This window comes from Notechis scutatus, chromosome 2 (genome assembly GCF_049901735.1).
Source record: "Notechis scutatus isolate UNSWTSFEM ecotype Mainland chromosome 2, rNotScu1.2, whole genome shotgun sequence".
In the NCBI taxonomy this organism is placed as follows: Eukaryota; Metazoa; Chordata; class Lepidosauria; order Squamata; family Elapidae; genus Notechis; species Notechis scutatus.
This window is the reverse complement of record NC_142010.1, coordinates 219,496,193-219,640,371: the sequence shown is the minus strand read 5'-3', so window position 1 is coordinate 219,640,371 and position 144,179 is coordinate 219,496,193. Positions and strand designations below refer to the sequence as shown.

The 144,179-nt window shown below is 36.9% G+C and overlaps 1 protein-coding gene across 1 annotated transcript; it reads left to right on the top strand.

Annotated features, from left to right (window-relative positions):
- The first annotated feature begins 49,770 nt into the window (after nucleotides 1–49,770).
- On the top strand, nucleotides 49,771–111,689 carry MAN2A1 (mannosidase alpha class 2A member 1). The gene is made up of 22 exons (XM_026673095.2): nucleotides 49,771–51,610; nucleotides 61,088–61,348; nucleotides 67,742–67,886; nucleotides 70,789–70,960; nucleotides 71,926–72,053; nucleotides 72,929–73,102; nucleotides 75,154–75,340; nucleotides 75,875–76,052; nucleotides 79,217–79,419; nucleotides 82,227–82,412; nucleotides 82,638–82,752; nucleotides 83,702–83,769; nucleotides 90,815–90,980; nucleotides 95,641–95,874; nucleotides 95,957–96,079; nucleotides 100,642–100,756; nucleotides 102,507–102,640; nucleotides 103,323–103,464; nucleotides 103,759–103,892; nucleotides 107,794–107,988; nucleotides 109,309–109,419; nucleotides 110,181–111,689. The coding sequence occupies exons 1-22, from the start codon at nucleotides 51,476–51,478 to the stop codon at nucleotides 110,331–110,333; spliced, it is 3,459 nt and encodes a 1,152-aa protein (XP_026528880.2). The 5' UTR covers nucleotides 49,771–51,475; the 3' UTR covers nucleotides 110,334–111,689.
- Nucleotides 111,690–144,179: the final 32,490 nt, after the last annotated feature.

The window sequence follows — 144,179 nt, the reverse complement described above, 5'->3', positions numbered from 1 at the left end:
AACCATGCACAATCTACCTCTGTGCCATAATGTTGCCCTTCATGCATGCTTGATTGTAGGAGTGTCGGATTTAAATGGAATTTTTTCTCGCTTTTGAGGATGAATCATTACAATGTCGGGCCTTTATAGGATTTACTGATTTATGCTATAATTGAAGTGAAGGTGTGAGAGTTAATTCTCACAAAGAGAAAAACAATCTGTTATCAGATCTGATCTCCCCCCCCAAAAAAAACAAGAGATAGTTGGAAATTAGCCTTCTTGCCTCTACGCACTTCATTGCTGTAATGGTATGTAAGAATGATCTTGGGAGACAGGACCCAGAGACACTGCCTGGGGAATGGTCAGAAAAAAGACAGCATAGTCCACAGTTGGATAGAGACTGGAGTAAGATACTCAGAAGAGATTTTCAAGGTGTGTGTGTGGGGGGGGAGGTGGGGAAAATTCTACTTTCAGACTTCAAATATCCTATTAATGTAACCTTATAATAAAGTAGAAAAGTTCTACAGCCTCCATGAACATATGTAAATAATGGAAGAAGCACTTTCCTTTCTGAGCTTGCTACTAGTGGGGAAGAAGGAATGAAGAAGTGATCCCCCAGATTCCTCTAAGGATGAGGAAAAAGGAGATGCTGTGAGATTTACTGTTTCCACAGAGGAAAATAATTTGATACCAAATCTTCCCATTAGCAATGTGAAACAAGGGAAACTTGGCCTGTCTAGATCATTGCATAGCTTGGCCAAGAGAAAGAGGTGAAGGAAATATAAGCTTTGATTTTACTATAAATAGGAGAGGGTTTTAATACAGATTTTCCATTCATAGTGATTGTTTTTATAATGTCTTTACTGCTTTTCTACAATCTTTACTTATCAGAAGTTGCTGGACAGTAGCATGCCTATTTAATTGGTTCGAGCCCGCTCTTGCCAAGGAGAAGTCTGAACAGAGCTTGTTATCCTTCATGATATTACACATACAAAGCAATAATACAAAAGTTTTCACAAATGAGATGTGAAGAAATAGATATAACAGAGATGAATTTTAAAATGTTGGAAAAACCTGTTCTCAACAAAGAGTTTGTTCTCTGGCTTCATAAAGTAAGGAGTCATGGCTCTGTAGTATTCAGATACATACAGAATTCCAAGTAAATGTAAATGACCCTAATTTTGCGAATTAATTTTTATCTACTTGAAAATTCAAATAAGTTAACTTTTAGAGAATATGCAGAGAGACATAGTGATTTTTTGGTGATCAGTGTACTAATAATATACTAATCAGCAACAACATATAGAAGGGTCCATTTTCCTAATGATTATAAATGCTTATCTCAAAAGAACTAGCCCCTATATATAATATTGCAAAAGAGCTTAACTTACAAATATTTATCGTGTTAAGAACAAGATCTCACCCACCACTTTTCCAAATTACCATGTGATCTAGACTGTTAACACTATCAGAATATAGGATTGTCCCAGAATGGTTTTCACATTTCACACAGCAACATCTGGCTTCCATTTGATGGTGTCGTCTGGATTTGAATCATCCAGCAAAGCCACACAACACTATTAGGGGTGTTTAGATTTAGACCTCTGCATTGAAAAGGGTATTCGCCTTCATAAATTATATTTGACCTTCTCACTATATGATCTTATGAATTAAAAGTGGGGACAATGGCTTCTCATTTGATACTCCTCCCTCCCTTGAATTGGGATCCAGAATAATGAATATGACATCCAGTCTTTTTCATTTTCCATGTGATTGGTGGAATCAGTCAACAGGGGGAACATGGCTGGAGCTAGTAGGAATGGTACCACTTGTCCCATCCATAGAATTATAATTGTGTACTATAGGATGTCCAAGCATTCTATTTTAGCCAATTTTATTCTCTTTTCTGTTTTACTAGGAAACCTTTAATGGCTCAGCAACATGGCCAAGGACACTTGGCAAGATCCCTGACATGTTGGAAAAACCCGTATGTTTTGGCAAAATCTGTTCCCATGACATTGTCTTCATCTGATCCCAGACAAGAGTTTTCTTTATATCAACCTTGGATATACTGTGTTAATGTGTTTTTCCCCCTTATTCCAACATGGCAAAGCAGCCTTCATTTATATACGATCTATTACAGTTTTTCACCCTATGTCTGACAGCAACTGAGAACAGAGACATTAGAGTAGAACAGGAATTGACAATGAGAACAGCAAATTTTATGCCAGTATATTCCTAAAAAGCAGGTGAAAAATAAAGTGGGAACAGTCCCAAATGCAGATTTGGCTAAGACTCTGTTTCTCTGTGACCCATGCATGTTCCCAAATTTTACTAACACTGAATATATTGGAATGGGAAGGAAGAGAGGGGACATTTAGGTGGAGAAAGTAGTTCAACGGGCATCTTGTTTGGGCTTGGTAAAAAAATGTGCTCTCATCTCATTGATTATAGAATGCTAGCTTCTTCTTTTTTTTTGTCCAATTTTTTTTATTTCAATCTACATACATTAACAGTATGGCATCAATATATCATACATCACTCATTGCATATATTCATATTAATTCATACTTCTTCAATATTTATTTTCAACCTTACTCTCTCCAAATGCCTACCACCATATCAGTTAAACATACCTAGTTATTCCATTATTCAATTTTCTCCCTGTTTTCATTTTATTTTTTAAATAAAAAATTCTCATTTGGCAAGCAGTATGGTTCCGGGTTTCACATCTCAATACAAACATGACCATAGTTACCTATTCATTTTATTTGTTTAATTTCATATTATGTCATCCTTATCATTATTAAATATTAAGCTTGTCTTATCCAATCCCAATTCATATTCTCTTATCTTATTTTACAATATTATCTAAAATTCTCATCTCCTTTCTATTGTCATTTCTCATGTTATTTTTTTCTGTCACATTTGTCATTTTATCAATCCTTATCTGTAAATATAATTGTCCCCTCTAGTTAATAATTTGAGCTAACCACCTTCATTCTTCCTTAAGAATGATATCTAATATCTAATATAAAACATAAATATATATATATTTTTTTCTCCGATTCCGCATTATATTTTCTCGATAAATCATCTATACATTACAAAATGCTATTTTCAATATATTCTTCTACATCCCAACACATTGCCTTGCGGAATCCTCTTCCTTATTCCTTTTTTTTTTCACCCATTATTTCTCACTCTTTGAACAGTGTACCTTCTTTTCATCCTTGTTTGTTTCCTGTTCCTCTTTATTTTCTGGTCCTTTCTCTTAATTTCCTTTTTCCCCATTCTTATTCCCCTCCTTTTCTCATTCCAGTTATTAAACTTTTCTCCCTCCCTCTTTTGATTTTGCTTTTGCACTTCCTTTTTTTGCTTTTCCCTTCTCTCTTTAACCATTTTCCGAACCATTCTCCCTTTTATCATCCCATCAGACCACAAATTTTTAATTCTAATTCCTCCCCCCCCCTGCTTAAGTAATTGTTTGTTTTGTCCTTCTGAGTTGGCTTCTTCTTTATAAAACTCCTCCCCCTCTGGTTGATTATGTTCTTGCGTATGCTGAGTCACCATTTCTAATTTCTGTAGTACTACACATTTCAAGTTTGATTTTTATCATGTCCCTTGTATCTTGCAGATCTGATCTTATGTCTTGTAAGTCCAATCTTATATCAACAAGTAGCTCCTCCATTATATCTTCTCCTTTTTTCTTTTTCTTTTTCTTTCCTCTTCCTTAACAGCTGAAATCCTCTTCTTTAGTAGATATATTCAATCCCAGAGTCCAGTATATTATTTCAGCCAATATCTTTTGAGTTTATTTTCAACAATTCATGCTCCTGAATCTTTATTCCAAATCCTCTAATTGGCCTCTCAACTGTTTCCCACATTACTGGCAATAGTAAAGTTCCTTTTATATTCTTTTAAATTCCAAAATCCAAAGTCTCAAAAAGACCAGACACTCGTTTTAAAACATACTAAAGTTTTCCTGTACCATCAGATGGCGCTCTTCAGTCTTTTTCTTTGTAACTTTCTTTGTTGAATATAATATTTTTATTAAGTTTGCTAATTTCAATCATTAGCTATTTTTTTCAACACACTCAATTCCAGCATTTAGTTATGCCCTTTAAGTGCCCAGAGTTTAATATAAGTCCAGTTTAATTTTTAAACCTTTGTTGTGTTAATGTATTTTCCTTTAAATTTCTTCTCCAGATTAGTCCAGTAGAATAATCAAATCCAACTTTAAAAACCAATTTTCTTTCTCACTTTCTCTGGTCGCCACTTCCACACACTTTCCTCCAAAATAGCCCTTTAATTTGATACCAGGGCCTCCGCCTTTGCCGCCTCCACGGCTACTTTCCCTTCAGCACCACCCCAACCAGGGTGGCTCTGGTTCTCAGGATTGGGTCGCCCCTTGGGACCCTCCAGCAAGAGAGCTTGGGTGAAACCATGCACGATCACGGATTTCATACCAACACTGACGAGGAACAAACCAGAAGTCCAGAATGCTAGCTTCTGATAGCAAAGTCACCTTGTATGAATCAACTGTGAGCATGTGTAAGGGAAATCACTCAAAAACATAAATCAGTAATTCTATCTATCTTTCTTTGCAAGGTGAATGCAACTTGAAATCACTGAGGGTGTCTTAAAAGATCATGTAGGATTTACTTGATTCCTTGTGGAGTTATAAAATGTGAATGACTACAGTTTTTAGTCCTTTACGGCTTGTGTACTGATTCTTTTCTCTTGATTCTTTTCTCTTGATACTGTATTTGCTGTACAAACTAGCCCTCTTGATATCTGTTATTCTGGTGTGTAACTCTCTGCTAAGAGGATTCACTGTCGTATGTTAAATACTTTATCCAAGCATTTTGTATGCAGTAAGAGATATCTGCGCTATTGGTCCCAAGTAACAGCCCTTTAAAAGTAATTTCCTCTAGATGACTCCAAATGAGATGGCAGTCTAAGCTAATCTTTAAATCACATCAACACAGACTTAGTTCCTCACTACATCACACTTAATCAATGGGGGAATGCACAGGAGGGACACAGATAGACAAGTGAATGATCAAATGCTTGGATTTCATTAAGCAAAGAAATTGCATGAAGATGTATTTACAGGTTAACATTTTCAAGGACAATAAAAAATGATTTGCCAAATACTGTTTAAAAGCAATGCCTCTAGGAGTGTGTGCAGCTACTGTTGGGCTAGATCTCATTGTTTTTATTAGTTAGCATGACATCTGAAATTATCTAGAAAATTAAAGGGAGCAGATTTATACATCTACCATAATGTTCATGATCTGCTGAGATGTCTGAAAAATATTTTTAAAAAGCAATTTCTTATCAGAGGTTTAAATTATTTACTTTTTAAAAATGATTTTTATTATGTGCCATCAAGACAGCATTACTTTTAGCAACCATCCAGATATATTATCCAAGATGGTCTGTCCAAAGACTGACCTTTAGGTCTTCTAACAGTATACCCATCACCACTATAACCAAGGCTTTCCTACGGAAAGATTGCAGAAAGAACAACTGCAACCAGCCTGCCTTCCATTGAAGAACTGAATCTTGTGCCAATCAGAAGGAAGACTGAGAAGATATCTGCAGATGTCTCACATCCTGGACATAAACTGTTTCAACGTCTTCCTTTGAGACAGCCCTATAGAGCATTGTATGCTCAAACAACTAGACCCATGGACAGTTTTTTCCCTTATGCATCACTCTGATAATTCTCATAGTGCTGCCTAATGTCTATGTGTATTCAACCATGTAGTATGGCTGTAGTATTATTATTATTATTATTATCTTCTTTATTCCTATATGTATTCACCTCTCTTATTGGTATGATGATGATCATTCTGTTGCTTTGCGTGTACACTGAGAGCTTTTGCACCAGAGACAAATCCCTTGTGTGTCTAATCAGTCTTGGATGAATAAAGTATTCAATCACTTCAGTCATTCCCCTTACAGCTGGTCATCCTTTTCTTCTCTTTTCTTCCTTAAAAATCTTATCATCAGATAAAAATTACGCCCAGAACTGGCATATCAATTAAAAATAGGTCCTGTCCTTAGATTTAAAACTTTTAAAAGGTGGGGGAACAGACAGGACAAGCAAGCAAGAAGTCATGAAAAGTGTTGAATTAGTTTGACTAAACCAGAATTCTTCACAAAAAGAATGCAGTTGATCCACCGTTGTTCTTTCTAGCCAATGAGCAGATACCAGCATAGGTTAGAAACTACAGTGACTAAGCCCACTTCGATATTAGATGATGGCAGTAAGAATTTGGGTAGTAGAGAGGTACATGTCATGGCCTGCTGGCTCCATCCAGTCCAGATAACTTTTAAAATTGGAATGAGAAGGTCCATTTTACTCTTCATATCAGGGTGCAACTTGTTTTTGTTCTTGCTACCACTATTGCTGTTTTTATTGGATCAGCCTTTGATCAATGATTTTATATAAGATATAGATACAGATATTATTATTTAATGTTCTTCTAGACATTGAAACAGCAGAATAATTTTAACATTTCCCTCATCACCCATGCACCTTCATTCTATGGCCTAAAATCTTTTGCTATCTAAAGACTAATTCCTATTTATTTTACATTATGTCTATGCTTCTTTGATTTTATATTGTAAACTGTCATGAGCTTCAAGAAGCGTGTAAGTCTAATGTGCAGTAAATAAATATTTCATTACTATTTTACATCAAAGTATTTTCTTTCCGATGAATGCAAAGAACAGCATGCCCGTTATGATTATTCACAGAACTGATTTTGAAGTTCCTTTATTAAAAAAAGATGATGTGGAATTCATTGGATGTCTCATATTCATATTAATACAGGCTTTTCACCATCTGTAAAAAATCTACTGAATGTTATTTTATCTCTGGTATTTTACATCACAATCTCATTTCAGAAATTAACCAGTGTGACTTGACTTTTTAAATGAGGAGGAATAATGACCAGATTTATATGTATTGGGGAAGTGAATAATATTGGCTGCAGGCCTAAACACTTATATTCATGTGAAGCTCTTTTCAAATCAGGGCCAGGAAAAGCAATCAGAAATAATATTGGCTATATATTCATAAATATATATGAATATGAACATGAACATATAATTTATATGTTTATTATCTTTTCTCATTTCAATGAATGTCTTCCTTAATCTTGTTTTGAGAGTTTGAGAGTTCTGCATAATATCCTACCTGTTTTTAGCACTGCACTCTTCTGAATAGAGAGCTCTGATGTTATTCTTGGAACCTGTTGGAGCCACTCTCTCAGCTGAATAAATCCCTGAGTGGTGGTCCCATCACTGCAACCATCTTGGCTTTTAATTTCCACATTTTCTCTAGTTTCTCCTTCAGGCTGTGATTTTTCTCCAGCTTCTCATATTGTTTCTTTCTGATGTTGCTATGACTAGGCAACACTACATATATCATCCCCACTACCTTCTGGCCTGGGTCAACTATTACAATGTTTGGTTCATTGGCTAGCCCTTGCCTGAGATTTGGAAATCTCACAGAATCTTAGCCCTCCATGACTGTTTATAAAACCTCACATCTGAATTTGGGCTGTCATACCATTCAGTTTATCCTGATGCACCTGCATCTTATACCCTGCCATTATATGTTGGACTGCCTCTAAGGTCTCTCTTGAACTTGCAATACAATAGCAGGATGCAGGGACTGTTATCTCCTTGTGTTCTTTTTCCATTTTCTGTCCCACTCTTTTATTTTGCTTTGATTTTGCAAAACTGGGTGATTGTTCAAAAGTCCTTGTTCTTCATAAAGAATCATAATTTTGTGTTCCTTCATTAATTTCATCAGTTTGAAGGGCAAGATTGCTTACAAACAGACATTAAGATTGCTGGTCTCTGGGGAGGACAGAGCTGGTGTCTCAGTGGTACAGTGTGAGATCTTGAAGCTCCAAGATCGCTGCTGATATCTCTGTTGCAGGATGGTCCCATCGGACCTAAACCATCCTGTAGAGACGGTGACTGAGGAGGGCACATCCTGTCGATCCCAAGGACATCACAAAGTCCCTGGTTGATCCAAGGAAAGCCCTTTTGCCAGCAGCAGAGAGGTAGCCATTCAAGCTGCTGAAGCTGGGACAGCTCCAGAACGGAAGAGATTGAAGGAAAGTGTGTCAGCTTGGTGAGATGAACTTTTACTTATTATTACTTGAAGAGAACACCCTGAAAGATTTAAAGTGAAATTAAAAGTGAAGAGGAAAGAGTTTAAGTAGCGAAATTAAACTAGTTAAAGTGAAAGCTTTTTTTCTGTTTCCCTTTTTATTGGAACTTTGAATTTGGTAAAGCTATTTTTACTGAACTTTAAACTGGACTGGTTTCTTTTAAATTTTCGTCCTTTTTATTTTTATTTATTTTTTATAATTTGTTGAAAGTCTGTTTTGAGTAAGACTGTTCTTTTGGATTTGAGTTGTATTTTTTTTTTCAAAAAAAAAAAGAAAGGGTTCTATTTTTTCTTTTTGTTTCTGGTATTGGATACAAGAGGGGGGAGTGAAAGTGAAGGAGGAAAAAAGTAGCACTGCCATTTAGAGGTTTGAACATATTGTTTCTTTCTTTCTCAGTTTGTTTATGTACTTGCTATACTCAAGGACTCAGCTTTGCAATGGAAAAGATAGTAGGATGAACATGGTAGATTGTTTATACAGGTGCTCATCCGTGAAACTAAATAATTAGAGCTTTGAGCTGAAGTTGAAATAAAGAAGATTGAAGGGACCTTGAAAATACTGGAACCAGAAACATTGAGTTTGATTTATTAAAGAGCCTTGGATACTTAGTGGCAGCAGCTGGCTTAACTGTAGATTATTTTCCATCTTCTATTCTACTCCCCCTCCCAGTTTGGATTTTTATGTTTGGATCTTAACCTTCTATTCCAGAAACTAGAACATAATAATTTTTTAAAACTTTTTTTATCTTCTTCCTTTTCTTTTTTTTTATTAAGAGAAATAATTGGATTAAGGTACATAAGTGCCTGAAGATTTTTCTTTTTTCTTTTTCCCTTTTTGTTTTGGAGTGGCAACTGCCTGCCTGTACTCCTTTTTTTCTTTTTCCTTTTTTCCTTTTTCTTTCTTCCTCTCGACAGGTAAGCACAAGATGAGCAGAAAGACAACAGCACCAGCTTCCTCAATACCAATAACCACTTCACCATCTGGAGGACAACGGTCAATACAGACAATTTTACAACAGGAGAAAGAGAAGAAAGTGACATTACAGATGATTATGCAAGGAATCCAGAAGATTGAAAAGAGAATAGAGAATATTTGAGCAAAGAGCTGAGAATATTGAGCAAAGAACTGAAAAGACAGATGAGAAAGTAGAGAGCATTCAACAGATGATGAAATATGAGGATAGAATTAAGAAAATTGAAGAAGATATACAAAGGGATAAGAAAATTGGAGATATTGACACTCGATTGAGTGATATTGAGAAGCGCAGATGTGAACCATTAGGATGGGAAATAGACAGATCAGAATTCTACCTAAGATTTCAAAATGTAGAAGAATGAAAAGGTGAAAATCTTGCTGAAATAATGACAGAAATACTGGCAGAAGCATTAGAGATAACCAAAGAGAAGATGATGGATAGGATGGATGAAGTGTTCCGTGTATATACAAGATACGCAATGAGAAACAGTCTACCAAGAGAGGTTCATATTAGATTCACTAAAAAAGATTATTAAGACACAGATACTACAGGTGGCAAGAGAGAAAACCTTGAAGTACAAAGATAAAGAAATTGTGGTGCTGAAACAGCTACCAAGAAGAGTAAGAGAGATGAGAAGAGAATATTTATTTTTGACTAAAGAGTTACTTAAAAGAGGAGTAAATTACAGATCGCTGATGCCAGAAAGCCTCTTGTTCACCTGGCAGGAACAAAGACACAGAATTGACAAAGTTGAAAAAGCTGAGCTATTCTACTTAGAATATTTTAGAGGAAAAGAGGAAGAAGCTAGAAAGAAAGAGTCACTAATTGAATTACAAGAGGAATGTATAGCAGTAATTGAAAAAGAGAAAGAAGAAGGTGCAGTAGGTGGTGTACCCAGAGAGCAATGAGAATTAAGACCTGAGGGAAGAAGGCGGAGCCTCCTCGCCGACGGGCGGTAGATCGCAACTCTCTGCGGCTATCGTTCGTGCTCTTTCGTCGGAGAGCCCCAATCATCCTGATTAGGGGTTGAAACTGCCTTGGAGGGGCAGCGGAGTAAGAAGAAGCAACAAGCCTGTTTGTGGGGAGCCGCATCTCCCCCCCCCCTGGGCTTGTTTTTTTTTTCCTCCCGAAGACGACTGCAGCGATGGTCTAAAATGGCCATCCCGAAGAGGATGACTCAGCTTGACTAAGATTTGTGCAGGAGGGAAGAAAGAGGTGGATAACATCTGAACCGGGACAACTGGGCAACATAACCAAATAAAAGTACCCCGGGATTAAGGTAACATAGAACTTTTAAGAAAAGAAAAGTGAGCGGCGAAATTACAAAGAGACAGAGAAAAAAAGGAAAATATTTTTGACAGCTAAATGGGGCTTCGAACCGGGAAAGGAAGAAGCTGGAATTAAAGATTTTATGAAATTGGACTAAAATAATTTGGGAATAATCAAGTATAAAATTAAAGCTGGACTTAAGATTGTCAAAGAAGAATAATAATAAAGTTTACAAATTGGAGACTGGATTGTGTTGGAATATTGAGGTTCGAAAAACCTTAAATAAAAATACAGGAGGGGGGAAAAGTGAAGATTTCGTATAATGGAGAGTGTCACCTTTTGATAAAAATTTAGTTCAAATAAAAAGGAAAACATTTTGTTTTTGAATGAACTGATATGGATATAACATTACAGAAATATTGAAACAAAGTAAGAATTTTAGAGAATTAAGACCTACTAGAGCAATAAAACCCCCTCACAAAGCCTAACATGGATGAAAGAAAATTGATTACGATTAACATAAATGGACTTAATTTGGCTACTAAAAGAAGGAAAGTATTTCATAAACTAGAGAAATTGAAATTTGATATAAATTGCTTACAAGAAGTACATATTAAAAAACAACATGAATATATACTTAAACAAAAAAAAATAGGGAAATTATTTACATCGCTGGCACAATCTAAAAAAAGAGGTGTGGTTTTACACACTGCTCAAAAAAATACAGGGAACACAAAAATAAGATATCCTAGATCTGAATGAATGAAATATTCTTATTAAATACTTTGTTCATTATATAGTTGAATGTGCTGACAACAAAATCACACAAAAATTATCAATGGAAATCAAATTTAGCAATCTATGGAGGTCTGGATTTGGAGTTACACTCAAAATTAAAGTGGAACAAAACACTACAGGCTGATCCAACTTTGATGTAATGTCCTTAAAACAAGTCAAAATGAGGCTCAGTAGTGTGTGTGGCCTCCACGTGCCTGTATGACCTCCTTTAAATGCCTGGGCATGCTCCTGATGAGGTGGCAGATGGTCTCCTGAGGGATCTCCTCCCACACCTGAACAAAAGCATCCCCCAACTCCTGGACAGTCTGTGGTGCAATGTGGCATTGGTGGATGGAGCGAGACATGATGTCCCAGATGTGCTCAATTGGATTCAGGTCTGGGGAATGGGCAGGCCAGTCCATAGCATCAATGCCTTCATCTTGCAGGAACTGCTGACACACTCCAGCCACATGAGGTCTAGCATTGTCTTGCATTGGGAGGAACCCAGGGCCAACCACACCAGCATATGGTCTCACAAGGGGTCTGAGGATCTCATCTCAGTACCTAATGGCAGTCAGGCTACCTCTGGTGAGCACATGGAGGGCTGTGCGGCCCCCTAAAGAAATGCCACCCCACACTATTACTGACCCACTGTCAAACAGGTCATTCTGGAGGATGTTGCAGGCAGCAGAACATTCTCCATGGCATCTCCAGACCCTGTCACATCTGTCACATGTGCTCAGTGTGAACCTGCTTTCATCTGTGAAGAGCACAGGATGCCAGTGGTGAATGTGCCAATCTTGGTGTTCTCTGGCAAATGCCAAACGTCCTGCACAGTGTTGGACTGTAAGCACAACCCCCACCTGTGGACGTCGGGCCCTCATACCACCCTCATGGTGTCTGTTTCTGACCGTTTGAGCAGCCACATGCACATTTGTGGCCCTCTGGAGGTCATTTTGCAGGACTCTGGCAGTGCTCCTCCTGTCCCTCCTTGCACAAAGGCAGAGGTAGCGGTCCTGATGCTGGGTTGTTGCCCTCCTATGGCCTCCTTCACGTCTCCTGATGTACTGGCCTGTCTCCTGGTAGCGCCTCCATGCTCTGGACACTACGCTGACAGACACAGAAAACCTTCTTGCCACAGCTCGCATTGATGTGCCATCCTGCATGAGCTGCACTACCTGAGCCACTTGCGTGGGTTGTAGACTCCGTCGCATGCTACCACTAGAGTGAAAGCACCACCAGCATTCAAAAGTGAACAAACCATCAGCCAGAAAGCATAGGAACTGAGAAGTGGTCTATGGTCACCACCCGCAGAACCACTCCTTTATTGGGGATGTCTTGCTAACTGCCTATGCTTTCCACCTGTTGTCTATTCCATTTGCACAATAGCATGTGAAATTGATTGTCAATCAGTGTTGCTACCTAAGTGGACAGTTTGATTTCACAGAAGTGTGATTGACTTGGAGTTACATTGTGTTGTTTAAGTGTTCCCTTTATTTTTTTGAGCAGTGTATATTAAAGACACAATTTTGGCAGAATTAATTTATACAGATGACAATGGAAGGATTTTGATGGTGGAAATAATGGACAATAATGTTAAAACACTTTTAATTGTAATTTATGCTCCGAATGATAACCAAGAAGAATTTTACAGGAAATTACATATGAAAATAATTGAATTAGACTATGTTAATATTTGTATGATGGGGGATCTTAATGGAATAGTTAACGAACGGTTGGATTACAAAACGCAGAAATCAACAAAGAAAGCTAGAAAGATATTACCAAAATCCTTCTTTCAAATAACAGAAGAATTCAACTTAAAAGATGCTTGGAGAGAGAGAAACGTGGAGAGTAAGCAATATGCCTTTTACTCAAACAGACATGCTTCATGGTCTAGAATAGACATGATATGGATGTCAGCAGAACTACTGGCTAATATACAAGAGATCGAAATAGAAACAAGCACTTGGGCAGATCATAACCCAGTGACAGTTACTTGGAGAGGATACAAGAGGAGATCCAGATGGACCTTTAAAAATATGATATTAAAAGAAAACGACTATAGAGAAATAACTTGCTTTCTTCTTTAAAGAAAATAGAAAAGAGGATACATCTCTACAGAACCTCTGGGACGTGATGAAGGCCTACACAAGAGGCTTGATAATACAAGGAAAAGAAATATAAAACATAAACATATTTCAAAATATTAGAGGATGATTATAAAAAAACTGGAAAAAGACTTACAGAAGTCCCCGCAAAAAAAGACACTAAAAATAAAATGGATATAATTAAACATAAAATGGGACTAATGGAAAAAGAGGAACTAGCACAAAAAATTAAAAATGCTAAACAGAATTATTTTGAAGATGCAAATAAACCAGGCAGATGGCTAGCCTATAAATTGAGAAAGGAGAGAGAATCAAGAAGGATTAGCCAACTAATAAATGAAGAAGGACATACATGTTATGGAAATGAGGAGAAGAAAAAAATTATACAAGATTACTATGGGAAATTGTATTTTCAAGAGAATATTCAAGAAGAAAAAGTCAAGCAATATTTACAGAAAGTGAACTTACCTCAGATACCTAAAGATATTGAAACAATGCTAGAAGGGAATATAACAATGATGGAATTAACAGAATCTTTAAAAAAAATAGAATGTTGGAAAAGCACCAGGTCCAGATGGCTTACCAGCAGAATTTTACAAGACCTTTCAGGAAATACTGAATCTTCACCTATTAGAAGTTATGAACAAAGTTATGTTAAAGAAAAAAATACTCAAAACATGGACAGAAGCATACATTACACTTATATAGTAGGATACAGACCTGCAGCAAGTTAAAAATTACAGACCTATATCCCTATTAAATTCAGACTATAAAATTTTTGCTTCAATCTTGGCAGAAAGACTAAAAAGATACTTAAATAACTTTATCCATATTGATCAAAATGGATTCCTACCAAAGAGACAAATCAAAGATAATGTGAGAATTATTTTGAATACTCTGGAATACTACGAGGCACATCCTGAGAAGTAAATGGCTTTGATGTTTTTAAACGCACAAAAAGCCTTCGACAATGTGAGTTGGCAATTTATGTTATTGCAATTGGAGCAAACAGGCTTTGGTAAAAAATTCATTCAAGCCATTGAAACGATATACAGTATTATGAACAAACTGCAAAAGTTATGATAAATGGAGAACAAACAGAATCTATAGATATAAGAAAAGGGACAAGGCTAGGTTGTCCACTGTCACCCCTGCTGTTTGTGTTAACATTGGAAGTGTTGAATAGGAATATTAGAGAAGATAAAGAAATAAAAGGAATGAAAATCAAAAAGGAAGAGTATAAATTTCAAGCTTTTGCAGATGACCTGGTATTTATATTAGAAGACCCATTGGAAACAGCACCTAAATTAATAGAAAAAATAGAAGAATATGGAAAAGTAGCAGGTTTGAAAATAAACAAAGATAAAACAAAGATACTAACAAAGAATATGCCAGTAAGATGAAAGAAAGACTTGGAAGAAGTTTTAAAAAAACAGGTCACAAACAAGGATAAGTATTTAGGGATATACATTACATCAAGATGTAGTACACTGAAGGAGGATAATTATTTTAAACTCAAACAGCAGATTGAGACAGATTTGACAAAATGGGGAAACTTACAATTATCATTGATTGGGAGAATATCTACAATTAAGTTCAGGGGTGGGCAATTAATTTCTGTCGGGGGCCACATGGAAAATCAGATCTGCGTTCGAGGACCGAACCAATTTTATAAAAGGCCATTATAAAGGGCCCATTATAAAATGCAGCAAATTATATATAAGAATATTATATATATATGTGTTATGTCTCACCTATATTCATAGGTGAGAATACAAAGTTTCACAGTTCAAAATATCCAAACAAGAACAAAACCAGACTTAAAAGGGTTAACAGTACTGTTTTCCAGTCCTTGGCAGACTTCCCGGAATCTGTCTGGCAATTCAGAATTGTCCATAAATCACAAAGGCCTCTCCAAACTTATCCTTTCGACTCATCAAACACTTTGCTTCCAAGTAAAGTTTGAGAGTCAGCACGCCTCCTTAAATCACCTGGATGGGCGTGTCAGTCTCTCTAATCAATGTCTGCCTTGACGCCTCCCTTCAGATTGACGTTTCAATCTTCTCCTAGTTCTAGCGTCAAGCCAAGATCTGTCAGTTTCCTCGTTAGAAGCCTCTGGCTCATTTTGTGGATCAGTTGCTGGCATGAGCGAAGTCGAAGGTTCTGGGGAGGATTGTCTCTGCGACAATCTCTCATCCTCCTGGCTCACATCTGTGTCCTCTGATAATTCAGACTCCACATTCACAGCAGGCTCCAACCAGCAGGCTTCTCAAAAGCACAGAGCTGAAGACAGAAGCCTGAAGATGATGAATGAGACTTCATCGAAACGTTGCCTAGATACTTCCAATCTTACGCGGAAGAAAACCCGAATAACCAAAGATCCACATACAAATACCCGTGAGAACCTCAGAAAACAAATATATATACATATACATATACATATACATATACATATACATATACATATACATATACATATACATATACATACATACATACATACATACATACATACATACATACATACATACATACATACATATATATATATATATATATATATATATATATATATATATATATATATATATATATAATATAATATATAATATATTTTTTTTAAAAAAAAAACAAGTTTTATTAATTTTAAAACACACAAATTGTCATTATTCATTACATGTTTAAACCTTTTTTCATTGTCAATTTAACAAGTCAGATAAATTATAATTCTGTTTTAAACCATTTCCATACAACATACCAAAACCTCTTATTCAATTTCTCTTTACTTCTCTTTACTCTTATTCAATATCATTATTATTATTTCATCTGTTTCTTTCTGACTTAGTTACCATTATTCTCAATCTATATTTCTACAATTTTTAACTAATTCTCCCCCAAAAGACATATACACACAACACACAAAACATAAAAAAAAATCTTTTTGGAAAGTAACTTGGACCCAGGTATCTCTCTCTTCATGGACTTCAATTATATTCATGCTCATCTTACATATCATTACTTATTTTATTTACCATTCTAAGCCTTCTATATTAACTTCCCCACATATTTCACACTTCTTACTTCTATCTTAATTAATCATCTTAATTTGAATCATTATATTTATATCTTTTGTCCATTTTTTATCATCCCTTTGTCTCATTCCTTATAAAAAAAAAAGAAAATAAGTTTCTCCTGAAATCATTAATCAGAGTATGATGCCTTTCTATCTCCCCCTAAGTTAATCAAATTAATCTTTAAAATAATATCTAATACCCAATCCGATTTTGCTTGGTACATTCTATCTAACTAATACATCCAACATAATTAAATACATAATTAGACAATAAATCCAAATATTAAAAAAAAATACTATAATAAAATTTTATAATAACATCAGTACCATAGTCTTATTAAACTCTTTAATTAAAACAATATTCTAAACCTCCCTATTATTAGGTTTTAAAGCCAATCATTTTTAAACATTTTAACATTTTAATCTCTTATCAACTCTTAATTCATTACAATACTACCATCTCATCTTATGTACCTTGCAAAATCTTTTTTTTAAAAAAATTTATACTTTATCCATTATCCAAAAAAATTTCTTTTTTTTCATTTAATTTCAAAACATTGTAGCTTTTCTCCACCTTTTTCCTTTCTTTCTTCTCCCAACAAACCTTTCTACCCCCTTCTTCTAGCCTCTGCCTTGCCAGCTTCCCTTCTCTGTCGTATTCCTTTTCCCTTTTGTTTACTATCATCATATTGGTTTTGCACCTTATTTTTCCCTTTCTTAAATGTTTTTTAGATCTTAAGTCCTTAAGTCCTTTAATTTTCTTCTTTTCTCTTCTTTTCTTTTCTTTCTCTCTTCCTTCTTTCTGGATCAAGTTCTGAGATTCATTAAAAATGGCTCCTTTCTTTCTTTCTTGTTCCTCTGCTGTCTTCATCTGTTGTAATGTTTGTTGATAATTAATAAGCGCCATTTCTAAGAAAAGGAAAGCTTCTTCCACACCATCTTTACCATTTTTTTTTTGCTTGTTCATATTCTTTTCTTAGTTCCTCAACAGAAAGAGCCATTATAAATCTTTTCTTTTCCCCTTCTTTCTTCTTACAACAACCAGAATATTCAAAAGAAAATAAAAAAAAATAAAACAGTCCCAAAGTTATCAGTCAGTCCAAACCAAGCAGAGTTCTCACTTTCTCCTTCTGGGGTAATATCAATCCAAGAGAAAGAAAGTCCAAATCTGTTTAAAATCTTATTGCAATATATTCTAGTCTTCAAATCCTTAAGGCATCTGCTCCAACAAAGTCTTAGCATACAAATGTTTTCTTTTTAATCTCTCTCTTCCCACTCATCGCTTAAAACCAATTTTCACCTAAAAGAAATAGGTTTCTTAATATCCAATTATTTATTCCGTAGGAAAAGAGGGAAAGCTATCCTTTCAGCACCTTCAAACAGCCGCTTTTTTCCTCTTCTGGCAGGTATTATTCAGAAAGTCATACTTTTCAGGAATTTTATTAGATATGTCTTAGAGTCCTAGGAGCCAAGAAAAACTTTCTCCTCTCAATCAGTTTCTCCACTTCCTCCTGCGCATTCTTACCCGGCTGCCAGCTTCTTTGTGGCGGCCATTACAGACCGCCGCTGCACCGTCCTGGGAAAAGGGAGTTCTGCCGGCCAGGGAGGGAGTCTGCAGCACCCCCAAACCCTTCTCCGGATCCCCTACCTTCAGCTGCCCCTGCAGGGGCAGCCTAGCTCCGTACCGGCTGGGTCGGAGCCCCAAAAACGGCTAGCGCGGCAGGGATCGCGCAGCTTCAGAAATCCCTGCCGCTCGCGAAGCCGACAAACCGGAAGTTCCAATATATAATATATTATATATAAGAAAAAGTAACACCGCGGCTGCTCCTGCTACTACTTTCCACACTTTCCAAACACAAGTCCCAGGAGAGAACAAATAGCAAACCGCGCTCAGGGGCATCCAAGCCCACCTAAAGCTAGGCCGCTGCTGGTGGAGACTTGCCCTGCCTTGGTGCCCCGTTTCCTGGCTCGGCGGTCCTGCTCGGGCAGCACTTTAAAAGCCCTCCTCCTCGCGTACGTGCCCGACGAGCCGCTCACCACGACGGCGGTTCCCAGCACCCGAGCAACTTCCCAGCAACTTGCGGCTTGCTTTTTCCTCTCAGGCACTCGTGCCTGGCCCTGAGCCGCGCGGTGGAGGGGAAACCCGGAGTGCCGCCGGGTCGCCTCCTCCAAGCAGCCCGCCCGCCCACCAGGCGGAACCCTTTCCGCTCCTCGGCGGGAAGACGCTCCCGCCTGCCGAGGCTTTAGCAAAGTTTAAGCCTGGAATCCCCGGAAAAAAAAGGGGGATCGGTGGGGACTCACCTTCGGAGAGGTCCTCTATGCACTCGAAGGTGATTTTGAACTGGAAGGGGTTGTAGAAAGGCGAAGGGTTGTCCAGCACCACGACGTTGTTCACCTGAACCTTTGCCATATTGGGTGGGAGGGGAGGGGAGGGGTGGGGGAAGGAAGCGCGGGGAGAGGACCCACAAATAATAGTCGGAGCGTGTTCCTCCTGGCGCCCGGGAAAGTGCCTCGCGCAGGAGACGCATGCCAGCCAGGGATGGAGAGGCGAGTTAGGAAACTTTGCCGCTGGCTCTCCCATCTGCTGCTCCCGCTGCCTTCGGCGGAGGCATTGGCCGGGCGGGCGCTGGTGTTGTGTGCCTCTCTTCTTTTCTTTCCTACTTTTCTTTCCCGAGAGCGCTCCGCGCTGTTTTACAGCTTTGGGGGCCACGTGGCGCAGGGCAATACGCCACGCTCAGTTATTTTTTTTCAGAGGCGGGCTGGATTAGACAGACCAACGGGCCGGATGTGGCCCGCGGGCCGTAGTTTGCCCACCCCTGATTAAGATGAATGTATTGCCTAGAATTTTAAATTTATTCCAGACAATTCCTATCCGACTAGGGAAGGATTTTTTTGAAGATTTAAATAACATTGTGTTGAAATATATTTGGCAGGGCAAAAAAGCAAGAATAAAATTAACATTGTTACAAGATGCAAGAATAAGAGGAGGGTTTGCCTTGACTAACTGGGAGTTGTATTACCAAGCAACAAATTTGATGTGGGTAAAGGAATGGGTAACATTAAGGAACAATACGCTATTGACCTTAGAAAGGCATGACTTGCTGTTGGGATGGCATGCCTTCCTTTGGTACAAGGGAACTAAAACACAGGGGTATTTTAGAAGACATTATATTCGAGAGGCATTGTTTTTGAATTGGGAGAAGATAAAAAGACAATATTATTTAAAAATTCCACTATGGATATCTACCATTGAAGCTTTTTCTTATCCAATAATATATAAAAAGGAACAAACAGTTAGATATGGTGAGATATTGAATGAAAAGGGTGAACTTAAATCTATGCAAGCGTTGGAAGAACAAGGTGTAAAAATGAATTGGTTTTCATATTTGCAAATACAATCTAGATTTGACAAATATGTTAAAGCAGAATGTATTTATGATAAGTTGACTGACTTAGATAAGATCTTGATGGGTACTGATGAAAAGGTAATTAAAAAACTTTATGGACACTTAACTTATTAGAATTTAAATTGGAGGAGGAACAATTTAAAGAAACAATGATTGCTTGGGGGGGAAATTTTGGATATAGGATTGATTTAGAAAAATGGCAAAAATTGTGGTCTCAAAATTATAAAATGACAATGTCAACTGCATATAAAGAAAATTTGTATAAGATGTTTTACAGGAGGCATCTACCCCCGACAAGATTTGCGAGAAAGTTTAAGAAAAAATCGGATAAATGCTGGAAGTGTCATCAGATACCTGGTTCATATTAACATATGTGGTGGACATGCTCGGACACAAAGAATATTGGACTAAAATCCACATATGGTTGGAAAAAATGATAAAACAACATATAGACTTTAAACCAGAGACCTTTTTATTGGGAATTATACCGGAAATATACAACAAAGAGTTGAAATATTTGATTGTAAATGTAATAACAGCAGCTAGGACTGTATTTGCTAAGAATTGGAAAAATGATAAAATACCTATGCAGGAGGAATATTAAGAAAATTATGGACTGTGCTGAAATGAGTAAATTGACATTTGAAATTAGAGAACAAGAAGATAAACAATTTTATATGATATGGGATTTGTTTTATCAATGGTTGGACAAAAAGTCATGGTAATGTAATAGACTAGATAATTTTGTGATAGAATTTTAATAGATTGATATAAGACATAATATAGACATATGGTTGGTTGAAAGTATAACATAAATTCTAAGATAAAACTTGGAACATCCCGTATAAAATGATGGAATAAATAGTTTAGTCATGGATGATTAATAACTGATAAGTATACAAGCATATGTTAGTTTGATAATGTGAAAATTGATATAAATTGTGAGTAAATGACTACAAAAGAATAGCACAAAAGATTTGTAACCAACTGACACATTGTATGTATATAAAATGGAAGATGGTTTTATGTGTTTATGTTTCGTGTGTGTATGTTTGTTTTTAAAAATAAAAATTCTTTTAAAAAAAAGATTGCTGGTCTCTGATATTTGGCTCAAAAAACTTTTTAAAAAGGCATTAGACTGAAGTGGTCTATAGGAGAGAATCTTGAAATATCTTAGCGAAACAGTAGAGTGTAATAATAACAAAATGGAATACCTAATTGCCAAGGCCCATTTCCTTTAAACTTCATCAGTCAAACATATGGGACCACATGGATTACATTTAAAAGAATTCACTAGAGAATCTAGGAAGAAAGAAAGAAAAGAAGTTATACAAACCAACTGAGATAGATTTTTCCAAGCCACAAGGGATAGATATGCCACTCTTCTTTGAAGATAATTGCAAGAGCCACAGCTAACAAGATGGTTTGGCTAGAAGCTAAGATTTCCTCTGAGAACTGGCAAGAGTTTTACAACAGGCTACACTGTTTTTTCTCCATTAGTGCTTCCATCTTCTCACCCTTTAACTAGAGTTCTCTTCATCCCAGCTGTAGCATTTATCAATGAAAAATGAGAAAGCAAAGCCCCCAGTTGAGATCTATTATTTCCTACACTATTGCAAAATAATGTCATTGGTGGGTTTTCCCACTTGATTCCCTCTTTCCTATAGATTCAATATATAACATATATATATTAACAACACATTCCAAAAGCCTTAAAGATCGGACTTTTCTATTATAGTCCCACTGTTTAACAAAGTCAACAAGCATTGCCATCTGAGTTTCTTAAGTGTTCTCTGCAAACTGTAGACATGCTTTGTGTTCTACAGCTTCTGAACTGGCTAGAACAGGAACAATGTCTTGCTAATAAAGAAGTATGTGGTCTTATAGTTCCTAGCAGAGAACATGTATATTTCTGTGTCATTTTTTAAATTTAAAACCAATTTTTGATTCCTTCCCTACAGAAAGATTCTTGTGGAAGTTCTTTCATTTATCCATAGATCAGAGATTACTTTGCTTAATTAGAATGGTTTACGAAAACATAATTATACAAGTTAGATGTCTTGGCTGATATCTCAGAGGGCAAACAGGCCTGTATTATGGTCCTTCTTCAGTATTTATCTGAAGTGAATGGCCAGCTCTTTAATCAAAGCAGAATTCTAACACCACTTGCTTAACAATAGACAGCTGGCAAACTTCTCAATGCCAATAATTCAGTCATTCTCTCCTAATTCAGCTTGGCCTTAGTTTAGAAGAAGTTTTGGAGCTCTAGCATGAGTCTTGGGAGAAAAGGCTCCCAGTAAACTCTTCTGAAACCAACATCATGGTTTTCTTGACTGAAATTACATGAGTAACCATTAACAGCAGATAATAAATTAGTACAAATATCATTTTTATGATATTCCAACCTTCTGTAATCTGTCATGAACAAATTAAAATCTATTTCTGGTAAGGCCAACAACTGTCCCATGGCCATACTGGGATTCCTTCATGCCCAAAGTGCAAAGATCAAATCTCTCACCATAAAACTTTTAAAGCAAAATCCATAAATCTGAATATAGGCATATACTGTAGCCTATATTCTGTTATAGGGCTACAGTATATATTGTAGCACATACTATAGCCCTTAGAAACCATCCAGTCCAGATTCCTAAGAGTGCTATTCCAAGTAACTTACTGTATTTTAAATGTAGCATTCCAATCAATTGTCAATTCTATTTCTGGCTCACACTTCACTTCCTAGAGATTCCCTGACTGCTGTGATTTTGTTAGATTTTTCTTTCTTTCTGAAAAAAAACTAGAATTCAGAATGATCTATGCCAGTGCAGCTCCTTATGTAAAGCTAATCTGGCCATGAGTCTATTCAGAGTTAAAGACACAATCTGGGAGCAGATGTTATAAGCTTCCAAGTATGGCAGGGCAATTTAAGCAATCAATACTGGCAGGATATAAGCAGAAAATTGTTCATGTCAGCAAATTAACTATTCAGTATTAGCTCCTCCATATACCTCAGAGCTTTCTCCTTAGCCTGTTTTAATGCCTTGACCTCTACAATATTGGAGGAAAAGTATAACAATATCCCTTTTGCCCTGTGACCTGGAGGAACTTGAAACTCTATCCCATTTATTCCTTCAGTGTCCCTCTTCTATAGCAACTTGTGTTCTCCCTTCAAAATTTCACTTATATAAGAACTTCCACTGATTCTGACAAGGTTTCATTTGCTTTTCATTGTTGGATCGTAATTCCAACCTCTCCAAGAGAATTCAAAATTTATTTTAGCTGTCATTGCATTACACAGGAAAATACACTCTCCTAATTTTACAATATTACAGGTAATATTTTGTCCTTAAGCTTTCTATGTTGTTTTGCATTTTTTATGTCTTTGTTACATCTCATTGGCCTATAATTATGTACAAACACATTCGCTTTGTAATTTAGTATTTTATTCCCAAAGCAGTTTTTATAATTTATTAAATTAGTTTTAAATATTATTTTTTTTAGTATTCCAATACTCATATTTATAGTTTTATATTTTGAATCACTGTCATTATTCATTTTTCCTATTCTCAAAATGTCTATGTATTGGAATCTCATAACACTTTTACAAAAGTTGTGTAAAATGCTGGTTGGTGACTACAATTAACACAGTGTTACTGAATATCAACAGATACGTGCACACAAAAACACGCACACATACAAACAGAGAGAAACCCCAGAGAAATATAATAAGGAATTAAACATAGATTTATTCAACAAATTAATGTACATAAGGATGGTGAATAATTTAGAAAATCAATATGAAAAACCTGAATAACTGAAGGGTGCATAAGCAAAGATCTCTGCAGGTTAATGTTTAATATAGGCCTATTTAGTGACCTTTATACTAGCAGTAATTGTTGAACCTTAATAATAGTCACAAATGGTTGTAAGGAGAAAGCTAAGAGATAAGCAAGTCACAGAGTCCAATACTTCTATGAAAACCTCATGAATTCTAACTGAATTTTGTTGCTAAATTAATTCAAATTAAAATTATACCAAAGTACAAGTATTCAGCAAGATTAAGAATTGGTATTATTTGTGTTTTAGCATATTAGTTTCTAGAAAATGTTAGCACCAGGACCTTTAAATATAATTTGCACATATTTTCATTTTAATTCATTGAAACCATAAGCTCATGTACTAATTTTAAAAGATTTTTTTAAATGTCAAAAAGATGATAATGATATCAGAACCTAAACTTCAACAAATCATATGAACATGATGACATGTAAACAATATTGTTACACAAACTCTGTCCTCATAGATGTGATGATAGTAAGTCACTTTTTTGCATTCTTTTATCACAAGACACATTTTGTCATTTCCCTTCCCCCTTACTGTCTCCCTTCCTATGAAAACCTCTGATTTCTGATATGGCTCTCAACATAATTGCTTTCTAATATACAACACATTGAAATAGAAGCAAGTACCTGAGCAGATCACAATCCAATAACACTTTATTTATTTATTGATTGATTGATTGATTGATTTGATTTGATTTGATCTGCCAATCACTTACAAGATAATAGGTATAAGTATATACATAGTTATACCTATTATCTTGTATGGAAAGAACAAAAAAGGAGATCTAGATGGACTTTAAATAATATGATATTAAAGAAAAAAGACTTTAAACAGAAAATTGAGAGAGAATTGACTTTTTTCTTTAAAGACAACACAAAAGAGGATACATCATTACAGAACCTCTGAGACACAATGAAGGCTTATACAAGAGGCTTGATAATGGACTATACAAGGAAAAGAAATATAAAACAGAAAAAAACCTTTCAAATATTGGAAGATGACTACAAGAAGTTGGAAAAAGAACTACAGAAATTTCCACAAAAAAAGGACATTAAAATTAAAATGGACATAACTAAACATAAAATGGGGCTAATGGAAAAAGAAGAAATAGCACAAAAAATTAAAAATGCTAAGCAGAACTATTTTGAAGATGCAGTCAAACCAGGCAGAGGCTAGCATATAGATTGAGAAAGGAAAGAGACTCGAGAAGGATAAATCAATTGATAAATGAACAAGGACATGTATGCTATGGAAATGCGGAGAAGAAAAAAATTATTCAAGATTATTATGGAAAACTGTACCATCAAGAGAATGTTCAGGAAGAAAGAATTCAACAATACTTACAGGAAGCAAATTTGCCTCAGATACCCAAAGATATTGAAATAATGTGAGAAAGTAACATAACAATGAGGGAATTAACAGAAGCTTTAAAAAAAGCAAAACATTGGGAAAGCACCAGGTCTGGACGGTTTGCCAGTGGAATTTTATAAGACATTCCAGGAAACTTTGAATCTTCACTTATTAGAAGTTATGAATGAAGTTATGACAAAGAAGAGAATACCCAAAACATGGTCAGAAGCATATATCACATTTGTACTGAAGGAGGACACAGACTCACAGTGAGTTAAAAACTACAGACCAATATCACTATTAAATTCAGATTATAAATTTTTTGCTTCAATTCTGGCAGAAAGACTGAAAAGATACTTAAACAATTTTATTCACCCTGATCAAAATGGATTTCTGCCGAAGAGACAGATTAAAGATAATATGAGAATAATTTTAGATACACTGGAATACTGTGAGGCACATCCTGAAAAACAAATGGCTCTGATGTTTTTAGATGCACAAAAACACCAATTCAATAATGTGAATTGGTGTTTTATGCTGTTACAATTGGACCAAATGGGCTTTGGTAAAAAATTTACTCAAGCTATAGAAACAATATATCATAAACAAACTGCAAAGGTTATGATAAATGGAGAGTTAACAGACTTTATAGATATAAGAAAAGGGACTAGACAAGGCTGTCCACTGTCGCCTCTGTTGTGTGTTAACACTGGAAGTGCTGAATAGGAACATCAGAGAAGAAAAAGAAATCAAAGGAATGAAAATTAAAAAAAGAAGAGTATAAATTACAAGCTTTTGCAGATGACCTGGTATTTATATTAGAGGATCCATTGGAGTCAGCACCTAAACTGATAGAAAAGATAGAAGATTATGGGAAAGTAGCAGGTTTGAAAATAAATAAAGATAAAACAAAGATTTTAGCAAAGAACATGTTAGTAAGACAAAAGAAAGAATTGGAGGAAGTTTTGGGTATCCAGGTCACAAATAAGATTATACACATTATACACATAGCACCAAGATGTAGCACACTTAAGGAGGATAATTATCTTAAACTTAAACAACAGATTGCGACAGACTTGATAAAATGGGAAAATTTACAATTATCACTGATTGGGAGAATATCTACAATTAAGATGAATGTATTGCCTAGAATCTTATACTTATTCGAGACAATTCCAATCAGATTAGGGAAAGAATTTTTTGAAGATTTAAACAAAAGAGTGCTAAAATACATTTGTCAGGGGAAGAAAGCGAGAATAAAACTTAAATTGCTACAAGCTGCAAGAATAAGAGGAGGATTTGCTTTGCCCAATTGGGAATTATACTACCAAGCGACGAGTCTGATGTGGGTATAGGAGTGGACAACACTAAGGAATACTAGACTTTTGAATTTAGAAGGGCATGACCTGCTGTTAGGGTGGCATGCCTTCCTCTGGTATAAGGGAACTAAAATGCAGGGGTATTTTAGAAGACATTATATTTGAGAAGCATTGTTTCTAAACTGGGAGAAGATAAAAAAAGCAATATTATTTAAAAATTCCACTATGGTTATTTACTACTGAAGCTTTTTCCTATCCAATAATATATAAAAAGGAACAAACAGATATGGTGAGATATTGAATGAAAAGGGTGAACTTAAATCTATGCAAGCGTTGGAAGAGCAAGGTGTAAAAATGAATTGGTTTTCATATTTGCAAATACAATCTAGATTTGATAAAGATGTTAAATCAGAGGTATTTATGATAAGTTGACTGATCTAGATAAAATTTTGAGAGGTACTGATGAAAATAGTCAAAAAACTATGGACATTTGCTCGAGTTTAAATTACAGGAAGAACAAGTAAAAGAAACAATGATTGCGTGGGGGAAAAATTTTGGATATGGGATTGACTTAGATAAATGGAAAAAATTGTGGTCTCAGAATTATAAAATTACAATGTCAACTGCATAAAAAGAAAATGTGTATAAGAAGTTTTACAGGTGGCACTTACCCCCGACGAGAATTGCAAGGATGTTCAAGAATAAATCGGATAAATGTTGGAAATGTCATCAGATACCTGGTTCATATTACCATATGTGGTGGACATGCTCGGATGCAAAAAGATATTGGACTATAATCCACACATGGTTGGAAAAAATGACAGAACAACACATAGACTTTAAACCTGAGATATTTTTATTGGGAATTATAACGGAAATATATTGTAAAGAATTGAAATATTTGATTGTAAATGTTTTAACAACGGCTAGAATTGTATTTGCTAAGAATTGGAAAAATGAAAAAATACCTATGCAGGAGGAAATTATTAAGAAAATCATGGACTGTGCTGAAATGGGTAAATTGACATTTGAAATTAGAGAACAAGAGGATAAACAATTTTATATGATATGGGATTTATTTTATCAACGGTTAGATAAAAAGACATGGTAAAGAAACAGAGTAGTAAGCCTTACAATAAAAGTTTGATATAGAATACAGTATAAAATATATAACCATTGGATGAATGTATAAGATTAAATCATAATGAAAATTAGAATATCTCATATAAAATGATGGAAAAATAGTTTAATCAAATGAATGTTTAATAATTGATATTACATAAGCACAAACTAGATTGATAAGGTGAGAATTTATATAACTTGTGAGTAATGGTAAAAAAAGATTGTACAAAAGATTGTAACCAACTGACACACTGTATGTATATAATTGAAAGAGGGTTTTATGTTTTTATGTTTTGTTTGTATGATAATAAAAACTTTGTAAAAGAAAACCTCTGATTTTTTTAGGCAATGTATTAATTAGACTAGGAATTTCAACTCTGTGTTTCTTGCAATGCCACATGAGGGGACAGCACTCTCAATTTTACTTGGCTTTTCTAGGAAATATAAATAATGTAATTATCCATGGTTGAATCCACATTTTTTTCTATCTGGATGTTCTGCCGGGGGGTTGGCATGGTGAAAGACATAGACATGTTTCAGATGCAGTTTTTTGCCAAATTTTCTCTATGCAAACAACCCAACACTCAGTGCAAGGATTAAAGTTGGAGACATGGTATTACAGCAGTTCTACTCCTCCTTGAGCAGGATGGTTGGGAGTGGGGAGAGATTGGCCCTCCTCGGGCATTATGATATGAAGTGTTTCAGGGTTCGGTCCATTTGCTTATCTTATTCAACACTTTCATGAAACTACTATTTCATGAGGTCATCTGGGTGAAGTATCATAAATATGCTAGTAATGCTGAGTTATATAACTCCATCCCATTCCCACTGGGGATTGTGGTGATGACTATACCTATGGGATGTCAGGGTTCAGATGAAACAGGAGCCAAGTGAGCAATACTGTTCATTGAAGAAAATGATCTGGTTCTTGACAATTACCAGGACTTTATGTATAAACTCAAAGGACACTTTGAGATCATGCCCTGTAAAAGCATGAGTGAGAGTCACAACAATAAGATGCAGAACTTGTAAACTGATGGAGCACAAAGCCAACAAATACCCAGTTTGGTCCGAAACAGCACCTTAGGAAAACTGTACCAGCCTCCCTCCCCAGAGTTCTAAAAGGCAGCCATTCATCATTTGAGGATACCTCATTACCACAGGCAGCCTATAAAAGGCAAGCATATTTAATTGCTGTTGTATTTGTTATTTTAGATGCCAGGCAGAAGCTTTCTGTTCTCATAGACTTTGGGTCAACTATTGTTGTTTCCTTTTGTTCTCCTTCCCTCCAGCAAAGTGGCAAGCAGTTCCTTGGGTCAACAGAGGAGCAGGAGCAGGAACAACAGGAACTTCACCAAGGCTCTGTTGAGGGTCATGAGAAGATGCAAAACTTTCCTAGTGTATACTATATGTGGAAAGAAAGATGACCCAACAGATTTTTCTAATATTTTCCTAAATATGAGTGGCAAGCAAACTCTTCTACTACCTTCCACTAGATGCCTTTCAGGTATTCAATTGAATGCAATCCCATCTATTGTGACTGGTAGCATTTAGCCTGGCTCAGGCTTCCTTATTACCTGCTACCTGACTCTTTCATTTGAGATATCAGGGACTGAAACAGAGGTATTTGGTAGGCAAAGCATGTACTCCCCCACTGAGCTATCAATGGAGATTCTACAGACTGCACTTTGGCTTCTATAAAGAGACAATTGTCCTCACTGGTGTGTCTCTTGGCAGCATCAGGCTCTCATTTATTAATGAAGAGTCAGATGGATTTTTCACAGGGATGGGGAAGAGACTCAGCAGGTGTGTTCATATCTTGCTGACATAGTGATAAAAGTGATAAAAAGGATTTCTATCATGCATTAAAATATTTGGCACTCATATCGTAGAACAGATTCAGTCATGGCAAAATCACAAACCTTGACAGGAAAAAAGGAGTAACCAGCTAAATAACATCCTACCCGATTAATGCATAGAAATTGCCAATTAAGCTAAGTATTTCAAGAATAATGAGAAATTCAACATGTACTCTATCTAAAAGACCATAGTACTTATGTTACACAGTATTACAAGTATAATGTATAAATGCCTAACACAATTTAACATGTAATTATTGCTTTTATTACCGTGTTCTATTATGTTTGTCCCCGGAAATCTCTAATATGCAGATTATCCTAACCTGTTCTACTCCAAGTACAACTAGTAGTCCAATATACCTGGAAAGTAAAAGATTGACAAAGATTCTGATTTTTTTTTTCCTTTCCTTTCCTTTCCTTTCCTTTCCTCCCCTTCCCCTTCCCCTTTCGCTTTTCTTTCTTCATTATTTCTAAGACCAACATTTTAATAATACAATTCTGAATTGCCTGAATAGTAGACACCATGAAACATAGTTTCCATTTCATACTCTGCAACTGCTGAATCTATTTTCAATAAGGAATTGTTTTGGGGTTTTAATTGATTCTGTAAACTCTTTTTGCCTTAAATAATTATAAGACTGTTTATAGCAAAGAGAAATCATGTAATTTTGACAATTATAATAATGGGGGACATGCTAGAAAAACAGATGCCTTTATAATATATCTCTATAAAAATAACTGTATATGATAGTCCTAATTTAATCTTTGCAATATTGGAAGACAACAACCAATGGCGAATTTATATGATTTGCACTCTGCTATGATTCTACTTAGTGTGGGTTACAAGAAATGTTGTACAAAGCATGACAAGAGTTGGACAAAAAGATTACCAGCATGGAATGATAACCACAGTACACCGATGTGGTATAATGGTTAAAATTTTGGACAAGGAATGGGAAGTTCTAGGTCAGGGGTGTCAAACTCGTGGCCTGTGGGCTGGATGCATCATGTGCTGGCCATGCCTATCCCTGGTTTAGCAAAGGGGAAAAAAAGTTGTGATACATCATGTGACGACAACATCTTGTCACGAGTTTGATCTAGGTTCTATTCTATTTTCAGCCAGGGATGCTCACTGGATGAGTTTGGGTCTGTCATTCTCTCTCAGCCCAATGTACCTTACAAGATTATTGTGGGGAAATATAGGACTTTGCATGGCACTTAAATACATATAAATGCATATAAAAAATTAGTACTAAAATGCTAATTTGATAGTCTCTTGTTCAGCAATATTGCAAAAGAAAAGCTAAAATAATATTTTTAAATAAATAAATTTGGTAAGAAAATAAGTCTAAAGTTAGCATTTGTTTCTTTATATACTATATCTAATACAAAACTGATTAGTATATTAAAATTTTATTTTAAGACATCAAATCTAATAACACAGTTCCAATGCTTAAAATTAAAAAGGAATATGTACTAGCTTTGATGTTTTAAAATAAAATTACAGTCATGTTACTGCAGGACACTGTTTCAGAGTGCCTGAATCTGTATTACATGATAGCACAGATGCCTCAATAGTCATAAGTCTGAGGACTGGTAATAAAATTACTTTTTCAGTGCCATCATAACTTCTAGCAGTCAGTAAACATAGCAGATGTTAAGTGAGAACTATCAATAACTGGGATAGACTAATCTTTTTCAGCCTGGTGTCCTTCAAAGATATTGGAGCTACAATTGTAGGGAACTCCAATACACATCAGTGTACATGCATGACAATAGGCGGTAGGCATTTAGGATTTCTAGTAAGGATCTTTTTGAAATCAATTTGGGATACCAAAAATTAAAACTGATACCTTTTGAATATGATAATGTCTGATGCTATTATGATAAATAGATAAATGAAGAAAAGAAAAAAAAAGTAGTAAGCTGACTTTAGAGGCAGGTGTATTTGTTCCATATACAGGTGGTCAATTGCCTAAGAATAACAGATGGTGATTCTAAATTAAACAATTTATATGTTAAATGACTTTTGAGTCTCAGCTGGAAGATACCATAAAATATTTGCTCTTTCTGCTAAGGACTAAATTTTTTAAAAAATTAAATTTTAATAGTTTCAATATGGAAACGGCAAAGAAAGTAGTATATGCAGAAATTAATCTGAAAATGAAATCAATTCTCAAAACCATTCTGCTGGAATATACTGAGTGTCAGGACTCCAACATGCACCCCCATTCAAATCATAAGTCTCTAGCCACATTTCTCAGAGTAAAAAAGATTGATTTATTAGGAGTTGACATGTCAATGTTACCCGATTGCAGCTGACTCTGACACATCATTCATTTCACCCTTGACCCTAGTCTTCCCCCCACACCCTGGATGTATATTCTCTAATGAGACACATCCATAGCCAAGAGTCATCAATTATGCTCTTCAGTAATAATTTTGCATGCCAAAAGCTTCAGTTGCCAAAGTGATTATCTGAAGCATTTAAGGAATGCACTGCTTTCCCCCCACTCCCTTTCTGCTGGCAACTAAAAAGACCAAAGAAGTATTTTTTTTAGTTGACATTGAGTTGGTCTGGATAGGATTGGTGGGTAGACTGATTAGGAAGGGCGTAGTCATCCATAAATTTTGTTCTGGGATCATTTATTGCAAATTTTTTAAAAGACTTGTTTTCTTTTAAAATTGCTATTCCTGATATATTTTTGCTTGGTCACAAATATTGGTGGCTTCATGATTCTCTGTAAAGCTTCAGTAAATGACTAGCTGAAAGTCACCTAGAGCATTAGTGGCAGAAAATAAGGAATCAGTGCAATCAATCATGGTTAAATGTCCATTTTAGGGAGTATACCATGGTGATAAGAATGCCAAAGTGTGACTACTTCTCCACAGATATTGCATCTGCACATTCACCTATGGTAGTCATTTAAAGGGGCTTATTTAATCATCTCCCAGCAAATGGAAAAATCTAACAGTATCTCTGACCTCCACTATTGTCAGTAGAAAATTTCCTCTTAAAATGATTGAAAAAAAATGTGTTTAAGTTGCAGAGCTTGAAAAGATTGTATACTAATCACTGAAACCCCCTCCATTCTTAGTAATTCTACAAACTAATCAATAAACTATGGCATGCCTCTACTGAGAACACAAAATGAATGTCTAAGTATGAGCCAGCAGTGTGTTGCGGCTGCCAAAAAACCCAATGTAGTTCTAGGCTACATCAACAGAGGGATAGCATCAAAATCACAAGATGTGATAATACTGTTCTATACTACATTTGTGAGGTCACACTTGGAATACTGCATCCAGGGGTGGGATTCTACAGGTTTGCACCTATTCAGTAGAACTGGTTGTTAACATTCTAAGCAGTTTGGAGAACCAGTTGTTAGAAGAAATTACTGGCCTAATCCTATAAGGAAGGCAGGAAGGAAACATTCTGGTGTTGCTTACAGAAACTGCCTCTCTGTTAACCCTTTTTACATTCTTGGCAGGACTAGACTTCCTGTCTCTAGAACTTCTCTGGAGTTTTTTCCCCCCTTCTTTGCTGGTATATTGCTTGTGTGGAGTGACCATTCAAAGTTACAATGGCATTGAAAAAAATGACTTATAACCATTTTTCACACTTATGACTATTGCAGCATCCCCACAGTCACGAGAGGCCAGGCCAGGAGGTGCGTGCCTCGATGTGAGTGATGTTGAGTTGGCCATGCCCAGCCAGTCACATTACCACCAAGCCATGCCCACCAACTAAGCCATGCCCACAGAACCGGTTGTTAAAAAAATTGAATTCCACCCCGACTGCATCCATGTTTGATTTCCATGTTACAAAAAAAGATGCTGAGTTCCAAGAAAGAATACAGAGAAGAGCAACAAAGATGGTAAGAGGTCTGGAGCAGAGGTGGTATTCAGCAGGTTCTGACCAGTTCTGGAGAATTGGTAGTGGAAATTTTGAGTAGTTCAGAATACTACCTCTGACTGGCCCTGCGCCCGATCTATTCTCTGCCTCCCAAGTCCCAGCTGATCAACTGGGTCTTCTTTTGTTGCCCTGCACAGGAGAACAGAGCTGGAAAGCAGGTTAGTGGGGTGGGGAGTGAATGGGATTTTACAGTATTCTTCCCCTGCCACACCCACCAAGCCACATCCACAGAACCGGTAGTAAAAAAATTTGAATCCCACCACTGATCTGGAGGCTAAACTGTATAATTAATGGTTAAGGGAACTAGGTATCTCTATCCTAACATAGGATAGAGATGACATGATAGCCTCTTTCTAGTACCCGAGGGTCTGTCAAAGTAAAGAGGGGGTTAACTTATTTTCCAAAGCACCAATGGACAGAACAAACAAAGAGAGATCCAACCTGGAATTAAGGAAATATTTGCTGTCAGTGAGAATAATTAACCCATTGAATAGATTGTCTCCTAGGGTTGTGGGTGCTCCATCACTGGAGATTTTCAAAAAAAGATTGCATAGCTATTTGCTCAAGATGGAATAAAGACTCCAGCCTTGGGCAGGGGGTTGGACTAGACGATTTCCAAGGTCTCTTTCAGCCCTATGATTCTATAAAGATACTTAGTACAGACTTCTTCTGAACACAAGATAAAAACAAAGCAGTTGGTTATATGATCACGAGTTACTAGTTGTGGGAAGAAAGCACATATAGGTGATCAAAATATGTTTGCATTTCACTCATGAATTTGTGATGCAGTGCACAGGTTGAAAATATTGTTCTAGTGGAAAAATGATAAAAACAACAACGAATTTATAGAGAAATGTAAGCAGCATATTTTTGTATATTTATTAAAAACCAATCTTATAAAACAAAATTTAGCAGAACACAACATGAATCTAGCTTAAGATATGTTGCAGTCATACTACATTCAGGTTAATAATAATAATAATAATAATAATAATAATAATAATAATAATAATAATAATAATAATAATAATATAACCATTGATCAATGATCAACCATTGATCACATACTGAGCTGTTGCAAGACAATAGCTCAGACTGACTACAAACAATGTTACAACACAGTCGCTCAGATGGTCCACTGGAACTTGTGTCACAACTACCATCTGCCTGTAGCAAAGAAGTGATGAAATCATAAGCCTGAAAAAGTGGTAGAAAATGAGCATGCAAAACTACTGTGGGACTTCCGAATACAGACTGACAAAGTAGGCCAGACAAGGAATAATGGATGGAAACTGAACAAGGAGAGATTTAACCTGGAAATAAGGAGAAACTTTCTGACAGTGGGAACAATCAACCAATGGAACAGCTTGCCCTCAGAAGTTGTGGGAGCACCATCACTTGAGACTTTCAAGAAGAGATTGGACTGCCATTTGTCAGAAATGGTGTAGGGTCTCCCGCTTGGGCAGGGGGTTGGACTGGATGACCCCTTCCAACTCTGACTATCTGTTATCTGTTAAGTTTTGGGATACAATACCTCTGATATCATGATTGTGGAGAAGAAAAAAGTGTGGATCGTCAACATTGCCATTCCTGGTGAAGCAGAATTGACGAGAAACAACTTGAAAAAGTCACTAGATATCAGGACTCGAGAATCAAACTGCAGAGACTCTGGCATAAACCAGTGCAAGTGGTTCCAGTGGTAACACTGGGTGCTATGGCTAAAGGCCTAGGCAAGCACTTAAAAACAATTGGCACTGACAAGATCACCATTGGTCAGCTGCAGAAGGCCACCTTACTGGGATCTGCTCGCATAATCCGCCGATACATCACGCAGTCCTAAACACTTGGGAAGTGTTCGACTAATGATTTGTGATACGAAACCCAGCATGGTTATCTCATTTGCTGTGTATACTGTCATTTTTGTGTATAATAATAATAATAATAATAATAATAATAATAATAATAATAATAATAATAATAATAATAATAATAATAATAAATATACAGTACAGCAATATATTGTGATATTCTATGTTCTTGGGAAGAACCAGATTCCTATGTAGACAAACTAAAGCTAAAGATAAGATCTGACAGCTGTGACTTGACATTGTTGTGAACAGATAATAATTTTTGTAGATCATATACTCAGTTTATGCAAGAAGATTGAACAAACTGATTACAAACAACAACATAACACAGTTTCCAAAATTATTCACTAGAACATCTGCAAAAATGATCATTTGCCAGTAATGAAAAATGGATGGAAACAGACTTGAGAAAGTAATAAAAAATGAGGAGGTTAAAATAGTGTGAATTTCTAAATACAAACTGATAAAGCCTTGGCTCATAGTGTACCAAGTTTAATTATGGTTAAAAAGAAGAAAGTGTGGATAATTGATGGGACAATACCAGGAGATACTGGAATAGAAGACAAAGAAAGTACCAACCATCTGAAAATCAAAACTGAAAGACTATGTCATAAACCACCATAGTGGTTCCAGTTGTTATTGGCACAGTGGGTGCCACACCAAAATCTCTTGGAGGGCTCTAAGAAAATGGGGACATTGACAAAATTGTCATCTTTCAATTACAAAAGACAACACCACTTGGATCCACACACAAATACTACACCAATACATTATGACATCCTAGATTCTTGGGAAAAACTCAATGCGCATGAAGGAAAACACCAGCTAAAGAACTAGCAGATGTAATTCAACATTTTTGTGTATATAATAATTTATTCAATTTAAATGAGCCTGACAGACAGTGACTCTGGGCGGATTGCATTTTAAAACTGCTTAAACCAATAACAATACAAAAAAAAACCAGAACAATACAAGATAAAAGAACAAGGGCAAAAAAAAGAACAAAAGAAGAAAAGGGCATCGGTTAAAATCTCTTAAGGCCCTTTGAAATACTGGAAAGGTGGGGAACACTCAAACTTCAGGGGAAATCTCATTCCAGAGGATGAACGAACACTGAAAAAAACAATTTGAACTAGCAGGGCAGTTATTAAAGGCACTTTCTACTACACAGGTTTCCAACATGCAAAATGAAGTGGGGGGACAATGACAGTAAACTGCCTTCTCCACCCAGCTATGGCACCTTCTGCTCAGAGAGGCTCACCTGGCATCTTTACAGCTTTTCGGTGAACTTTGCTTTAGCTAAACCTTGGACTGTAGCACTTTTACTTTAGTTTGTAAAAAAAACTAAAGCTGCTAATCATTTTGTTCTGCCTTCATGAGAAGGCAAATATTACATTCTGTTTGGAAATCATTTCTGGTAATTCTAGAAAATGCAGTCCAACCGCTTCAACACTAGTGGAAACTAGATTGGGGATGGCTATGCACCAATCACTGATTGCAAGTTCATTTGTTCCTGCTCCTACTGACGACAAAGTTAGGCAACTATTGACAGAACAGGGCTTATTGTAGGACAAAGAGCAACAGAAATCTGCAGTAAGAATATCTGTGTCTATACTACATGTCACTGTAGATCAAGCTTATTAACTTGCGAATTACAGAAATGTCAGATTCTTACTTCTACCCTATGCAACAATGGTCATGCTATGTGTACATAAATAGAAATTGTACAGAGGATATCACGAGTCTTAATTAAGCATGGAATGGGGTTTAGAAGTTAGCAAATTGGTGTCCTTCTTGATTCTCACCTCTATTTGGCACAATTGTCACCAGTGGAGGCTTCTCCTATTTAAAGAGCTTTGCATAGTTTGAAACCAAAGAAAATCAATGCTTTAAACTTCAGATATCTTCCAGGGATAAATTCTCTTCTGCAAGCAGACAGCAAACAGCAAGCTGACTTATCCCTATTTTCTCTTGTGAGTGGAACAAATATGAGGCATTCAGTACCGTGGTGGTGGTGGGCAGTTGCAACACTCCCACAATCATATGGTGGGCACACTGCCAGTCACCTGAATATTGATGATGTAAGTGCAGAGGCACTACCATAGTCAGAACTTTGAGCAGGGTCATAAGTCAATTCATTCAGCATTACCATAATTTCAGTCACTGAACAAACAAATGTAAGTTGATGACTTCCTGTATCTGAAGACATATAATGCTCAATGGTCTCTACCAACTTACCTCTACCAACTCAATGTTATTTTCTGTAGTCACCCATTGTTTGATTTTTATGAACGCCTATGTGGGATCGCTATATATTATAAAAGTCACACAGTAGACACACGAGTCTTCCTTTGTTAAAAGTTTAAATCCTCCCCCCCCCCCCACTCAAATTGAAGCAAGAATCAGAATTTAGCTGGGATATGTTGCTTTGGTTAAAAGCAATTATGACGTAGATATATATCAAGTTTTGCACCAGCTACCCATTAATTTGGAAGAACCAGAAGATGAAGCTGTCAGTTAAACACTTGAGAATATAAAATCCTTTTACATATTAGTACTAGCAGTGGGGAATGAGGTACTATGTATCTTATCTGTAGAAAATATTGTACTATAAGCCATGTTTCAGAATTTTCAGCCAAGTCAAACTTTGACAAGAAGATTTATGATTGATTGCCAAAAACGTTTCAGACAGGTATTATTGCAAAGGATTATAACTAAAGGTATGAATAACATTTAATGTATTTTTCTTGGAAACTACTTGTTTTCCTCTTCTACATAGAAAGGATATAGACTATAAACCAGAGCTTTATCAGTATTCTCACATCTTGTAATTGAGACGTGGTATTAATCTCTTCCTTCTCGTGCTTGTTTGCATAATTACAACTCCCAACTCTGACAAGAAATTATTGTACTTTTCATGCTGTTAAATCATAAAGTTGCTTAGCAACTGAATGGACTCTTTTCAGTTCAGGCTAATACATTTGTATATACTATGGTCTTTGCCAGGGGTGGGATTCAATTTTTTAAACAACCAGTTCTGTGAGTGTGGCTTAGGTGGGTGGGCGTGGCTTGGTGGTCATGTGACTGGGTGGACATGGCTTGGTGGTCATGTTATTGACTGGATGTGGCCAACTCAATATCACTCACATCGAGGCACGCATCTCCTCGCCTGGCCTCTCAAGACTGTGGGGATCCTGCAACAGTCGTAAGTGTGAAAAATGGTCATAAGTCACTTTTTTCAGTGCCATTGTAACTTTGAATAGTCACTCCACACAAGCAAAGTACCAGCAAAGGAGGGGAAAAAAGGTCCAGAAATGTTCCTGAGACAGGAAGTCTAGTCCTGCCAAGAATGTAATAAGGGTTAACGGAGAGGCAGTTTCTGTAAGCAACACCAGAATGTTTCCTTGCTACGTTCCTTACAGGATTAGGCCAGTAATTTCTTCCAACAACTGGTTCTCCAAACTGCTTAGAATGTTAACAACCGGTTCTACCGAATAGGTGCAAACCTGTAGAATCCCATCCTCGGTCTTTGCTGAATCTGCAGCATTTAGACAACTATATTATATCATTTCTAATTTAGAGAAAGAATATAGTGCACTAAAAAGGTAACATATATTTAGGCATTATTTGGGAATATTGTTAGATAAAATACATGTGCAAGGAATAAGACCTGAGCTAAGAACTATGAACAACAGATGAGTGAAATTTTCTGCAGATTCTGCAAAACAAATCAGTCAATAAATGAAAATAAATAGCAGAGAACTGAGAGGCTATGAAGGCCTTTCCTATGTGGAACACAGAAAAAAGAGAAAGTAATCATCAACACTCAAGAATAGATGCTTCCATCCACATTTCCCCCATTTGACAGGAATTTGATTATGGAGGATTGACATGTTATTTAGGAGATTCACGATAGAATCTCATAATATATATTTTCTATAATTCAGATCTCTGAGAAACAGTTAATTTGAATTTAGGGAGATGGAACAAAACAGTGGGAAAGAGGGAGACAGTATTTAGACTTCCCCCACCCCAAGATATTTGGTAAATAGAAATCCTGCCCCTTTAATGCTGCTATTAGCTCTTATCACATTTAACCTTGACACTGGTGCTATTGTTAATTCATGTTAACAATAATGTAGCATCTTTGATTTCTTTGCTAAGCAAGCCATCTATTTTTTTTAAATTCTATACGTATTTCAATGTTCTGTGCAAACAGCACTCGTGGCAGTTAAACAAAGTTTATGTCTTATTATATGAGGCCAATCATGCTTTACTCAATGAAGCCTAATTAAAAATTAGCTTAATACCCTTTTTGAATCCCAAAAGAGAGTATTAATTCTTTATACAGGTTGTATTCATTTAACAATGGTAATTGGGCCTGCAACTCCATTGTGTTAAGGGATGTGGTTGTAAAGCATGACATCACATGAATGCACTGACTTATGACCCTGATTGATACAACGGTCCCAGTTGCTATCATTAGGCAAATTCTATGCAGTCACAGCATCCAACGGTCATGTGATTGCCATTTGCAACCACCTGCTGACTTTCCCATTGACTTTGTTTGTCATAAGCCAGCAGTGAAGGCTGCAAAGGCAGATTACACAATCACGGGACACTGCAACTGTCATAATTGTAAGCTGGCTGCCAAGTGCCTGAACATGGCATCACGTGAGGATGATGCCATGGCTGCAACTATCAGGACTATCACAAGTTCCTCATGTTTAGCGCCATTGTAACTTCAAATGGTTGCTGAATGAGAAGTTGTTCAATGAGAACTACTGGCATCATGATTTATTTTAAATATAATCTATTCAACAGTCCCAAGAAAAACAAAGAAAATGGATATTAGGGAGCCTTGCTTTCTCCTTTCATCATATGATTTGACAATTAGCTGTTTTTAATTAAAATATCAGAGATACAGTAAAATATTAGTGGTATTCAAGGAATCAAGGAATATTCTAAAAGTCTGTCTTACACTACTATCTTCTATTTCCATTTCCTTGCAAGAGCATCCTGATAGTAGTAAAGTGTATTTTAAAATTACTCTGAATTTTAGGAAGTATTAAATAACACAAATTATCTAAAATGTATTGTGCCGCCAAAATTATTCCAGCGCAGTATGTTATTTTTGTATCATAGGTTAAAATATTGGATGTGAACTGAAAAACATTTAAAATTTAAAAGTGATTTTATTACTATTTTGCCTTTGAAGTAAAAATTCAAACAAATCAATACAAGATGAATAAACTATTGTGTGCAGATGATGTTTGCAATCCTAAATCTCAGGAAAAAGAAAACTTCCCAAGTCAATTTAATTGGCAATTTAGTTTCAAGATGTTTATCCTGGCAACACTAGTATCTCTTTTACCTTGATGTTACTGTTGCCTGTAGATATAGTTGCAAGCTAGATCCACATGCAGTAACTAAGCTATGGCTTGCTAAATATGCTACAAATGCCTAATAATGATTATAATTTTTACATAATTCATTGTGATTTATAGCTAGTTAATTGCTAACATCCCTGAAATTGTCAGTTCAAGAATAATGTACCTTTCCAGCAGCATTCATATTGTGAGAGCTAGAAAAATTGCCTAAATTTTATTCCTGATTTTATTATTTGTACAGATAATTCAAAGAATTGAACATATCCAACACACCTTCTTCCTCCTATTTTCCCCACAGCAACAAACCTATAAAATGGTTGGGCCGAGAGAGAATAACTGGCCCAAAATTATCCAGCTGAAGTGGGGCTTGGAAGTCACAGTCTCCTGCTTTTTAGCCTGGAGCCTTAATCACTATTGGCTTGCAGTATTATGTGTACAAAGCATAGTCATAATCATGAATACAAACTTAATGTTTGTATTTAGACAACTGTAGTTCATTCAATAATTCATGGCTTAGTCAAAGTGTCAGATAATCTCTTTATACTATATGATGTAAGTACAAACTCTTGAAGCCATGTTGATAAAAAACATTAGGCAATGTTAATTAGGCAATGTTAATGGGGTATTTACATTTTTAAATTGCATAGAGATGATTGTATGGTTGGTTGTGTTTAGTTTAATTTTTTTCTTTTTAGTGGTGTTTGTCCAGTTTTTACTTTGTGGAAGAGCACCTCATTTCGTTGCACCCGCTTGCGAGTGTAATGACAAATAAATTCTTATGTCTTATGTCTTATTTCAATGTTGAAATTTCACACTGCAGAGCTTTAATTCAAATGTGGAGCATATCCAAGGAACACAGCATTGTATTTTCTGATGCAAAGAATGCAGGTGAAAGGATTGCACAACAGTAACATGTTTATTCCAGCAGTTTCAAGCCACTTGTTATCTACCAGTAAGCTATGTGGAGCCAAGTGGATTTCTTTCAGTTTCAGAAATGTTCTGGGCAATAGTGGTCAATTCAGTTGCTATCCAATTTCTGAAACAACTAAGTCTATGTTTGGAATGTGGTTGGACCTGACTAGCCTCCATGTGCAATTTCCCAGATTTTGTAAGCAATGAAATCATTAGCATGTTAATGCAATCTTTCTAACAGTAAATGTGCTTTAGCATTTCATTGTTTTGGAACTCAGCTAGTGACATTAACTACTTTATTCATCTAAGTCAAAATGACGGGGCCTCTTGCTTGGCGCTCTCGGGACTTAGACTCGAATAGAACTAGTTTAGAGTAAACGTTTGGCGGATTGCTGGCCTTTCAAAACAATATCGGCCCACATGAAAGCTGAAGAAACCTGGACTAAGAAGTAATTAGAGATAAACGGGGCGGTGGATAGAGCATCCTCGATCGTCACGAGAGAAGGGAAAAGTAAGAGAAGACAAAGATACAAAGATTAGTTCGGGGCACGGAGCGAGCGTTCTCACGACCCGCGAAAGAGCGCAAACAGACAGCCCGGAGGCGCAAAGGCAAGCGGGCGAGGGCCGGGAGTGGAGGGGGGACGCCTTTTTAACCGGGACGAGCCTCGCAGGCAAAGAAGAATCCGAGCGGCGGATCCGCAGAAAAGCAGGGCTTGATCTTGCAAGGGATCCACTGGGAATCCAAGATCCCAGGAACTTGGCGTCTTAGGAGTTAGGATTTTCTGTCCCAAAGTTGGTTGGGGAGACGACGAGCAGCGAGGGAGGGAAAAAGTCGGAGGTGACACCGCTGCCACTGCCGCTGCTACCCTGCCGCCCCCATTTCCCTCTTCCCTCTTTTCTCCTCGCCAAATTGCTAATCCGGACTCCAAGAGTGATAGAAGCAGAGGTATATTAAAGCCAGGAGTGAATGCTCAATACAAATCTGAGTCTACACAGTAAAAATATAAACTGTTTGAATTTACCAGTGCAAGACGTGCCTCTCTCTCTTAAAAGCAACAAACTTTGAAAGAGTATTCAGTTAACTAGGAGGGGCCCAGAAATCTCATTCATCAAGGGAAAACAAAAACAAATAGTTTCCTGTGAGCTGTTCAATCTTTCCTTCACTCAGATAAAAACCCTTGGAACATTGTGTTACAACTTCCTGTTTACAGAGTAATAGCGATCCGCTATTCAAACAGCGATAAATTCCTCCCATTCAGCTGCCAGTTAAACAATTAACCCGTTCCTTGCAGACTCTTAATACTACCTCATTACCTCAAATCTTACAACTTTTCTACCTCATCACCTATATCAACGATTAGATAATCAATTTCTATAAAATATTTTATTAATGGTTTAACTGATTTATTGTTTTTAATTGATTAGTGTGATTAGAGTGTTTAGTGCAAATAGTGTGATTACTGACTAGTTTAAAAGATCAAAATTCATGTAATTTAATTGAATAGCAAAATCATTGATTTAGTGAATTTAAATGAACAGTGTGATTAATGATTAGTGTAATTAATTGATTAATGATTAGAGTAATTAATTGATCAGGCTGATTGTTGCTCAGGAATATTATCTGACTTGAGAGATTACTGCAATTGATTGTTTAATGTAATATTGGCTATATAGATTACCCAAAATTGTTCCTTTAATTAATTCAATCAACGTACTATTTTAACAATCCTACCATGCCAAAAAGAAAATCCACGTTAAACCACAACCTAAAGAGAAGATGATCCCCACCAATGAACCACAAGACTCCTGCACATGCCTTAAATGCTACAAAAATCTAAAGGATAATGAAAACTCCATCAAATGTTCTCTATGTAAAAAATACACTCATCATGACTGCTTGGGATTACCTGAGCAGATGATTCAATACCTAAAATCATCCAATGAGTTTCCATATTTCTGCAAATCATGCAGACCCAAACTGGATCTGTCTGAAAGAGTTGATACCATCGAAACCATTGAAACATCCCCTACCATCGAAACCATTAAAACATCCCTCAACATCATAGTAGCATCCCTGGACGCCGTAAAAGAAAGAATATCCAACCTTGAAAAAAAAAGACACAACGCAAAAACCTGAACATCCAATAGCTACAAACCACATCTCTACCAAACAACCACAATCCAATCCAAAACCCAATCCACAAATAAACACAACCCAGACAAATATTGATATCCCAATCCTCATCAGAGAAGCCGTTGAGCGTGAACGGAAACGTCCAAACGCCATCTTATTTGGTCTAGAAGACATCAATGTCAATGATGACATCACAACTGTCCGAAACATCATCAGAGATTATCAAGCATCAACCATCTCCGCTGATGAAATACTTGACATTTCCCACATCGACCGAGAGCTCAAAAATAGAGACGGCTCTGTGGCCCCACGCTTGTGCAGGGTCATTTGCAAAAATGAATCAAGCAAACGTAAATTCATTTATACTATAAACTCACTCGCCAAAACCAACACCAACCATAAGAACCTCCGTTGGCGCCCTGACCTAACCATACAGCAACGTGCCCGCTCCGTGTACTCTGCATCGAACTCAAAATCCGTCTAGACAATGGAGAGAAGGACCTGTACATTGACTACCATGCTGACTGTATCAAAAGTAAGCCACGCAACCCAATACTCAGCTTTTACCCTCAACCACAACCCTACCTCAACCCATCCACCATCACCCAAGACTAGGCACGCACGCCCCCAACTACCTCAATTCCAACTACTGCCGGCCTTAAATGCAAACTACTCAATGCAAGAAGCCTCGTGAATAAAATACCTGAATTTCTCTTCCTCCTAAATATGGCTAACTTCGACATTATATTTGTCTGTGAAACATGGCTCAATGCATCTCTCCCCGACTCCATTACCACAGTAAGAGACTATCATGTTTACCGATCAGATCGTGAAAATCGTTGAGGAGGTGGTGTTGCTATATTCTATAAAAAATCCTTACATCTAAAAAATATCCAAGTTACCCAGGAGCTTGCCCTTCCTGAAACCATCATCTGTGAACTATCCTCAAATATCACAATTCGATTCTTACTATGTTACAGAGCACCTGATTATGACATCGAACATGTAAACAAGCTAAATACATTACTAACATGGGCTGCATCCTGCCCATACCCTTTTATCCTTCTTGGTGATTTCAATCTACCTCATATTGACTGGACCCTAAATGATTGTACAACTGAAATCATACACACAACCTTCTACAATGCTATTACAAATCTGGGACTGGAACAACTAGTAATCAACAACACTAGACTAAACAACTGCCTCAATCTCATCTTCTGCAACAGTTTGAACTTAATTTACAGAATACAAACTAAAGAACCCTTTTCCAGTAGTGACCACAATATGATTGACTTTTGTCTCAACATACGTCCACACAAAAATCACCACAATGATGTAATCCCCTATTGTAACTTCAAAAAAGGCAACTATGATCTTATAGACAACGATCTCTCATCCCTTGATTGGCAATCTCTATTCACTGGATGCAATACCGTTGAAGACCATTACAACATATTTTTACTTGAAGTCAAAAGAGTCATCAAACTATATGTTCCAACAACAACTCCCAAAACAAAACAAAAAAGCAGATTACCCATATCAATAAGGAAACTTCAATCCAAAAAGAGATCACTCTGGCGGAAAAACAAATCTGGTCACGTTGCCAATTTCAAAACCGATACAAAAATTTATGCCACCAGATAAAGACCAAATGCACCAATTATCACATTAAACAAGAGGAAAACCTTCTAAGCACCAATTCCACCCGTGCTTTTTACAATTTTGTAAACAACAAACTAAAAGACTCAAGGTCCATCCCTCCCTTGATAGGACCTGATGGTAAAGACTGCAACGACGACACCATTAAAGCCAACATCTTTAACACATTCTTCGGCTCAGTATTTGTAAACAGCAATGGATCATGCCCAGTATTTCCTAGCCGTACCACAGATAACAACAATGATCTAATACATATCGATTTCACAGAAGACAATGTCGAAAAATCACTACGCAATCTAAAACCATCTCTATCTATTGGACCGGATGGAATATGTGCCTACTTCTAAGAAAGCTATCCACTGCCATAGCCAAACCTCTAAGCATAATCTTTGAAAAATCTTTCAGGACCAGCTCCTTGCCTAACCTATGGTCACAAGCCACAGTCATCCCCATCTTCAAAAAGGGAGACCCAAGCCTAGTTGAAAATTACAGGCCAATCTCCTTATGATGCGTCACCTGTAAAGTCATGGAATCAATTATTAACCAATCCATCATCCTCCACTTAGAGACAAACAACCTACTCTCCAATAAACAATTTGGTTTCAGAAAAAAACTATCCTGTAATCTGCAACTCTTACACTGCAAAAACATATGGACGACACAACTCGACCAGGGCAAAGCAATAGACGCAATCTACATAGACTTCTGTAAAGCCTTTGATTCAGTGGTACACGACAAACTACTCCTAAAAATAAAATCCTATGGTATCTCTGGACAACTGAATAACTGGATAGAAGCATTCCTGTCAAACAGACAACAAATAGTCAAAATTGGGAGCGTCCTATCAAATCCAGTACCTGTCAATAGTGGTGTCCCCCAGGGCAGTGTTCTAGGACCAACTCTCTTCATACTCTACATAAACGACCTCTGTGATCATATTAAGAGCAATTGAGTTCTCTTCGCTGATGATGTAAAGCTGTTCAATACCACAGACAATACTGCTACCCTACAAAAAGATCTTGACTATGTATCTGAATGGTCAAACAAATGGCAACTTCAAATCTCAACAAATAAATGCTCTGTCTTACATATTGGCAAAAAAATCAGAAAATAAAATACAAGCTGAATAGTCAAGATCTTGTTGATGACCCAAGCTCTGTAAAGGACCTTGGAATATTCACCTCTAATGATCTAAGTGCTAGAGCCCACTGCAACTACATAGCCAAAAAGGCATTAAGAGTTGTTAACCTAATCCTACGTAGTTTTTCTCTGGTAATATCACACTACTAACCAGAGCATACAAAACATTTGCTAGACCAATACTCGAATACAGTTCATCAGTCTGGAACCCTCATTACGTATCTGATATTAGCACAATTGAGAAAGTCCAGAAATATTTCACAAGAAGAGTTCTCCACTCTTCTACTCGTTGTAGAATACCTTATGCCACCAGACTTGAAATTCTAAAACTAGAAAACCTTGAATTACACCGTCTTCGGTCTGACTTAAGCATGGTATATAAAATCATACATTGCAATGTCCTACCTGTCAATGAATACTTCAGCTTCAACCATAACAACACAAGAGCACACAATAGATACAAACTCAAAGTAAACCGCACCAAACTTGATTGCAGGAAATACGACTTCAGCAATAGAGTGGTCAATGTCTGGAATACTCTACCCGACTCTGTAGTCTCTTCCCCAAACACTTTAACCTTAGACTGTCTACTATTGACCTCACCCCTTTCCTAAGAGGTCTGTAGGGGGCGTGCATAAGCGCACCATCGTGCCTACCGTCCATCCTATTGTTTCTCTTATTCTTTTATTTTTCTTATATGTACCCATTTCATGTATTCACAACTATGTATACACTTATACTTATTATCTTGTAAACAATTGGCAAATCAAATAAATAAATAAATAAATAAAATCTGCGAAGCAGAATTTCCTATCTCTGAGTGATGGAAAATAACTTTGAAAATTACATTAAAACATTACATTAATGGAAGCATGATTTGTACAGAGCTGCTTATTAGAAGCAGGTTTGGAAGCATGTAAATGACAATCACATGGCTGTGGGATGCTACAATGGGCATAAATGTGTGTCATTTGTAAAGCTGATCATTGTATCTTTGAACAGTCACTAAATGAGTCAATCTATGAGGACTAGCTGTAATCTATATGAAATCTCTAGGAAATCCCTGCTTGCCTCAAACCTAGAGATTATCTTAGACAAATCTTCTCCAATGTGATAATACTTGTTTATATTTTTAACCTATTATATTTTTAGAAAGCAGAGGGAAGGCACCTACCAATGACAGAGAGGTAGCTGGGGTGGTTGGGAAGTTCAAAGTAAGGGGTTGCGCAATTACTACATACAACGTTGAGTATGAGTTTAGATGGTAGATTCAGCGATCCTACCCATGGAGTTCAGTCATACTGTACCTACTAAAAGGCTTCAGTGTACTTATAACGGAGTTTAAATTTACTGCAAACATTACAAGTAAAAATGTGTATCAGACTTCACTATTAGACTTACAGGTAAGCCCTCACTTACTGATCACCCATTCAATAACCATTCAAGTTGTGATGACACTGAAGGAGTGGTTCTTATACCAGTCCTGGAAGTTCTAGCCATCACATCACCTCCATGGTCATGCAATCTTGATTCAAGCACCTATCAACCAGCTTGATCTTACAATGGCTGCAATGTCCCATAGTCATCTTATTGCCACTTATGACCTTCCCTGTCAGCTTGCCACAAACTAAGTCAATGCAAATCAAGAGCAACCCACTGCTCCCCCCAGCCTCCCTACACTCATGTGGAGCTATACCCTGCTTCCCAACTGGCCTGCATTTTTGTGAAGTCGCAGCCTCTTTTCCTCAATCTCCCCTATGCTTCTCTGTTTTGTTTGGGTGGGGCAAAAATTATGTTTACACTAACAAGCATTGAGTACAAATGCTTTGTCATTGGGATACATATTTTGGAGCAACTCTTCCCGTATCCATTTAAGGATTTAAGAATGAAACTCTGACTTTGGGGTTTACTGATTAGACCGATAGATCATTATATAAATGGCTTGTTCATATTATTATGAAAAAGCAAAAAGTTGTGATTTGATGTTAATGCCTTATTTTACTATAACAGTCAATGCTTCTTTTTCTTTTTTTCTCTTTCTTCTCTTTCCTCATTTTTCTTTCTCCTTTTCTCCCTAATACTTTTCTATTTACTTTGTATTTTATATTTTGTAATACTTATAATTCAATAAAAATGGCTAACAGGGATTTATTTTTGTTATATACCTATGCTAAAATCTTTCATCCCTACTTTTGCTTCTTACTGATACTAGTGAGTCTTCTAAGAAATTAGTAAAAGTACAAGAGAGCAAGAGTGAGAGCGAGAGAAAGAGAGAAAGAGGGGTTGCGGCGAGAGAAAGACAGATTCTTGCAAAAGAGATAGCCCAGGTATCTTGCATCCACTTTGTGGCTTGGCCTTGCAAGATTAATATCAAGATATTAAAATACTTGCTGCAGACATATGTAAACAACTAAATTATAATTACTTTTTTTAAAAAATAAATTTTATTGTTTCCAAATTTTAAAAAACATAAAATAAAACGTTATACATTGTTATCAACACCGACATCTTTTACATTTCCTCACATTTTTCAGTATATGTATTTATTTATTACTTTACCATTGCATCTTTCTCTTACTATAAATCAATATCTTTTATCCTTACATCTCAATCTTCTCCATGGTATATTTACATATTTACATATTCCCTCATTCTTTTCCTAATTGGCATTTTCTTTTCTTTTTATTTCTAAACCACTCATACCAGGCATCCCAGGCCCTATAATAAATTGAATCTTCTCTGTCTTTTATTGTCATCGTTAGCCTGTCCATCTCTATACAATCCATTATTTTTTAAATAACCATGCCTTCCAGTGGAACCCTTTTTTCCTTCCAGAGTTGTGCGTACGAAATCCTTGCAGCTGTTAATATATGTAACATAATATATCTATCTGTTTTATTGCATTTTTGTGTTATAATACCTAATAAAAAAGTTTCCGGATTAAATTCAATTTTCTGATTCGTGATTTCTTCTATCCATTGTCTAATTGTATTCCAATATTTTTTCACTTGCTGGCATGTCCACCAGGTCTTTTTCTTTTCCACATTTCCAACAATTTGGGCCTGAGTTAAACATTTTTGCTGATCTAGCGGGAGGAAGGTGCCATCTGTAGAACATTTTGTATCGATTTTCCTTGTATGCTGTGGATGTAATTAGTTTGTAATTTGATCCCAGCTTTTAAGGAAACCTTCAATCACCAATCCCCACTCCCCCATGGGCCAAATTTTACATAGACTAGAGATATTGCTAGAAAAGTTTTTCTTCTGTATTGAGGAAGCCTTGTGAGGTAAGCCATCTACAGAAAGTCTGAGTATTCTTTGGTACACTGATCTTCTAAAGTGCACACGCATGCACACACACAAAACCCCCAACCCCAACCCACAATTTATGGTTAGAAAAAAGTTATTTGAGGGAGGCATGATCAAGCTGTATAAATCATTACCATAATTGCACAAGGTGGACAGAAAGATATTTATTCCTCTCAAAAAACTAAAGCAGGGGTCTTCCAATCATGGTAGCTAGAATACCACCTTAGGTACAAAAGAATTTATTTGCAGAGTCTAATTAATCAGAATTCACTACCACAAAATGGGATGATGAACCACTATAGTGATTTGATACGTTTGTGAAAAGGAGTCTACCAGGGCTACTACTTTTGAAAATTCAGTTTCCAAACACACCAAGTAACAGAGTAAAGGCAGTAAAAAAGGTGCTTACAAACACCACAGAGATATCTAGCATAGTCAGTGTGAGAAATGACAGACCAAGACGGGCTTTGGGCTGATTCAGCAGGCCTATCCTTATCTTCTTAAATCAATTTAGAGTGGGGCTGGAGCGAAGCTATAAGCTGTCACTGGCGAATATGTCAACATGTCAAATATAGAATGGTGGGTGTGTTATTATTATATTATTATTATCCTGAAGAAAAGAGAAAGAAAACGCCCCAATCTGTGTCCCATTGCTTGATAAAGAACGAGTAGGAGGAAACATCAGGCGTTAAGGGGACACCTTGTTCTATCTAGCCTGAAAATAGACGAGAAATGCCCGGGCCTTTGCGCCGCCCACATCTGCCGTGCAAACTCCAAAGTAGTAACAGCTGGGGGGAAAAAATACATCCAGAGAAATTGCAGCCGCAGCAACTGCTTCCTCCCCAGCCTTTCGAGTGTACAAAAGGGGTTTTCTGTCGCCCCGACACGCTTGCCAAACTCCTTTCTTGCACGATTTTGCGCTGGCCCGTCCGCAGGCACACACATGCCCCAAGCGTCGCTATGCCAACCCTCTCGAGTGTTGCGGGACCCGCTTCCTCACAAACGCATCCCGAGCTCTGTGGAAGCTTGTCCTAGTCACAAGACACTCAACAAAAGGAAGTCAAGAGAAGCAGCGGCGCCCATATACGAAAGCGAAGGCAATTATAGCCCTCGGCGCACGCCGCGCTCTAGCTAAGCGGCATTGGGAGGGGGGCGGAGGGGGTCTAACCGCAGAGCCTGTGCTCGCCCCTCGCTGGAGCTTTGCCGCCACTCAGGCGGCTGCAGCCTGAGGTTGCCGCCATAGCCGCGGTTGCTGTTGCTACGCGACGGGAGGGCGGGAAGGACGGGACGAGGCTCCTCCCCGTTTCCTTCCTCGCGCCGCCTTGTGGGTTTGTGGAACCGCTGCTTCTGGTTTCTTGCCGCCAGTCCTGCTCGGGGGAGGCGAGGGAAGCTGGCGCGGCAGGGTTGGCGGCCGGGGTTTCGGTGTGTCGCAAGCCCGGTCGGGTTTCCCTCTGCCGGGCCCCTCTCCATCCGCTCCGACGAAGCGCGAGGAGCGTCCGCACCCACTCCGGAAACTCCCGGGCGGATCTTACAAACGGGCTCTTTTCGCGGTCGCGGTTTGGTCGCCTTTTCGGCCGTCTAGTTCACCTCGAGCGGGGGGAGCTGAGCTGAGTTACGGCGGCGGCTGCATTCAGAGACGGGTTCGGGAGACCCTTTTGGTCCCGGCCCCGCTTGCAAACTGTCCGGCCCCGGGAGGAACTTTCGTCCTTCCAGCTACCCGCCGGGTAGGCAGCGGGGCCGGGACTTTTCACCAACGTGTCCAGAACTTGATTGTTGGAGCGGCCGTTGACGTTGGGCTGGTGCGCGTCGGAGAGCCGGCGGCGGGGCTGATCTCTTCGGCTTGTTTTCCGCCTGGCTTAGGGATGAAGCTGAGCCGGCAGTTCACGATATTCGGCAGCGCGATCTTCTGCGTGGTGATCTTCTCCCTCTACCTGATGCTGGATCGGAGCCACTTGGACAACCCCAAGAACCACCGCCGGGAAGGCTCCTTTCCCCAGGTGAGCGAGGGACGGGAGCCGCCGCGGAGCGGGGTGGTGAAAGAAAGCTTGGTGGGATGGAAAGGGAGGTTCGCCTGGCAAGCTGGGACGGTTCTGGGAAGGGGGGAGAAAATGCAGAGCGCTCCGGCTGTAAAAAGGGGGGAAAGTGGCGCGGATGACTCAAGCAGAGGAGGCATATTTTCAGAAAAGGAAGTGCGGGGGGTTGGGAAGTCTCCTTGCCTCGGAGCCGGGGAGAAAGGAAACGGTGAACCTCAAGCCTTTCCATCAAAGCAGGCTTGCTGGGCATGTACAGAAGCTTAAGCTTTCTTAGCTATTATCTTGATCGTTTCGGTTTAATGGTAGGGAGAGAGCGGAGAGCGACCGAGCAGCTCCCCTTTGAGCAGATTTTAAATGGAAGCTCAATTGTAGTTGTACTGGATAGATTTCACACGAGCCGGAGTCCAGTCCCGGAATTGGATTTTAAAGAACATACTTGCCCTAGTCCGGGACCCTATGCTTTTAAAATACTGTCTTTTGGTATATCTCCAGTAGTGACTACGGATGAAGACTTAAGGGTGGGGTTTCCAGAGAGGGGTCGCTCTGGTGCCCTGTAGGAAAAGAGTAGGCAAGGATAGGATGTTGGCTCTCAAGGTATAAGTCAGCTGCTTTATCAGGTGCTCTTTTCTTTCATGACTTTGAGATAGAACTTCTGTGAAGTGTACGTTTGCTTGACTATTAAATGAGTTTCACCACTGGTCATGGAGTATAAACTGCTCGGTTTTCTTTTCATGTTCTTACTTTGACTTGTGGATAGTGGAGTAACTGCTTTCCAACAAAAAGGCTACTTTCTTTTATGGCACGATATAATATTCAAATATGGTTGGTAAACTATATTTCTGGATTAATGGGTTTAATGAATAAACCCAGCCAATTGTGTTTTATTTATCACATAACTGTAGTTTAAGACGCTTTGAGGGCACACCCTGAATTCTTTGAGCAGCCTGTGTGATAGATGATGTGGAAGATTGGCCCAGACCTGAACTCAGCAGTTCAGTGAAAATAAAGTGTGAAACAACATCACTCTGATAATTAATTTGCAGTTAAGAAGTGGACAAAGTATGAAAGTTTTATGCTTTCTATAACTGTTTTGTTCTGTTCATAACAATAGAGTTGCATATGGCTAATTCTGCCAATTAATATTAGTGTAGTTTAGAAATTCTCCCTATGTTAGGAGAGGGAAAGGTAATTTATGGCATTGAGTTTCTACATTTTAAAAAAATATGCAATGATAGATTTGCTTGCTTTTGAACCAAGTCTGATATATCTGGTACACTTCCAAGTAGGATAAATAAAACTTCACATTTTAAATATTGTTTGGAACTGCCAAACTCTGGACTATTTAGCAAACTGTATATTAAAAAATGTATTATGCAGAGGAAGGATCATAGTTTGTCTAATTTTGTGATTCTAAAATTCCAAGTTCCTATTTTTTTAGGTTTACTTTAGATTTTTTTAAAAATTCTTTTATAAATAACACAAGCTGATTAAGATATTTCTTCCTCCTTTTTTTCTCACAACAACCCTGTGAAGTGAGTTGAACTGAAAGAGTGTGACTGGCCCAAAGTCACTCAGTAGGCTTTCATGCTCTGATGTAAAGCAGCACCCCCCCCAACCTTTCTGGCACCAGGGACCGGTTTTGGAAGAAAAAATGTCTTCCATGGACCAGGATGGGGGGAGGGGAATGATTTTGCATGCCACTTAGATCCTGTGCATGCACAGATGAAGCTTTGCTTGCTTATCTGCCACTTGCCCAGTACAGGTGTGTGAGGGGTTGTAAAGGAATCTTTCTTTTTCAAAGTAAAAAAAAAAAGCAATTTATTTAATATGTATTGCATCCTATGTTGGAGATCTCAAAGTGGTTTATATAAAAACAAATAAAATACATTAAATTCAAACAATGTAGAAGAACATTTAATAAGGTGTGTTCATTAAAAAGATAAGGCAGCACTGTCAGAACTCATGTACTCATATATGTAATACATCAGTTTTAAAATGAATAGGTGAGCTATAAACTGGTAAGTTTCACAGTGTTTAGTGCTTTATAGTAATGTGTTAGAAAGTTTTTATTCTTGTATTTTTGCAATGGAGTACATGTGAATTGAAGTTCTGTAAAAATGAGTTTGGAAACAAAAAGATTCAGGTTATTTTTGGGTGGGCGGTATATTTGTTTTCTATTTTGAAAGCCCTGTTACTTGATAGACTGGAAATGATGAGTATCTATTTACTGTTAACAGTTTTACAACTGTGACTAATCCTACCCTAAAACATTGTAACACCAATAAGTGCTGCCATCTGTTGAGAGAGTAATAGGAATTCTTCCTATGATAGATAGGATTTTCAGTTAAAATAACCAGTTAGGTTACTGAAGTCTGTATGTTCCCCTTTCTTATCCATTATTATTTATCTCAGATAATTGGGTGCTGGGCCAAATAAAAGCATTTATATGCAGCGCTTTGCTAGAATTGGAACATTGTTGGCTTACTTAATTCACAAGTTAGTATTATGATTGCTTAAAGCAAGAGAACATTAAGTACAGCCAAAGCAATAAAAGGATGCTAAAATTTCTAGCTTAGTGTTTGCCTGTGGATAATATGATAGTCAGATGCTTAAGCTGCTGAGAAACGGATATAAACAAACCATCCAGGAATCTCTATTTGGCAGAACTGTGCAGCTGTAGATTTCAGTTATCTCCCTGACACAGGCCTCACAATGGCTTAGGTTGTATGCAAACTGTAAACTTGCCTGGAGGCACAATCTGATTCAGAGCAGTAGATCAGGGCAGAATTCCAGCTTGCATTCACAGACAATAAACATGGTAGATGTCTTGATGTTGTCTGGATTGTAAACTAACAAATTATAAATACAGTGTTTTTCATTAGAAGCACATAGGCCATGTTGATATAGATTGTCTTACTTTGAAGGTTGATACACAGTTTTTTAAAAAGGAATTCATTTTTTGCAAGGGTGACATTTAACTTGAATGACTTATAATGCTGTTAAGTTTGCATTGCAATTAAGGGTACCAAAAGTTACTTTTCTCAATGTAATGTAAAATGTCTTTATCTTGAAATACTTAGAATTTTTAGTGGGGTTGGAAATACATTTATCAGAATGTTTTAAAGTCTTGGTTAATTTTATAAAAATTGGTTAATCTTCACTATTTTGAATAAACTCTACTTTGTCATCTGAATGGAATATTACATGGTCACTTTATTTTTTATATTTATAACTGATATAATTACCCAATTTACTAGTTTCTTCTCCATTCCAATATTTTTTAAAAATCCAGTTTGTCACTATACCTTTTGATATCTGGTGACTACAACCAGAGGCAGTATTCCAAACAGGATCTGATTAGGGCAGAATCGAGTGGAACAGTTACTTCCTGTCATCTGGACTCAGTGCTCTTGTTAATGAAATTCTTGTTCAAACAAGTCTTACTTCTAAGAATTGCCATTGTTAAACTTGTTTGATGTTAGGTGGTATTTTTACTTGAAGACAGGTTCCTACAGTCTCTCCAAAAGGTGTATGGATGCAAAGTTGTGGCAACACTTAAAATTAAAAACTGTACTTATTGTATGAGGTGAGGGTTTGAATTAAAATATATTTATCTGCAAAGATGGTATCACTGAATTTAAGATAGTTCTTTCTTTCTACTAAAGAAGAAATAGATAGGCAAAAATATGAATGCAGTCAAAAATTATTTGCAGTGCCCACCTTTTCCACCATTTTAGTCTTGGGGTTTGAGTGTCAACCAAAACAATTCTGGAGATTCCTCTGTTCTAATGTGGACTTATGACATTTTTATATGTTTGTGTGTGTCTATACCATATCAGCTAGAAACCATATAAAAACCTACATACATATGCATTTTAAATTACTGACTATATTAGCCTTTAAAATAATTATAAAATGAATTAATGCCTATGGAAGGAGGGATGTATGTTATTTGGATAGTTAGTATCCATCTTTCCCATTTCCTGTAACAGTCCCACCCTTATTGAAATACTGAGCCATCTCTTTACAAATGCTGGGCTGTGGTGTAGATTGTGACAGAGCTGAGGGAGAAATGAGAATATGAAAAGATTGGTCCCAAAGATGTGTATAGCTCTTATGAGCAATCCAGACACAATTGCCAAATAATCCAGACTCCTGCCATGATGAGGGGCCTGTAACACCTTCTCAAGATGAATAGCTTATGGAAGCAGGCTTGAAGATGCAAAGCCAAGTCCAGTGCACAGCAGCAGTGAACTGACCGAAATTAGGAGAAAATACTGTTCTAAGCCTTGAGAAATACGGCACACATTTAAAATGTATGTTTTGATTTGCTATGTTAATTTAAAATAGTTTTATATATTGAACATTTTAAACTGCTAAGATTATTGTTTTGCTGAGCTGGGGAAAAAACATGGCTGATACATGATTTTATAATAGTTGAGCAGTTTTTGTTTTAAAGCTTTGACAATACATAAAAAAGCTGTAAAATTGTTTGTAGGTAATCAGATATCAGCCACAAAGTTACAAAATATTAATTTTCTAGCTTGAGGATTCCTTTTGTAATAACTTTCATAAATTATAGTAGTAGGTAGAAACTACATGGAACTAAACATTTCTCTTTTATCTAGTTTGCTTAATATACCACTAGGGGGCACAAAACGATACTTCACATGTATGACTTTCTAAACTTTTCCCTCAGCATTGTAATAGTGTACATAATTTTCTTTGAGATTATTATCAATGTTTACAGATTCAAATATGATTTAAAAATATATGAATTATAGTACTTGCTTAAAAACCACCCACTAAATAGGAAGCTTAGTTCAATAGAAATTTGAAGTATGTTTAACAGATATTATAAAGATAAGATGGAAATGAGATTCAATTGGAGAATTGCTGCAGTGTTGGCTGATAAGTCATGAAAATGCTCTAAAGAGGAAAAATATAGGCCATTTCCCCCAACTTTTGCTCCAGATATTGTAGATTTCCATTTCAATAAACCCCAGTCAGTTTAGTGAATGGTAGTACATTCTGACCACAGGATAAAGGGATGCTAAATGCTGTTCATGCAGGAACATCAGCAAGATACCGCCTCATTTCAGCCTTAAAAAGAACTGATGTCTCTGTTCTATTACATATGTAGGCAAGGCCTGACTTATTTTTTTCATAGATTATCTGAAAAGGGATAAAACAAAACCTGACTGGTTAATGAAGTTAAGCCATATCAGCCATGTTGATTGTAGTTCCAAAGGCTGAGACCATAAAAGGCTGTAATAAATTGAACACACATCAGGTAACCAATGAATGATCGGATTGGGAACACAGCTAGTTTTGAGTTGAAACCATTGCAATTAATAGAATCTTGCTAATATGTAGCAAAAAAATAATATCCCCCACTAGTAGAAATTAAAATTTTAAGAGAATAGTGATGCTGCAGTTATCACCTTGCTTTTGCAGTCATTGCACAGTTATTTTGATTAAAAAGGAATGTAGCTTCAATCCCTTACTTGCACATGCCATTTGGATGTCATTGAGTTTCCCTGCAGACACCTTCACTCCGACATATTGTGAAGTAACTCTTAAAGGATTTGAACAGCCCTAGTAAAACCATTTCACAATAAGGTTCCAATCCTTGTCTTTGAAAACCTTTCTCTTGTCTTCTGGAACATAAAGATACTGAACGTTAATTGTATGCTACATACAAAAGTTAGGATTATTTATATTGTTATAAATAAGTAATACTAAACCAAATATTAAACTTACAGTTTGTTTTAGACTAAAAAATTACTTCAAAGTAAACTTTATAAATAAATTGTACTTAAGCCTTTCTTTAACACAAATACAAAGCAATAAAAATATCTGTATTTCCCAATAAAAGCTCTGTTTTACTCCAGATTATAATATTTCCTACACTTCTAAAATGTCAACCTAATACTTCAGGTTCTTAACAAAAATTGCTGCTGATTCTGATGCACAATTCAATGTAACTACGGGAGTGTTGATTAGTGTGGTACTGATTGCTGAGTAAACTTGTTTCTATTTGCAGATTACTTGCACAATATAGAGGGGCATTAACCTCTGGCATGCAGAAATTGCAGGTTTTTAAATTGATTTTATATATAATCTGAAGACAAAACTTTAAAAAAAAATATTCTGGATAATTTAACATTGTACTAACCTGATCTTAAAATAGCTTTCCCAATCTTGAAGCTCTTGTCATGAGATACTTTGAAAATTTGAACATAAAGGTGGAGCCACAAAATATGCACAGCGTCTTTGATATTCTGAATCATAATCTTGCCAACAAAACTTGTTTCTTGATTTCATACTTTTGATAATAAAAATAAGTGATTTTTTGATAGAAGCAATAGTTGACTATGTGTTAAAGGTTTATAGATACCAGCCATATAAAATTATTTGGAATTAAATAGGAAATCAGGGAAGATTTTAGAGTACAGTGGTACCTCGGTACTTGTCATTAATTGATTCCGGGATATGCAAGAAGTACTAAAAAATGAGTACCAAGCAAACCACATGACTCACCACATGTCCTTTATTTCAGTTGGGAAGAACTTCCTGTCTGTCCCTTTTCCTATACCAGTGACCTTCCCAGCATGGCCAACTTCCTGTTTAACCTCTGCAGCTGTCCCCCACTTCCTTTTGCAGCAACTTTTTGGCATGGCCAACTTCCTGTCTGTTCTCTGCAGCCATCCCCCTCTTCCTATCTCAATGCATCAAATACCAAAGAAATGACGAGTACTGGAACAACATTTCATGTCAAAATGCATCAGGTACCAAATTTGACAAGTTTTGAAGCAATTGAGTACTGAGGTACCACTGTAGCGGTATAATGCATTCTATAGTTATTCCTTCCAAGTTGGTTAGGGCTGCATAACAATGTCAAAGATACATTTGTTATTTGTACCGTGTTTCTCCAACAATACGGCCCCCCAATAGGAAGTCCCAGCATGTTTTCTAGGCATAAAATGAAATTAAGCCACTCCCCCCCAATTTAGGCCTATTTTAAAACAAGCAAAATGGGAGGGAAGGGCGGGAGGGACTTGCCATTAGGAGCACCCCGGGGGCAGCCATGCCTCACCACCAGCTGCTCCTAATGGCTGATCATGGCAGAGCGCGAAGGGCTTCCTACCCCTGCCAGGCACCTTTGCTACAGACCCGGGCATGGTGCTGGTTGCAGGCCAGGTCAGCAGGCGGGCGGTAGCAGCATGGATGTCCGCCGGCAGCGTTTAAGCTGCTTCTCAGGCCTCCGTAGCTTCCACAGTTCCCGCCGGCGCTGGTGCCTCTCTCTCCAACAACAGCACCTGAGTCGCTCCTGCTTCCCCCTCCCCCTCCCCGCAACAACAGGGAAAAAACATTTTGAGGTACCTGGGAGTGCCACTCGGTGCATTTTCATTTAATCCCGAGCGGCTGGTTGGGCATGAGAAGAGCCAAGCGAGCGTCTCTGCCGCTGCTACCCTTGGTTCTCCAGCCTTGGGCTCTGCAAGTTTCCATAAAAGGTGTGCAGCCCATTCCTGCATTTCTGGTGTGAAGCCCGTTCCTGCATTCCAAGCGCTCCCAGGCTGAGCTGCAGCTGTCCCTCTCTTGCCAGCGCCATCTCCAACAGCAGTGGCAGCAAGCGACGGGAACCATGGAAGCATTTCAGCCACTTCTTGAGTGGGAGAGCCCCCTCCGTAGCTTCCATGGTACCTCAAAATGTTTTTTTCCCTGTTGTTGCGGGGATGGGGGGGAAAGCGGGAGCGACTCAGACGCTGTTGTTGGAGACGGCGCTCGCAAGAGAGGTGCCAGCTCCGGCAGGAACCATGGAAGCTACGGAGGCCCGAGAAGTTGCTGAAATGCTGCTGGCGGACATCCATGCCGCTGCTGCCCACCCGCTGACCTGTTCTGCAATCAGCACCATACCCGAGTCTGCAGCAAAGGTGCTTGGCGGGGGTAGGGAGCCTTCTGCGCTCCACCATGATTGGCCATTAGGAGTGGCTGGTGGCGGGCATGGCTGCACATGGGGCACTCTAGGCGAGGGTGCATGGAGGGAGAGAAATTAATTCACCCCTGAAAAGACAGCCTAGCCGTTTTTTCAGGGCTTAAAAAAAAAAGACCTGGCCTTATTATATGAGAAACACGGTACTTTTTTTTTTCTTTTATGCCTTTGTGTTTTTCTCCTTAACTCTAGCTCCTGCAAGGTCACCCAGTTGGCTTTGTGCCTAAACAAGCCTAGAACACATGGTCTTCCTGTTTCTAGCCTGATGCCTTTACCATTACATGCACATATATGTTATTGAAAGACCATTGCTGCCGCTCAGAATTTATATATGCCATTTATATCAGGGGTCACCTGATATATACCCCTGGTCCATGGAATGGCACCGGTCTGCAGCATGCCAGCAACCAGGCCACCCAAACAAGCAAAGATCCATCTGTAGGATGTAGGCAGCATGCAGAACCAGGCCCCCTCTGGTCCATGGAAAAACCTTTCTCTCTGGTGCCCAAAAGGTTGGGGACCACTGATTTCCATGGTGGGAACAGGAAATAAATTGTACGTGTCCATTTTAAAAACCTAAAAAAATATAAAAAGTGTGTTTTTGTTAATTATGTTACTAATGCAATATTCTAATTCTTGCTAAAACCTGTAGTTGCAAATACATGTACTAAATGGAATGAAAAGAATATTCTTTTATGTAGGTAGAGCTACCTATATATAGTAGGTGCCACAGCAGGGAAAGCAGTATAGTTGTTATGATAGGGGATTACACTTTAAAAAATATGCATGTAACTGTGAGGAGATACAATGAATCAACAAGGAAATGTATATCTACTTCCTGGAAAAATAAGAATATGAATAAACTCTCACTAGCTAAAATTGTTTTAATCTTTTATTTCAAACTACAGCAAATAGTTCACTTACCCCATAAAATTTTTTGAACTAATCTTATATCTAGACTGCAATTCTATACCTAAAAAGGTTCTCTGAAAGGTTGCTAATTATTACTTTTGATTTTCTGTTCCAATGATATTTTGTAATATAATTAATTCTTATCTTAATAAATAATGCCTTATTCTAAGATATCTTGAGTAGAATTTTGAATATTTTAATGGTGGGATAACTTTAGAACATTATTGAATTCAGAGTGGATTTGGGAAAATGAAAATCGGGGTGGTTATCTTTTTATGTTTGCAGCAAAATAAGAGTAGCTGCAAACTGCTACTGTGGTTGTTTGCTTTTTCAGAAAATGTCTAAATCTTATATGAATTTACAATTAAAGAATGAAAGAATCTTGAATACTGGGGTTTTTTGGAGAAAATTTCTTATACTGATTTGATGATAATTACAAGCTCTTTGCTATCATATTTAGAACAGAAAGAGGAAATAAATATATTTCTACTATATAGATAGTTGGATGTCTAATTGTTTGTATTTTTCAACAGGGTCAGCTTTCAATACTGCAAGAGAAAATAGACCACTTGGAACGGTTGCTGGCGGAAAACAATGAAATTATTTCAAACATAAGAGATTCTGTGATCAATTTGAGTGAATCTGTCAAAGATGGACAACATAGTCCAGAAGTATTAAACTTTAATCAAAGAAATTTTTCAGAAGTATTGCCTCTTGCCAATGCATATCTTTCAATTGAGCCTGAAGATTGTCAGTTTGCTTCAAAAACTGGAAGTCAAGCTTCAGATGTTCAGGTAAGAATCAATTGAATATTAGCTATTATCCTTCATCTATTTTTAGTCCTCTGCCAAAGAAATATAGAGATCTTTCTGTAGCCTTTCAGGTAGTTATATTTGGATTCCTAAACTGAAATAATTGACTGGTAGGTTGTTCAAACATGCATGCAGATCCTGAAATCACTGGGATTGCCAATGAAAATACATTATGATATGCAAATATGATGATTTAAATGGTTTATATGTTTTGTTTAAAGTAATATATTCATTTGTAATATGTGTGGTTTTTGCATGAGTGTAAACTGGGTATACTTGCTAATCACTTACTGTTGTATTAGAATAATTTTTTAAAATTATAATTTGAGACATTCATTTCTGATTGAGTGACTGTATGTTTGATACAGATTTGATACAATTGAACTCTGTTGAAGGAGAACTTGTATAAATGTTAGAATGACTATTTCAGAGAAAATTCTTTATATTGTTTTCGTCTGAGTGATTTGAACTATTTTTAAAAAGTTGTAGATTAAATTAAAAATAATGCTTTCTCCATCACTGCAAATTTTATTATATTGATGTTTATCATACCAAAAGTTAAAGTAGGCTGTGTTTTAGGGATTACAGGTAGTCCTTGATTTACAACCACAATTGAGTCCAACATTTCTGTTGTTAAGTGAAACATTTGTTAAGTGAGTTTTGCCCTATTTTACAACCTTTCTTGCCACAGTTGTTAAATGAATCACTCCACTGGATAAATTAGTAACCAAGTTAAGTGAATTTGGCTTCCCCATTAAACTTTGCTTGTTGCAAACAATGATTACATAACCTTGGGACACAGCAACGGTCATAAATTGTTTTGACCTAGGCTTCCCAAGATCATGAAACAGACTGTCGTCCTGATAAAACCCCTTTTATTTAGGTTAAAGTGAATTCCTTTCTAGCAAAGTCCCGGCAAACAGTCTTTCATGAAATTTCACAACTACAGACCTTTATCAGGCTTGGAGAGTTGCCAGGCTGATATCTTCCAAATGCTATGCTGTAGCAGCAATTACTTGGCAAGAAATCAGGAACAGATCTTCAGTCTAATGAATTGAACTAATTCTCTCCTGCAAACACCACTCCCCTTTTGCTCCTCTTTATTTCCTATGGGAGGGGCCATTCACCATCCATATGAGCTTTTACTCCCGAGTTGACCCCTTTTCCTTAACTGTTCCCTTCTCCTGGCAGCCCTACGCATGCGTACACTGGAAACAGGTTCTAGCTGTTCTTCTGCCCCACTGATCTCCAACTCCAAAGGCAGCTGATAACTGTCAGATGGTCCTGGCCCTATCTCTGCCTCCAATACAGAACACTCGCCATAGCCTTCCCCAGACTACAGGACTGGCTCATGTTCCTCACCAACCTCCTCATTGTCTAAGTCTGCCACCAGCTCCACTAGCTGCTGGTGGGCCACAACATAAATATGAACCAGTTGCCAAGCATCTGAATTTTGATCATGTAACTTGGGGCTGCTACAAAGGTTGTAACTGTGAAAAACTGTCATAAGTCAAATTTTTCAGTACCACTATAATTTTGAAACGTCACAAAACTAACTGTTTTAAGTCAAGGACTACCTGTACTTATTGTGGAAATGCTTACCTTTTTTGAGAGAAGACATTTGAAAATAAAGCACTACTAGAGGCTAATAGACAGTAATTTGACCTTTTTATTTCAAATCATTTTGCAAAACTAATCTCTGACAGCTGTTGTTTCTGGCCATGTATCCTATCTTTCCCTTAGTTCTCTTCCTTCCAGGTTCCTGAAAGTCTGGTCTTTTCTTTTTCCTAGAATTTCCTGTGTTCATTTTTCGTATAAGTGGTTGGGTCCACCCTTATTAGATCTTTGTTGTTCTGAAATCCATCCAGTTATGAGTGAGATCAGTGTTTTGCTTATCTTTTTCCTATGTTATGGAAGCTCAATAAATTACTGATCATGGCTTGCTCAATAAAATAAAAAATATATTCATAAGTTTTACAACTTAACTGTTGAGAGGTCAATTTGCATGGAGGGTAGAGAGGATAGTGTGAAGAAAATGAGACTAAGTTTTTCTTGTCTCCCCCCCCCCCTCCCCGCTGGATTACAACTTTAAAAAAAATGATTGAATTGTCTGTTTGAGAGCTTACAATAGTTTCTGTTCCAAAAGTTTGAGAAATCATGTCACAAGAGTGTTAAAATTTGTTGCCAAAGGGACTCTTAATGGCTACACATCAACCAGGAGCCTCATGTTAAACAGCCATGCTCTATATCAGTGGTGGCTAACCATTTTTGGGCTCCTATGCCAAAAATTGTGCGTGTGCTTGTGCACTCGTGCTCACATGCCAGCACCCAGAAGACAATGCGTGCCCCCCCCACGCCCCCTGTGCATGTGCGTGCAACCCCCCTTCCCCCCATGCTGCCCGCTTACCTGCATTGTGCCTCCCAGCTGATTTTCAGCCAGTTTGAGGCCTTTTTCAGCCTCCCAGAGGCTTGAGGAAGGCCTTTGGCAGCTTTGCAGGCCCAAAACTAGGCCTATTTCATCACTTTTGGTATTACAGGAAGTGATGAAATGGCCCTATTTTTTGGCCTGCAAAGGCCAGCACCCAGAAGGCAATGTGTGCCCCCTGTGCATGCTCATGCAATCCCTCCTTTCCCCCCTCCACGCCACCCGCTTACCTGCATTGTGCCTTCCAGTTGATTTTCAGCCGATTTGAGGCCCTTTTCAGCCTCCCAGTGGCTTGAGAAAGGCCTTTGGCAGCCTTTGCAGGCTGAAAAATAGGCCTGTTTTGTCACTTCCAGTATTACAGGACGTAATACTGAAAAAAGCCTCAAAGCAGCCAAAAAACAGCTGTGAGGCGTGCGGATGTGCAGTGAGGTAAGTTTGCCTGCAGCTTGCATGCCAGCACAAATGGTTCTGCATGCCACCTGCGGCACATGTGCCATAGGTTCACCATCACAGCTCTATATGATAGCTAGTATTTCATATCATACAAAACTTTTGAAAGAGCAGTCATTTAAATACGTTCGAATCAAATTTATTGAAATGCCAGGCCTTATATGAGGTTGGTCTGAATATATACACTTAGCACTCGTGATTACACAAATTAAAGTAATTAGGCATTTCCTAGAACAATTTATTTGGGTATGCATTTTTATGATTTGAAGTGCTTTACTGGGGTTGCAGTTCATTGCAGTGTCATCAACTTCTGAAATGTGTATAGGATGACAGTGCTACAACTTCATTATTAAAGGGAAGAAAGTAGCTTCTTTCTTGTACTATTGGGACTAAAATCCCTGGCCAGCTATGATTCCAGAGTATTGGGGGAATTGCAACTTTCTCTTAATGTGAGATGTAATAGCTGTTTACGTGTCTTTGAGTGTTTAATACAAGATAAGAAACCTGTGAGATTCCAGACTTTTCTTAAGATTGCTAAAAATCGCAGATCAGGTTGCCTATTCTGATCTGTTATATTTAACTATATAGTAGCCACAAGAGATTGTCCAATATTCCATCAATATTCTGTCAAATCTACAATTCTAACAGATTTTTCGAGATGATATCTTTTTTCCCAAAAAGTAAAATTGGCAAGTAGCTAAATTGCCAGCATACTTACTGTAACAATCTTTGGTCTGTTAGGGACTTGTATAGCTGAGTTTGTTATATGGTGCCATGTTATATAGTGCCTTGATTAATGTATTTTTATTTATTTATTTATTTTTGAAAAAATATACAGGTTTTAGTATATTCTTTTTGATTGTTGCTTCTATATTCTCTCATTGTTAGCTGACCAAAGTTAATGTACAAGATAGGCAGTTATATAACTTTTGTAAGTAAATGAATAGCAAATGCTATATGGACACTAATGAACCCAAGCATTGCAGTTAGTGGTTCTTATTAGGCCTCTGGATTGAGGCATGCAGTATAATCTCTCACTTATCTGCTACTCTGTCAAAAGCAATTCAAAAGGGTCTTGAAACATTTTCAAATGGAAGCAGCTACTACAAAGAATAGTTACATAGAGTTCAAGGGGTTAGGAAAAAATCTTTCTGATAATAAAATAGCTTTCCAGAACAAGAACCATTTTTCAAAATTGCAATCAGAACCAGTGTACATTGCTGGTATTTTCTATTTTCTCGAGATTTTATGGCTTTGTTCTGCTTGTGCAGCTTTATATAGTATCAATTTCTTTAAACATACCATCTTAAAGGGGGGAAAAACCCAAAGCAGTGGATTCCAAGAGCCTTAGAAAATCACAAGAAGTTATGTTTATGCACACCAAAAAAACTTCAAAAAATCAGCTAGTACTTGCTTAGGGAGAGAATGGTATTAAGATATGATAATGCCAACAATTTTAAGTAATAAAATATTACAAAGAAATATTCCTTACAGTTTGATTTAAAAATGTAGCCAATTTAACAGTCTATTCTTTTATCTGATGTTGACAGGTCAAATTCTTGAGGCAGATGTTGAAAGAAGTAATGCTCTCCCTAATTGTAATTTTTGGTTTCTTTCTTGTATTGGATTGTAGAAAGGAGCACCGTAGTGTGCAAATTGATCCCAACCCCTTCCTAATAGAATTTCACTGGAAGTTGTTGCATGTGCCTAACATTTCCTTTATATCAGGGAAATTGCAACCATGGTAATAATGTTTTGTAGGTAAACACATATATAATACAGAAAAAAGCATTGGCTTTTTAGTTTGTTTTAATTATCTTGCTTGTTTGGGTTTTTTTTCTCCATCAGTTGCAAAAGTTTGGGTATGTGTTGATAAGAAAGAGGAGAATGCAGTCTGGACAGCACTGCATTATATGTATTACGTAAAATAATCATTTTTCCTAGAAATAATTTGTTCATCAGAATTTCTAAGAATTAGCTACATTCTTAAAGTTTTTGATAAGAAGCTTGTTACTCTCTTAAAAAATAATTTCTACTGATGTAACTTTCATGAAGAAAGAATCTTATTTGCTCAAGTGCCAGATAACTTAATTGAACTTTGTTTCTCTTATGTATTGGTCTGTCAGTTTAGGTGGAAATGCTGTATTGTCTGTCTTTACTTGCTTGTAATTCATTTTTATTAATTTATTTTTATTTATTTATTAAATTTTTATGTCACCCATGTCTCCTACAAGATGACTCTAGGCGGCTTTCAAGTTATAAAAAAAGTAACAAATAGCTAAAAGATTAAAGTGACACAGATTAAAATATTATTAAAACTGTACTAAAATTTTTGACTGGTCTGGTTTGGTTCCGCAACCCAACAAGACAGACACAGACTTCAGATAGTAATTAGGACTGCAGAAAAAAAAATTACTATCAACCTGCCTTCAATCGAGGACTGTATACTGCAGGAGTCAAAAAGAAGACTATGAAAATATTTACAGACCCCTCACACACACACACACACACCGACATAAACTGTTTCAACTCCTACCCTCAAAACAACACTATAGAGCAGGGGTCCCCAACCACCGGTCCGCGGACCAGTACCGGTCCGCGGAACAACTCCTACCGGGCGCGGCTTGCTGGGCACCGCCATCTTTTTAATGAAAAGTGCTTCTGGTGAGCTTTTCGGGTAGAAAGCTCACCGGGCACGTTTTCATCAAAAAGATGGCGGCGCCAGTTGATGCCGGTACCGGGCCGCGGCGCTCAGCTGATGCCGGTACCGGGCAGCGGCGTCAAAAAGGTTGGGGATCACTGCTATAGAGCACTGCACATCAGAACAACTAGACACAAGGACAGTTTTTTCCGAACGCCATCACTCTGCTAAACAAATAATTCCCTCAACACTGTCCAACTATTTACAAAAATCTGCACTACTATTACTATTAATCTTCTCATCACTCCTTATCACCCATCCCCTCCCACTTGTGATTGTAGGAAGAATTAGTTAAACAGTAGGAATGTTGGTTGTAAAATGTGTGTATGTTTATAAAAGGTGATGAATGACATCCTTTATACTATTACGGCCAATCAAATATGTACAATGTTCAATTTATGATATCTAAAAAAATAATATTTATATAAAAATCTATGAAAAGTATTCTTTGAATATAGTATTTAAACAGAATGTTGGAACGAGGCTCTTTACTTGTTTATTCATCCATGCCTTAGGGTCTTTGCTGACTCAATTGCCCAGATAAATATGTGGTATGCCCTTGCTTGCTGCCTAGGGCTGAGAGAGAGTCACTGATCAAAGTTACTCAGTTAGCTTTATGCCTAAGGCAGGACTAAAACTCATGGCTCCTCATTTCTAGTCCAGTGCCGCTAAACTGGCTGTCAGTGATTTGTTTGAATTTTGTAAATAGTAAATTAATGGCCATAACCATACTTGCAGAACTATGTGCATCAGCCTTTTACTTTTATATATCATGATCTATTCTTTTTATGCATTTTAGATGCTGAAAGTCTATGATATTCTTCCTTTTGATAATCCAGATGGTGGAGTTTGGAAGCAAGGGTTTGACATCACTTATGATGAACATGAGTGGGATGATAAACCTCTTCAAGTTTTTGTTGTACCTCACTCACATAATGATCCAGGTAACATATCAGAAAGCTTGAAAATATGTTTGGGGCAATCATATTTGTGTCCTCAGCTCCATGAAACATAACGTTTTATTATCATATAGTTCTTTTTTATTAATGTATTTTCCTTGATTCCACTGCTGCTAAAAATACCTTATGGGTTTCAGAATCAGCAGGTAACCACTCTAACTGGCTAGATTTCAGTACAAATTGTACAGAAATAACTAAATGACAAAAATGAGAGACCAGTGAAATCCTAAGCTGTTATTACAAAATTCACAACAATATCTATTTGCCTTAATCTCTGTGCCTTAATCTTTCAGCCTATCATCAATAAACACTGGATTGGATTTTACAGTTCAAAATAAAGAGAAAATAAAGAGATTGCACAATGTGGTTCTGCTGGTGCTGGCTGCCAGGCAGTAGCCAGTAAATATAGGGTTTTGCAGACAATAGACTCAAATAAGTGTGAATGCCAAAAAGGATTTTTTAAAAATGTTTGACTAAATATTTTAAAAACTTGCAAGAGAAAAAGAAAATACACCAGACTACATCATCTCAGCCTGTCAAGAACCCCAAAATGATGGCAAGTGGGCCCCCTGGAACTGGATGGCAATTGCACAGTACCTTCCCAGGTTGTTAGATCTTTGTTAAGGTTTACAGTACCTGGGAGCTAGTGTCACCATTTTATGCTTTTTAAAGAGACCAAGAGTATAAACCACACAACATCTAGAGATGCCTTGGTGGCACATTTTATTAGTGACTTGGTCGTATAGTTGACCTCCTGCCAGGAATATATTTTAAGCAAAAATACTGTATTCACTTTCTTCTAGACAATATCTTAAGCCTGAAACTTGGTTTACAAAAGATTCAGGCTGTTGATATACTCCTTATTTACATAAACATTCTATGTCTTTCAATCTTATTTAAATGGGCTCACATAATACAATAGTCTGTTTGCACATTACATTAAGAATTATGCCATGTTAGCTAAAACCCAATTCCATATTTCAAGTAGTTCATTATATAAAGATTTAAGTTATTTGAAAGAATAATTCCAATGTTAAATATAGATGCCAACACTCATCAAATTAACAACAGTTATTGCATTCTCATTACTGTACAACTAGGTCCTTGCATTTAATAAATATATTTAAAATTATGCTATTATTCATAAAATAGAATCATAAAATTATGATATCTGTGGAAGTTTAAATTGGTGACCTCAATCTTGCATAATTACAGTGATCATATTTTTATGGAAAAAATAAAGGACAAAACCTGAAAGAGCAAATTTGAGAGAGGTTCATACGGATTAAAAAATAGTTTATAACTTTGTTTTACAAAGGAAATTTCAAGAGTAAAGCCAAGAAAATAAATAAGTAAATTGTATAAATCTAAAGGGCAGCTTTTTGAAATAAAGAGGCTGTATGGTCACTGTATCCATAATTCAGCTAACAGCTGACATGATTTTCAGGACCTACACACAATAGTTCCTCATGCTTTTCTACTATGTTTGCCTTTAGTGGTTAACTTGACCAAAAGAGGGCATATTAAATAAAATCTGGGTAGCATTGGATTAGCAAGACATACCATCTACTTGTTCTGCTTTGTTTACTAATTCTTGTTCCAGAAATTCTGGCAAATACTTTACATTTATTTTTTAAATTATTTCTTCAATACAGTGGTTACCTGACTTCTTGTTGTCCCTATATCAAAAAAGACAAATGTTTGTATGTTCTTGTGTTTTAAAACAACCAAGCCACTACTGTTTTTTTTTGTATGATGGAAGATTATTCTACAATTCAGATAGATACAGTAGTCACAAATATCATTGTAGGCTCTGAAAAGAAGCCAGCATATTTTATAGCAATTTATTTTAATTCAGTTCTTAAGTTTGTTCATACATTTCATTTCTTTTAGATTAGTATTTTATATTTCTCTTCATGTTCAAATTGTGGCCTTTTAAAATCCCTTATATTTGGGATCCTATACATGTATAAGCACATATTAATTTTAACTGTTCCATTCTTTCCTTTTAGAAAACTCAGTGACTTTCAGAAATTTTATTCTAAAGAGATTCATAACTACTTAGTTTCTAGCATAAGAAAATAATTTTCATTTTGATACAAAAGTGAATAAAACCTCAAAGACTTAAATTGACTTCATTTTTCATCACTGAAATTACAGTTCTTTATTGATTTTTAAATATAACATTAGTTTCCATTTGCATTGACTTTGTGGAGGTGGTTTTTTTTTTGCCTTCATTGTTGTTTGTGGTTGCAGCAATAACGGTAATTTTACCTCTTATTGGCCACTGTTTTGTTCTCAGAATTCTAAGAAAGTGTTAAGAGCACTTTAGGAATCATTATTTTTTCTGAAATGTTCTAGAATGACATATGTTTCAGGAGCTTCTAAGGAAATTTTTAAAAAATGCATGCATTTGCTGAGAAAATAGTTTACTACTTCCCCTTACTGATAGGGCTGAAGTAGTGAAACAAATCCAACATATACACACTTATTGCTTAAGTTGTTTATAACAAAAAGCAGTTGAACTGAAGTACCCCCTTGGTACTTTTCCTTAATATTAAATAAAAATTAATGCTTTCTTCCGGTTTAAAATTTTAGAGCAATTGACTTCCTCGATAAGGTATTACCATTATCACCATAGTTTATGCTTTCAAAATGCTTCTAAGTTATTTTAAATATAGATACAGTTCAAAAAAAGAATGTTTTCTTACTGCTCAATTGAGGTTTGCAAACCAGTCACAGTCTATTTTTTGTTACTGTCTAGTTTTTTTAGTCACAGTCATATTTTTATTTTGCAAAAAGCAGTGGTGATTCTTTTTGGGAAACACTGATATTAACACAATGTATTCAGTTTAATTTGTTCAGCATGTGATATTATGTTTAATAGGTTGGCTGAAGACATTTGATGACTACTTCAGAGATCAGACACAACACATTCTCAATAACATGGTTCTTAAACTTCAAGAAGATAAAGGAAGGAAATTTATGTGGTCTGAAATCTCTTATTTTTCAAAGTGGTGGGATGGAATAGATAGTCAGAAGAAGGATGCTGTGAAAAGGTCAGGATATTTTAATACGTGTATATATTTTCATTCAACCTATTGTATCCCTTAGTAAAAAAAAAACATCAGTATTCATTGTCATTGTGAACCATTTGTGTATAGGTTTATAAATTACAGTGTTCTAATACATAACTAGACTTGGCCTTTATTTCTTAAAGCACAATTTAGCTTCATTTCTTTTTAATGTTATAATTAAATTACCAAGCTTCATAAGTGAACACTTTGGAATAGAAATGTTAGTTATAGGTAAGGTCATTTCTTTTTTAATTATAGTGATTCTGGTTCAGTTCAAAACAAAGTTTCAATGAAATAATAATTTGGCTGTCTACTGAAACTCCATTATTAATATTCATTCACTTTAGACATTTAATAAAATGGGCAGTTTATTCCAACAGACATAGTATGATAACTAAATCCACATTTCTCTATTGGCAGTAACTTACATCATTTTAGTTCCAAGTTAGTGGAATACAATGGAAAGAATAGAGGAGAAAAAATGGAACAAGATAAAGGAACTATAATAGTCTTAACACAAGATCTAATTGCTTCAGTTGTAGTCTTTGCATCTCATATCAATAAATGTTACTCTATACCTGCATGTACAGATATATCTATCCATATCTCCTGATCCATGCAATTATGTTTCCTAGTTTCTTACAAAGAAAATAAATTAGCTATTGAAGAGGTGAACCAGTGACTACATTCACCCCCCCAATCCCAATTTTAAGGCTGCAGAGTTATTCTTAGAGAATGCTTTAATTTTCCTTCCAACTTCAAAGTCTTCATACCATTTTGTAAAACTAAGTATCACACATTTTTCTAATAAAGATGATACAAGTTATTTTCTTTCTTTTTTTGAGAATTGAAGTACTTGCTATCAGTATTTAAAGATGACTGGTTTTATTATTGTTTATAAATAAGCAATTTTACGGATGATTTTAAAAAGTAAATATATATTTCAGGTTAATAGAAGATGGCCAATTTGAAATTGTAACAGGAGGTTGGGTCATGCCTGATGAAGCTTCTCCACATTATTTTGCTTTAATTGACCAATTGATAGAAGGACACCAGTGGCTAGAGAAAGCTGTAGGTAGGTCCACATAATTTTTGTCTTGTGAGTTTTGCCAACTCTTCCATTTGAGTACAGAGCGATGAATGAATCAATTATTTTCCTTTATAAATTGTCAAACCACAATTGACAAACATGTATATAATATGCTTAACTGGGATTATAGTAAAGACAGATATCAGTAAAAACATTTGGAGAATTCATCTCCTAAATGTTATTACAATAAGTTCAATATGGCTTCTGGATTAACATTGTAATATACCGAGTTTTCAGTGCAGTTTTTTTTTGTCTGTTGTTAATTATTCAAGTTGAGAAGAGAGTGGTTTTGAAATTTGGAGCCCACCATGTTCACAGGCTCTTCTGTAAGATCCTAATCATCCTAGCATCCTCCTAATGCTTTATTACTACATTTTTAAAATAAAAGGCTGCCCTACTGCAGAGTAAAAAAACTGCACTTATTTTTATTCTCAAAAAATAATAATGGTAGGAAGTCAAGGTAGATAGCATTCATTTTGTATGCCTACATTTTTTAATGTGTCTAATTTCTTGGAAAATTTAATAAACCCCACAGCTAGGGGTTCACCTGAACCTTGCCGACCATCCAGCAGCCCACCACTGGATTAGATAGCACCTTTGCTTCATACTTGGGTTCTCCAGACAGTTTCTTCCTCATCCATGTAACCATGTTTCCTGTTGCACTGAAAAAGAAACAAAGCTTTCTATGAGGCAACAGTTTATCTTTTAGGAGTTTCTGTTTGCTTTAGAATTGACTATGTCAACCATTCCAATTTGTGTATCAGTCCCCAAATATTGGGGATCCCATGTGTAAGAATAAATGTTGTGTGTTTATTATAGTCTAGCATTATATTGCTTTCAACACACATTCTTTTCATTAGGAGTAAAGCCAAAATCTGGCTGGGCAGTTGATCCATTTGGACATTCACCAACTATGGCTTACCTTCTAAAACGTGCTGGATTTTCCAATATGCTAATACAGAGAGTTCATTATTCAGTTAAAAAACATCTTGCAACTCAGAAATCACTAGAATTTTTTTGGAGACAGAATTGGGGTAAGTATTACTTTCATAGGAGCTCATTGCAACAAGTACTTTAGAGTTCTTGGTGCTTGTTGAGCTTCGTTGTTTGCTTGCAGACATTTCATTACCCTACTAAGTTATATCCTCAGTATAAGGGTAGGGTTTGCTGCCTACATAGTAGTGTGTGCTACCATTAGGTGGGGATGTGGTTTTCCACTTGGTCATTCCTTGAATAAGTATTGTGATAATCCTTGCTTAATCAGTGCTGGCTCCTCAAGAGGTTGTGTTCCTGGTCTTTTTGTTTCCTTCTTAGCTGCTTTATTGTCTCTGTTGGATGTGTGTAAATATGGTTTATTTGTATATATCTATTGATGACTATTTGCTTTTATGTCAAGCTTGCAAGGAATGAACTTTTTGTGCTACAGTGTCTGTTGCCCAGAGTAATGTAGTGTCAGCTTTGAATAATCTTGTATTTTATATTTTAAATTTTATGTCATATATAGTGTGCCTTATTTTAATTATGATGTTTCTGATACAAATAAACAAGCTCTGAATAGACATCTTTATCAGCATTTGTGTTGTAACATAGGTTATATCATCAAATATGTTTTAGCAGAATAGCAAGATTGTTGACTTCTTTGTTGTTTTCTGGTGTAGATAGATAAAAAATCAGATTCATCCATCCTGCACTTAATGAGCATGATAAAGGACTTTACAAATATGTTATTTTAAGGAAGCTAGAAGAATAGATGATGCATTTACCAGTTTTTATTTATTTATAGTTTTTTTTTAATCCTCATCTTTAGCCATATGTCTCCCATGGCGAATATAAGTAGTAATATAGCTTATAATCAAGACATAATATACCATGTGAATGGAACAGGAGGAAGGATATGGAGAGAAACAGGATGGATCTAATAATAATCAGCTCAGCTGGAAATAATCAAAACAGAGTAGCAGAATGCTTGCAGGCTAGGACTAAGTGATATTTGTGAGAGAGCAAAAGTGAGCTGTTACAGTTTTTCTTTTTCTCTGTTTTGTAGTCTAATCAAATGGCTGTTGTTACTTTAAACAATAGTGGAGCAAACTTGAAACCAATCATTTAATAACCTTTAACCAAGAGAAGGCTAGAGGGCTGTTGTTATAATGCAAACTTAAGCTGTTCATTTTAAAACCTTCTTTGTGAACTTAAACTCTCAGAAATAAAAGTTAGGCAGGGAAATAACTTTCAAATCGCCTTTCCGAAGTCAGTTTTTGGATGTAATGATGAAAGAAGCACATTCTTACTTATAGTCAGGTACCTAAATGAATGTATCCAAGGTTTTAAGGCGGGTTTCTCCAAGGTTTACATCTTTGCTTCCTAAACCTGTTTTAGTTGATGTTCTGTTTAGTTTGACTTTTCTAAGACATTCTAATTCTCAGAAGGCATACTAAAGCATACTATCCAGCATTACTAGATTCCTTTTAAAATTCATAGTATATATATTCATAGTACACATAGGGCTCCTGAAGTACTTGACTATCATTCTGGAGATCTCATATTATCAAGAATCATTTGACTTTTAAGGTGAAATCATATAAACAGTTTGAAATTAAGTGCATGTGAATTCTTGACATATGGCATTCATTGTTAAGTCTGTGAAAGCAACTACCAGTAGTAGGCTTACAAGGTATAGTAATATTAAAATAGCACAGTATACCTATTTAATTAAAAGTAGTTATAATTCTATATATGGCTGTCAATTGTAATCTTGATTATAAACTGGAGAATGAATATGGTATGTAAATGCAATTTAATATTAATTTCTGTCATCTGATGAGATAGAATATTGGTTTTTTGTGACATGACATGATCCATGGATCTAGCAACCTTGAGAATGACCAAGAGGAAAGACATATAATGTATATTTTATTATGTGACCGATGGCTTATAGTAAAAAAAAAAAATTTTTTTTTGAATTAATCGGTGATGAAAGAAAAACTGTCTAAGGCCTGAACTTGGGTAATACGGATTCTAAGAGGTCTGGTTTATGATATATGTAAAAGAATTTATTTTTATATTTATCTTTGTATTTTAATTTTAGATTTGGGATCTGATACAGATATTCTCTGCCACATGATGCCTTTCTATAGCTATGATGTTCCTCACACTTGTGGACCAGATCCTAAAATCTGCTGCCAATTTGATTTTAAGCGACTTCCTGGGGGAAGAGTTAGTTGCCCCTGGAGAGTTCCCCCAGAAGCTATTCATTCTGGAAATGTTCAGCACAGGTAAGTGTATAAAAATATCAATCAACAACAGCAATAATGCACTAACTATAAAATGTGAACATTTCATAATTAGACAAAAATGTTTTTCACACTAATACAACTTTGGATTTTTTAAAACATTATTTCAAGCATTTTATTTGGTATATGAGCCAAAACCAGATGTCAAAGTAGCTTGGATAGAGGGATGGATGGATGGATGGATGGATGGATGGATGGATGGATGGAGTTAAAATGGTGAAATTAATGAATGCTCTGGATTTTGGAGGTTCCCGTTTCATTGACACAGATTTTCTAAATCTGTTTGCTCAGTCATAATGATTGAATATAAATAAGCTAAAGATCTTATCACTTATGTCAATTGAAAGGAATAATGATAAACCTTCATAGAATTGCATATTTAATTAGAAGGAGTAGATTTTAAATAGTCAGACTATGAACTCAGGAATCAAATTTGGTTGCATAAATCTTTTTTTAAAACATTAGTAATTTAATTCAACCAGTAAAATTTTGCAAATCTATTCTTTTATTTCTAAGGGCATGGATGATTTTAGATCAATACAGAAAGAAGTCAAAGCTTTTTCGTACCAATATTTTATTGGCTCCACTAGGAGATGACTTTCGCTATAGTGAAAGTTCGGAATGGGATCAGCAATATCAGAATTATCAGAAGTTGTTTGATTATATGAATTCTCATCCTGAGTTCCATGTCAAGGTAGGAAGCAATGATTTTAAGATGCCCATTTTTTTTCACTAGAAATTTTTTGAAAGCTTTACATTTGGCTTCTGGACTGTTGTGGCAAATAAATATATAAATCTTTTAAAATATTATTCCCTTGTTCTGGTGTAGAGATAGTCCTCAATGTATGAGACAATTGAGCCCAAAATTTTTGTGACTAGCAAAACAATAGTTAAGTGAGTTTTGCCCCATTTTCTGTTAAGTGAATCACTACAATTATTAAGTTAGTAACAAGATTATAAATTGAATTGGCTTCCCTATTAACTTTGCTTGTCAGAAAATTGCAAAAGGTGAACACATGACCCAGGACACTGCAACCATCATAAATGTGAACTAGTTGCCAAGCAGCCGAATTTGGATCATGTGGCCATGGGGATGCTGCAACAGTTGTAAGCGTGAAAAATGGTTATAAGTCACTTTTTGCAGTGCTGTAGTAACTTCTAATGATCACTATATGGTTGTAAGTTGATTGCAATCCTATATAGGTTATATAATATATGGCTAACAATTTTAATCTTTATTTGTACTTAGAAATAAGAAAGTTTTACTCCTTGGTACATTACAGAAGTGTACTGTATATGCTTTATGAATAAATCATGTGGTTTAGTTCTTTCCCTAAGAAAACTAAACCCAACTTTCAAGTAACCTCAATTTTTTTTGCAACTAATAGCTTCAGCTAACAGAACAATTTATCCCTTTATCTTCTCTCTAAAAAAAAAAACCCAAATCTTCACTGAGCTGAAAGAAAAAAATGTAGCAAGTCATATGACTTTTCCTTAAAAGAGTTTTACAGAATACCATAATTTAAATTTTTTAAACATAAATGTGTTGTGCTGACTTTCCATACAATTATTAGGAATGTGTCTAGATGTCAGAGTTTGTTCTTATTTAACTGGAATAGAAATAGAATTTACTTTAAACATAGAGACTGTATATATTTTAATTTTCAAATCCCTAAAGTAAATATGAAGGTAATAGTAAATTTTAAAACAATTATCTGTTATCACTTTATAGCTAAAACATGATGAAACTATATAATTATATAAGATACAAAGTAGACTTACATAGAATTTATATCATCTTGATGTCAGCCCCAGGAGAGTTTAGTTGAATGCTGACACTTGCAATGATTTAGGTTTGAATGAAAAGTCATTAGATTAACTGCTTCATGATTTGCTATTTCTTAAATTCAAATGTAGGAAATTTTGAATTGTAAGCATTTTATATTTGTAAGCACTTCTGTTCTATGTAAAACAACTAAAAATCTTTTATTACTTCAATGATTTCATTGAAATGATTATTTATTGATGGTTACTTTGAAATTATAAGAATTTGTAGCCCAGAGCATAACAATTTTAGTCATATCTGTGTGGCATCTCCAAGAATTTCTTATAATCACATATAGGAAGCATATTATTTATCCTTAAGTGTAATGTAGTGTTATTCACTGTTTTTGAACTGTACTGTTTTAGTTTAGGTTTATGCAATTCTCATTCTTTTCCTTCTATGCGAAAGAGAGGGTTTCTGTACGTATTTTTCCTCAAAGTTTTGATGTCATTTTAAATAATATAATGGATATGATGGTTTAAGACAAACTCATGTCATATTCAAAGTAAATGTGAATTTCAAAACATGGGAATGTAAGATGGGATAGTAAACTAACTGATGTTTGTTTAAAAACATACAGATTATACATACAGCTTTTGTTACATGCAAAATTATGATGTTCCAAATTTTTGATTACAATTCAGGAGTACATTCAAATCTTTAAAGCTTACTTAGCTTTCAATGGTTTTTCCCTGCAAGCTTCACACAAGCAAAGTTTTTGCTAGTGTGAAGAAAGCAAGGAGCATAGACATCTCAGCAATCATATCATTGCCTTCCATGTTTCCTATTTACTTTGATGAAGCTGTCAGGCAACATTAAAAATGAGAATCATGTGATCACAGCTCACTGTGGCAGCTGCACTGAACAGCAGCAGTGCTACAGTGCCAAAAAAAAATCCACAGATTTCATTCCCCTGTGAGTAATGGGTTCCAGCTTTCTGCAAGTTAGCCCATTTGAGGTACTTTTGTGACAGGTTTTACAGATAATCAGAGTTGGAAGGCACCTTGTAGGTCATCTAGTCCAACCCCCTGCCCAAGCGGGAGACCCTACACCATTTCTGACAAATGGCAGTCCAATCTCTTCTTTAAAGTCTCAACTGATGGCGCTCCCACAACTTCCTAGGGCAAGCTGTTCCATTGGTTGATTGTTCTCACTGTCAGAAAGTTTCTCCTTGTTTCCAGGTTAATCTCTCCTTGTTCAGTTTCCATCCATTATTCCTTGTTTGGCCTACAGGTGCTTTAGAAAATAGCTTGACCCCTTCCTCCCTGTGGCAGCCCCCTTTTTTGTCCTATGATGCAATGTTTTGCCCAATTGAAGGTTACAAAGTATCAAATGGATGCAAGAGTTTTAGTAGTATATAGATTTATAATTTAGATAGATGGTGCTGCTTTATTATGCTGAGCATTGCTCTGGTATCTTCAGAAAAAGAACGGTAAATGAATAAGATTAATTGCAATACACCATAATGCAAACATGGTCAATAGTCTTCTAAAATTATATTACGGATGAAAACTACTCCTGCAGCAGGTAACTATGCTTGGGGAATCACAAGTCTGGTAATAGAAAAATTGTTCAGGTTTTATCAGAAAAAATATATGATTTTTCCTAGACAAGATTTTCTGTGAGTTTTTAAAATTTTAAAGATACAAGCTAACTACCAGTGCTAAGTAGGAACCCCAAGTCAAAAGAAAGAAGTTCATGCTTCATCTGTGTCATGTTCCCTATTACAGTGTTCCACATTTTGACGATTCATGGTTTGCTTCAAAATATATATATTAGTCTTTCCCATCTCATCTGTTCACCTGAGGAATTAACAAGCTATAGTAGTGAAACCAAGATGTAAAAAGTTATTTTTGTGTGGAGAAAAGAAAAATGAGAAACCAAAACTAAAGTAGATCAATATAGAACAACAATGAGAAAAATCACATCTACAGGAGTGAAATAGTAGATTTTTCAAAGTATGCTTGAAGAACAAAATCTGTTCTAATTGAATGCATGGTAGAGAATTTATACCACATTTTAATTTGCTTTAGGCTCAGTTTGGAACGTTATCCGATTATTTTGAGGCGCTGAATAAAGCTGGCAAATTGGATGGAAAGAGCGGTAATTCAGTGTTCCCTGTTTTGAGTGGAGATTTCTTCACCTATGCAGACAGAGATCATCATTATTGGAGTGGCTATTTTACATCACGACCTTTCTACAAGCGCTTTGATAGAGTTCTAGAATCATATTTAAGGTAAATAGTGTAATTTTGAATATTTATACTCTTATGCTATCAAGTAACATGCTTTTGTAATTATGTTGTTATATTTCTATGTCAATCCAGTAGTATTTATTACTTTAAAGATTCTACAATAGAATATTGCAACAAATCTTGGCCTAAATGTTAACTACTGTAGAATATTGTAAAAGTTGTTGCATATTTAATATCTTCTACTGCAATAATGAACTGCTTTATTTTACCTTTTGGTGAGAACAAGGGGATATATACTGCTTGAATGGTTTGGTTCAGTTTTCCAGACCCTCTATTCTACATTCTGTCAGCCACACTTAAGTTAACTAATGCAGTAATTCCATATTTACTGAGTATACTCTGTATTCATTAGTCACAACATCTTAGCTGAAGATTTTTCTACAGATTTCTCATATCTCTGCAAGCCTTAGGGTTTTGCTATCCTTGTGACACCTGTGTCTTGTAAATTGGAGGGGAAAGGGGGGAATTTATAGAATAGGTATGATTACTACTGTAGTATTATAAGATGTATTCATTAACCTTTTTTCTTATATTGTGCTTCAATTCAAGAATTATTCTTCCAGAATCTCTCTCTTTTCCCCAAAATTTTATTTCATTTTGTTAACGTCTCATACTTTTTCTAATAGATGACTTTTGGTTGGTATTAAAATCCTGGAATTTTTGTTTTTTGTTTTGACTATTTGTTTCTTGGAGTAATTAATTAGCTTCTCTTCTATGCAAGAAATAATATGTCCGACAATGAAATACTTCTCTTTGTCAAGCAACAAATACTATAATGTCAAATGGTTTTTCCAAATCACAGCTTAAAAATTGTAGGAGAAAGTTCATATCCACCTGTTGGGTAATTGCAGTTAAATCTATTAAACATCTGATGTGCACAACAACTTGATTAAACTGTTTTTGTTGATTTAATTACATCATGAATTCTAAGTTTTTAAAATAATCATTCAATTTAAAGTACATTTATACCACTTTATTTCAGTTAATCCTGAAACAGTTCACAAGCCCAATAGAGCGGAACAAAACACTCCATTAATAAGTTTAGGGGGATATAATGATTACAGATAATCAGCCTACAAAAGAGTTTTTAAAACAAATAATCCCAAAAAGTATATAAACAAATATTCATTTCTTTTACTTTTTCCATTTCTGATTATGACAGGTTCTAAGTTAGGAACATTCAATAGAATTTCTCAGATCTTCAGGAAAGGGAATTGTGACTGTGAGAGTCAAAAAGTGTGATTGTCAAAAAGTACATGCAAAGCATTCAGAAAGGTATTTCCCCATTAGCAAAATACTACTTCAAGTTGTGAACAGAAGTAATATAGTTGCTATGCTAAGAGCCATGGTAGCGCAGTAGTTAGAGTGCGGTACTTCTGCTGATTGCTGATTGCCAGCAGTTTGGCAGTTCAAGTCCCACTGGCTCAAGTCCCACTAGCCTTCCATCCTTCTGAGATCAGTAAAATGAGGACCCAGATTGTTGGGGGACAATATGCTGACTCTGTAAACTGCATAGAGAGGGCTGTAAAAGCTCTATGAAGTGGTATATAAATTTAAGTGCTATTGCTAATCCTATGACCCCCAGGAAATAGAAGTGTAGAGACAACCAAAGAAAATGATTGTCTGATCATTTTGGCATTTTCAAATGCTATTCATGTGTTATATACCGTATATGCCGGCGTATAAGACGACCCGCGTATAAGACGACCCCCAACATTTCCACTCAAAATATAGTTTGTTATATACTCGCCCCTCTTCCGCGACGCCTTCCACTTTTGCACTTTTTTTTTGAGGCACTTTGTGCACCGTGGAATGATCCCGTGAAGCCCGAAAGGAGCAGCCAGCCTTCTCCCAGCTCCCAAGGAAATGAGGCTCGCACGCCCGGCTCCGCTGAGGTATCCAGCTGGGGCTGTCAGGAGTTGTTACGCTGGCGCGGCTCCAGTCCCGCATTGCCTTGGGAAGGGAAGGCAAAAAGGAAGAGCCGCGGCAGCGCTTTGCAATGGCAGCAGCGGCTCCTGGTTTTGCCTTTCCCTTCCCGAGGCAACGGGACTGGAGCCGCGCGGAGCCGCCGCCAGCGGTAACGACTCCTGACAGCCCCAGCCGGATACCTCAGCGGAGCTCGGGCGGTGCGAGCCTCGTTTCCTTGGGAGCTGGAGAAGGCTGGCTGCTCCTTTCGGCTTCACGGGATCGCTTCCACGGTGCGCAAAGTGCCTCAGCCGCGGGCAGCCGCAGTGCTTCCCAATTACTATTTGCCGGCGTATAAGGCGACCCGGCATATAAGACGACCCCCAATTGGAGGCATGTTTTTCAGGGCAAAAAGTCGTCTTATACGCCGGCAAATACGGTACTCAAAAAGATTATGGTAATCATAATGATGACAAATGCTTAAATTTATACTTTGCCAAAAAGTCCAATGAAATAAGTCAAATCCAATTTTAGGTTTAAAGGAAATGTTTGTTTATAAAATGTTTACATTGCCTGAATCCCAGTGATTTCACTAATCCATTGAACAATATTATAGAAGGCCTAAACTACCAGAAGATAGATATATTCATACTTAATACAATGCATCCCAGACTTTGTTTTTCAAGCTATGATTTTTTTTTATGAGGGTGAGATTTCCATGTGTGAAAAGATCAAAATAATGCCTCTAATCTAATATTTTCCTAATACTTCTTATAGCACTTGAGTGATTGTACGAAATGTAAGTCAAAATTGCAAATGTTGTCCAACTAAACATATATTTGTTTAGCTAATTATTGTATAATAAGCAATCTCTTTAATTTCAGAGCTGCAGAAATTCTGTATTCTTGGGCTGTGGTACAATCCAAAAAGTTTGAGAAAACAAAAATGTTTCCTTCAGTAGACTACTATAAATTGCTGACAGAGGCGAGAAGAAATCTGGGACTTTTTCAACATCATGATGCTATCACAGGAACTTCAAAAGATTGGGTAGTTGTAGATTATGGCACAAGGTGAGGATTAAAAGCTCTAAAAAGTCTTGACAGGTTTTATTCTTTAAGGTGAATCTAATTATCTGGAGTCTTGTTTTAGGTCACACTAAAGATTGTTTGCTTGTTTTAAGTTTAAGCAGTCTAATGCTTACATGTCAATTTTAACACAAAAAATACTTCATGGCAAATTTAACACAAAAATATTTGAATTTATTCCTCATAGTTGTGTATTTATTTTATTCGCAGGCTTTTTCATTCATTAATGAACTTGAAGGAGATAATCACTGAATCTGCTCACATTCTTACTCTGAAGGACCAAGAAATGTATAGCTACAATGCAGCAACACCATTCTTTACAATGGTGGGTTTCACAAAGCAGCTAATGTGATCACAGTTACTGTAACAGAAACCATAAATTGTGCTGATGAAAAGATAGCTTTATAAAAAATATAGGTTATAAACATTGATTTGAACTGGTCTTTTAACCAGGAAATAGAACAGCAGAATTAAACCCCACACCTTTATGCATATTGGACACATGCATATATACACAATACGCCTTTTCACTCTCCCAGGATCTATTTTCATAACTTCCCTGTTTCCACCTTAGCCCTTTTTTTGGGGTGGGTGGAGTACTTTAAAGCAAACTGGCTTCCAACTGCCTGTTTTATTTTTTAATAATTTTTTAAAGAATTTAATACTTGTTCATAGGAAAGAAAGGTGTTAATGAAAGGAATTTTTATTTTGCTTTGAAAAACAGTCGCGAGATAAAACATACAGGAGATATTCTGGAAACTTTGGTGCTGCATGGTAGTTGTATTTTGAACTACTAGAGACGGCATTTCCGCTGAACATACAGTCTGAAAATAAATTCTGAAAAAAGATCTTCAGTCTAAATTACAAAAAAAATCTCGATCAGTTTCTAATATCCTTATTTGGTTAGAGGTTAGGTGTATTTATCTTGGGTTGCTTTGGACACAATGGATTCATTTAGTTCTCAGAATTGACTGGAAATTTTTTTTTGGTGTGAGTCTTACTTTACCCAATTGAATAGATTTTCCTCATTCTTGAGGAGGGATATTGATTTTTGTCTGGCATATTCTCTGGCAATGTTGTCGGTCATTCAGCACAGGTAAAGCCTGACTAGAACTTAAACAGAAGATTTGGACTTTAGACCATAAAATGTCAGAGCCAAAATCACCAACCCTAATTATAGTATAGTTGCAGGCTCTCTTGGACTGTTTCTAGCTCTGATTTTTGTTTCATATCTTGCATCAGTAATTAACCAAAACTACTTTCCTTGCTGGTAGGATATTACTCAATCTTCACAAGACTCTTTACCACATAAGACTGTCATACAGCTGGGAAAACAGCCAAGGTAAATATTTGGTTCTTTAATATTTAAAAATATCTAAAAATGTTAGATGTGTCTGTGTTGTGTATGTGTGAATGGGAAAGCATGCATTATTCAGCACAATCACTGTTTGCTGTAGTTTATCCATTCCCAGCATGTGCCCCTCCCAGCATGTGCCCCAACCCAGATTACTTGCACAGATGTTACTTCTGATTAGCAGTACACCAATTTCTATTATAAATGGTTGTTAACTATCTCATTACTAAAGAAACCTGACTATGAAACAATGCTGCTTGAATAAATAAATGCTTAGATTCATAAAAATAATTTGAATTACATCTACAATTCTATAAAATAGAATTCTACAAAAACAAGCTGTCATCTTAGTTAGCATAGCATAGATGTGCAATTTTTGCTTCTGGGGAATTGGACACTTTCCAAGACAATATCCAATTTCATTGGAGACTGTAAACGGAAAAGAAGACCAGTGGATTTTCATTCTCTTTTCCAACAAAAAGAATTGTTTTCATTTGCGCACTGTCACCATTGAACTTTTTTATTTTAATTGTAAAAGTGTGTGCTTTAATGTATCTTGCTTTGGCAGCCCATCAATTGATTATAATAATACAATGTAACACAATTCAAATATTTGTTGCATTTGAATTACTTCTTGTATGAAACATTCAAACAATACTAAATATTTAATAAATATATATCTAAAATGTCTGACTTTTAAAAACAATCTTTAAGTCTTAACTTTTCTATTGATTTTATTTTTTTAATTTAATCTTTAAATTTAAAGATTGATTATTATAGTGTTTCAGAAAATCTGCTTGATATTATTGGTTTTATATTAAGATTCAACTTATTTCATGAAGAAGCAGTAGCAACATGAAATAAAAAAGGCTTTTGTAGCTAATTGATATGATACGATAAATCAAACTATGAGCTGCATCTTGATGTGCATTACATTTTCTCTTTCTGCAAGTAGTCTTGGGTTGCATTCTTGTCAAAAAAAAAAACTGTCTAGAATTTGTTAGCTTTTTTCTGCTCATGTGGAAAGCAAGTAATGCAATAGAGCATTGGACATCAATTTGTAGCATATTCACAAAGCTTTATATTATAAATAAGCTGAGATGCATACACATCACATGGACCACAGCAGAATAAGGTAAATTTGTTTAGATTAAGCCATTGAAAATTCATCATTGCTAACAATGAAAGTTAAAATTAAACATTTTAACTCCTAAGGGCCACAAGTAATGAGAATAGAATTGTAAGCGTTAATTCCTTGAAACCTTGCTCACATTCTATTGTTGTTATTACTATTATTATGGTTGTTATCTAAATTTATATCTCGTCTGACTCCTAGCGATGGATGAAAGCACAGATTTAAAAATACTTGCTTCTGCTAATATTGCTCATAGCTTATGGCTCAGTGCAGTGGAAAATATGTGTGTAACTTGCGGTGCATCTTTATATAATCTTTCTATTATAGCATTCCCAATTTTTATGGTCAGTGGACACATTTTGACAACATTGTTCTGGGCATGGTAGTTGCTTTGCATTGGGGGAGGGAGGCTTGTCCATTCACGGAGCCACATGGCCCCGTGACAGACAAGAGGGCGTGAAATTCAAAAGGGACCAAAGTGAAAGGCTGCAGGCACAATAATGAGAATCATAGGTCTAGTTGGGTCCCAGAGGTAAACATACTTGGATGTATTCTTTCTTACAAAGTTGTTTAGATATAAATAGCAGAAGTGACAGCAAATAGCTAAGTACAATGAAAATAAAAAAAGATAAAAATTGCACTGTAACCAAAGAAAAACTAGCTCTGAAATAGACTTGTTTGCACATTTGTTGATGTGTGGTGTAATTATTTAAGATGAATATTACCGTAATGCCGTAAAAAAATTTTTTTGATTACAAGTGCTATGACCCAATCAGCAAAAGTAGTGCAGGTAGTCCTCAACTTACGACCACAATCATGCCCAGAATTTATATTGCTAAATGAGAAATTTGTTCAATGAGTTTTACCTCCCTTTTATGTCTTTTCTTGCCACCGTTGTTAAGTAAATCACTATAGTTGTTAAATTAGTAACATGATTGTTAAGTGAAATCTGGCTTCCCCATTGACTTTGCTTTTCATACGGTTGCAAAAGAAGATCACATGACTCCAGGACACTGCAACCGGCATAAATATAAACCAGTTGTCAAGCATCCGAATGTAAATCACGTGGGGATGCTGCAGCGGTCATAAGTGTGAAAAATGGTCAAAAATTATTTTTTTCAGTGCTGTTGTAACTGTGAATGGGCACTAAATTAACTGTTATAAGCCAAGGATTACTTATATTATACTGGGACTTTTTAAAAAATATAAAATATATTGTATACCCTTGTAAAATTTTAAAGTTCAGAGATCATTCATACATTTTAGGTAAAAATTGCAATGGGCTTTTTTGACTGAACTGCAAGATTCAAAATGATCTTCAATTTTGTTGAAGCCTTTTTTTTTTTTTGAGTTTCTCCCCCCCCACCCACCCCCACCCCCAATATTCTCTGGCCTTGTTGCCACTTTCAAATATGTTTTCAATCATTTAGGGTTTAGAATTATTATTTTTACATGTATGTGTGTTGTTGTTTTGGGATTATGATCTTCATTTCTTTTGGTACCATTTACAGTACCATTTATGGATGGTCCTATAATTTGTGAAATAATTCATATATTTTTATGATGATCTATGGATTTTGCCAATTGTCTCTACTGTTTATCGGGAGAAAGGAATCAAACTGCCTCTCTTTGAAGATCTTGCTTACCTACCAGTTACATATTTATGCTTTTTGAAGAGATTATGCTTTAGCATTGAGGGTTTTGCAATCAGTTATGCTGCAGTGTGCATTTGATGCAGTTCAGTTTTCCTGGTTAAACTTGAATGACATATTTAGGCATATTGGTATGAATTTTTCATGGAAGTATCTTTGATACTAGAGGTAAGTAATTTATTTTGTTTGTAAAGGGTAATGCTTGCAGTTGTCTGTTTCTGGGAAATTACTTAGGACATTTTTTAAAAAGCATCTGTGTTTTTTGTTAGCATGCAATCAATGCAATAGTTCCATCAGATTTTTATAGCCTTCCTGAAATTTCATAAAGGGAGGTGGTATTTTTGCAAATGAAAATTTCAGTGCACCATCTCATTGCTTAGGATCATACCAAGGTAGATTTTTTTCCCCCTTGCCAAAGTGGCAGTAAGAATAAAACATAATTTAATTGAAATTTTGGAGAGCACTTTAATGCTGGAATAGGCCAAGCCACACTTCTGATTCTAGGAAAAAAAATGTTCTGACTGGAAATTTTTTTCTTCAGGGTCTTTCTGGCTGATCGAAACAGGAGAACAATTTTAAATTTTTGAAGGAAGAATCAATTCCAGCATAAATCCAGAGGCCAGTGCCAGAAAGAAGTGCTCTGAATGGTGAGAGCAGCATAGCTGCCTATTGCCTCTAAAACAGAGGTAGTTGTTCAGTTTTTCCAAGTTCTCCAGGAATTCAAATAGAGAAAAACTTCCTTCAATAAACCTGCCACTATGCTTCAGGATTTTTTTTTTTAATTTTTTTCATTTTTTCATTCCTTTGTGATGAGTTATATCTGGTCTTCCACATGAGTTGGTGTTCGGTGCTACACAGAATGAGTAGTGTCTGTTGTGAGCGTCATGCTTTGTTATCGTAACTGTGATGTTTTGATTATTGTAACTATGATATTATAGGTGGCCTAATATCATACTGTATACATGCTCTAAAATAGTATGGTAGATTTGTGTTAGTCATAGCTACAGTATGCATACTGTTGTGTATCTGAAGTGCAAACTTATTAACTGGAAACCCTGTATACAAATCTTATGGTTTTATTTTTCTTTTCCAAAATTGCGAATGTATATTTGAAGATTACTAAAAAAATGGGATGTTCTTAGCTTTTAATTTTTCTCTATTCCCCAAAGTATTTCTCTCTGTGATAAATTAGATTCCCCAAGTAAATTTATGTACAAGTGTCATAAATTAATTTAGTGATATTTTTCTTGGTGGTTCTGTTCAAAATAAAACATTATAATTTGTCCTCAACTTATCAACTTTTAATGGCTGATCAGTTATGACAGCCTCAGGAAATGTGCTTTCCATCATAAAATGCTGCATGCTTCCCCACCGCACCTCCAGCATGGTCCCATGATTGCATTTCAGGTACTTGGCATCCATCTCACAAGACTGGCTGTAGCTACTTGCAGTTATATGACCAAAGTTTGTGACATTTTGGCCAATTTCCAATATTTTTTGCCCATTGGGAGAATGATTCGCTTAATGAACATTGTAAAAACGGTCATAAATTCAGATCTGGTCATTTGAGTGCCTTAACTTCAACCATCATAACTTTTGACCAAAATTTCAGTTCCAATTGCAGATGTAAATGAAGGATTATTTATATTACCCTTCTTCTTATTTTTCTGCATCATTGTTAGTCAGACTGAAAGTTTTCCCATCTCCTCAATTTGTGTGTTATGCAGATTATCTATATATTAGCAGTTTGCAGGTCTCCTAGGTACAGAGATATGATACATTTCAGTTTGTATCAGTGACAGCAAGTAACTAGAGTATATCTGGGTTCGTATAATCAATGGAGATATGAATTACAGTTTTCAATCAGCAAATAAAATTAATCTTTGAGAATGTAAACTTTTTTAGATATGTAACTCTATAATAAAAGTCTTTATGGATTCCAGCATTCTATTCTGATAATGGCCAGTAACTTACAAACTGTAAAACAGAATATTAACTTAATAGTTATTCTTATGATTTAATTTTAAAGATGTAACGTTCCTCTTCCTGAATTTTCCAACATTCAACTATATTTGATCCTGGATTTAATATTATATGAAATATATACTTATCTACTTTTGTAACTAGAGTACAGTATAAACAATCTTAAAATTTGCAATTAATTATATTGTAGTGCCTGATTATACTAGCATCCATGGACCTTATATTACCTACTCTGGTGTAAAACATTTACATAGGCAAAGCATAGAACAGAAAATTTGCTTGAATGATTTCAATGTAGGTCTTTTTTATTATTTTGTTGTCTTGGTTCATAACAAAATTGTCTACTTCTAGACATTGATAGAAGATTTGGTGATACAGGTTCAATCGCAATTAAATGCTATTTGGAGCTATTCCCTTTGCTAAGTAAATACATACACACCATCCATCCATCCATCCATCCATCCATCCATCTTCACACTGTTTATTATATAACCTCACACTTTTTTTTTTATCTTTTGGGAGGTATTTCAGAAGAATACACATCAAAGCAGATGTTTTCTTTATGATATGCCCAGTTTGATTTTATAGGTATATCAGTTTTGTGGAACTTACCTTACTCATACTTTCTAACTTGAAATTTACTTGCTTTAATTCTTTTGTTTTCTATAAGTATAGAATATGCACACACAATCTCAATATATTCATTTTGACCTTTGCAGCTGGTACTTGTACAAATTTACAGAGGAAGTATTTCAGTAATGAAACCAATTGTGGAACATGATAACAAGATGAGAATGGGGCCAGAAATGCCATGTCTAAGATATACTATTCTAATAATAAAACTATTTTTTCAGTAATTTGGATAAATATAGAGTTAAGAGTTTCATTGTCCATTGATATATTAATTGTGATTTTAACAGTGCAGTAGCTATCTTTAGATTCATCAGATTTGTTAGTTCAATTTGTATAATCCCCAAAATCTAAGATTTAGCCCCAATATACCTGGATGCTGCCAAGTCAGCAAGCTGCTAAACAGTGGGTCGAATCTGGCAAGTTTCCTTCATTGGAGGATGTTTACTTTGGATGAAGCTTAATTTCATTCAATCTTATGCTATGAATTTATTTCATTTTTTAAAATAATGGTACATTTATGCATTGTAACTTTTTAAGTGAGTGTTATATAAGTCTATTGAATACATCTTACAACAGGATTACAGGCAGTCCTCAATTTATGACTGGTCACTTATTCAAAGTTACAATGTCCCCCCCCCCTTTAAAAAAGCTACTTAATACCTGGTTCTGAAGTTCCAATGGTTGCCTCACCTCCCCATGGTCACATGACCACATTTTGGATGGTTGGCAGCTGGCCTCCATTTGCAGCACCCCACTGTTATGTGACAGCAGATGACCTGCTTTGTTGGCCATCATGGTTTACAACTGTAATTACCAGTCCTAATTATGGTTATCAGCGAGGACTACCTGTACTAATTCATCTTGATCATTTTTTATATATCCTCAAAATATATTAAACTATGGGGGGGTTTTAAGATAAAAAACAGACTGGGTTCATACATTATAAGCCATATTTATTTCATGTAGGCAGATGTAACAATAAGTAAAGTGCAGATTATTTTTGAACAATAAATAATCATTTGAAATTGTTGATGCAGTTGATCTCTCCTGCTGTTCTTCTCTTCCATCATGTCTGATTCTTGGACACTTTCTGGACAAGTCCTGCAGTTTTCTTGGCAAGGTTTTTCAGAAGAGGTTGCCGTTTGCCATTGTGTCATTGCTAGGACTGAGAGAAAGTGACTGGCCCAAGGTCAACCAGCTGATATTCTGCCAAAGGCAAAGCTAGCATTTACAATCTCCTAATTTCTAGCCAGATGCTTTAACCACTACACCAAACAAGCTCTCAGTTGCTGTTTATCAATGTATAGTAATAAGAACTCATTTTTTATACTTTGGTGCTTTCCCCAACCCTTTATCCAATCAATAGAAGTGCATAGAAGAGATAAAAATGGTGAAGAGAAATCATGAATGGTCCAAACAATTGATGACTGTTTTATTTCTCTACAAGATTGAATCTGATTGTCTGGTTTGTTTAAACTATACATAAAATAAATTATGGCTTAGTCCAGTCATGAACCCAGTCATGAATATAACTGATCCAATTTCTAATGATTTCTTGTTTCTGGGGAATTTATTTTTAGTGAAACAGAATTATTTGACCAAATTACAAGGTTCATCCATTTTCTTCCAGGCACCTTTTGATTTTTAATCCTGTGGAACAAGAACGTTCATCAGTGGTTTCAGTCTATGTGAATACGCCTAGAGTTAAAGTACTCTCTCCAACTGGAAAAGCAGTTGTGGTCCAACTTAGTGCAGTATGGGATGGAACATCTAAAATATCACAAGATGCATACCAGGCAAGCTATTTTAATATATATGTCTATATGTTCTAAAGCAAATTTAATTTTGGAAAATGTCCTACTAATTGAAAAATAAAAAAATACTAAATTTCAATCAATTTATTAATGTTGATTGAATTGAATTGAATTTATTGTCATTGTACGTATGTACACAGTATTCATACAATGAAATTCACATAACTCCTAGAGACCAGACCCAACACGCGTGCACCACATGACAATCCCCAAAACAACCCCGCCAAAATTCTCCACCTCCTAAAAACACACAAGCATCCACACAACAGACCAAGTAATATGATGGTAGTCCTTAAGTTCATTGTTAACTGCAGAAAATGTATGATCTGAGTTTTAATTGTTCTGTATCTTCTGCCAGAAGGCAACAGTTCACAAAGATTATAAGCAGGATGGGAAGAATCTCTGAGAATGTTGTGCAACTTCCTCAAACAGTGAGATGTGAAGATGTCGTCCAGGGCTGGTAGCTGGAGCCCAATGATATTCTGAGCAGATAAAGAATGATAAAGAGTGTCTTCTGGATTATCTTTTAAAAAGTCCAAATACAAAAAAAATATCTCCCTTGGTGCCTATATTTTGAGGCCCTGAAAATTTTACAGTTAAATCCTAAGAACTTTTATTAAGAAATAAAACTTATTGAGATTAATGGATCTATTCTCAAATTAAAATCTCAATGTGGGATTGCAGTTTAAAAAACAATACTGATAAAGTGATAGATTATATATATTTCATTTCAAAGTTTAAATTGGAATTTGGTAAGAAGATCAGAATACAGATATATTGATGCAGATATATTTTTAACTAGATGTTTTATATAAAAGTATGCAAATAACTTCTCTTTCTGTTTTGTGGTAGGAGAAAATAATTTTAATTTCACTTTGATTAAAGTACAAGTTAAGCACTTTAAAACAATTAGATGTTCATATAAACTAGCGCTATATGTTTTGTACCTATTATGTCATGTAATGAGTAAAGTAAAGCAAGTAAGATTATTTTGTCTACTTGAAATGTACAATAAGGGTTTGAAACATAAAACAGTGTATACTATTAAGTATAATATGTTCAGTTTGTTTTCTTCTGACCAGAAGAATTTATTATTTTTATTACCGTATATACTCGAGTATAAGCTGAATTTTTCAGCCCATTTTTTGTGCTGAAAAAACCCCTCGGCTTATACTCGAGTCAGATTCCCTCTGAAAAAAAATGGTGTGGAGCTCCGGAGCTGGGCAGGTGCTTCCCTGCTTCCGTGTTTCCTTTGCAACTTTTAAGCATGGGGGTAATCGGAAGCAGAAAAGTTCTTGCATGAGGATATATTGTTTTTCTTTTTTAATTGTTTTTAGGGGGAAAGACCCACCACCATGTGAGAATGCTCAGACACGAAATCTATCCGCCCGAAAATAAGTGTGTGTGTGTGTGTGGGGGATTTTTAACAGAGGGAAGATGTAGGGAGAAGGCAAAAGCAACGGAAGATCCTTCTGGGAAACTGAGGGGAGACTCACCCTTGGTCCAGATGAGCCCCCTTCCCGCCCCTAAGGAAGCAGAGGCAGCCAGCAAGGGCAGGCAAGCCCCACTTCACGGACTCCGTCCGTCCTCGTTCCCACCCACCCACCCACCCAAAGCCACGAAGTCCCCAATCGCGCAGCCCAGAATCGCCCTCCCCTCGGGCAGCAACGACGCCCGGTGTTTCCCGAGACAAGAAGCTTCGCCGTGCAATGAAAGCGCCCTGGCTCTAGGCTCTAGGCTCAGAAAACAACGCGAGCCGAGGTCGCTTCGGCTCCGCTCAGCTTCGTTTCCTCAGCCCCAGCTCTTTCAATCCGCTCGGGAGGAGGGGGAGGTGGTGGCGGCTGCTCGCGTTGTTTTCTGAGCTCTAGGCTCATAAAACAACGCGAGCCGAGGTCGCTCCGGCTCCGCTCAGCTTCGTTTCCTCAGCCCCTGCTCTTTCAGTCCGCTCGGGAGGAGGGGAGGAGGTGGTGGCGGCTGCTCGCATTGTTTTCTGAGCTCTAGGCTCATAAAACAACGCGAGCCAAGGTCGCTCGGCTCCGCTCAGCTTCGTTTCCTCAGCCCCAGCTCTTTCAGTCCGCTCAGGAGGAGGGGAGGAGGTGGTGGCGGCTGCTCGCGTTGTTTTCTGAGCTCTAGGCTCATAAAACAATGCGAGCGAGGCTCGCTCGGCTCCGCTCAGCTTCGTTTCCTCAGCCCCAGCTCTTTTAGTCCGCTCGGGAGGAGGGAGGAGGTGGTGCCGGCTGCCCGCATTGTTTTCTGAGCTCTAGGCTCATAAAACAACGCGAGCCGAGTCGCTCGGCTCCGCTCAGCTTCGTTTCCTCAGCACCAGCTGCTTTCAGTCCGCTCGGGAGGAGGGGAGGAGGTGGTGGCGGCTGCTCGCGTTTTCTGAGCTCTAGGCTCATAAAACAACGCGAGCCGAGGTCGCTTCAGCTCCGCTCAGCTTCGTTTCCTCAGCACCAGCTGCTTTCAGTCCGCTCGGGAGGAGGGGAGGAGGTGGTGGCGGCTGTTCGCGTTGTTTTCTGAGCTCTAGGCTCATAAAACAATGCGAGCCAGGTCGCTCGGCTCCGCTCAGCTTCGTTTCCTCAGCCCCAGCTCTTTCAGTCCGCTCGGGAGGAGGGGAGGAGGTGGTGGCGGCTGCTCGCGTTGTTTCTGAGCTCTAGGCTCATAAAACAACGCGAGCAGGCTCGCTCGGCTCCGCTCAGCTTCGTTTCCTCAGCGCCAGCTTTTCCAGTCCGCTCGGGAGGAGGGGAAGGAGGTGGCGGCGGCTGCTCGCGTTGTTTTCTGAGCTCTAGGCTCATAAAACAACGCGAGCAAGCTCGCCGGCTCCGCTCAGCCGTTTCCTCAGCACCAGCTGCTTTCAGTCCGCTCGGGAGGAAGGGAGGAAGCGAAGCTGAGCGAGCAGCATTTCGGCTCAGCGTTTTATGAGCCTAGGGCTCACAGCTGCGAGCTGCGCACCACCTCCTCCCCCTCCTCCCAGCGGACTAAGCAGCTGGGGCTGAGGAAGCGGTGAGCGGAGCAGCCTCGCTCGCGTTGTTTTATGAGCCTGGGAGCCTAGAACCAGGCGCTTTCATTGCACGGCGGAGCTTCTTGTCTCGGGAAACACCGGGCGTCGTTGCTGCCCGAGGGAGGGTGATTCTGGGCTGCGCGATTGGGGGACTTCGTGGCTTTGGGTGGGTGGGTGGGTGGGAGCCAGGACGTTGACTTTAAGCGCTGCCGACCAAGTGTTTCACAAATACCAGTGGGACCTCCGTCCACCACCACCCCTCCCTCTTTTGCCTCCTGATCAATCAGGTTTTCCCAATATTTGCTCACAGCTGCGTGCTAGGCGTTGAACGTTGGGATTTTGATTCCCCTTACACGCGCGTGGATATGCCTAGGGCGTTTTCTTCCGCCTCATGGGCAGAGAACACTGACTTTCATGATAGTGAGATCATTTCCCAAATTAATTGATTCACTAACCCAAAAGAAGAAGATGTTGATGACAGTGGGAGGCAGGGTCACTCTCCCTTGCACAAAAAAGCAAGAGCCGTTCTTATGATCTCTCTCTCTCCGTAATACAGTCAAGCCCTTTCCAGCATCGCGATCTGCCCCGCCGCTTTGCACCTTGCAAATGCAAAAACCCGGGATTTTGCATTTGCAAGGTACAGCTGCAGCGGCAGATCGCACGTGCTGGAAAGGCTTGACTGTATTACGGGAAGAAGAGAGAGAGATCATAAGAAAGGCTCTTGCTTTCTTGCAAGGGAGAGAGTGACTCCTGCCTTCCACTGTCATCATCATCTTCTTTTGGTTAGTGAATCAATTAAACCTTTCATGATAGTGAGATCGTTTCCCAAATTTCCCTTAAATCAGGAAGAAATCACAAAAAACCTTTGGACTGAGAATAAGCCTGTTCCTACGATGCCATTTTTGTTCACTGCAGTATGAAAAGTGTGAAAAAACACACTTCTTTTTCTTCATCTTCTTGTTCCCTATTTACTAGTCTCTTTCAAGAGGAAATTGTGAACATCAAACTTATTCTCAACTGTCCTAGTGAAAGTTTTTATTGGTATCTATTTTTATTTTTGAAATTTACCAGTAGCTGCTGCTTTCCACCCTAACATACTCGAGTCAATAGTTTTCCCAGTTTTTGTGGTAAATTAGGTGCCTCGGCTTTTTCGGTCGACACTTATGGTATATCAACTTAATATACCTGTATAATTCTTAAAATAGCAAATAAACAGATATTTTAGTGATATCTGTGACAAAAGACTTCTTAGGAAGCTGCAGCTGTAGGCTTGGAAACTAAGCATAGATCTGTCCACAAAATCCCTGTGAGGGGGTTGGTGAGGAGGCTACACTTTAAAAAAAAAGAAATCCTCAAACAAGGCAGTGCCGCTTCCATACTTTATCATGAAAATTAGGTGTGTCCATGGAGACATGAGGAGCTGGGCTTACCTGATGGTGTGTTTACCAAATGATAAATTTAACAAACAGAAATAATTTTTCTGAACATTTGTTGTTGTTTTTTAACAAGTTCTTTTGACTTATCTGTAGTGTTGATTTTAAGATCTTAACTATTGATTGTTTTGAGACCCAGAAATATTTTTGACATTTGGATATCTGCTTTTGAGATCAGAAATATAACATTTTCTTTTTTTTTTAACAGATCTCTTTCTTAACTCAATTACCTCCTTTGGGTTTTGGAGTTTATGAGCTTCTAGAGGGACTGAATTCAGAAACTGCGCTTGCTGATTATAATCTGTATCATAATGATAAAGCTAAGTTAGTCAAGCCATACAGAATTTTTACTGTTAAAGAGGTACAGAACGCTTTGGATGAGATCATGTTAGAGAACCATTACATGAAAATCTGGTTCTCTGGGAATTCTGGACTTGTTGAGGTATGAATGTAAACTATTTTTAAAATACTTTTGATACTGAAATTATGAGGAAGATTAACCTCATTAATTGCTTTCCCTTTAGAAAATAAATACAAAAGAAGATAATAAAAACTATCGAGTAAAGTTGGAGTTTGCTTGGTATGGAACTACCAGTAACAGAGATAAAAGTGGAGCTTATCTCTTCTTGCCAGATGGAGAGAGCAAGGTAATATGACTACATTTGCAATTGGTTTACCTTTGGAGTTTATGTAGGAGGGAAGTGAAGTGACTGTTGATATATTCACTTGGAATCAAAGTTGACTCATTCCTAGTAAAAATTAAAAAAAAAACTTAATAAAAAGAAAGCTGCCTCCAGATTAATTAAAGAAGGGTGGGTGGGGAGGAATGGTTGCTGAAATTACAGGTGTATTTGATGTAAATAGTTTGCCTCTCTTTGTTTTGATAAATAATCAGGCAAATTAAATGAAATAATGTGTTACATACTATATGCTATAATATTCATTATATGATTAATTTAGGTTTGGATTTAGAATTTCAGAAGATTTAATTTTTGGATGATTTCTCATGTTCCAATTTAGAAATTGTAATATCTACTAGCAGGGAGCTGAAAGGTGAAAGGGGGAATTAATTGACAATTGTTCACTCGGTTAATGATCATTCTTAGTGAAAAGTGACATGGAGAAATAAAATTAGCTTTAATATAAGTAGTCCTCAATTTATAACAGTTAATTTAGTGACCATTCAAATTTATAATAGCACTGAAAAAGTGACTTAAGACCATTTTTCACACTTATGACTATTGTAGCATCCCCATGGTCACATGATTTACATTCAGATGCTTGGCAACTGGTTCATATTTATGATGGTTGCATTGTCCTGGGATCATGTGACTCTTTCATGACCTGACAAAGTCAATGGGAAAGCCAGATTCACTTAACAGCTGTGTTGCTAATTTAGCAACTGCAGTGATTCACTTAACAAATGTGGCAAGAAAGGTCATAAAATGGGACAAAACTCACGTAACAAATTTCTCCCTTAGCAACAGAAATGTTGGTCTCAATTGTGTCATAAGTTGAGGAATACTTCAACTGTATTTACTTCATGGTAAAATACTTGAATGGTTTAATCCAGGGTTCTTCAAACTGGCAACTACAAGACTTGTGGACATGCTGACTGGGGAATTGTAGAGTTGAAGTCCACAGGTCTTAAAGTTGCTAAGTTAAAGAAAGAAAGAAACAATAGGACAGGGACGGTAGGCACGTTGGTGCGCTTATGCATGCCCCCCCCCTTAGGAAAGGGATGAGGTCAATAGTAGACAGTCTAAGGTTAAAGTTTTTGGGGTTTGGGGAAAAAAACCACAGAGTCAGGTAGAGTATTCCAGACATTGACCACTCTGTTGCTGAAGTCGTATTTCCTGCATTCAAGTTTGATGCAATTAACCTTGAGTTTGTATCTATTGTTTGCTCTGTGTTGTTATTGTTGAAGCTGAAGTATTCATTGACAGGTAGGACATTGCAATGTATGATTTTATATACTATACTTAGATCGGACCGAAGGTGGCGTAGTTCTAGGTTTTCTAGGTCTAGAATTTCAAGTCTGGTGGCATAAGGTATTCTGCAACGAGTAGAGGAGTGGAGAACTCTTCTTGTGAAATACTTCTGGACTTTTTCAACTATGTTAATATCAGATACGTAATGTTGGTTCCAGACTGATGAGCTATATTTGAGTATTGGTCTAGCAAATGTTTTGATGCTCTAGTTATTAGTGTAGTATTACAGAGAAAAAGCTACGTAAGATTAGGTTAACAACTCTTAACGTCTTTTTGGCTATGTAGTTACAGTGGGCTCTAGCACTTAGGTCATTTGAGATGAGTACTCTAAGATCCTTGACAGAGTTTGGATCATCAACAAGGTCTTGACTATTCAGCCTGTATTTTATTTTCTGATTTTTTTTGCCAATATGTAGGACAGAGCATTTATTTGTTGAGATTTGAAGTTGCCATTTGTTTGACCATTCTGATACATAGTCAAGGTCTTTTTGAAGGGTAGCAGTATTGTCTGTGGTGTTGAATAGCTTTACATCATCAGCAAAGAGAACACAGTTGCTCTTGATATGATCACAGAGGTCATTTATGTAGAGTATGAAAAGAGTTGGTCCTAGAACACTGTCTTGGGGGACGCCACTATTGACAGGTACACAATTTGATAGGACGCTCCCAATTTTGACCATTTGTTCTCTGTTTGACAGGAATGCTTCTGTCCAGTTATGCAGGTGTCTGGAGATACCATAAGATTTTAGTTTTAGGAGTAGTTTGTTGTGTACCACTGAATCAAAGGCTTTACAGAAGTCTATGTAGATTGCGTCTATTGTTTTGCCCTGATCGAGTTGTATAGTCCATATGTTTTTGCAGTGTAAGAGTTGCAGATTACACGATAGTTTTTTCTTAAAACCAAATTCTTTATTAGAGAGTAGGTTGTTTGTTTCTAAGTGGAGGATGATGGATTGGTTAATAATTGATTCCATGACTTTACAGGTTCCGCAGCATAAAGAGATTGGTCTGTAATTTTCAACTAGGCTGGGGTCTCCCTTTTTTAAGATGGGGATGACCGTGGGCTTGTGACCATAGTTTTGGCAAGGAGCTGGTCCTGAAAGATTTTTCGAAGATTATGCTTGGAGGTTCGGCTATGGCAGTGGATAGCTTTTTAAAGAAGTAGGCGCATATTCCGTCCGGTCCAATAGATAGAGATGGTTTTAGATTGCGTAGTACTTTTTCAACATTGTCTTCTGTAAAATCAATATGTATTAGATCATTGTAGTTGTCTGTGGTTCGACTAGGAAATACTGGGCATGATCCATTGCTGTTTACAAATACTGAGCCAAAGAATGTGTTAAAGAGATTGGCTTTAATAGTGTCATCGTTGCAGTCTTTACCATTAAGTCCTTTCAAGGGTGGGATGGACCTTGAGTCTTTTAGTTTGTTGTTTACAAATTGTAGAAAGCGCAGGTGGAATTGGTGTGTAGAAGGTTTTCTTCTTGTTTAATGTGATAATTGGTGCATTCAGTTTTTATCTGGTGGCATAAATTTTTGTATCGGCTTTTGAAGTTGGCAACGTGACTAGATTTCTTTTTCTGCCAAAGTGATTTCTTTTTGGATTGAAGCTTCCTTATTGTTTTGGGTAATTTCTTTTTCTGGTTTTGGGAGTTGTTAATGGTACATATAGTTTGATGACTCTTTTGACATCAAGTTAAAAATATGTTGTAATGGTCTTCAACAGTATTGCATCCAGTGAATAGAAATTGCCAGTCAAGGGATGAGAGATCGTTGTTTATAAGATCATAGTAGCCTTTTTTGAAGTTATAATTGGGGATTCTGTCATTGTGATGATATAATAAGGCCAGGTCTTTTTTTTTTTTTTTGAGCCCCGAAAAAACGGCTAAGCCGTCTTTTTGGGGGGTGACCTAATTCCCCCCCTTGCATCTTCGGGCAGGCGAGCAGCAACAGCTTGGATGTTGACCTCGATGTCGGTGGGAGAAGGTCTTCCGATACAAAGTGCCCCACCAATGCCGAGGTCAACGCAGGCGGCACCATATCTGGGTGTGCAACAAAAGTACTTCCTAATGGCAAGCCCCCCTGCCATTCCCCCCCATTTCGCATGTTTTAATATAGGCCTTAATTTGGGGGGAGGGGCTTAATTTCATTTCATGCCTATAAAACATGCTGGGACTTCCTATTGGGAGAGGCTGTATTGTTGGAGAAACAGGGTATGAGGTAGATTGAAGTCACCAAGAAAGATAAAAGCGTGTGGGCAGGATGCTGCCCATGATAGCAGTGTATTTAGCTTGTTTACATGTTTGATGTCATAATCGGGCTCTGTAACATAGTAAGAACCGAGATGTGATATTTAAGAACAGTTCACAGACAATGGTCTCAGGAATAGCAAGCTCCTGGGTAACTTGGATGTTTTTTAGATGTAGGGACTTTTTATAGAAGATAGCAACACCACCTCCTCTACGATCTGATCAGTAAACATGATAGTCTCTTACTGTGGTAATGGAGTCAGAGAGAGATGTGTTGAGCCATGTTTCACAGACAAATATAATGTCGAATTTAGCTGTATTTAGTAAGAGGAGAAATTCAGGTATTTTATGGGGTGGGGTTGGATGCGGAGTTGTGGGTTGTGTGACCTTCTTTTGATGCAATCAGCTCTGTAGTCAATGTATAGGTCCTTTTCTCCATTGTCTAGATGGTTTTTGAGTTCTGCACGGAGTTCACGGGAGTGGATTGTTTGCAGTATGGATAAGTCTGGTCTTGAGCGAAGTTTTTTGTGGTTGGGGTTGGTTTTTGCAGTGGCATTTATTGTATGAATGAATATGTGTTTGCTGGACTCATTTTTGCATACAACCCTACAAAATCTTGGGGCCACAGAGACGTCATTGTATTTGTACCCATGGCCATCTCTGGTTATTTCAATGATATCTTCAGGAGAGATGTTTGTTATATTTGAGTTGCTTATGATATCACAAACTTTGGTGATGTCATCTGATTCGTTGGTGTCTTCGAGACCAAATAAGATGGCATTTGGATGTTTCTGTTCATGTTCCATGGTGTCTGTGATGAGTAAGTTTGGAGACCCCTGGTTTAAACATTTGGAGGAAATAATTGGAATAGAAGTGATGATGGGTTCCCTTTCCACTTCTCTCTTTCAAGCAGGACCATGAAACTTGAAACTAGAAGGTACACATTTGTTTACTTTTGTCTTCTTTCAGCCTTATGTGTTTTCTGATCCACCTATCATACGAGTGACACATGGGATAATTTTTTCTGAAGTTACTACTTTTTTCAGTCATGTGACACACACTGTACGACTTTATAAAGTTCACGGTAAGGTAAATTAACAAATGTAGTTAATTCTTCTGTTCTATTTAAAAATAAGAATTGGTTGCAGTAAAGTCAAGACAGCTGTGAAATTACCATGCTTCCTAGATACAAAAATAAGTTGTAGATTTTCCCCCAGTCCATTCCTTCCCCTGTGACCAGTCCATTTCCAGCCAATCCAGAGCTAACCAAGATCTTTTGAGAACTCTGAGATATTTGGGGGTAATCCGCCTATTTTTTAGGGTGCCTGGCCGTGGGATGCTGGTACAATCAGGATCTGGCTGGTCTGGTCCTTATCACCCGTCATTCCCACTCTTCCGATTTCCTATCACATACGCACAAAGCTTTATTGCCTTTTCATCCTACCCCCCCCCTTCTTCTTTTGATGGCATCAGACTAAACCAGGCGGAGCTGACAGTTACTCCATTCCAAATAGGCAGATCTATTACCACTCTGAAAATATGACTCCTCTCAATATAGGATGTCACAGAGGACTGTTACCTTCCCACTGTAGTGGTACATATTTAACTACTTATGTTTGCATGCTTTCAAACTGCTTAGGTTGGCAGGAGCTGAAGTGAGGACGGAAACTTACTCCGTCACTTGACACTTAGGTCTCGAATCTGGGCTGCTGGTTTTCCAGCTGACAAGCCGAGTACCGTAACCGCTGAGCCACCATACCACACGGACTCCTAACAATAAACACTTTAATTTTGTCTGGACTCAGTTTCAATTTATTATTTTTCATCCAGCCCATTACTGACTGTTCAGGGAAGTTCTAGTCTACTTTTAACTGCAACAGAGGTTAATGTGCTCAATTTATGCAGAGTACTTGAGGCTAGGCTAATGTAATAAATTGTATGTGAAACTGCCTTTGAAAAGAGTTCAAGCTCTGGTGACTTTGACTTTTAAAGTCTCCGAACTATCAGGCAAGGTCATCTCAAAGATACTGTGTTTTAGCAAGTTCAAACATTAACCATGTATTAATATTTGAAAATAATATTTCCTTCAAGATGTAAAACTTCAGTTATTTCTACAAGAAAATATAGTAAATAAAACACGTATAACATTTATTTGGAAAGCATTTTAGTTTTTTGAAACACCTGAATTATATTGCATTTCTCTGCTTCTGTGAGTACAATGGAGAAATAGAAAAAAAAAAAACAATGGGCAATAAAATACGTGTGTGTGCTCACATTCATTTTCCTAAAAATGTATGCACTCCAGATGTGTGAAATCTGATTCCAGAATTGTCTGCAGTACTATGCTGGTGGATAATTCTAGGAATTAAAGTTCACAGTGCTAGAGGACATTCAGATTTTGGAAAGCTTGGGTGTGTGTATGGTTAATTGGTTATTTACTTAGTTATATGCTAACTTATTAATTTCTGTCCTTCGGCCTACTGTTTCAGAACCGTGAACATAGAATAATAGAGTTAGGGAAGGGACCTTGAAGGCTTTTTAGTCCAACTCCCTGCTCAAGCAGGAGACCCAATACATTTCAGACAAATGATTGTCCAGTCTCTTTTTGAAAGCATCCAGTGATGGAAAACACAACACTGGTAGTGGTAACTGGTAATGGTAGGAACCAACAACTCTGCAGGAAAACTCTATAGGCATCTAAAGGAGTATTTTTTATTCCAATTTTACCAAATTAGAAGATTATGAGACACATGTATTAGCTAGGCTTATGGGTTTAACTAATCACAATTGCTAAAAGTCATGCCAATGTATTATGAGATACCTTTTATATTTAGGATTAGAAGGTCAGTCTCTTGAGATATCCAATATTGTGGACATAAGAGGAGAATACAATCGTGAGATTGCAATGAGAATTTCATCTGATATAGAAAGCCATAACAAATTTTATACTGACCTCAATGGATATCAGGTAATCCTCATGAATTAATGGGTACTGTACACATATATTAAATTCATATGTTCCTTTTACATGTTTTGTTGAAAGTATTATAGAATAAACTGCCTAAAATCCAATCTGAATTTTGGGTCACAAAATTTTATATAAAATTAATACCTTCTTTTAAGCACTTTTCTTTCTTAGTAAATATGAAGAAAAAAATATTTGCTTTGTTCTAGGGAAATAATATTTAGGAAAATTTGATCGGCACCTTTAAATGTATGTATGTACATTCCAGCATGTCAACAAGAATTAAGTTAAAAAAAATCCTTTTCTTACAAACTTAATTTTTTATAGGCTTATGGGCATTTGTTATATAAGAGTGTTTATTGTTCAGACTTTCAAAAAATATATCATTAAAAATGCAGTTTCTTCAGCTAATGTAAATAGAATATTTGTCTGGTCTTTTTGTGACCGAATTTTGCAGAAAGATTTTTAGCAATCAGTTTAGTAACATCTAAGAAGTAATGTATTATTATTGTCAATTGACATGCATCATGTTAATTAAATTTGGTTGAAATATCCACATAATATATACTTTTATAAATTATATAAAGTAGTATTCACAATTACTGTTTTTGTGAAGCAAAAGCAGTTTTTCTACTTGTATTATTTAAATTCTCAACATTCACTGAAGGTACATTTTCTAATTTAGATTCAGCCTAGACAGACAATGAGTAAATTGCCTCTTCAAGCAAATTTTTATCCAATTACCACAATGGCTTATATACAAGATAGCAAGATCCGCTTGACCCTTCATTCTGCTCAGTCTCTTGGGGTTGCAAGTTTAAAAAGCGGTAAGAATTTGTAGTAACATTTCAATACGATTGTGTTGAAAATCCCCATTAATTTTAATAATGCTATCATACAGTATAATCTAAAAGTCTTTTCTATATCTCAAGTATTTGGGACTGCTATTTTGAGTTGGCAACTTATAAAATATTAATTTAGGAAACTACTAAATCTTTTACTTTGTAAATATCCTGTATTATTGCTTCAAACATTTAAAACAGTTTCTGGGAAGTATATTGCAGTAAATGTTTAATAGCTAACGTGTAGAAATAAATTCAGGATTGTTTTTTTTTTTTTAGGCCAGTTAGAGGTTATCATGGATCGTCGACTTATGCAAGATGATAATAGAGGTTTAGGGCAAGGTGTACAGGACAACAAAATAACAGCTAATCTGTTTCGACTTCTGCTGGAGAAAAGAAATGAAGTAAATATGGTATGAAGCACTTTCATCATCTTATAGTCTGCCAGCTATTAAATATATTCACTTATGTATCATCAATATATTCCACAATATTTTTTATAATCTTATATTAAGCAGTCATCTTCAGTGTTCAAATTATAGTTAATTTCATCAGGATAATTGTATTGTCCTTCTAGGCCAGGGGTGGGCAAACTTTTTGGCTTGGGGGCCGCATTGACTTTTAAAATTTGACAGACGGGCCGGGTCAGCACAAGATTTTGGGAATCGCCCCCTTCCCCCCTCTTCTCCTCCTTCCCCTCCCTCGGAGGCTCCCCCCCTCGGAGGCCCTCTGAATCAGGAGTTGCTACCGCCGGCGCGGCTCCAGTCCCGCGTTGCCTCGGGAAGGAAAGGCAAAAAGGAAGAGCCGCGGCGGTGGTTTGCAACGGGAACAGCGGCACCGGAGGCTCAGGGTCAGCGGCTCCTGGTTTTGCCTTTTCCTTCCCAAGGCAACGCGGGACTGGAGCCGCACGGAGCTGCACTGGCGGTAGCAACTCCTGACAGCCCCAGCCAGACACCTGAGCGGAGCCGGGCGAAACTGCCTCTTGCTGCTGCCGGAGCACCGCCGGGTCGCCTCCTCCAAGCAGCCTGCCCGCCCACCGGGCTTCCTCTGCCCGCGCGGCTCGGGGCCAGGCGCAGCGCCCGCGAGTTAAAGGAAGCCGAAAGTTGCTGGGAAGTTGCTCGGGTGCTGGGAGCAGGCTTTTAAAGTGCCGCCCGAGCAAAGTTTAAGCCTGGAAGCCCGGAAATCCGAGCAACTTCCCAGCAACTTTCGGCTTCCTTTTAACTCGCGGGCGCTCACGCCTGGCCCGAGCCACGCGGCGGAAGGGAAGCCCGTCGGGCGGGCGGGCAGGCTGCTGGAGGAGGCTCCAGGCTTCCCCTCCGCCAGGTGCGGCGCCCGCGAGTTAAAACGAAGCCGAAAGTTGCTGGGAAGTTGGTCGGTTTTCCAGGGCTTTGCAAAGGCAAAGTTTGAAGGCTGGGCGTCTTCCCGCCGAGGAGCGGGAAGGGTTTCGCCCGCGGACGGGGCAGGCTGCTTAAACTTTGCTCGGGCGGCACTTTAAAAGCCTGCTCCCAGCACCCGAGCAACTTCCCAGCAACTTTCGGCTTTGTTTTAACTCGCGGGCGCTCACGCCTCGCCCGAGCCGCACGGCAGCCCGCTCCAAGCAGCCCGCCCGCCCGCCGGGCAGAACCCTTCCCGCTCCTCGGCGGGAAGACTCTCCAGCCTGCAAACTTTGCCTTTGAAAGCCCGGAAAACCGAGCAACTTCCCAGCAACTTGGCTTCGTTTTAACTCGCGGGCGCCGCAACTGGCGGAGGGGAATCCCGGAGCCTCCTCCAAGCAGCCTGCCCGCCCGCCCGCTGAGCTTCCCTTCCGCCGCGCGGCTCGGGGCCAGGCGCGAGCGCCCGCGAGTTAAAACGAAGCGAAAGTTGTTGGGAAGTTGCTCGGGTGCTGGGAGCAGGCTTTTAAAGTGCCACCCGAGCAGGACCGCCGAGCCGGGAACGGGGCACCAAGGCAGGGCAAAGCTCCACCAGCAGCGGCCTAGCTTTAGGTGGCGCCAAGCAGCCCGCCCCACCCGCCGGGTGGAACCCTTCCCGCTCCTCGGCGGGAAGATGCTCCAGCCTGCAAGCTTTGCCTTTGCAAAGTTTAAGCCTGAAGCCCGGAAAAAAAGGGGGATCGGCGGGGACTCACCTTCGGAGAGGTCGCACTCGAAGGTGATTTCGAACTCCCAGCCGAGGCATTTGCAAATTTCTTTCTTTCCTACCCCTAGATCGCTCCGCACTGTTTTGCAGCTTTGGGGGCCACGCGGCACAGGGCAATTACGCCACGCCCAGCGATTTTTTTTCAGGGGCGGGCCGGATTGGACAGACCAATGGCAGCGATTTTTTTTCAGGGGCGGGCCGCATTGGACAGACCAACGGGCCAGATGTGGCCCGCGGGCCGTAGTTTGCCCACCCCTGTTCTAGGCCAAGAGTCCCCAACGCCTGGGCCACAGCCCACTATTGGCTCACAGCCTGTTCCAAACTGGGCCACACGAGCAATAGGCAAGATCACACAAAGTTCCACTCCACAAGTGTCTGCTGCTCATATGAGTGGAGCTTCGTGTGCAAGCACAAGCGCCCTTCGCTTGTGTGGAAACCTCCATTCATGTGAGTGGAGGGGGCATGTGTCTGCCACTTGCACTAATGGAGCTGTGGGTGCATGCATGCACCTGCCACTCACATGCCCCCCCCCCATGCCAGGCAGGGCCACCAACTGGAAAAGTTGGGGGGGCACTGTTCTAGGCCTTTCTCCCAAAGCCCTAATTTTATAATGTGGTGGTACCTGCAAATGCAGCTATTTTTTGACTGCTCTGTGCTTTTCTTGAAAGAAGGATGTTGGTTTGATGAAAAACAACTATGTGTGCAAACATCTCAGCAGGTTCACTAAAAATGCATAGTCTGATTCAAGGAAATGCTATTTCAAACTTCTGTTTTTGAAGCAAAACTAGGAAAGGATTTGGACCTTACATTTGATTTTGTTTCTTATCCCTGATTTAAGTTACAGTACATAAATATCTTTGCTGTCTTTCGGAAATACATATTTTAATTTATAATGGTATAACGTTTCAGAAGCTTAAGAAGTGCAACACTGGTGGGGGGGTGTCTCCAAAAAGGCCCAGTATCTCTTTACAATCCATAGAATATGGGGAACAAATAGGAAAAACTGGAAGTCTTAATGAAATCAAGAGATTGCACTACAACTAGAGGTAGTCTTTGTTAAATAGCCATTCATTCAGTGATTGGAATTACAACGATACTAACAAAATACTCATTTGCCCATCAAAGTTTCAACCTTTGGAATATCCCTCTGGTCATGTGATCAAAATCCAGGTGCTTGGCAACTCATTCACATCTAAAATTACAGGAGCAGTTCAGCTGTCACCACTTCCCCCCCCCCCCCATCTCTGCCCTTTCGGCCTCCCTGAACTCTGCTATTACCTATCCATTGCCACCCCTTGCCGATCTTTGTAGACTTCCTCCTCCTTGGCACGAGGGCTCTGTTGGTGCTGGGCTTGCTACTGCTGACCCAGCTGCCAGACTTTAACATTCTAAGCCCGCCACACAGCCCATTCTGCCTGTTGGGGCTCCTAGCAGCAAAGTGCTATCTCCTGGCTGCTATGGTGTTGCAAGGGTTAATTTTAAGGGGTTGGCACATCCCAGGATACGAGAAAAGGCTAAGCAAACTAGGCAAGCCGTTACAGATTGTGAACTGCCAGAACTTTCAGCACCTAAGCATTTCATCAGTGACATTTTGCCTAACACATAGCTTAAGTTGGAAATTCCAATTCCAATTAAGTTGTTAAGAGAGGCCTATCTGTATAATGGAGTGGAAACAACTGAGATATTACAGAGCTGGTATAGATTACCAAATTAGATAGAAGATCTGAATGTTCTCTTGAACCAGAACTTTCAGGGAAGTGAGGCATAGTAATAATGGAAGACTCTTTAACGAGTTGGGGTAAACGTTTCAACAATTAATGCCCTATGTGCCATAGTAAAAGAAGAAAACAAAATAAAGTGCTTCGTTCTTTAGATAGTGCTGACTTCAAATTGAAATCAGTATTTTTGCTGTCATTCATTCTTATATAGCATGACCAAGTCTGACAGAGGCAGAAAAGTTGATAAGGGGAAAATGTAAGTAACACTTTGCCCTGAATCCAAGCATAAATGGATGTTACTGTGACTTCTGGGAAATGGACGTTACTGTGACATCTGGGCACATGTAAAATTTGCACACATTTAGCTTTATCCATGGGCTCATGTATCAATATAAATAGATTTAAATATACTCACTTACCACATGGGCAAATAGCTAATTATTTTCTTTCTGCTTTTTAACAGAAAGAAGAACAGTCATCTGTCAGCTACCCTTCTATACGCAGTCATGTAACATCAGCTTTTATAAATCATCCTGTGATTCCAATGATTACTTCTGCAGGCAGCTTTATCTCTTCACTTTTGAATACTTTTTCTCCTTTAATTTCGTCGATGCCATGTGATATGCATATAGTTAATCTGAGGACAATACAGTCAAAGGTGAGTTCCTAATGCACACTCTTACAAAATCCCAGTATTCCTGTAAATGTAAAATGTTTGTGAAATATTACTGATACCAAGAATTCAGATGGTGTTCTCCAGAGTAGTGGAAAGCTTGCATGATACGCTTGCAGATGAGACCCACAGTTTCTTACCATGTGTAAGAAGCATAATATAGTATAGCTGCCTCCTCTTAATGTACATTGATTTATAGGTGCATTTCTTTCTTTCTCCTATAACAAACATTGAATTTAATTTGCTGTATAACTGGGCTGCTATTAGGTGAACCTTCTGAAGGAGAGAGTGATAAATGTCTTGTGTCTTGTAAATCACAAACTACGATTTTTGTAATGATAATAATATTATGCAGTTATCTGGATAATAATGTATGTCACTGAACCACCTTAAAAATATCCTCGAATTGCTAAAATAGTGAGATAATGAATTAGTACTATTAACATATTATGCCTGACAACATATGTCATATAGTTCAGTAACCAGGAAGGAGTGGTGCATATTTCCAACAGTATATGTCATGACATATACATTCTATTCATACTTCTTTAAATTAAGAGTAGAATATTGTGACATATGCATATTCCTTTTCTTTTTAATAGATTGGAAGGATTGGCTGAAGACATTCTTTAAAATAGTAATACTTAAAAAGAAAAATACTATTCCTTTGTGAGTAGCAGGGAGCAATGGGATTTTACTTTATTGTAAGGATTGCTGTTATAGTTTTCCTTTAGAATGAGCATTAACTTAATTTGTACAATATATACAAACATACAACTTTTAGGGAACTGACTTTTTAATAATCATTTTGAGAGATAAATGAACATTTATAGTATTTCTTAATAGTGTCATTGTGAATTAACAGTATGGAAGTTTGCTAAATCATTAATATATTTGGGTCTATTTGAACTGGATTTACTCTTTTATTATTTGGTGAAGATATTGGTTAAATATGCCATATAATCAAGTTTTACTTAAAGGATATTTTATCCTTTCTTTTTTGAACTATTTGAAATATTAATTCAGAGTCTATTTTGTATATCATCTAATTATCTTGTTCATGCATTTTAGGATTTTACCTGCTATATTAACCACTGTTCTCTAACCTTTGTAAATATTGCTCACCATATAATAAAGTTCAGGACTTCAAGTGTGTATGTATATTTCAGTCTAACATTGTACAGATTAGACAGAACAGAGTTAGGCTGTAGAATACCTTATAAGTTACCTAAACATTATGTAAGATAAGTTGCCTAGTAAATAAGTTGCCTAAACTTCCTGATTGTTTTCCAAATTTGATTTCAGACAGATTCGGGGCCATCTGAAGAAGCTGCCTTGATTCTTCACAGAAAAGGTTTTGATTGTAGGTTTGCAAACACAGACTTAGGGCTCCTTTGTTCCACCACTCAGGGAAAGGTAAGATACAGTATTTTAATAAAGTCTGTATACTGGTTGAACTGGTTACCTGGTATCCAATTGGGTATGCTTTACTGCTTATTTACTGCTTATTTAAGCAGTAAAGCTTTATGCTGTTATCACAAATCAGAGCTTGAATTTCTTTTGGGAGGCCAGATTTATAGTAGACTTTATAGTTTTTACATATTACATTATGTTAGGGTGCGTATTTGGTATCCTTAATATAAGTTATAGAAAGAAAAAATGTTCAGCTTGTGAGTTAATTCTGAACATATGTTGTCAATTAAGAATGGGTTTGTTTTTCAATCAGTAGTACCTAATATTACTGTAATCAGCTTTTTATTACTTTCTGCTGTCAATAAGTCATCATAATTTTAAAATTCTGTAAGGAAAAATACAAATTTAGTATACTGAATATGTTTAAGATTCCATTCAATTATCTAGATTTATACTTGTCAGAATGGCATTCAATTTTCCTTTACAATTTCAGTTGGTTTATCTGCTGTCCTTAAAAGCAACACACACACACACACACACACACACACATACACACACACACCAATTACTGCTTTATGTATTGTGGGATTATTTATCAGATTTGTACAGCAGCCCATATTGCAAGAAACAACTGGGTGGCTTACAATAGTCAATAAAAATAAACAATAATATGTAAAAGTAGATAATCTTTAAAACTATGAAATAAAATTTGCATTGAATTGGATGTTGGCAGTAATTCATTTTTTGTCTTTTTCCATTTTCAGTTAAGAGTGCACAAACTCTTTAACAAATTCCATGTGGAAAGTCTAATATCTACGTCCCTATCTTTGATGCATTCATTTCCAGATGCCAGAAATATCAGTGAGATTAATATGAATCCTATGGAAATTAACACATACAGAATTCAGTTGAGATGAAATCTGATTTTTGGACTTGGATACTAAAGAAGAATATACACTTCTGTGTCTTCTCAAAGATTAATGTGCAATAAAAAGCACATTTTAATTCCAGCTTCTAGATACTGTGACAATGCATTCATTTTAGAATCTATTTGATCTTAAATGCCATAAAAGCCATGATGCAAACAGTTTTTCTTATTCTCTAATAAAATGCCAACATCAGTATACATGAATACAAGAACTGAGGGAGAAACAAAGGATATTATCTCTCATCAACAAAATGAATCTCAGGTTAAATATTAGTTTATGACTTCTAAATTCATAATTTGTACCTGAAAGGGAGTTAACACTGAATTTAAATTGTTTTCTGATCTCTAGCTGACTCTTAAATACATACATTGTTGAAATCACAGTTTGAGATTGAACCTGAAAATTCTCTGGTGAAGCTATTGTCCAAATACTTGTAAAGACTTCTATAAATTATTATTTCAGCTTTTCCACAAGGAGTCTGCATTTATCCCACTCTCTCTAACTCTAGAGTGAAAACAAGAACCTTTAAGAAATGTGGACAATTTTAATATTAGCCAACCATCTTGAACTGTGGAACTTAATTCTGGAATTATACATCTTTTTTGGAAAATACATTAAATCTGTATTGTTACTTGACACATTGGGATACGTGCAATTACTCCAGAATACAGAATAATGAAGATGGAAGTCTGAGTACAAGTTTTTTTTACTGAATACTTGGATACTAATGCTCTCTGAATTGTGTTTTCTATTTCAATTTAACCTTATCAAAATAAATGTGCCTTATTTTTTTTATAAGTGTTGTTACTTTTTATGTGTCCATAACAAGAAACAGGACAAAATGGGGTTTACAGTTTTTTAAAAAACTATCTTTTATTTGACAGTAATGGCCACATTCTGATCTATTGCAGCCTGTGTGAACTAATGGTGCTTTGAACACTATGAATGTAGAAAAATAAAACAAACACATGAATGAAAGATTTAAAATAATCATTTGCTGGCAAATAAACATTTGGAGGCTGGCAGAAATTTGTCTTGTGCATTACAACATCATGTGCCTCTCTTTAAAAAACTGTTGTACAAACTCAGTATTTAGCCAATTTAGTTTCTTTGCATCAAGCATTTTATGTTAAGTTCTTGAAGCCATGTGGCTTTAAAATTTTCATCTCTCAATAAACTTTTTTTTAAGAATTTCAATTATTTAAAGCTGCAGTCCTATCAAACGTTTGCAATCTATTGGGTGGTGTCTTTTACTGTATGAACCTTAAGTCCCACTGAGTTTAATGGACTTCAATCAAGAAATGTACTGTATAAGCTTGCGCAATAAATTGTAGTTCAGTATGATTCCAGTTTATTTCATTTTTTAGGTTCCTTTAAAACAAATAACTGGAGAATTGCTTTCGGACTCATATATTATGTACTCTATTCAACTTATGTATCTATTATTAATTTAGCCACCATTCCAAACTTTTAATACATTTATGATATTCAGTGTTGAAAGTTTCCATTATAGTTGCTCTACTTCAGTTATAGAAGAGTGTCACCTCTGCTATTAAAAAGTCAGCATAAGGAACTGAAAATAAATTTATGCAATAAGTGTACACTTTTTAATACTTTTATTTAAATGGAATTTTAAGTGCAGAACCTTTCTGTCATTGTTACTTACCATTTTCATAGAGCTATACATTTTGTAGGTTACCCCTCCCAAAATTATTCAGCATATTATACCAATAACCATTTCATAAGTTTTTATCTTTTTACTGTAGAACATTTTTATTTTATTTATAGGTCACCCAAAATTGTTTAGGAGTTGGATCGCCAATAAATTAAGAAAAATAAACACCAACAATATAATTATAGTATTACTAGTATAAACCTCTTCCTAAACCTAGTTCCTTCCATATATTTAAAAGTTAGATTTTTACAGTCCTTGATGTATAAGGGTTGTAATTTAGCATATCTGGAAGGTATTGGACTAGGTAGGATTGTAACTGAATAGGAATGAAACTCCTGTAGTATATACTTCCTGAATCTTTCTCTATGCCATACAGAAAACCAAATGAGAAAAGATTTCCTCAATAGACTGAGAAATACCTAGTATTCTTTTAATATGTTATGAATACAACTCTACAAATTTTCTTCCCCATAGGTTATTTTATTATGCTAGAACACTGGCCACACCCAAATCTTGGCTGTCAAAACTTAATTTTAAAAGATTGCATTGAAAATTTGGTCACCTCTTTTGGAGAACCTTATTGCAAAGGGGATCTGCAGTCCTACCTTAAACCTACTTAATAATTATTGAATCTAATGTATCTTTCTAGTAAAGGATTGTGATCTATGTTTTATGACTAAAAGTCTTAAACTGTACAATCATGCTTAAATTATTAATGATCTTTTGCTTTATTTCATAATATGGCATGTTGCAATAGTAGTTGATTGTATATATTCTGAAGTTTGTCAAAAAACAGTCCAAATTGTAGTATTTATTTCTCTAGGAAATTGATAACTTCTCAGTTTTAGTGGCATAATTTCTAATACCTATACAGATAGGATCAGGGTTTGCCTCCCAAGAGCAAAATTCTTTCATAGTAGTCATCTGATCCAAAAGAAGGAATTTGCTAATGAATTGAGAGATCAATTTTTTTGATTACTCCTTGCAACTTCTTTAAATCCAGAAAGATTGGGAGTCTTTGGAATAGTTTAGGTAGAGTGATTAATGGGGAAGGGAATTGAGAAAATTGTTTCACTTCATGTCTCTGTAAATGAAAGCATTATGAGCAAAAGTCTGTTCAAGGGATGCTACTGCTAGTAAATTCTGGATCCTATCTTGGGTATTTTAAGATCAGTTTCTATATACCACATACTAAGCAGTTAAAAGATTGTATCTTCAGTAAATCTGAAACCAAATCCTTCTGTAAGAATGTGGATTTTGAACAATCCTTTATATTTTGATTTCTTTTGAAACCAACTGATTTAATTTGAATGATCATTTTCATATCTTTATTTCCATAGATTTTCTTTTTTCTTTCTTCTTGCAGAGGGAGAGCAATGTGTTTGCCAATAAAAATTATGTTATGATAACTATGTGTGATGCTGTCTTGATAGTCATTTTAGATAAACCAATATCTCAAAATAAGGCTGCAATTCTTCAGGACAAATGCTTTATTATAAACAAGACCCATCCATTGTATACAGGTTGGATTTATACATATATCAATAGATCTGAAAGTTGTGACAGGGCAGCTTTCCCACAATATATGCTGCTTTGTGTTTTGAGGAAGGCGTCTATAGAACTGCCTCATGACAATTTTTGGAATATCAAAGAGTTTCTGGATTTCTCTGTTTATTTTCTGTGGATAATATTTTCCCCTTGTAATCTGGAATACAGATAGTCCCCGACTTAAAACAGTCCATTTAGTGACCGTTCAAAGTTATAACAGCACTGAAAAAAAGTGACTTTTTTCCGCACAACTGTTGCAGCATCCTTATAGTCGTGAAGAAAATTTGGATGCTTGGCAACTAGTTCATATTTAAGATGGTTGCAGTGTCCCGGGGTCATGTGATTACCTTTTTCAACCTCCTTATGAGCAAAGTCAATGGGGAAGCCAGATTCACTTAATAACTATGTTATTAACAACTTCAATGATTCTCTTTAACAACTGTGGCAAGAAACATCTTAAAAAGAGTCAAAATTCACTTGAATGTTTCACTCAACAACAGAAATGCTGGATTCAATTGTGGTTGTAACACGAGGACTTCCTGTATATGGGGCACTATAACTTTTAAAGCTCCTCGTGAAATCTGTAGAATAAAATCTTTCATCTTCCAGATCTTTTATCCTAACCTCTGCCATTCATTCAAGTCACCATACTCAGATCACTCTATGCCAGCAAGTTGGCCTCCAGTGATGTAATTACGTTGCAGAAGAGCTGCCGGTGATGTTTTTCACACAGAAGGATAGGAGACAAATGTAATAATTAAAAAATATAAATATTGTGAATCATAAAAGCAGTAAGCTTAAAAAGTAAAAGCATGAAGCAATAAATTATGGGTGTCATTTTGTGATTCCTTAAATATGTTCTGCAAGTGGTATGATCATTGTAGGTATTTTATTATACAAAATAAGACTTAAATTATTGAATTCCTTCAGAATCCAAGATTCCTCCTATTGCCTCTCCTCTTAAATCTGTGTTGCTTCTGCTGCTTTTAGCCTCAAGATCAAATTAAAATGCAGCCTCTAATCAAATGGAGTGCATCCCCTGATTTAATGTGGTCACTATCTAAGCAGGCTGGCCATTAACAGTTCTAATACAATTACACCAAGGAGGAAAAGTAAATGTCTTCATTTTGGCTGTAACTAACACTTGATGGAAGCAAAAAGATTGCATAAGTTTTGATAACTGTCCCAATCTATGGAGTTTCACTTATCCACTGATCGCCACCATTCCTATCTTTCTGCAGTTGCTATGGCAATGGCTCTATTCTCAATATTTCATTCTCCTGACTCTGCCTGTTTGAAGGCTGACTTGATTTTGCATCCAAATTGTCATACAAAAGCTAAGATCCAGCTAATAGAAGATTAGCAACATGTATTAAACAAAGCCACTGTTGTGTATGGCAAACCTCTATTTGAGGATAATGGAAACTGAATAATCCAAATATAAAATAGTTCGATATTGGGGTTATGTGGATATCCAGGTAGAAATAATTAGTTCCCCATGAGTGGAATACTTTCTGAAGTAGAAGAATACTTGGGTTTTGGTGTTTGGATCTATTCAATTATCCTTCAGTTCACATGGAACATATATAATTAATGGGAATAAATGATTTCCAGAAAGACAAAAGATAACACTGATACTGTTACCTAGTTTGGGTAATGAAATGTCTGCAAGAAAATAAGCAAGCTTGTTGAGAGCACCAAGGACCCCTTATTTCAACCCTGAGCTACAAACATTCTCCTTTATTGCCACAAAAGATTCAGTTAACCTTCCAATCACCAATATATTTTAGCCACATTACAGTTGGTGTGTGTGTGCTGAAAGCAGTTTGTAGGGCTCATACCACAGTTATTGTGTGTTCTCCTTTCCACAATAATGAAATGGATTCCCTTGTTGGGAAGACTTCCTGCATGCTATTCAGCCTTTGGTCCACCTCAATCAAGTATGGCCGAATGTGCCACTATAGTCCCTGATCTTCCGTCTCAAGTGGAATAAAGGAAGGCAATCTAGCCAACATACCCATCTCTCCCTTCTGGGATTAGAACCATAATAGAGACTTGGGTATGTACATAAGAGAAGAATATCTGTACAACTCCATCTAAAACAATTTTACTAAGTTTTTCTAAATTATACTACAACCTACAGTAAGTAGCAGAGAACACTTTGGAAAAACGTAAGACATCTTTGGGATAAATACTGTTCATATCTTGCAAGTACAGTGACCACATGTCTTTTATTATAAAGAAGGGCATTTCAGAAAACTCTTTTTTATTTATTTTAGTCATTTAACTTTTACATTACAAATAGTATCACACCTAATCTTTAACATTCAATGGAAATTGAATTGTCATTTTGATTTTAGATATTTTATCAGAATATATGTTTTTGTAATATTTTTGTTGGTTTTGCTCTAGATGTTTAACTTTGTAAAGCAAAGTTACAAACATAATCAAATATGTTTATCTTTATAAATCATGGTTGTTCATTTTTTTCAAAGAAAGGGATTGCATTGTCCGGTGCTTGGAGATCCAAGAGCAAGCACCAACATGGGATTTTGATGGTTGGTGCTCGGCAATCCGAAACTAAACCATTGCCACTAGCTGCAACCCACTGGTGGGGGGAGCCGGGGTACAAGGGTGGGGTGAGCATTGGGGTGGTGCCAATCTCATTGTACACATGTTGTGCACTGAAAATAAAGGTAATAATAATAATAGTAAGATTAAGCACGGGGTGGCACAGGGTGCATAGAGGATTGGGGTGAGAGAGGATTCCTTAGGCAAGCCTTAGACCCAAGATGGATTAAACCATAATTACAAAGAGTAGGGTAATTGGAAATAAGCGGATGACAGGAGGTACCTGCATGTAGCAGAGGGCGTGGCCACAGCTATAAATGGCACTGGGAGGCAGACACTCCCAGCGCTAACTTTGATCGACTTCCTGCCATTCTTGCCGGAGGAGGGAGATTGATGTTTGTGAATAAAACAGCTTTAACCACATGAACTGTGAGAATTGGCTTGTTTATTGTTACAAATCCTCAGGACCCTAGAAGACTGGCTGAGAGAATGGTTGCCATACTTCAAAGCCATCTGAAACAAAAATGTTTGTGCAATTGTGTTCATACATTAATGTAAGCAGAGCTGTAGTTAGCTGAATTCTGTATTCAGAGGTTATATTAAGCTAAGAAATGATTCATTACCCAATCCTCCCCAGGTTTCATATACTGAGACATGAATTTGACCCTCCATGCCTTGGAAATGGGTGAGTTCAGGATCTCATGGTTACCATGACAATTAGGGTTTTATTCAAAATCATCACAACTCTATCTTATGTGGTACACATACACACTAGAACTGGTTTTCACCTTACTACTGACAAGACTGTGAATTGACAGGAGAGGAGATTAACTTCAATCCATTATCATAGCAGATTACTATCTAATTGCCTTGAGATTTGCAGCCACTAATAACCATTTTAGGAGAACAGGCTCATTAAACCGGTCCACCTCAAGCAGCTTATACTTAGGCACTTGGAAAATCCCCAGCAACCCGAAGAAACTCTATTACTTTAAAGCTATGGGGCTACTGTTCCCAACTAGCCTCCAAGTGCTTCTTATTTATTGATAATCTCCAAAAAATGAAGCACCAGATGAGATGCCAGGAGTAATGTTGATGAATGACAAATAATAAAAAGGACTGAAGACAGTTGGAGCCTATTCTGTTTATAAAGTATCAATGGGTAATGTCATTTGGGTGACACAATCCATTCTTAGCCCTGAGAACCTAAAATATCTTCTTGCTGGCCTTTTAGGGCAGTTTGGCTAGTTTTTTTAAAGACAAAATCACCCATGTTTGCTCTGAAGTGGATACTGAATGGACAGAATCACGTGCAATTATTTTCAATATTTTGCATTATCAATCAGGACTGTTTTGAGTCTGTGATGGCTGACAAAGTTGACAGTCATGTGTAATATGAATCAAACCATTGGCAAATTAGCCCCATAACATGCAGACAACAAGAGGAAACACAATGGCATGAGTACAAAAAGTGAATTTATCTTTGCAAAAGAGGCAGTGTCTACTATTTGAAGAAAGCAGTGTTCTCCCTTTTCCTTGACCTAGATTTTCTTGATAATTATCATTTAGTTTCCAACCTACCATTTCTTGGTAAGGTTGAAAAAATGATTAGCTTCTGTACAGAAGGTCCTGATTATTTGATCTCTTCCATCTAGGAATCAGGCTTAGACATAGAACAGAGACTACGTTGATTATTCTCGTGGACGATCTGCAATGGGACTTGAAGGAGAGTGAGCTGGTTCACATTATTATGTGAGACCTCTTAGTAGCATTCAATAGCATTGGTAATGATCCTTTCTAGCTAGCTACAAAAATCAGAGATATTGTGGCTCTAATCCTTCCTAATCAGTACTACATGTAGTCCTCATTTAACAATCAACAACTGATTGTCAAGCGAACAACTTGGTCGTAAAAAAGCACTTATTATGTGAAACCACAATTGTGCTTACAATCTTCATCTTCCTTCTGCTTAGACCTAGGAAAGTGGTAAATGTGAGGATTGGTCAGGAAGTTTAAGTAAAAGATGTGTTTAGATGTCCTGTCCTAATATCCAGAAACTGTAAGAAAGAGTCAATTTCTTGAAACTGAATTCTAGCATGATGGGGCTACTGCTGGTACAAAACCCACTTAATTCATGGATATTCCATCCATATTCTAAAGAGAATTGCTGGGACCAGTATATAGCATTCCTTGTTGGACAGCCTACCACCTGAAGTCAGATTGACTTCACTTATTTTGTCTTTCATAAAAATGGTGAAGACTGTGCTCTTCCATAGGAAAGCTATGGAAGATTTTATTTACAACAGCAACATATATTATTCTAATGATGGAATGTTTTTAGGAATATTTTTATATCTGAATATTGTAGGTTCTCTACAATTGTATGAGTAAGTAGTTCAAAAAACTAAAATGAATAAAATACATTCCTAAACATGTAAATATTAAGGTAATTATTTTCCTTTTCTTCCCACTTCCTTTTTTCTTTTCTTTTTTTAAAAATATACTTTATTAATCTTTTATAATTTTAAAAAGTCAAACAACAACAAAATATATCTTATATCAACAGTTTGTGACATTCATCTTATACAAATATTTTGTGCATTATTTACAAATATACAAAATTGTGCGAATATAAATCATTAACTTATCTAGTAATCTATCTTTAATTAACTTATCTAGTTAAACTGTTTCAACTCCTTCCCTCAAAACGACGCTATACAGCACTGCACACCAGAATAACTAGACACAAGAACAGTTACTCTACTCTACTCTACTCTACTCTACTCTACTCTATTCTATTCTATTCTATTCTATTCTATTCTATTCTATTCTATTCTAGTACTTATCTCTATTTATTTACAATCCATTTATCTATCCACCAATCTGCCTTTGATCAATCCAATCAATGGAATGATTGGCTTTTTTTTTCTTTTAATGGTAGAAAATATATGAATTAATTATTTGCCAGATTACTGATACATTTCATCGTGTGAATTTGAGAGACTTTAGGATCCACAGATTAAAGTGGCTCAAGGTCTGCACAAATCTAAGCTGTGATCTGATTACTCCGTTCATGAAGTAAGGCTAAACCTTGAAGTTGAAGTTTTCTTTATATTTTATAGGCATTTGTTTAAAAATACACTATGTAGATAAGGTATCGGTTTCATGCAGGAAAGAAATGTTTATTTGTAGCTTCTTTGTTGGTAATGGAAATAACTTTTCAGTTATTTTTGTACTTTCTATTCCAAATGTCATTTTAAGATTTTTGCCCAGACTCTAGCAAGACCAGAAAAGGTTAATTTTTCCCACTTCTGTGATCCCAGTAATTATCAACACTGCTTTTGTAGTTACCATGTGTACCACAACAGAGAATACAGGGTCCTGTATTGTGTGTTCATCATCTGTATTTTTAAAAGCATACAAAGTTGTAATTAACAACGCTAATTTAACTTTTACAAGAATCTGACAAGGGTAGAATGAAGAAGTCCTTAAAAATAGAAATTTGTACAATTGACACCTAAAAATGTAGAGACAATTGCAATTTTAACTATTGTGAGCCCCACCTTATGATGAATAATTAGAATTTACAGGATAGTATGTTCTACTGAAGTGCTTGTAGTGCAATAGCTCCACTGAAGGGTGTTTTTGGGTGTATGTGTGCTAATTTTACAATTATCCCTATTAATGCTATTGTTTTATCTAATCTCAGGAAACTTGTTCCAACAAACTGATTTTATATATAAAATATGTTCTGCTTCTGCTCGTTTCTACTAATGTTTTAGCTAGACATACTATTCTTGCAATTCTCCATACATGAGTAAAGACATAACTGCTGGAGCAGCACACTTTTAAATGATGCTTGGAAAATGGCCTGTTTTTGTACATTTGCTGTCTTTTACTTTCATTGTTACTATGCTGTTTGAAACAGCACTAAATAGAAGCCAAGAGGTGCAATAATTAAGATTTATCTAATCAACTTTGAAAATGACAAATGCTTAATGAATTTGTCCAGCAGTGATACTATTCAGCTATTCTTTTATTAAAAGACATTGCATATAGAAATCATTGATCTAGATTAACTAAGCATGCCTTAATTGAGTCAAAGAACATTCAAAGGTCTTGATATTTAAAGCCATAAATTTTCCCCACTCTTTTCAATCAACAGTGTGGTGTTTTCGGGTTAGTGGGATTAACTTTGCTTTTTAGTGGAATCTTGCTATGCGCTCAATAGAACTTGTCTCAAAAGGAATGCACTGGGAGGGGAGTTTCAAGCCTGGACTTATTCTGGATATCAAAACTTAACTGCAAGCACAAATGTCTCATGAAAAGCAACTCCAGATTGCCCATTCCTGCCTCCTTGCTTTATTTTTCCTTAGAATGGGGAACAACTATTGCTACCAAAGAGCAACTCATAAATCCTTTGTGATCTATCAGTGCATACTGATTTACCCTCTGCTCTCAATAGATGCTTTCCTGAAAGCTTGTGAAGTTTTCTTTGTATTGACAGTATCTGGGCTAATAACAGGTATAAAATTCATTGCAAATGACTCCCAAGTGTCACTAGGGTCCTTACAACTGAAGATCAATCAGCCAAAATAATGAAATCCTAGTAGGTCATTGCAAGCCACTGACATTGAAGGAGGTAGACAATGGTTAGAAGGAAGATTTGACAATGCTATTACCCCTTAACATTACTGATTCTTAACATCCTCACCCATTAGATACTTAATTAGCTGTGCCAAAGTTTTAATAATGTGCCAGAAGCTTAATTTAATTTGCCCAGTCTTAGCAACTATCGTAGCAGTTGTTTGCATTTGAAAGAAATTACTATAGATTACTCAAGCAAAAAGGTATTAAACACAAGAAAGCTGTCAACTTGCTAAAGTATCACTGCTCAGTTGCCTTACAGGGGAAAAAAGCACTCTGTATGAATATTTCTGAAAACTTTAGCATAATCCACTAGACATTTCTGCTCCAAAAATATGGATGCTGTTTATTATTTCACATTTGCATGTACGCTTTTCCATCCCAATTAGTAATCTCCAGATATGTAGGTTCCTCATTCCATATGCACATGTTAAGTTAGAATCACGCAGGCTGGAAATTATGAGTTCAACAAAGACTTAGATGCATTCTAGAGCAATTGTTAAGTTAATCACTAAAATGAATCCCTGTATTGTTCAGAGTTGCAAGCCATATTAGTCTTTTGGACAACCCATTTGTATTAATAATGTGTTTAAAGGCTTCGGTTTCCAAAATTGGTGTCTGCTGGCCACACTGAATTCCAAATATCCTTATTTTCCCAAAATATCATGTATTAATTTATTTGTGCCGCTGTAACTTACATAACCAAGACTTCCCTATTAAGCAAAGCCATGTCCTTGGGGTTTTATGATTAAATTGCTACCTTAAAACTTATATAGAATGGTTGGCAAGATGAGCAGAGAAATAAGTGATAATTAAGATGAACTTTCATGCATTACTTTGTGCCTACCCAAGCATCTTTACTGTAATTTAAACATTACAATTTATTCATTAAATTTGTATGTCACCCATCTCATCGAAGGGTGACTCTAGGCAGCTTACATCTAAGTAAAACAAGATAAAATAATAAACATTAACATTAAAATTGACTAAAAATAATCTAATGTGAGATGGAAGGGAGTAAGATGCACATAGGGTGGAACTGACATATTATCTCAGTCCATTACCAGTTTATAATAAATGTATTGGGCTAGTTATTAAAATCATGAAAATCCAGTTTAGTCTGGACTCATTCAGATCAGAGCAAAAGAAATAGGACTTTCCAGAGTGCATCAGAAATAAATGTCCCAATAGTTTTGAATAGAAATCAGAACCTTAATGTTCCCTAAATGAACTTCTGTTATTTTGGCCATGTCTCCTGAAATCTTTTGGAAGTTGTAGTCCAAGCATACTTACAGATTTGGAGAAAGCTGGTTTGAATAACTTAAACCCATTGCAAGCTGATTCACCTCAGAGAGATAATTCATGATATTAAAAAGAAGGCCAATCAGTTTTAGAGATTTCAACCATGAAGAGACCAGAATGAGCTCTGATTTCTTTAGGGAGACAACAACAAAACAAATCATATATGCCAACTTGAGCCAGTTTCTGGATAAAACTGGCCTAAGATATTATAGTGTATCAGTTGAAAATATTCCAACTGGAGCTTCTCCTGCAAAAGCAAGACTAACCAGGATTTTTCTTCTGTACCAGCATCTTTGAACTGTTATGCAAGAAATGTTCTATTTTTTTTTCTTTTCTTTAAGCTTTCATTTATTTCATCTGAATAATTGTGCCTTTTAGAGAATTGTGTGTCAAAACAGGCATTCTGTATATGCATACATTTATGAAGCTGTGGTATGGTAAGAAACTCATTGCCCTTTTGATATGGATAAATTCTAAATCTCAGCATCTCTCACCACTAGTTCTAGGATAATTTAGCAACATCTGGAGAAGAGGTACAAATTCCCCATTCAGAATTTCAGAAGAGAATTTCCCAACCATGGTAATTTTCAAATTGTGGATTGTGGATTGTGCCCTCAGACTTCTCAGCAATGGCCATGCTGGCTGAGAAAATCAGAGGGATGTCCAGGCTAATAAACACTGCTTTTATAGGTAGGAGGCAGCATTATTACATTGTAGGTGTTAATTAATTGGCTAGAGCAGGAGTCCCCAACCCCTGGTCTGTGGACTGGCATTGATCCAGGGCATGCCAGAAACTGGGCCACACAAATAAGTGAAGCCCCATCAGCAGGATACAGGCAGCATATGAAACCACATTCCCTCTGGGCCATGGGAAAAGCTCTCTCCATGGAACCAATCCATGGTGCCCAAAAGGTTGGGGGCTGCTGGGCTAAAGGATCTAATAAATTCATGGCAGTGATGCAGGATTTTAACTGGGAGTCAATTAGTTTACATTTCTGTTTCTTAGTTAGCGTATTACACCCTACACATTCATCTGGGTCCAAAAGGCAAGGGAAAGGTTGAAGCCTTAAAACAAAACAAAACAATACGAAACAAAACCAAAAGAATAGAGATAGCCACTTTTCCTGAAATACGAAAAGTTATTTTTATAAATGGCAATGTAGCTCTTCCATATGACATCTTCTGACAAGTATGAGCATAAGATTGCAATCTAAAGCAATAATAACGGTCCTTGGAGTGGATATATCAAGTAATTAAGCAGACCAATTAACTCTTTTGTAGTTTAAGACAAATTCTTTGAAGATGTGATTAAAGAACATACCTGGGACATAAACACATCTGTTCAAATTGCTTCTTTTCAGTTTGATATTGAAGGTCAGGGAAAGGACATATTCTTAAAAGCAAGTTAATACTATTTTTTCTTACCATTATTTTCATAATGTTTTAAAACTTCGCCGAAGATTTTAAAGGGTAAGAACAAACCTAAAGCACAGCATATAAATTGCTCCTTTTCCCTTGAGAGAGTTGAAAAACACAGCATGAAAATTTGTCCCTATTTAATATTTAACAAAACTGTAATCACTTTGACAGTCAGGTTATTTTTTTTATTTTTATTTTCCCTCCCTATCCTTTTAGAAGAGAATAATAATACCAACTTTCAACCTTAGGACAAGCAGCTTTTCTTTTCTTTTTTATTTTCTTTCTTTTCTTTTCTCCCTATTAGATCTTAATTTTTGATGATGATGATCTTGATGGATGTCAGTGAATAACAGAATAATAATTAGCTGACTGGGAATGCTATGCTTCTGTATGTATGCTTACTCAAAAATAATTTTAATTATACTCAGTGAACTTTACTTGCAGTTAAATATATGTAGAATTGAACTCCAAAGCCTAAAAATAAAGTGACTGTTAGCATGAACTGTGAATCAGAGGTTGAGAACGTGTCACATAAAGCAGAAGGTGACAAACTGGTGGGCACATTTGGAACATCAAGGAGCAAGTATAAAATGGGCTTGACTATTCAGAAAACGCAGGCCACAGTGAGCTAGTTCTCCCCCCCCCCCTTTCCCATGACGCTTTTTCTTATCCTAGCTGATTCCGCTTACGTTGGGAGCACACTCTTCCAACATGTAAACAAACAGAACCAAATTCTAATAATGCAGAGGAAAATACTTGAAATTATGCTTTTGCAAATTCCCTCCATTATCCCAGCATACTTTTTTCTTGCATTTGATGGACTAGGCAGGATTTAACCTGTCTTGAAACCCAAAAGGGGAGAAGATCAGATCTTTCTAGGGAGGGAATTCCAGATAACAGAGGTGATGATCCAAATTACATGTTCTAAAGCAAATTTAATTTTGGAAAATGTCCTACTAATTGAAAAATAAAAAATACTAAATTTCAATCAATAATTTATTACTGTTGATTGAATTGAATTCTTTATTGTCATTGTACGTATATACACAGTATTCATACAACAAAATTCACGTAACACCCAGAGACCAGACCCAACATGCACACACATGACAATTCCCAAAACAATCCCCCACCCGCCAAAATTTCCTGCCCCCTAAAAACACACAAGCATTCACACAACAGACCAAGTAATACTGTCCAACAGCTCACTGATGGTGGTCCTTAAGTTAATTGTTAAGTGCAATTATAGCTCTGGGATAAAAACCATTCAGAAAAGGTGTGGTCTGAGTTTTAATTGTTCTGTATCTTCTGCCAGAAGGCAACAGCTCACAAAGATTGTAAGCAGGATGGGAAGAATCTCTGAGAATGTTGTGGAACTTCCTCAAACAGCAAGATGTGAAGATGCCATCCAGGGCTGATGGCTGGAGCCTGATGATATTCTGGTCTGTCATGTATCTAATGATTCTCTGTAGATCTATCTATTGTCCATCTACTATCGATCATCTACCATCTTTAAGGTAAAGACCAGCCATACCACACACCCCATAGTAAGAATGTTGTATGTCAGGATGTTCCCCCCCCACTTTATCTTAATTGTTGGGGTTGTGTGTGCAGTCTGAGACATTTCCAATGTTCAAACCGGACTTAACCCCTTTTACTGACCATTGTTTGGTACAAGTTTTCCCTGCTTTCAAGGCCTTTCCTATTCATAGGGACCTAACGCCCCCCCCCCCCTGAACCCCCCCCCCCGCCCACCCCCCCCCCCCCCCCCCCCCCCCCCCCTTCCCACCCCCCCCCCCCCCAGCAGAGTGAACGTAGGAAAAAGGTATAAGTTTTGTTTGTGAGAGGCCAACCTCAAGAATGCCTAAACAAAAAAAAACCCTTCCCCTCTGGGCACTTTTAATGATTCTCTGTAGTCTTTTTGTCCCCTACAGAGCTGCTCCCATACCATGCAAGAATGCTGTATGTCAGGACACTCTCAATGGTGCTGTGGTAGTTGGACAGAAGTAGATGCTGAGATAGATTTATCTTCCTGAGCATTCTCAGGAAGTTCAGCCCCTTCTGTGCCTTCTTCACAAGCATGTTAGCATTCATAGTCCATGAGAGTTCCTCTGAGATATAAGTGCCCAGAAATTTAAAACTACCAACCCTCTCTACCTCCTTGCCATTTATGTACAATGGTAAATGTACATCTCTCTTCCTCCTGAAATCAATTATAAGTTCTTTAGGTTTTTTGGTGTTAAGTGTAAGAATATTTTCTTTACACCACAATGTCAACCCTTGTACTTCCTTTCTATAAGCAGACTCGTTCTTATACACAGAATCTGGAGGGAGTTCACCCTACTTTTCTTATCTTCAAACTGTATCGACTGGTTTTTAGGCAAAATTGACATAATTCTGAGTAACTAATAAATAGAGCAACAATATGAACTCTATGGCACTCAGAATCTATCCATAACAGGCATTTATATTTTTACAAGTAGCAGAGATGCATTTTTCATGCCCTATGAAATGAACAAATAGGAACCTGACTTTATGGTAAAAGGTCATTTATTAAATCTATCCTATGGAGACATAATATTTTAGTTTGTTTTCTCCTTGGAAACTAAAATGCTTAAATCAACCTGAAAAATCAACCTGAACCACGGTCCCCATACTTCCTATCTATAATTAAATATATCTATCCAATGAACATGCTTACCCACTCCTGTAGCACTGAACAATTTGTCCATTGCTTTTTTTTAATAACCAACTTTGCAATCTGTTTTTGTATTGCAATGGCCAGAAGAAATAATAAAGTAAATATTCAATTTTATTGTACACATGTTGTGCATTGACAATAAAGGTTTGATTTAATTTGATTTAAACCAGAATCTTCAGGATATTTCTGCAGCTTCAAAAAAAAATTCTGTTGTGATATGCAACTAAAGAATTTATCAAGCAGACTAATTTCCAGATTGTTACAAATGTTCACAGATATTTTAAATGCTGGGAGACATTTAAGTATGGAGATATTCCTTGAAATACAAGTAAATTAATTGAATAGAAATAATTTGCTTAACCAAATATGTTCCATATTCTGTGCAACTGTAGTTATTGTAATGTAAGTTTTTATGCCATCTATTTCTCTTCGACAAACACCTTTGCTTTTGAAGCTGCAAAGAGCTACAGCTCCTTTTTACAGTCATCTATTGCCTTTTGTTTGTGTGTGTTTGTTTTTGTTGTCCACCAAAAAAGAAAATAACATGCTCGTCAGTCAGTCTGAGGTATGTTCAGGAAATGAACTTACCTCAAAGTTGTCAGATCCTAGATACCCTAAGTTACCTATATACCATTCCTATCAGCACTTATCTAGTGGGTGAAGGAGAGCATTTAGCATTTAATAGCCTCTTAATGCCCTTAATCCATGACTGGACAATCAAATAGGCATTGTTGACTACCAGTATTTCCTCATACCAGAGGTTGAACACCTATCATATGACCAACTGACCAAACTGGCACATACGTCATTAATAAGCTAAGAAGAACAGAACAAGAAAATCCATGTTGTTATTTTGTGATGATGTTACCTAGTCTGGACGAAAGGTTCAGAAGCTAAATTGAAACAAGCTTGGAGAGCAAACCACTGCCAAAATCTAAAACCTAAGCTACAAGTATTTTCTATTACTTCACATAAGTAATTATTCAGAACTATTGTTTTCATTCATACAATTAACCAATTAATCAACATTTAACTAAGATTCCAGACATGGATGGCAGCCCTAAACAAAATAAATAAATTCAGTCTCCCATAGTAAAATTCCTCAGCTCAAATTATAGTTCTGTGATGAACTGATGTGATCAGCATAACTAGTCTAGATTAAATACAGATAGTCTTCAAAGTTACAATAGCAGGACTGTCATTGCTAAAGGATGTGATTATAAAGCATGATGCCCCATGACCACATCACTTTCTCATTGACTTTGCTTGTGGGAAGCCTGCAGGGAAGGCTGCAAATGGTTATCACATAACCACAAGATGCTGCAACCTTCATAAATTGCAAACTGGTTGCCAAGGTCCAGAAACATAATTCTTTGATTGTGGAGGTGATGCGATGGCTGGAACTTGGAGGACCAGTTGAAAGTATCACTCATTCATACCGTTGCAACTTTGAATGGTCACTTTGAATAAATGGTTGGTAAGCAAGGACTACCTATAATTATCAATACATTATTTTCAGTTGTTGATTACATTACTGTCTTGAAGACAAGAAAGCCAAAGCATTTTTACAAATTCGGATAATATTTTTTTTAACATGCCCAGTGAACAAAGTTGCTAGCAAGGTGGCTTATTGCCAATTCCATATTTCTCTCAATATTGAGAGTTGAACAAGATTTAGTGCTAGCAATAAGGGACGAGCTTTAGGCATGGTAGTGTGTATGCATATAAATAAAATTGTTATTTCTGCTTCATTGCTAATGAAAGAAAAATGATCCACGTGCTCTGTTAGGATAACAGAATCTTGGAATCGATTTAACTCATGATTTAGTTACTCCTGAAACTGTCAACAAATTATTCAATACCCATTAATGAGCTTTCACAAATATCTTATTAACTTACTAACTGCCAGTTACCTAAGCTTCTATGTTGAACATGAAAAATAGGTTCCAGCAGTTTGGAAATCACACACACACACACACACACACACACACTCAGCCCTATAATAGAATAACATCAGAGTTGGAAGGGACCTTGGAGGTTTTCTAGTCCCACTGCTCCATTAGGATACCTTGTACTATTCTAGGCAAGTGGCTGTCCAGACATTTTAAAAACTCCACTGTTAAAACACCCACAACTTCTGAAGGCAAGCCATTCCACTGGTTAATTGTTCTCACTGTGAAGAAATTTCTTCTTAGTTCTAGGCTGCTTCTCTCCTTGATTAGTTTCCATCCATTGTTTCTTACCTTGCCTTTTGGTGCTTTGGAAAATAGGTGGACATGGACTCCCTTCTTCATGGCAGCCCCTCAAATATTGAAACACTGCTATTATGTCATCCCTAGTCCTTTTCAGTAGACTAGACACACCCAATTCTTGCAACTATTCTTCATATGTTTGAGCCCCCCAATCATATTTTCTATATGTATCTGTATCATCCATCATCCATCCATCCATCTATCCATCTATCCATCTATCCATCCGTCTGTCCGTCCATCTATCTATCTATCTATCTATCTATCTATCTATCTATCTATCTATCTATCTATCTATCTATCATCTATCATCTTTAAGGTAGAACAGACCAAGAAACCAATACCATGTAAGTCAGGACTACTTTTATTGTAACAGCCATAGTAAGAATATTGAAAGTCTGAATGTACTTCCCTCCTTTTCACTTTATCTTTGTTTGTACAGGGGTTGTGTGTGCAGTCTGAGACATTTTCTCAAATTAGTTTCTTAAACACTGGACTTAAACACTGTTTATCTGACCATTGTTTGGTAGCAAGTTTTCTTCCTGTCTTTCAAGGCCTTTTCCTAGATCTCTATATACATATGGAGGTAAACTGGAATACACAATGGTGTGGAGTGTAACTTATTTCCAATACCCATTTAAACTACATAATACTGTTGGGTTTCCCCAACTCTCAGCATAGTAATGTATTCAGTGATATATTTCTGTATAGGAAGAAAAAATGAAGGTTTATAAGCATATATGTTTATTGTATTTGTTTAGTGGAAGAGAGCACAACCAGGTTGTCAGATGAGGAAATACCATAGGAAAGCTGAAAATATTTTTAATTGAGATTGACTATAATACCAGAATCTTGAGAATCTGATTGTGCAGTATCTCATTTTCTTCATTCTTGTATTCTGGTGAGTTAGAGAGCTGTTTGCCTGAGTCTCTTTCCAATGTTGTTTGGGATGTCTGTGAAGATTCTCAGTCATCCAGGTCATAGTTGTCCCAAAGGTGCTTTTTCAAAAGACAACTGGACTTTGTTTTTTCTTGAAGTCGTTTCTTGTGAATTTAAAAAATGTTTCAGCCCCCCTTTGCCTAGATAAAAGTTCCTGCATATTTCTGTCATGGTCATCTTTATTCTCTACAATAGCAGCTAATCAACATGTAAAAGTTGAGTTTGCACACAAAGGGTGCTGTTCCTGAAACAATATTCAACATCTGTGTTAATAATCAATTGCATTTTCTATTACATGTATACCACAAAGAAAAGAAATAAAAATAAAAACTGAGTTAATTTCCCCTTTTACTTCCCTTTAACCAATTTCATTTTATTATACAAAGGATATGAGAAAATAGAAAACATAATGAACTAGAAGGGATTATGTGGGAATGTAAAATATTTATAATGAATGTATTGTATTTTTAGCTAAGTGGAAACAAAGAAAAAATATGAAATGTTTATATGAATATCTCTGGAATATACACTGCTCAAAAAACATAAAGGGAACACAAAAATAAGACATCCTAGATCTGAATGAATGAAATATTCTTATTAAACACATTGTTCATTACATAGTTGAATGTGCTGACAACAACATCACACAAAAATTATCAATGGAAATCAAATTTAGCAACCCATGGAGGTCTGGATTTGGAGTTACACTCAAAATTAAAGTGGAAAAAAAACACTACAGACTGATCCAACTTTGATGTAATGTCCTTAAAACAAGTCAAAATGAGGCTCAGTAGTGTGTGTGGCCTCCACGTGCCTGTATAACCTCCCTACAACGCCTGGGCATGCTCCTGATGAGGTGGCGGATGGTCTCCTGAGGGATCTCCTCCCACACCTGGACAAAAGCATCCCCAACTCCTGGACAGTCTGTGGTACAATGTGGTGTTGGTGGATGGAGCGAGACATGATGTCCCAGATGTGCCCAATTGGATTCAGGTCTGGGGAATGGGTGGGCCAGTCCATAGCATCAATGCCTTCGTCTTGCAGAAACTGCTGACACACTCCAGCCACATGAGGTCTATCATTGTCATGCATTAGGAGGAACCCAGGGCCAACCGCACCAGCATATGGTCTCACAAGGGGTCTGAGATCTCATCTCAGTACCTAATGGCAGTCAGGCTTCCTCTGGCAAACACATGGAGGGTTGTGTGGCCCCTAAAGAAATGCCACTCCACATCATTACTGAGCCACTGCCAAACCGGTCATGCTGGAGGATGTTGCAGGCAGCAGAACGTTCTCCACGGCGTCTCCAGACCCTGTCACGACTGTCACGTCTGTCACATGTGCTCAGTGTGAACCTACTTTCATCTGTGAAGAGCACAGGCCGCCAGTGGTGAATTTGCCAATCTTGGTGTTCTCTGGCAAATGCCAAACGGCCTGCACGGTGTTGGGCTATAAGCACAACCCCCACTTGTGGACATCGGGCCCCCATATCACCCTCATGGAGTCTTTTTCTGACCGTTTGAGCAACTACATGCACATTTGTGGCCCGCTGGAGGTCATTTTCAGGGCTCTGGCAGTGCTCCTCCTGTCCCTCCTTGCACAAAGGCGGAGGTAGCAGTCCTGATGCTGGGTTGTTGCCCTCCTATGGCCTCCTCCACGTCTCCTGATGTACTGGCCTGTCTCCTGGTAGCGCCTCCATGCTCTGGACACTACGCTGACAGACACAGCAAATCTTCTTGCCACAGCTTGCATTGATATGCCATACTGGATGAGCTGCACTACCTGAGCCACTTGTGTGGGTTGTAGACTCCGTCTCATGCTACCACTAGAGTGAAAGCACCGCCAGCATTCAAAAGTGACTAAACCATCAGCCAGAAAGCATAGGAACTGAGAAGTGGTCTGTGGTCACCACCTGCAGAACCACTCCTTTATTGGGGATGTCTTGCTAACTGCCTATGCTTTCCACCTGTTGTCTATTCCATTTGCACAAAAGCATGTGAAATTGATTGTCAATCAGTGTTGCTACCTAAGTGGACAGTTTGATTTCACAGAAGTGTGATTGACTTGGAGTTACATTGTGTTGTTTAAGTGTTCCCTTTATTTTTTTGAGCAGTGTATGTAAGATATATCGTAGATGGGAGGATATACCATATGAATCCTAAATGTATTAATCTTACTTTACTTTTACTCATTTTTTCTTTCCTTGACTGTCTAGTTATATATTGGTCTTGAGAAAGTTATAGATGATATCAATACATAATGTAATATAAAATAGGTGGTAACTGAAAATGGAAATAATAGGAGATAAAGAATTGAAAATATATTTGAGGATGAAATGATTTTGATATTGAATTAATGAAATGAAATATGAAAGGGAAATTTATCTAAAGATTAGCTGAATTGATAATAATTTGAGATGATATTAATTAAGAAAGTTGAAAATGTAACTATGACTATGTATAAATATTGTAATCTGGAACTAAGTTGCTCACTTGAAGAGATGTGTAAAAAAAAAACTTGGGGAAAAAACACCTGTGTTAATATTTACTGGTAAAATTGCACACAAAAACTATGCATTTTATTGTTTCTTATCAGTTTGTCTAATAGAATCATATAATTTGACAAATAAATAAATAATCAATTAAGTTTAACATCTTGCATGCTTTAGATTGAAATGCAGCTCAACCCACAAGAGGATATTGTATATACAGGTGAGATGCTTAAATGGTTGCAATAGAATGATAATTGCTTGTGGCCAATTGCAGAGTCAATCATACCTTCAAGTCTGGTAAGCGGTGCATCTTGCTGAAAAGGCAGGGGAGTTCTTTTAATGATAATGCCTCAAAATCCAGTAAACATAAACCAAAAACCTGAGAAACAGATTCCTCCACAAATTAGTTTGATCCTGAATCAAGTAACAGAAGATGCGATATGGAATCAGCTATATTCATTTTTACATATGGTTGTAATCTCCAAGATGCAGGACTTGAAATAGGAAAATGGTACTTTTATATGGTTGAAACATGAGTATGAGTTATGCACAAAGATTGAAAGATTCTACATTGCCCACAGTGGATGGTTGGTGAAGTTGACAGATTTTGCTGAAATGGATGAATTGATTTCTTTGATTAGAGAAAATACTGTATATTATCCATATTTATTGGTGACTGTAAGCTTTTTGTGGACTCTGTGCATTAAAATAAAAAAAAGAACTTGTAATTTATGGTTTTGATGAATAGCTAGGATATGTAAAGAAAGAAATAATATGACTGTAGAGAGGTTAAAATATATTTGTACTTATAATTGCCATAAAGAATATCAGAAGCCACTTCTTTATATCTTTTTTTTTCTATTTTTTCAACTTTTTTTCTTTTGTCATACTTTTTTCTTTTCCTATAATTTTTCTTTTCTTTTTTCTTCATTTATGTTAATTTCTTGTTTAAAAGTTTTAGTAAAAATCATACGTATAAAAAGAGAAGCCTGCATATGAGTAATTTGTGATTCACAAAGAGTATGTCCTCAATCTGTGAATGCCCCCTCTAGAGAAGAAAATGACAGGCTGGCACCAGCAACAGGTGCCTTTGATCTGCCTCCCAGGGTCTCTAACAAGATTGTAGTTAATCCCACAGGGATGCCGTCAGTCATCACAAAAGTTGAGGCATTCAGATTTTAATAAGCCAAAGAACAGTCTTTAATTGATGAACTTTTCAGCTGTTGAAATCCAGAGTCAATTACTGCAGACCAGTGCCAAGCAAATACTTTTGTAGTTGCAGTGGACCAAAATATTGGCACAGTTAGGAATAAGTTTCATGAGGCAGCCATGGTTGCTAGAAAAGAACCCACAAACCAGATTCTTGGGAATCGGAGTTTGCAAAATAGCTTCTATCTGCTTTGGATCATGTGTTAGTCCTTTAGCTAAGATGTGTCCTAGCACAGCAATCTTTTCAAAATCAATGCTGCATTTCCTTTTGTTTAGTTTCAGCTACTTTTATGAAATCTCTCAAAAACAGCTGTCAGAAATCTCTCAAAAACAGCTGTCATTGAAGAATTATCTCAGAGTGCTTCAATAATTGCCACATAGAGAATAATATCATCAGTATAGCAGAAAATGCAAGGAAAACTACAGGATTAAGCCCATTGCCTTTTGATAAGCCTCAAATGCATCCAAAAGTCCAAATGGAACTTTATAGAATCTGTAACAACCTCAGTATTTATAAAGGTTATCAAAATATGAGGTGCTATATTTATTTTCCAACATCATTAATTACATTACTGTTCCAAGCTGTCAATATGACAATACACAAATTTTAGTTGGCAATTACTTCGACTCACTTGTAAATATTGCATAATAAAGGTTGTTGGAAATAAAATTTGGTTTACTCCTATTATCAATCACTATCTCTAATTGTTTCCTATCAATACTCCCTATGTCTTTTTCTCTAGAACCCATAAACTCCTCTTTCTCCTCTTTTTTGCTTTTTACAGCTATCCAAACAAAACTAACAAGCATGATCCTTAAAAGAAGTGACTTGGTTTTCTTTTAAGAAACATAAGCTAAAGGACTTCCTTCCTTCCTTCCTTCCTTCCTTCCTTCCTTCCTTCCTTCCTTCCTTCCTTCTTTCTTTCTTTCTTTCTTTCTTTCTTTCTTTCTTTCTTTCTTTCTTTCTTTCTTTCTTTCCTTCCTTCCTTCCTTCCTTCCTTCCTTCCTTCCTTCCTTCCTTCCTTCTTTCTTTCTTTCTTTCTTTCTTTCTTTCTTTCTTTCTTTCTTTCTCTCTCTCTCTCTTTCTTTCATGAATATGAACAGTATTCTGTGCACTACATTGTTCTCTGAAATATTGTGATAGTATATAGTGATAATAAAGAATTTCTTTGTGTTAAAGACTTTAATGCCAGAACACTGTGTCCCAGATACATTTGATTGCATTCTGCTAATGAAAACTATTAAATAAAGTGTTTATAGAAATGCTATTCATTGCTGTCATTAAGTAATTTTCTTATTGAACATTTTAATATAATATGGCCAATGTCAGATCTTCTTGCTGCAAATATTTCTCATGTAATGTTATGAGTGCATTTTCCCATCACTTGTTCTTAAATATTATCTGCATAAGTCTCCATATGCACATAATTTGACAAATTCTATAATTGCATTAACATTTGCATCAGTGGATTCATTAGGTACTTATAGTCTATTTTCAGATTTAAACTGTTCCATCCGAACATTTCTGCACAGAGTGAAATATTTATTCAAAGCAGTTTTAGTTTATGAAAAGTTACTGTTGATAAGTTTGGGAAAATGTACTGGAGCTTCAAAATACATCATCCTTTGAACACCATCTCCTTTTTTGTCTAATTTGATATAAATTTCATGGGTTCCACCCACACATTTATAGTCATAATCAAAGATCGGAAAGCAACAAGACTAGCATGTTCCAGGATTCTACCTTCATTTTCAATTGTTGTTGGTTCCCAATAGGCTTTTGGGTGCAATTCAAGGTGCTGCTTGTTACCTTTAAACTCCTCCATGGCATGGAGTCAGAATAAGACTGCTTCTCCACAATGGTTTCTGCCTGTCATGTTAAATCTGAAGTGGAGCATGATTCAGGTCCCTCAGTAAATCAATGGCACCTGGTGGGTTCGGGAAGCAACCCTTCTCTGTCATGGTAGCTTCCCTATGGAACTCTAATGAACTGCAACAATAATCTTGAAGAACAGGCAAGAGAAATTTGAGTTCAAAACAGTGATGCAATTTGACAAACCATCTCAAGTTTGACTCTCTTTGCTTTTTTAAAATGTAAAAACAACATCTGAGATGCTTTCTCAAATTACATTTGTGCTTCAGATTTGGATTTCTCTCACCTGAGCAATGTCTTGATTGCAGCTGTTCTTCTGTTCCTCAAGGTTACTGTCACAGTCCATTACAGGAACATCTTCTTTCCAGAGATGCATAACTCCTTGACTTTATTAGCCTTTTGGAAGGCTGATAAGAAATTGATCTTCCCTCAGGTATTGGGGACAGGCTGTTAATTTTCTTTCTCCCAATCTTCTTTAATTCTGAGCTCCTTTGAGCTCTTCACCCTCTTTATCACTACTTAAGGTGGTTGATGTAGCTATATTCTACTGCTGTGGCTTTCTTTTAGTGCTGGCTAAACATGGGCACATTATATTCAGATCTGGAAATGAAACAAGAGACTACCAAAATTGACAAAATTGACTTGATTGTTTATGATGAAAAGTTGAAAAATTAGTGAAAGATATAAACTAAATTAAAAACTCTGCATAGAGGAAATATGGTATTTTGGTAGCTTATCAAAACTATTTTAGAAGGAATATTGGGGAAATTAGAAGAAAATAAAAAACGTGTAAGAAACGATAGTGAACATGGAGCACAGGGATAAAAAAATTTAAGTCCTATATGGAAAAAGTAGGAGAAGATAGATTACTCTCTCAACAGATTGAAGGGAGAGCGGACATGAAGAATGAGAGTCTGAAAGTTGCTTGGAGCACAGTGAAAAGAATTATGTTTGAGAAGACCACTGAAGTGTGTGGAGTTATGCTAATGGAAATATGAAAAAGGATGCTTGAAGTGAAAGGATGTGAAGTGAAAGAATCTATGGATGAGAAAAATACCATAAAAGAATGGTTGTTGCAAAAAAATGAGAATGAGCGAAGGATACTATAAAATGCATGCAGTACTGTACTGAGATAAAAGATTAGTTCCAGGGAATGTAATCAAAGAGCAAAGAATGGTTAAGATGAAATGAGGCACAGAAAATGCAAAGTAGTTTTGATGGGGGAAAAAAAGTTGTTTTGGAAGTGGGTAAAGAAATTTAAACGAAGACCTCCAGCAGAGTGAATGGGATTAAAAGTAAGTGCAATTAAATGCTTGAAACTAAAGCTATGGAAAGCTGGAACAAATATTTTCAGAGATTTGTTTGGGACTGATAATATTATATCAAAGACTGGAATTGAATGAATCCCAGTATGTTAGTGTCCAAGAGAAAAATAGGAAAAGCACTAATAAATGCTATGAGAATGTTGGAAAATAGTAAGTCTATTGGTGTAAATGGAACAATTAGAAACTTGTAAAATATGTGTTAGGTAACTAGCTTAAAGTGTATGTGAAGAAGGTATCAGTGTCTGATGACTTGAGTGTCATCATTGTTTTACTATACAAAGGGAAAGAAATAGGGCTATAAGCAAGAAGTGCAAGAGGCTTAGTTTGTTAAGGATGCCTGGCAGTGGTGGTATTCTATGAGTTTGGCCCGGTTTGGCAAGCCGGTAGCAGCGATGAGCAGAGGAGACCTAACCGGTTCTCTCCGCCGCTCTGCTGTTGGGCTCACCCGCCCGCCCAGGCTCCCATACTCACCTTTATCCGCTGAATTTGAAGTGCAGCTGCTTTGCGCAGCACAGAATAGTGCCACACAGCAGCTGCTGAAGCGACCAGGATCGTGCAGGAGGCGAGTTAGAACACTTTTGCACCTGTGCAAACAACTCTGTGCCTGCTCAAAGTGCGCGTTTGGCACGTGCGTGCACACAAAGTGCACTCACCAAGCCATGCCCACTGAACCAGTGGCAAAAATATTTGAATCCCACCGCTGGTGCTTGGGAAGGTTTGTGTCAGAATTCTGATTGAAAAGGTACAAGAACCAACAAGCAAAATTTAGTGCAGCAGGCAAGAGTAAATGAGATAACACTGTTGAACATAGCACTGAAAAGTATTTGCATATTAGATGTATAGCAAGTCTTTCCCTCTGGAATGTCACTCGTGGGTTAACAATTTCTTAATCTGTCTTTTGACTGAACAGTGCTGCCCCTGTCTGATCTGCATTAAAATCAGTTATTTGTTCAAATGATTCACAGACCATTTAGGCTTTTAGCCACAGGGGAAGATATCCTTCTGATCTCAGGTTTACTCTTTGAAATAGAAACAGTAATCCTAGTATACCAGGTTTTCAAGATGAGCCAATCTCTCCTTTTTTTTTACCCCTGCAGTTACTCATTTAATATATCTATTAGTAACAGCATATCTGGGATGCTTTTAAAGTATTTATATGAGGTAAAGTTATAGTATATACTTCATGGGGGGAGAAGAAAATATCATCATAGTAACCTGGAAAGAAAAGATAAGGGAATTATGCCTATTTATGCAAGAAACTATACTCTGGAGACATTTAATGCTTTCAAGTCTGGAAAGCTAAAACTTAATCAATTGTATGTTTCAGAAGTGGACTATTTATCAAACTGTGTTAACCAGACTTATTTGAATCTGAGAGGGGGAAAAAATTGGTCATTTCTTGATTGAAATAATTGAAACAATGTAATATAATGTCTGCAATTAACTATCCCATTGATATAACATTTAATGGTTCAGGGTCAAATAATTTTCAAGTTTTGGATTTCAATACTCATCTAAATAGTTTTAAGATAGATGAGAAAATTGAGCATTTTAAAAATAGATAAATCTTACAGAGATTCGATAAGCTCATCTGCAAAATTTAATTGCACTAGAGGAAATATTAGAAACAATTCATTTTAGGAAATCCAAGAAAGTCCTTGGACCAGGTGAAATGCTATATAGAGCCCTATAAAGAAAACAAAGAAAACTTTGCCTTATATTGTTAATGATGTACAATAAATCTTTTAGAAATGAAATATTTTTCTTATCAATGTATGAGCCCTACTTCACATTATTCAAAAATGAATAATTGATTACAACTTTAGCACCTAGGCTACATTACATACTACCATCAATAGCATAATATATTGCCAATAATCTGAAATGACCTCACTTTTTATAACAAAAAAAAAATACCTGTGGATTTTTTTATTTATTTAATAAATTTATATAATGATACATCTCATAAAATGTGACTCTGGATACATAAAAACTATAAACAGAAAACAATAAAAATTCAAGGTAATGGGAGAGACAACCATCACATAACGTCGTACAACCATCTTGAAAACTCACTATAGTACTCCAATATTGATGGGAAAACCCACATCCTGGGGACTTTCTGGAAGGCAAGTAGGGATGAAGCCAATCTCACCTCAGGGGGAAAATGTTCCAGAGGGTGAGGACCACGGCGGAAAAGGTTATCTGCCAGATATAACTGCTTAATAGACAGGATCCACAATATAGACATCTTGCTCAATGTGATGGGACAAGTAGATATAACTGAGAAGAGTCAGTTCCTCAAATGACTGGTCCTATGTTATGTAAGTCTTTAAAGATCAAAATCAACACCTGGAATTTCACCTGGAAGCAAACTGGCAACCGATCCAGTTCACCGAACAGAGATGTAAAGCGTGCTATCTATGGGCACACATAACTGTCTACACAGCAAATGTTCTACATGTCCCTACATCTTCATTTCATCTCCCTGTATATTCTGATACAGTAGGTGTGACTATCACTAGTTTCATTTTGCTTTCTCACGGTTCCTTATCAATCAGGTGATTAGCAGGATTCTGTAGCTATAGCTTCTCACTTTTCTTTTGAATTGTTTCCTCAAATGAATTTGGGTAGGTTACAGTGAGAGAGATGGTGCAGGCTAAAGAACAGTCACAGTCAAAAAGGGAATGTGGAGATTGGGCAGAATGGTCATCCAACCAAATGAGAACACATGCAAGGTGGAATCAGGATGTTTGTTTGTTTATTTATTTAATTTCTATAGTTTCCCCATCTCAGTGAATGACCTTGGGCTGCTTACAACTAAAAAGAATATTACAATTAAGACACTAAAAATATTTTAAAACAGTAAAAAATGTTATGAATAATGGTGTTATGCAGCATCTATGTTTATATAAGGAAAGGAAAGAAAACAAAGGAATATTAGGTATGTTTGCTTGAGTTATTTATAAAAAATAATAAAGGTGGGATATACAGACATAATTACATACATACATACATACATACATACATACATACATACATACATACATACATACATACATTGGCCATGCAGTACTTTTTAAAAGTACCTTTTACCTTTCCTGTCCTTTTGCACATTTCTCAACCTTGGCAACTTTAAAATGTGTAAACTAGAATTTTCCAACTAGTCTCTGGAAAGTTGAAGTCCACACATCTTCTGGGAGTTGGTCCACACATCTTAAATTGCCAAGGATGAGAAACATTGCTCTTTGACATTTGATAGTGCCAAAGTAGTCACAACAATAGTTCCTGGGGGACAAACTCTGCGGTTCTATGTATTTAAACTAGTAAGAATATGGAATTCTTGAAAAACCTTTAAGAAAAGTGGAGCAAGTAGCACAGCAAAAGGAGAGCCAGATAGACATTCTAATCTAAACAAGAAATGTGGTAGAGCAACAATTTACTTTTGCCAATCCATTTTCCATGCTGTTGTGATAGGGACAACCAAACTAAAGCTATTGTTTGGAATGTCTACTCCTTTCAAAATAAGCACAGCCTTAAGACTTTTGTATATGTGCAAATTAGTCTATACCACAGGGAGGTTGAACTGCAAATGAATGAAATTAAAAACAAAAAAAAAGGAAAATACATAAAAATAACCTGTTCTACTAATTGTAGCTCTGTTTCTTTTTGATGTTCTATTGTTATTTTTGTAGTCATAATACGCATTATAAATCAATTGACTATTCAGTACACATATAAATAACAAGTTAATGGCATCATTTCACTGTATACTGTAATAATTAGTGCAGGACTCTTGGTAGACTAACTCTCCCATGAGATTTAAATTTTATGCCTCCAACTTGAGCTGCTAAAAGCAAATGTTTGACCTTAATGTACATCAAAAGACTTGCCCTCCTCCCTCCTGCGTCACAGCTAAAAATATAGTTTTGTGAGCAGCGGATTAATCCTTAATGATCTGACAAAATAATCTTACTGCAGAAAAAGATTATGAAGCTTCCATAAATTAGGAAAAGGTTACTGTATCAAAAAGAGAGAACAATTTAAAGTTCTGTGATCCTCAGAGAAGTGAATAACAGATAACAGATAATCAGAGTTGGAAGGGACCTTGTAGGTCATCTAGTCCAACCCGCTGCCCAAGAGGGAGACCCTACACCATTTCTGGCAAATGGCAGTCCAATCTCTTCTTGAAGGGTCAAGGAGCCTCTGAACACATTACTGTTTTTTCTAAACTGCCACTGTAAAACTATTAGCACAATATTTTAAGCCCTTTTCCAAAATACAGAGAGCAGGCACAACAAATCCGGGGTTGTATAGGGACCAGTATACAATGTAGCTAACTTCCTAGCCATGCATAAAGATGGATTATAAAAATAATATTGCCATAAGCAAACTCCAGAAGGATCTTAGAATATATCAAAATAGGCATCCAGCAAGAATGTTTTTTGTTTCTCTATTGTATTTTTCACTCTTTGGCACAAGATTCAACAGAGGCTTGCAGCCTGTTACATGTTACCACTTGCCTGTCAGATATAGAATTATTTTCACTTCACAAGTGTCAGGACCCTAACAGCACATTGGGAAAGGACAAATCTGGCACTATATACAGTGGAGAAGAATCCAAGTCATAAATCACAACAATGTGTAGTTCTGTTGTTTGAGAATCAAATCCTTGCTTTGGCATGCCCAAATTTGCCTACACTTTTTCCATAGTACCTTAAGACTTGATATAAATTGCATTGCAATTTGTAGAGTCAATTATGTGTACTTATTAATATCCTGATCAAGGGCAGCTGTCAGTATTCCTGCAGCTGTTTTCTGTTGCCATAACAGGTGACACAGTCCCGTTTGACATCAGCAATAAGCCTTTGTAAGCTGCAGAGTAAGAGGAGGGAAGAAAGAACAAAGCTTCCTGTCTCCAAGTGATTTCTTTGGTTCCTTAAAGGGAGAGATGAAACATGGCAGCTATGCTAGGAATTGCAAGCAGGTGAAAAGAAGTTGCTACTATGCTGTGACAGCTTGCTTGTTAGTATACTTACAGTTGCATTCTGTTCTAAATCTATAGAGTTTTTAATCAATTAATTGCTTAATTGAATTATGCAATTTTCTTAACAATCAAAACATTGATAATATGTTGATGGCCTTGATTCGTTGTGCAGAAATTAATTATTTACCCAAACTTAAATATTGATTACACGGAGGCACTTCAACATCCAATTCCGTAGAGCAGAGATTTTCAAACTTTGCTATTCCATGATGCTCTAAAATGGTAGGTGAGGCTTTCTGATGCAGCTCTGAATCAAACTAATTGTTTAATAGGGCTAGGGTTGAATAAGAAATAAATCTGCTATAAAGAGACACGTAGGTATAATAAAACAATGCCAGAACCTTGACAAATCTGTCAAATTAAAAAGTGAAAACAATAATGAATTTTATTGACATATATAATTCTACACTATGAAGAATATTATACTTCTATATACCATGCCCACAGAGATGCCCACAGAGAAAACATTTCTAAGAGATGACTAACCTAACTATCTGTGGTGAGTGTCAACTGATTACCAATACCTTGAAATAAATTGGTCACACAATTGATATGTTTCAGTAGTTCTACCGTAGAGAAATTAGAGTTTTGGCCATTTTGATGTCAATTCATAAAATCTATCAAATACTGTGACATCCCCCCAACTTCCTCATTACTACAGGGTATCATGACAACAGCACGAGGGAATCAAATTCAGATTCAGAGAAAGAAAAGTTTGATCTTGCCTGCAGTTTCTTACTGTTCAGGAAGGGGAAATGGGATGCAAGGGAAAAAGTTATATTTTGTTCTAACTCCCCCAAAATCAATCTTTGAAGATGACATCTAAAAGGGAAAGGTCGTTTTTCCATTTCCTTCAGATGAATTTTCATCAGGGAAAATCCAGGAAGGTTTCCATTCTCTTTAGGTAGCTCAGGAAAACACATCCAGGTTGTCAGTTTGTTTCTCTATCACTTTTCCACCAGAAAACAACACAAAGTGGGATGTGAAACCTGGAATAAATGTAATAACCTTCATACTTTAAAAAAATACAACTCCAGTGCCAGCTATTTACAAGGTTACTTCCCAGGTTTACTATTATGTGGATGAATTAAAAAAACAACCCACATGAACTCATCCAAGGTTTGGAGTGGTGGCGATGAAGAAGACATTATGACTAAATAAATAAACAAATAAATAAAACAAGATTTTTCTAAGATCTGTACTTACTACATAGTTGGTCCTATTTCTTGAACACTTTTCGTTCCTGTCTTGGATAATCTGCCCTCCAAAGTTTAGATTTAGGTTTTGCATTATAAAGGTATTTATAATGATGATGCAAGAGTAACAAAAAATGAAAATGAAAGAACACCAATTTAATTCAAAACATCACATTATCTGCCCCATTGTATGTGTACCAAATCTTTTTTTCCAAGGAAGCTATTAAAAAAAAAAGTAGCACCAGGTTAAAAGGGAAAGTTTCACTTCCATTTTGCTCAGGTAAAATAAGAGTTGGTGAGATGAGTATTATCAGTCTCATCTTTTAATATTCCATGGCATACATTTTTAATGTGGTAAAATATGCCATACGCAATATGTAATACATATTAGAATTGGAACAAATATTTCAGGTTTCAACTATATAGTATTCTTTTGGGCTGGCTCTGGAGACTGGGAACGGGAGACAGTGATGGCATTTGGTTTTGATTTTCCTCTGTGGCTGGTTCCAATCAGTGTTGGTAGCATTGGAGAGGTTCGATCCTATACCATTTTTATATGGGATATGTCTGGCCTCTGGTTTCTCCACTCACATATTTAGCATCTACATGAGGTTGCTGGGTGAGATCATTTGCCACTATGGGATGCACTATCATTAGTATACAGATGATATCCAATTATACATTTCCATCCCAACCTGGATAGGTGATGCTTTCCAGGTGTTATCTCAGTGCCTGGAGGCTGTGAAGGTCTGGATAGGAAGGAACCAGCTTAGATTCTTTTGTGACAAGAATAGAGTAGCTTTGTGTTTTTGGTCCCTAGGAGTCCAGTGAGTTTTCATCTTTGACTCTTGACAGAGTAGCATTACCCTGGATACAACTCAGAGGTGGTATTCATCAGGTTCTGGCCAGTTCTGGAGAACCAGTAGTGGAAATTTTGAATAGTTCAGAGAACCGGCAAATACCATCTCTGACTGGAGATTTTACAGTATCCTTCCCCTGCCACGCCCACCAAACTACACCCACAGAACCGTAGTATAATTTTTTGAATCCCACTACTGATACAACTGGTATGCAATTTGGAACTCCTTTTGGACTTGTGGATCCTGATCAAGAAACAGGTGACAGCTGTGGCTTGGGAAGTCTTTACAAGGGTTTGTCCTGGATTCCAATTTCCCCTTTTCCAGGACCTTGAGGGCTTGTTCACTGTCCTGTATATTTTAGTCACATCTTGGCTGAATTACTATAAGATGTACATGGGCTGCCCTTGTAGGCCACCTGGAAATTACAACAGCTACATGCAGCAGCACACACATTTCTGGGATTTTGAATTTTGCCTATATTGCACCTTCTGATATGCAAGCTGCATTGGCTTCTAGTTTTCAGGTGCAATTCAAGATGCTGGTTATCACCTTTAAAACATTAAATAGAGCTTCTCTCTGAGAGTAAGTCACACAATGTGGGAAGGCTCTAGCCCCTTTCCTTTTAGTGTTGCTGTTATGAACTAACAAAAACCATTTAATAAAACTTATTAACCTCATGTTAAGCAGGCTTGAAATCATGCACTTTGGATTGGCCCTTGGATAGCGAACTGGGATTGGTCCTCACGGAGCAACCTGATTGGCTATTAGTTTAACATCTTTCA

What these genes read in the sequence shown, in the direction of transcription:
- MAN2A1 (XM_026673095.2), top strand. Translation starts at nt 51,476, where the DNA reads ATGAAGCTGAGCCGGCAGTTCACGATATTCGGCAGCGCGATCTTCTGC. An exon ending in GTGGCTAGAGAAAGCTGTAG is followed by an intron (nt 72,054 to 72,928) that starts GTAGGTCCACAT and finishes TCTTTTCATTAG; the next exon opens with GAGTAAAGCCAAAATCTGGC. An exon ending in AAAGAAATGAAGTAAATATG is followed by an intron (nt 103,893 to 107,793) that starts GTATGAAGCACT and finishes GCTTTTTAACAG; the next exon opens with AAAGAAGAACAGTCATCTGT.